At 28.7% G+C, this 136434-nt stretch overlaps 4 protein-coding genes across 6 annotated transcripts; all 4 read left to right on the top strand.

Annotated features, from left to right (window-relative positions):
- Positions 1-30115: 30115 nt before the first annotated feature.
- Positions 30116-61315, top strand: LOC111632752 (E3 ubiquitin-protein ligase RNF19A-like). Of its 2 annotated transcripts, none has more exons than XM_023377373.1 (4): positions 30116-30507; positions 57185-57744; positions 59758-59859; positions 61229-61315. In XM_023377373.1, the coding sequence occupies exons 2-4, from the start codon at positions 57199-57201 to the stop codon at positions 61298-61300; spliced, it is 720 nt and encodes a 239-aa protein (XP_023233141.1). In that variant the 5' UTR covers positions 30116-30507; positions 57185-57198; the 3' UTR covers positions 61301-61315. The 2 variants fall into 2 exon arrangements, with proteins under 2 accessions (XP_023233141.1, XP_023233077.1); XM_023377309.1 differs by lacking the exon at positions 30116-30507 and adding an exon at positions 47677-47932.
- Positions 61316-66802: 5487 nt separating this feature from the next.
- On the top strand, positions 66803-74653 carry LOC111630989 (E3 ubiquitin-protein ligase RNF19A-like). The gene is made up of 5 exons (XM_023375209.1): positions 66803-67361; positions 69375-69476; positions 70846-70906; positions 72538-72641; positions 74522-74653. Exons 1-5 carry the CDS (start codon positions 66816-66818, stop codon positions 74600-74602), a joined length of 894 nt encoding a protein of 297 aa, XP_023230977.1. The 5' UTR covers positions 66803-66815; the 3' UTR covers positions 74603-74653.
- Positions 74654-76731: 2078 nt separating this feature from the next.
- LOC111632675 (probable E3 ubiquitin-protein ligase RNF144A) lies at positions 76732-91540 on the top strand. The gene is made up of 8 exons (XM_023377206.1): positions 76732-76909; positions 78279-78339; positions 79971-80074; positions 81955-82031; positions 86774-86933; positions 88777-88866; positions 91325-91409; positions 91528-91540. Coding segments are annotated over exons 1-8 (678 nt in total). The 5' UTR covers positions 76732-76810; the 3' UTR covers positions 91530-91540.
- A 7104-nt stretch (positions 91541-98644) lies between these two features.
- LOC111632541 (THO complex subunit 1-like) lies at positions 98645-134098 on the top strand. 2 transcript variants are annotated; one of them, XM_023377035.1, is made up of 21 exons: positions 98645-98776; positions 100115-100194; positions 102710-102770; positions 105271-105337; positions 105406-105524; positions 107102-107150; positions 110824-110919; positions 113064-113196; positions 113280-113388; positions 115241-115378; positions 118947-119047; positions 121515-121613; positions 123805-123871; positions 126212-126262; positions 127324-127424; positions 128820-128885; positions 128958-129023; positions 130706-130789; positions 130869-131022; positions 131089-131212; positions 133781-134098. In XM_023377035.1, exons 1-21 carry the CDS (start codon positions 98729-98731, stop codon positions 134089-134091), a joined length of 2124 nt encoding a protein of 707 aa, XP_023232803.1. In that variant the 5' UTR covers positions 98645-98728; the 3' UTR covers positions 134092-134098. The 2 variants fall into 2 exon arrangements, with proteins under 2 accessions (XP_023232803.1, XP_023232868.1); XM_023377100.1 differs by lacking the exon at positions 121515-121613.
- The last annotated feature ends 2336 nt before the right edge of the window (positions 134099-136434 follow it).

Here is a 136434-nt window from a genome sequence, read left to right as displayed (position 1 = left end):
TGGAAGAACCCCTTCGACCACAAATAAACCAAAAATAGATATAAACACACAAACGATGCACCGGACTGTGCCCCAGTCCGACGGTCAATTTTTTTTTTTTTCACACATACACACGCTTCTCGCACTTGTCAACCAATTTTTTTGGTCGACAACGACGTAACCCCTTTCCAACCCCCTAAAATCCCCATTTTTATTGTAAAAATCGTCATTTAACCTTCAACAATGCAAACGACAATGTATATCGTAACAATGATAACAATTGCTTAACGACAATAAAAAGACTAAATTGATTCTCCTATTCCACTCAAATATATTTATTTATTTTTTCATTTTCGTGGCCAAATTATGCAAATATTATTACCGTGGACTTCCTTCTTTCACCATTTCTATGAAACCTTACTCTACTCGTTACATCTAAGTACTAAAATCTTATATAAAGTTTTTTATATAGCAGCGTTGACTGAAAATTGTATATACATTTTTCGCATAACACACACGGCATTTATAATTTAGGTAGCCCGAAATATTACAGGACATTTTTCATTAACATGCTACTATTAAACAAAATGGAAACTCTATAAAGTTATTGAAAAAACTTGAAAAGCGAAATGCGTGGTTCGTCAGGAACTGCTTCGCTTCTCAAACGGTTTTTGGATATTTTAAACTTTCCTATAGTTTATAAAAGCTTTCGTTACGTTAATATAACTTATATATTGATTGTGGTGATTACTCTTCTATCGCCTACTTTTTTTAGATTGTGTTTCGGCAATTGCGACTCTACTAAGCCCGCATTTTACTTGTATTCCGAATAAGCAATATTTCTCTCTCCGATGTTAGCTATGTATGGATTATAATATAGTGCGATGGAAAAGTGTCTTTGCAGCAGCTAAGACGTCATAATTTACATTGTGTCTTTGGACTCGCCACGTCGTTATTTCGTTGGTGGAAGCGCCTTTCGTTTCCCGGACGAACTTTAAATCGCACAATGTCTATTAAATCTTATAACCATAAGATTTACGTTGATTTTTGTTTATTTCTTTATATGTAAGTAATGGTTTTGAGTAAAGGCTGTTTTTCACTTATGGAAAAATCCGTAACCTTCTAACTTTTCATTTACAGAATACTGAAAAGGACTTTCTCGCTCCTATAGCAATCAGGTAGAGATTTAAGTGGTCACTATGCGTGGTCTCGCATGCGTAATAAAGAGTTTCGAAAGAATATAGAATTTGAAGCAGAAGGGCAATCGGAGTTTTGTGCAATCATCTATAGAAGANCTAGTTTAACCTAGGACAATCTAGTTTGGCCTAAATCAGTGTTTCTCAACAGGGCGATATCGCCCCCATATGGGCATTTTTCCATGTTGAGGGGGTGAAAAACAATTTTCTGGGTGATATAGTAAAATATTATATTAAGAATAATTAGATACTTTATTCGTTATATCATACAATAATTAAACAAATAACATTAGTCACTACAGTAGTCTATTCAATGCAGTACAAATTTGGTGTTAGCCTTGGCCCTCGACATCGGAATTTTGAAGTGAAGGGGGCGATACGTAACAGTTTTATTGAAGGGGGTGACGATTCGTTAGAGGTTGAGAAACACTGGCCTAAATACTTTAGGCTTAACTAGTTTGTCGTAGACTGAACTGATTTAGAATTATTATTTAAGTCAGGCCTGGCCAACCCAAATTGTTTCGCAGGCCACTTTTATCACGTGTAACATTACAATGGGCCACAATTTAGGCAAACATGCTTTTAAAAAAGTAAAACAAACACAAAATGAATAAGATTTCATTGTTATACCAAGAGTTCGTACTCGCACTTGTGCATTATAACAGTGACACATGCAAATTGTCATTTATTTAATTGTTTTGGTATACACAAAACAAAAAACAAAAGTTCTAATAGATATATAATATCGCTTAGCGGGCCACACAATTTAATGTGATTGGCCAGGCCTGATTTAAGTATATTAATGGTTAAAATAAAATTAAAAGACAATCAATTAGATTAACAATATTTATTCAAACATAATCTACTTAATTATAAAAAACAGTATTGATTAGAAGTGACACAACACTTGTACAAAACTATAAAATAAAAATAAGATAATCAGTACTTATCAGTTTGTATTTTTTTTTTTTTAATAAGCCATGCACTTTTAAAGGTAATTAACTTTCAAAAATATTTTCAAAAATTCAAACGAAATAATAAAAATAACTTTTAAAGTCAAACTAAAATTAAAAATTTACTTGTCTGTGTTTCTTAGTGTAACATATAAAATATTTAATCTTTTATTTATTTTTACAGTGTGGGTTAAAGTGTACCTAGGTAACTCCAATGGCCGCACTTCGGACTGTTCGTGCTCCTGGCAGACTCCTCCCAGAGTGGAGCCGCCGGCAGGCTGCCCATTGTTTAACATCACTAGTTATTGATTCACGGTAGTTCTTGAACAAAAGAAAAAAAGGAAATGTCTACTAAAAATGTAGTTAACCTAATCAAACCAACCTAACCGAAGCCCCGCCATTGAGGTTACCTAGGTACACTTTAACCACTGGGTGTACTGTGGTGACATTTCGAATTACACAAAATCATTTTTTTTTTTTTACACTGGCACCTATTTGTAGTACATAAATCAGTTCGGCCTAGGTCAAACTAGTTAAGCCTAAAGTATTTAGGCCAAACTAGATTATCCTAGGCTAAACTGGTATATCCTGACATGCATAGGATAAACTAGTTTGGCCAGTAACATATATATATTGATTTCTATATTTATATATTTTGAAAGAATTTTTTAAAATAAGCAAAATCTATTTGGTGTATATTCCAGTATTGTATATATGTGTTTAATTACAAGGTTAATTGAAGTAAAGGAAGACAAAGTAGTGTTTATACATCTCGATAAACAAAGCATACTGGAAGAAAGTAGATTGTTTGTTTATTATTATCTCATTTCTTTCAAATGACTGTATATTAAAATGTTTTTTGTCTTAATTATGCTTTAAGATAATAAAATAATGATTTTATTTAGTAGGAAACGTGAATGGATAGTGATTTAATAAGGACTTTGAAATATTTAAATGCCAATAATTTAACACAATTATCACAAACACCTTTAACAAATAACACCTCTTACGGCTATTTTAATTATTGTGAGATATAATAAGTTCAAAACTTTGTTAATACCCAAAAACGTCTCTTTATACACGCGATACAAATAGTGAAGTGTAATTATCTTCTCGAACCATTAGATGGCAGGCAGAAGCTTGTCGCCAGTTTTCAGTACTACAATACAAATAACCATTTTATTTTCTTAAAATTATTAATAATAAAGTAAAATAATCTTCTGTATTTGTAGTCTTATATAGTTATACTGTTTACAATAGACAAAAAGATTTTTGTGCCACGCTATAATCCATAATGATTGTTTGTTTAGTTATTGCAACGCAACACTTGGGCGACGTGCCTAGGGGAGATGCCTTCCGGGAGGTCTTTTTAAGAAAAACTGGCCACGATTTAGGCGTTACATACATGGAGAGAACCCAGAAAGCGCCACGTGGCCAGCCCGTCCGAGCGAGGCGCGAACCCACGACCGAGCTCCCGGTGTTAATGGAACGAAGATCGCTTGGCCACTGGTGGGCCCATAATGATACATTATGATCCTTTGATGAATTTATTTCATTTTAAAACTACAGCAACATCGTACATACTGAATATAATCAGACATTACAGAAATGTAAGAATACAGTAGAGCGTCGATTATCCGAATCAATTGGGAATGGGGTTGTTCGGAAGATCGATGTTTCGGATAACCGATTATTACGAAAAAATATATTAATTTATCCCATCTTGACATTTTCCCCCGTTGTGTGTCGCTTCGCGTTGAATTTTAGTCGATGTTAAGCCTAACGAAGATTATTGTATCGTTAAAAAATTTTTTTTTTTTTNTAGTCTTTTACATTTAAAGTTTTCAGCCGTTTACTAGGAAAAACCTTACAATTTATTTATTATGTATATTTAATTAACATTTTAATTTTGCTATGGTTTACCATGCAATATTAAATTCTGTATGATAAATATATATCAGCAACGAAATGTTGGCAAGGATGGTTCTAGGCAATAGAGTATGCATTGCATTAGGACACCTCATTCACCATTTTCACAATAAAAAATGTAAAGAAGTTAATTGTAGAAAATTTGCACTAGGATATCATTGTTAATAGTGCTAACAATGCTTAGAGATTGGATAGTAGTACAGGTAATCCCTTATAACACGGCACTTCTATAGTATGGATTCACTCTAACACAGTTTGAGAATTGGTATCATCCCCATTAAGAAATATATATATTTTTTCTTACTAGAGGGCGCATGTGTGAAATGTTTGTAAGATTGGAAGGGTGATGTACCGTATTGATTTAACGGGAATAATTATTTATTTTTGTTAATAATTTGCTGTTTAAAGTTACGTGAATTAATGAATGAACTGTCTGGCATTTGGACTGACGTTAACTTTAGGCAGATCTTTGCAAGCGATGGGTAAAGTCTGTAAGGGATTTTATGCAGTGAAAAACGGACGTCGTCCCGGGATATATTCAACGTGGTTTGTATAGTTCAATATTGGTGTTAATGACGAGCATTACATTAAAGTTTCGTAAAATTCTTCGAATTGGGACGTGGCTCTTAGTGTGTGTCATTAATTGGACAAGGTTTGATGTCTTCCATGTGTTTGCATTCTGCTAGGATTCTGGGCATTTCTATACCAGCAAAAATCCAACAGCAACTATGGATCTAGCATAGGATTGCTAAGCACTTGGGGATAAAATCCACGACAAAATGAGGACATAATTCAAGCTACGAATGATACGTTTGGGACCTTAACAGAGCTATAGATCATATTCATAGGATCAAAAAAGTCAAAGGAACTGTACCTCTATGAGTGACCCTTTGTGATATATGGCCTCCCGAAATCAGGTTGTGTGGGATTGCGAGTTGTTGCATTTAAGTATTTAACCCATGTGGCTTCGATTAATCCACCTGACTTGAGTACTTATAGTTTTAGGGCATGTGGAGGCTTGCCACACTTGGGTGCTGAGGTTCGAGCGATAGCGAGCACCGAAGTGCACAACTACATGTAAAACGTCAGTTGAGGTGTGCAATAGCGAGCCTTTGTGATGCGGAGCATGGAGAATAGACACTACATATACTGATGCGTGTTAAAAACTAACCTTTGGAGGCGAATATCATGTAAAGGGTCGTGTGTGTGGGTATGGTTTCTTTGACTTTTTTGCTTCTATAGGGAGTCTACAATTCTGGGGATGCAAAACCTCTCATTTGGAGATTGTCCCAGTTTTTTCGATAAGATTCAATTTTGGAACATACAATGTTCCATAATACTTAGATATGTACAGTAGTTTTACTCAGCTAGTGATAGAAATATATTTAAAATGAGTATAAAAAATACTTTATTTTAAAAACTATTCCTGCAATGACAGATGAAAAATCCTTAGGATTGATACCCTGATTGAGTTCTTTTAAGTGTCTTTTGTAAGTAAAGTAGCATGCAAATACTGAATATTATGTATTCGCAACCTTACAATAATACGGGATGGGGCATAACACATTTATGAGGATCACATTTATGAGTCCCACATTTATGAGGTGAATTTTAAAAAAAAATGGTACAAGAATATTGGAAAAACTTTTTTATTTATTTAAAGAACATGTAATAAGGTCTTTTTGGTTAGGTTTTAAAAATGTGTCCAAATTTTGGCCTTCACAAAGCACATTTTCATCTGTCTGGAACAGTGAACAAGTAGAATTTTCATTATTGGGATGCTGGAAATCCCCGAGAACACCAGAACAACCTCTTCACAGCCCAAAAGTCACCATTTGGTATGCTTTGTCCCCTGTAGGCAACATGAGTATTTTTTTGAAGAGGATGGTGTCACTGCTAATGTGACTTCCAACTGATACTGTGACATGCTGGATTTTGCATTCCAAAATGAAAGAATACAATACAAGTGGCATTTGGTTTCAACAGGATGGAGCCACAGTTCATACGAACTATAATTTTCATGCCATTTTGACAGAAATGTTCCTGGTCGACTAATCTCTTTATGAGAAGCTGTTGAATGGCCCCCTCACTCCCCTGATTTCAGCCCCTGTGACTTTTTCTTATGGGGGTATCTCAAGGCAGAGGTTTTTAAACATCACCCTCGAACCCTACAAGAACTCGAGGTCATTCAAGAGGAAATCTCCAAAATTCCTCTGGATATGCTGGTGAGAGTTGAAGAAAACTTCAAGGAATGGCTCCAAATGTGCATCATCCATAAAGGCCAACATTTGGATGACATCATTTAATTAAAACCTAACCAAAAAAACCTTATTACATGTATTTTAAATAAATAAAAAGTTTCTCCAGTATTCTTGTACCGTTTTTTTAAAATTTAGCTCGTAAATGTGGGACTCCATTATGCCCCACCCTGTACTTTATTTATGCCAATTCATTTTTTCTTTATTGCAATGCCAACATTTTTTTCTGCAATTTCTACCAGAAAATTTTATTAAAGATTATCAATGAAAACAAAAGTGAAAGTACAATTTACATAACGATACATGACAAAGGATTAAAATAAAAATATAAAGAAAAAGAAAAAAACGAAAAAGTTGTATTCCTATTTCTAGATGATAGCAAGTATTTCAATAAAAGTTTTTGGGAGATGAAAAAAATGCTGAAAACCAGAATGTTTGGCAACTCTAATCTAGCAGTGACTTTTAATGAGATACCTTGCTTAAAAGTTTACTATGCTGCTGTTCTGGCCGTGTGTCCAAAAGTTAGTCTTTTACATTTAAAGTTTTCAGCCGTTTACTAGGAAAAACCTTACAATTTATTTATTATGTATATTTAATTAACATTTTAATTTTGCTATGGTTTACCATGCAATATTAAATTCTGTATGATAAATATATATCAGCAACGAAATGTTGGCAAGGATGGTTCTAGGCAATAGAGTATGCATTGCATTAGGACACCTCATTCACCATTTTCACAATAAAAAATGTAAAGAAGTTAATTGTAGAAAATTTGCACTAGGATATCATTGTTAATAGTGCTAACAATGCTTAGAGATTGGATAGTAGTACAGGTAATCCCTTATAACACGGCACTTCTATAGTATGGATTCACTCTAACACAGTTTGAGAATTGGTATCATCCCCATATAACATGGTACTGTTATAGCACAGATTCACTCTGACGTGGTTCAAGAATTGGGTAAAACCCTCGTACAACATGAACTGTAATAAATTTTTACATATTTAAGTACTAATAGTTCATGAAAATTATTATTTTCGTGAACTATTAGTACTTAAGTATGTATTGATAAATTTTCTTTTCTTGCCTTCTGTCCATACACATGGTCCTTCTCGAAACTTGTTTTAATGTTGCCAGATCTTGACGATTCTGCTTCTGATGTTGCCAGATGTTTTTCTCTTATTCCATTAGAGCTTAGCACCATATAAGGAAATTTATAAAGATCTTTTAACTAGAAGCAAACAGTCTAAAATTACATACTTTTTGCAAAAGTTAAAGCATGAATCTGAAGATAATGCAGAAAAATGCTCAGAGGATAAGGATAACTTGCCAAAAAGAAAACGCTCTCGGTTAATTAATAGTGTTTTTAGTGATGACGAAGAAAACATTGTTTAATTTATATTAATATGTATCACTTAAGAAAATTTTAATAAAGATATTTATCTTAATTATGAAAATATAATAGTATGTTTTTAATTTTTGGAACCTAACCCTTCTTTTCGTACTAGTTCTTTGTTCCGTATAACAGATTCACATAACATGGCAATTTTTTGGAACGTAACTACCATGTTATACGGGGGTTACCTGTACTAAAAATGTTACAAAATGAAAAAATAATGTGGACATGGAGGACAGGCACTATTAACAGTTGTTGCTTGTCTTGCATTATTTTCAAACGTCATAAGCACTTTTAGTTCTCTTTTATAAAGATGAGTTTAAAACTTTAAGTATATTGTTCAATATTTTAAATCTTTATTAGATTTTGCAAGGTATCACTACAGGAAGCAAATTTTGGAAGATGATATCTTTTAAAGAGTTGCTCAAAGATCTGTGGCTCCTTTTGAATTTTGCTTGTAAAGAAATAGTCTACCGTTTGACAGTGCCATCTTTTGTGTTCATCTTTTGATAATTCAGTTTGTTTCTACTAGTTAAATCATTTATTAAGTAATATTTAGCTTGTATCTTATGAAAGAAGTTTGCATTTCTAGTCTTGTAAGCTGAAATAGTCTTCTCTTTCTTTATGGACAAGAGAGAGAAGCCATTGGTATGTCCTCAAATGTTCACAGATTAAATCAAGTCTGCTATCATCATTCCTTAGATTATCCTATTTGTAAAATTCAATAAATCAAGTTTTTCAACTATGAAATAGGACTTCATAATAGACTAATTACTTTACCTTTACTCCTGGGATTTTAGAAGAATGCTGTCTGCTAGGATTCTGGGCATTTCTATACCAGCAAAAATCCAACAGCAACTATGGATCTAGCATAGGATTGCTAAGCACTTGGGGATAAAATCCACGACAAAATGAGGACATAATTCAAGCTACGAATGATACGTTTGGGACCTTAACAGAGCTATAGATCATATTCATAGGATCAAAAAAGTCAAAGGAACTGTACCTGTATGAGTGACCCTTTGTGATATATGGCCTCCCGAAATCAGGTTGTGTGGGATTGCGAGTTGTTGCATTTAAGTATTTAACCCATGTGGCTTCGATTAATCCACCTGACTTGAGTACTTATAGTTTTAGGGCATGTGGAGGCTTGCCACACTTGGGTGCTGAGGTTCGAGCGATAGCGAGCACCGAAGTGCACAACTACATGTAAAACGTCAGTTGAGGTGTGCAATAGCGAGCCTTTGTGATGCGGAGCATGGAGAATAGACACTACATATACTGATGCGTGTTAAAAACTAACCTTTGGAGGCGAATATCATGTAAAGGGTCGTGTGTGNATTCCAATAGTAAAATGTAATTATTACTATTACTATTAATAATAAATCTTTAAACCAATGAATTGATAACAGTTCTTCTAGCAGAAATATTTTATTTCATAAATAAAACATTTCTGCTGGAAGAAACTTGGAAATTAGGAAAAAAGGATTAATTTGATATGAATCTAACATTTTATCTTTCATTTTAAATTATAACCTTTTCCTTAAAATTTGTCTGTAATCAGCAATTTGTTCAATACAAATTAATAAATTTTAATCATATGGTTTTAAATGTTAAATTAAATATCTTTTCATGATATATTTCATTTAAAACATCATAAATTAATTTTTTATAATTTATAAACGTCTTAATTGATAGTACCAAAACTCATCATAATATTGTATGATAAAATTAACTGTTTTTAGATTATACTAGCAACTTGTGCCTAGCATTGCTAGGGTTTTTGCATGGGTATGGAATTGAGAGTGTGTAATAAAAACAATGGTGTTAGTAACTAAAACATTCATTTATTGACCTGGGTATTTATAATAATGAAACTAAAAAATAAAAAGTTGCTCGTTCTTGCAGAACAAAGATAATACATAACTTTGATCCAAATTTCACAAAACCATTATTGGTGCGCCAACCTACAGCTCTAGATTGAGGTTGTAGTCCAGCTGGTTCCAAGGAGTTTAAAAATTTTACAGGTACATTTGGATATACATTTATTTTTAGATGTCAATATTGCTCTTATATTCATTTCTGGTTTATGTAATGTGTTATCAAATTATATTCGAATCTTCAGTGAACAAGCTAACTAACTATTATCAACAATCTATTATCAATAAACAAACAAATAACAATTAACATTTATTTATTTATTTTTTCCAACAGATGGCACTGAGTGTAAAGGGTGAGGAATGTATATCCTACCCCAATATTTTAGGGTAATATAAAGCTTAGTGTTGATTCCAAGGTCTGAGTAATACTCATACGTATAGTCAGATTGGTTTAAGAATAAAGATTTGTATAAAGTACAAACCAACAAGAATTGATTTATATATATATATAGAATTAATGTTTCTCAAATTACTAAGGAATTTAAATCAGAAATGAAATGGAACTGAAAGGTTTATGTGAAAAGATAATTGAGCAAATAAAGAGATTATAAAAATGATAGTGCTAAATCAAAATTCAAATGTATTTCAGTTTAGTTAATTTTTATTCCCTAAATTAAAATGCATTTGTTCTCCTCTGAAATTCGTACCATCTCTGACAATAAGAATTATATATAATAATGGTGTACGCAAATTTGAGAGTTTCGTGCTAATAATGGGTGCATTCCAGTGTACATCAAACAGCACATTGGTGAACTACAATGTACTAAACTAAAATGTGTTCTGATACGAGTTTATTGAGTTGTGGATAAGGTGAGCTCTGATAAAGCAATATGGCTGCCTCCACAGATATATTATTAACACCATCTTTAATACTCATTTGTATTAAATCCAAAGTTTGACAAAATAAATTTGCAAATGTTAATATAGTACTTTTATTAGCTTGCCAGACATTCCAGCAAAAGCTTATTAAATCATTCACCATGCATTGGTTATGGCTGAGACTGGTGCATACTAGAATGTACAGTACCCATTGTCTTTTGCAATACAAAATCATCCATTTAGTAATTCAGATATTGAAGTGTTATCTATTTAGTATTTGTAAGAAACATCTGTTCATGAGTATTCATTAATGCTTTATGAAGATGATCATGTTTTGAAGGATACAATATTGAGATTTGATTGTAATGATTTATTTTTAAAAATTTAGAGGTTTAGAGGATGGATGACAAAGTATGAGTTATTTCTTTATATTATTGAATTGGATCATTGTAATCTTTTATTTAAAATATAGAATATTTTGAATTGACATTTCTGATCGTGCATTTTGAAATTAATATAATTTGGTTTAATTTATCTATTACAAATAGTCTTATCGATCATTAACTTTGCAATATGAAGAAGTATGTTTTGAAGAGTTCAAAATTACTATAATATAAAAGGAAGAATATTTCTGGTGGTTTTTCTTTATTTTTATTTTACTCTTTCTGCTTGTGCACATTAAGAGAACCTTTATTGAGGCCCTTCATGGGTTCAGCCAGGCCCACAATGGAGTGGCCAGATGAGGGATGCCTAACATATTTAGGATAAACCACCACCTGAAAAATTCTTGAGGTTATTTGGACTCATTATGATTTAATACTGAGTCCTTGAGAATGGAAGACTGATGTCTTAATCATCTCAGCCATCCAGTTGTTAATATTTGCTTTATTATTTATCGATTTTTGTTTTATGTCTACACTGTATATATATGCATATTATATAGGATTTAACAAAACTGCTTGCAAACATTTTAGAAATGGATTCCAGTGTTAAAAATAAGCTTTGAAATCTTCTATAAACATTTTTCAAATTTCTCTTCATTTTCAAGATCTAGCGTGTCAAAAAGTACTTTTCCCCATTGAAATAGTAACCAATTTCCATTGTTGTCTGTCCATCTATCTGTCATTCCTTAATCTTGAAAACAGTGTTAGATAAATGAAAGTTGAGACCATATATGGAAACCTTGGGGGCAGGAGGTCCCGATTAACTATACACAAACATCTGACACAAACCAGAAATCATGTTATTTCAATTCAAAAATTTCCCATGAAAGGAGTTAGATAGATGATCGGCATGATTCTATTCTAACAGGAAAAGTTTGATATATAGGGACAAGCCACTACTAATTTGAAGTGGAAAACATATATTTTAAATTAGATAAATTAAAAATATGATTGTCACAATGCAGGGCTTCAGTTTTTAATGTCACAATAAATAATTGTTTATTCTTTATAAAAACAACTGAAGCACAATATTTGTATTAAAACAACTTTATTCAAGCAGAATTTGAAAAATGTTTATAGAGGATTTTAAGCTTATTTTTTGGTTTTAAAATATATTAAAATATTGGCATAAAGTTTTGTTAACTCTGTATAATTCAAACCAAATAGTTAAACAAAAAATTAATTAGTTTTGAAAACAGAATACATATATTAAAACACAAATGAAATAAAGGGGCATTTATTTAAATAAATGAAGCATTTGAAAACAGCAAGTTTTAGGTGAAATAATTTGTTTCTAGATTTATAATTTTTTAATTTAAATATATTTGTAGATGGATATAAGTTTAATTTATGAAACCTGTTACTTACTTAGTACCAAAAACGAATATTATGAAATTTTAATAAATTTTATTGTGTTCTATCGAGTATAGACTGTTATTTTAATGCTTATTATTATTATTATTATTATTTTAGAAATGAAATGTCAGACAGCTAACACAAGTGAATCAAAGAAGAGAAAACTGGATGAATTTCTTACACCTGAAGAACAAGATGAAACCAAAAGTATTGGGTTTAAATTATATTTTTTTAAAATTTTATCTGTTGTAAAAAATTAATATAATTTAATTTTTATCATTTCTGTGGTATTAGATTTTGTAACCTGAATATTCATTAATTGATAGTTTAATTATAACATTTTTTTTCAATACTTTTTAAGTAGGAAAAAAATGTTATAATTAAATTGAATTTAAATTAATTTAAATTATCAGTTAATGAATTTAACTGAATTAATTAAATAATCTTGTTTAAACTTTGACAGTATATAACTACTAAGAATTGTCTGTAATAAATTTTATTTTATTTCGTTCATATACAGGAAATCCTTGTTAGTTCAAAATTTAGGGGACAAAATATTCATGACTTTGAATTATCTGAGATTTACATATTTCTGTACAATATGCCAAATGCCATGTAACTGATGTAATTTATTAAACAAATACGGCTACTTATACAGAATACTATTTTCATTAATTAATAATATAAATAAACTGTAGGTAAACAGCGTGTGTCCAGTGAGAACCTCACAGTAGGTTTTATAAAAAATAAAGCAGAATTCCTTAAAATGCAGCCAAAATTATTTGTAATGTGGCCCAAAAAGTAGTAGCCTAGAGCCCTACAAAGATCTCAATCCATTACTCATAGCCCAATCTTGCAATCCTAAAACCTAGCCATATTTTTATGAAATAAAAGAAAAAAAGAGTAGTCCATATGTAAGGTGACATCTGAAAATGCAGTGTTAACAGCATGGTAATTCAAGATGAACTAAACTGAAGTTGATGAGCTGCGGTTAGTTGTGGAATGTTTACAAATGTCACAAAGTAGTGCATATGTTCATTATTGCTAACTGTTTTATTTTAACAAAAGACAATGGCTATATACACAGTGTTTGGCTGACAGAAGAAGGGGAAGGGAAGAAAAAAAGTGATGAGATTTTCTATCTCATCACCCTTTCAAAAAGAAAGAAAAAGGATCCCTGTTAGTGGTATATGTAAGGTTATCACTATCTCTATGATTAATGTTGGATGCAGTTTTAAGGCTACAAAACTATGGGTCTAAAAGAAAATCTGAATTGTAGCATACATCAATAAGTAATGCAGCTACATAAAAGTTAGACAGAATAAAGTATAATGCATAAAGCTAATACTAAAATAATACAGAAACTAAGCTAGCAAGCCCTATAAGAAGCCATTGTATTTAATTAAATTTTTGCAATAATATTTGACTTTGTAGCAACTTAAGTACAACTTATAGACAACTTAAGTACAAGTTGTCTATAAGTTGGAAATTTGTAATACAGGGACTGCCTGTTTGCAAATTGTTAAAAAAAATTAATGTTGATCATGTTCTAATGATTGCAACGAACATAGAAGATTTCAAAGGGTTTTGTATGTTTTCATTTTTGCAATCACTTAAAATTGTTTTATGTTTCTATCATAACTAAAGCTAATAAATTAAAATATAAATACACTTTTACTTTTTAGGAGCTAAGAAAAAATCTGTTTGTATATATACTGATGGTGCATGTTGTTCAAATGGAAAGAATGGAGCAAGAGCAGGAATAGGTGTTTATTGGGGTCCTAATCATCCACTGTGAGTAAAAATTATAGAAATATTAATTAATTAATGCTGCATGGATATCATAATAATTCTGTGTTTTCAGCTGGATATTTATCTGTAATGTAATAATTACGCTTTTAATAAAATCAAATCAATACTTAAAAATTACAGAAAAGATTTTAAACAAATCAAAGATTAAAAGTGTTTGTAAATGGACATTCAAGAGATTTCAAAAATTTTGCTTTTGTATTTAGATTCCAATTGTATATTTTAAAAAATATATTTACTATATGAATTTTATTCTTTATTAAAACCCAGCTTTATTGTACAATGAAATCAAATTTATCAATAATATACATAAATATACTATAGATTTTTATCTGTAAGAAACTATTGTTGTGGGAATTCGAACAATTGATGATAGTATTTGTTGATCACTTGCCTATAGAAAATTTATAATGATCACAAAAAATTATAATATAAAGAAATACCTGATGAAATCATAAGAATATTTTTGATAATTTAGAAATTTTATTTCTGAAAAAATGGTTTTATTGTTAAGAAATCAGTTATTTGAATGACTCTTATTATGTGAATTATTTTTGTTTAATAAGGTTGCTTTTCTTTAAGGAATGTAAGTGAGAGACTTGAAGGAAGGCAGACAAATAATAGAGCTGAAATCCATGTAAGTATTTTTGCTCAAACTTCATAAATTAAAATTTTAATCAATTAAAAATAAAATTGTATTTTTATTCATGATTATTATTAATAGTAGTAAGCCATTTGTAAAGTGTAACAAGTGATTAAAGAAGAACAAATTAAAAACAAATATTTTATTATATGAACATAAATCACTTTTTACAAATATAGTAGGCACTGATTTTTTTGGATCTGAATACTCTGTTTTTAGATCCAAGTTTTTTTAATTATTACTTGAAGTCAATAGTTGATCTGAAACTTGATGAGTCTGGGTCCAAATTTTGTATATATTAACAACAACAAAGAAAATAATTAAATGATTAGTAAAAATCTATTGATTTTTACTAATCATTTAATTATTAAAAATCTATTGATTTTTACTAATCATTTAATTATTTTCTTAGTATTTCATTTAATTATTTTCTTATTAGTAAAAATCTATTGATTTTTACTAATCATTTAATTATTAACCAATTAACCAATTAAATCATTTAATTAAGGTAACCAAAGATGGGATTAGTAAAAATCTATTGATTTTTACTAATCCTATCTTTGGTTACCTTTACTAATGTAGTGTTTATTATTATATTACAGTTCTAATACTTCATGTAGTACTGAATTGGATTTAGTTATTATTTCATTGTTTTTTTTATCTTTTATATTTTTGAGAAATGAAACGCTATAAAAAACTGTAATATTTATTATAGTAAAATAATAATACAAATAATTAAAATTAATATATAAATTAAATTTATGATTAAATTATTTTATATAAAGAAAACATTTTTAGTTAATTAAATATAATAATTTTTGAGAATATTTTGGACTTCATCTTGGCTTATCAAATTCATTGAGTCTCAAGGCATAAAATCTTTGCAAACCCTATCATAATTAGCATGTCTCAAAAATTTAAGTTACTTACAATAACATAAAGATTTATTAATTATAATTAATATTAAATTTGTACATATTTAATTATTTCACTTAATAATGTCAGTATATGTGAGTCCCAAAATGATTAGAATAAGCAGATTCTACTGTATTTTTTAAAATTTTATTTAATTAAATAGCTAGGGAAAAGTGGAACACTTTAAACATCAAATTGCTTAATTGAAGAATAGAGAAAAAAAACAACTAAGTAATTTTTATGGCTCATCACCCACTATTAGGCATTTCCATTTTTTCCATGTGTTTTATTTGAACAATTTTGCTAATGTTTATATTACCATATTTACTTGCATATAAGATGAGGTTTTTATTCATTTTTCACTGCTTCAAAAATCTAGGTCTTCCTACACGTGCAAGCGAAAGGGTCTTTGCATTTTTTGCAATAATTTTTGTGAACTATGTATTTGTATTTTTTATCTGATGCACACCCTATGATGTTTAAAAACAAAAGTATTTTATCTGGGTCGTTTGAATCATTCTTGTGTATTGTCAGAAGTAAAGATGAATAGCAATAGGAAAAGCAAAGCTTTTGAATTGAATTCCAAATTGAAATTCCAAAATCTTACTAGAGCCTGATATAAGTTTTAATTTATTCCCATGTGAAAACAGATGATTATTTGGAAATCAGAATTTGGAGAAACTCATAAGTGTAATCAATGGAGAGCGGATTTGACTGTTAAGAATTCACAAAAAAGATTCCTGATTGTCCAGCTTTACATGAACAAATTATGTTGTCAATTTTACAAGATTTTTCCTTAAAGTTTAAAATGCCAGTAATTTTTGTGGGACAATGTGTGCCCACACATTCATTTGATATTTTATTTGTGATTAGACAAAATAAAATTAGAATTGTATTAATAAATCTAATTTTCTTTATTTTGATCTTTAAAATCACACCTGGTCCTATATACGAGATCATCTTATACATGAGTAAATACGGTGTTTTTAAAGCATTGGTTCTGCTATATATAATTACGATTTAGTTCTATAAAACATGTATTTCAAATGTATCACTTTTTATTAATATTTGACCTTGAATACAAGGTCTTTCAAAAAGAATTCTGCCATTTTAAATTATTGTAATTGTTAATTATTATCTGAGAATGTCATAATGTACATGAAAACATTGGAAACCATCTAAATTTCACATTTGCCCATTACAATCTCTTAATGTGTGCATATGATGCCACACGGTACACATTCAGTCAATATTGAAATTCTTTTACACTCACTACAACATATCTGTTGTAGTCTCACAGTAGTCACAATTCTTCTGCAGATTACGAGTGTTGCACAATAACAAATGATTTCAACTTTACAAATTGCAGAACACAAAATGCTTTTTCAGTTTTGGAATTGCCATTTTCATTTACAGCACTTCATAGAGGTAGTAAACAATAAGAACATTTGAATGCAGTTAAGAGATGAAATATAGATGGTTATTTTATTGATCGATGTATGTCACATGCTTCTCAGATAATAATTAACCTAATTACAGTAATTTGAAATGGTAGCATTCATTTTGTAAGATCCTGTGTTAATTTATACATATACATCCAATTCCATTTTTACATAGTAGATACATTCCTGAGACATTTGTGAAAAAGTATAGAAGATGATACCTATCTTAATACAAGTTCTAAGAATTTCTAACAGTTTTCTAGAAAGGGGAGTAAATATTTTTAAAATCAAATTGAGTTTTTTTTAAAAAAGACAAATTTATTAAAATGTGTTAAATGAAAACAAATTGTATAAGAAGAGTATTGGGTGTATATACAATATATATAGTATGTACTGTACACCCACTATAACTATTATCTACAATTATGCAATTTGACTAGTTTGACTAAAAAGAAATTAATAATAAATCAATATGTTACCCTATAAAATAAGCCAAAAATGTTTATCAGTTCATAAAGTTGTGCTGGATTTATGAAAATTAATTTTTTACGTTTGATATTTGTGATTTTGGCTTATATTTGTTACCATGTATAAAACTAACTATAAATTTAGTAAGACTTTAATAATAACTGACTGTATATTACTTTAAATAGGCAGCAGTACGTGCATTAAATCAAGCTAAAGAAAATGGATACGATGATGTAATTATATACACAGATAGCAACTTTCTTATAAAAGGTAAAAACTATACAAATCGGTTTTTGATTTAGACAATTTCTTTTATAATGACACCTTATGTAACACAGTGTGATACATTTCATAAGAAATATTACTTTTTGTAACCAAACATAACCAAATTGTAGTAAAAAAAATTTGGCAATATTTGGTTAAGCATTTGTTAAATAATTTTGAGCTTTGTATATTGTTTATGTATGAATGAGTGAGGTCATTAAACTGTGCATATTGACAGGACATCTGAGTCACTCTGAAGCATGAGTGGATGTTTTTGGCACAGACAAACTCCACAGTTTCAAACACTTTATCCGGTTTATTACATGGCATGTTTTTTAAGTAAGTATCATTTTAAAATAGAATTGCTGCAGTGCTACAGTTGGTATTTTGCAAATGAGCACTGAGTACCTACATCTGTTGGCTAGCCACAGACGCAATTAAGGGAGCATTCATTCATTTTATGTTTGTTTGTGCATGTTTAAGTGTCTTAGACAATTGAAAATCCTGCCGATTGTGAAGTACTTGCGGTGATTCATTAATACAAAAGACATGAAAGCATATTCATTTGTATTTGTATTTAATAAGGTACATAACAAATAATTTTCATCATCATTGCATTCAAAATGTAGACATTATAATGTTTTTTTTAATTCCTAGTTACTTGTCATCCACTCTGTAGTTCTATATATTTATTTACATTGTAGTACAATTGAGTAAAATACTGCAAAAATTTAAAATTAACTTAAATAAAACTTATAATTTACTATTTTAAAATACAACCACTCAAACATACAATGCATCATTTAAACACCGCCTCAAAGACTAACAGAATTCCATCCTGAAAGGATCAGCCAGAACTGTGCTAGCTAGCTTTGCCTCTGATCCCGATGTCAGTATTGATTTCAACTGTGCATGTCTCATGGGTAGTTCTTCATGGCGATTCTTTCTGAAACATCTAGAGCAGTGTTTCTCAACCTCTAATGAATCGTCACCTTCTTCAATGTAGTATCACTCTTTTCAATAAAACCGTTAGTATCACCCCTTCACTACAAAATTCCGATGCCGAGGGCCAAGGCTAATGCCAAATTTGTACCGCATTTAATAGACTAGTAACTAGTATAATGTTATTTGTTTAATTATTGTGTGATATAATGAATAAAATATCTAATTATTCTTAATATAATGTTTTACTATATCGCCCAGAAAATTGTTTTTCGCCCCCAAAATATAAATTGTTACTAATTGTTTCCTCAACATGGAAAAACGCCCACATGGGAGCGACATCACCCTTGTTGAGAAACACTGATTAGAGCAAATTGAAATTTATAAGGCTGTCTGCAAAACTACTGCCATTACCTTTTGTGTTAGACTCCTTCCCCATGGCATGGAAGAATTTCTTCAAACTGTAAATTCATTTCCCTCTTCTCCCTCTTGCTTTCTTATGTTGCTTTCCTTTTCCACACATGTACAGCAATCCCCCATTGTTTTGACAGCTGTGGAATTAGTTAGCCCTGTGGTTCTCACTCCGTGGTCTGTGGAACATGGGTGCTCCATGAAGCCATTTCAAGTGTTCCACAAAAAAATGAAATATACAATTTAAAATTGTTGCAAAAGAAAAATCGATACAATGTACAATAACTTTTGTATGGGAATGTAATCAGCAAACATTTGCCAATGATGTCATATACTAGACCGAGTGTGCTCTTGATTTCAAAAAGGTCACCTCTGCTTTAAAGCTGATGTATTGTAAGTGTTCTGTGGAAAAAATGTCAAAGTTTAGTGATTCCTGACTTCAAAAAGATTGAGAACCTTGGAGTTAGCGTAAAGATGTCCATTCAGCACAGGCAAAAATGTTAGCACTTCCCAAATTTTTGCTGATTATTTAGTTTTTGTAGCTTTGTATTTACTATTTTATATATGAAAAAGTATTATTTTGACAGGAGTAACTCAGTGGGTTAAAACATGGAAAAAGAACGGTTGGAAATTATCAACGGGTGAACCTGTAAAAAATAGAGAAGATTTTGAAGCATTAGAAATTGCAAGAAAGGACTTAAATGTTAATTGGGTAAGATGTATAAATTTTTTTTCTTATAATACAAAAATCAACTTGCCAAAAATGTCTAAATAGTATGAAGAATTAGAAATTTATAAGATATAATTTTTAATTTTATCATCTTTATTTGTAACAGTGATCTAAAGATGGAACTGATAACCAAAAATGTCTGCCTTATAACAAATTTTTAATATCTTCAAATTATTTAAGTGTTTTTGGAGGTTCGATTTTCATAATCCATAAGAAAATGAATGTGTGTTACCTCATTTTTGTAACTTGTTTTAATATACGATTGCATTGAAATCTAAACACTTGATATTTAGCATGAATCTTTTATATTATACTCAGATGTTAGATAGATAAATAATACAGTCATACCCTGTTTTCCAAAGCTAAAACATTGCTGAAAATTATTCAAATTATTGGAAAATACACTCCTATTATTTTTTATGAGAAAAGTTTTATTTCCAGTCCATCTAAGCAATCCAATAAATTCCCCAAAATGACTGAAAGACTCCAAAACACTTACTTAATTTATCAATTCATTTTAGCATATTAAATAGTACCATACAAACAAACGTTTGCTGAAGTTGTTAAAGGATATCTTTGTATCTTTGTAAACAATAATGAAATATAAATTTGTTTAGTACCCCTGTTAGGAATTGGATATGAACTGTATTTACTTTAATATACAGTAGAGAGCAATAAAAATGCTGTAATAATACAATGAAAATATTCTAATGAACTATAAGAATGTATTTGTTAGATTATTATTGATATTTTATGGTAAAAATCATAAATTCTACAATCATATTAGAACAAGCATAGATACAATGCCATTAAAAACAATGAAAAAACAGATGCTGGCCCTACTTCACACTTTTGTTAGAATGACTTTCAAGTTTTTCACAAATGTGCTTCAAATAAAGTTACATTATTAGGATGCTTTATGGTGAGTACTGAAGTATATCATTCATTGTACAGGAGTTCAGATACCAGTGTATGGCTACAGTTATTTACTTGTTAGTTTTAATTTTGTACAGGTAAGTACAGTTAAAAATGAGAGTTTTAGTAGAAGATAAAGATAAATGATTCCTATTTTTCCTAATAGCTAATGACATAAACTTCACAATCTTGAACTTAAATTTTAATTAACTTGCATTTCAAGTTTTTAAGAAAAGTTGAAATGCACATGTATAAAATGCAAATTAAAGTTTGAGTTCAAGGTTGTGCAGTTAGTGTATCTAGGAATCTGGAAAGGGAAATGTCAGGAAAATTGGTAAAAACTTTTGAATTTGCAGGAGGAGCTAAATTAGCTTTATTTAAAAATTTTCTATTACAGTTACTTTCTTAATAATTACTATTATTTATAAAATAGATGAAATAATTTTTGGTTTTAAAAAATTTTTTAAATTTATTTAAAAAATTAGCTAATAATAAGCTAATAACTGGAGGAAGTTGATGGCCCTCTGAAACTAGTAAAGATTAACCTAGGTGACAAAGTAGTTTGAGTTTCAGTAAATGTTGACATAGGATTTGCAGCCAAGTTGCCACTGAATAAACACAAGAACAGTATTTCCAGTTACTTGCATATCTTTCTACAAAAATTACAGTAAATTTTTGACTACAGAAATGACCTACAAAAATTTCGGAGAAGAGTCCTTTCTGGCACAAGTTAGTGAAAGTCATCAGCTGTCTGTCTCCAGCAACAATTGTGTGGTCTTATTTTGTCAGTCTGTCATGCCTAAACAATGCACTGGAAGCAGTTGTTAACAGCAATTAGATAGCAACAATCATGCCACATAAGGTAAAAGAGAGTCAACTTTGTCACTTTTTCTGAAACAATGAAAGCATTCAAGTCCAAAGACAGACTGTGTTATGTGATGCAAAAGGAGGGGTTACACAAGTTACGGTTCAAGTATCAGGCCTGGACTTTATGGGAACAAAAAAAAATAATAATAATAATCCAAAAACACACATACAGTATAAATATAAATTCACAATAAAATATTTATTCAATTGATCAATAGTGAAAGTAGTAACAAACAATGGTTAATTATAACAAAATGTTAGGATATATTTCAAATATTCAAAAATCCAACAATAAAATAAATAATTAAATAAATTCTACAATTAGATACAAATCAAATTAAATAAAGTTAAATCATTTCAATTCAATAAATCAATTCAAATCTCTACCCACAAAAAGAATACTCAAGGTAGACATTTCCTATGCTGATCACTGTCAGAAGCTACACAACATGGCTGAATAGACGTATCATCTTTTTATCTGGTTCTGCGTGTAGCTCTGCACTGCCCTATTTACATTTGTTTGAGTCACGGGATCAGTCGTCGATGCAAATAACTAAAAATAACGATCGGACATTGACTCCTTACAACTGGACAAAGTTTATTTCAATTTACTTCACAGATGAGAACAGTACTGCAATCTTTCTAAGTTTGTGTAGAAAATTTTGATACTCTTACATGGAAATGCTTTTGTGGAAGGTGGATTTAGCATAAACAAGGCTTTAATAGTTGAAAATCTTCATGAAAATGCTGTGGTTGTTTTGCACGCAATATAAAATGCCATTAGTAAAGCAGGTGGATTTCTGGAGGTTGATATAATGAATTTGATGATTCATTTCTTCTGAAATGCTCTTGTTTTTAGAAAGAAGAGTCAAAGTGCAAGCATTGAGAGCAAACTGAGAAAGATATGGAGTTAAATTCTAGTATTGAATACCAAGGATACCTGCTTATAATTGAAAGATAGCTTGCTCTTTAAATTAGTAAGCATTTTTATGATCTGGAAATTTATCAAAAATTACTTGAAAAATTGGGAAAATTCAGTCTAAAGTAATTCAACACACCCTGTCTAGCATTTGGAAACATAAAAATTATTTTATCTTTTTCTTCTACTATATTGGCTCTATCTGAATCTCTATAATCACATTAAAAAAAACTGATTTGTAATTGAGTGGTTATAAATAGGTTAAGCAGATATATAATAACTGAAGGAGAGTATTAGAAAATATCTTAAGGATGATATAAAAATATGCTAAATCAAATATAATAATCAGAAATCAAGAGACAAAGATGATGTTATATATATAACATCATATTTGTCTCTTGATTTCTTATAATAATTATATTTACAGCACATGTACAGTACATAATCCTTCATTGAAATTTCCCCATCTGAAAATAGCTTAATCTTGCAAGTTTGGCTTTTGCTTTGTAAAGCCAGGCAGCTCGATTGACTCGTACCAGGTGTTACCAAGGTTATCAAGTAGGTGAAATTCTCAGGAGAGCTGTATTACCAAAAATGACAGACTGGTTTTCATTCATGCTAAAAAAAGGTAAACATCTGAAAATTTGCACATGTGAAGACAGCATCTAACAACATAAGTGATTTCTATGTGTAATTACTATGAATGAAAGCATGGATTATAGCAATTATTTGACCATGAGATGTTGGAAAGTTGTAAAATATGATGGGCAATGCCAGCTGTCAGAATTGAGAGATGTGGTACATGGTAAATTAACAATGTTATACGATGGCGATGACTTCATTATGTCCTACTTTCCGAATTAGGGAAAGCCTGCATTATTGTATTTGCAGGAACAGGAATGTCACTGTGACAAAGTTGTGATTTAAGGACTTTTGAACAATGCTGGTGCAAATGTAATGGTAATGTGACAGACATGTTCAGAACATGCAAATAGAACATTGTATCCAGCAACTAGTTATGTGAGACAGAACTACAACAATCTGGCATATTTCAAATTTAAAATTCTGTCTTTCAGCACTATCTGAAGTCGGTTTGAATGCTTGCTACTACTTGACAGGTTACCATTGCATTACTGAAAATGTGTGCAGTGATGCAGAAATTCTCCTGGCAAGCAAAATGTCATTGCGTAATCTTCAGGGATGCATCACATTTCCATTTAGGTGTCAATGATGGATATGTTTGCATGTGGTAACAAGCTTGCAACAGATGCATTACATTATGTCTATTGTTTTTCAAATAGCTTTTCTAGGTGAGAGAATTAACCTCCATTTCAATGGAGGTTAATATATACAGTAAGACTCCGCTTAACGCTGATTCGATATAACGCAGTCTGCTCGAAGCCTTAAAAAAGCTCAAAATTTATGCTGATTTAAATTATTGTGGCATTTCATTGATTCATATATAATATGATTATTTGCAAACACAAACCAATCAGCAAAAGGTGGCAAAAAAGGTGTACTTTCTTTAAATCTATGTTTGTTTGGTGCAGTTTTGAAAAAAATATAACATCGTGGATGCCATAGGAAATATCGACTTGGCATGAATTAACTGAAAAATGCACGAAGTGTGAAAGAAGTTATGGCTGAAGGTATCCAAGAATTCTCAATGAGAAGAGCCTATCGCTGTATCGTTAGGTTGACCAAATTCAACTTAATCAATATAGTAAGACTAGGAAATATAGACAAGCAGGATATTGAGGAGTTACAGCAGGTTTCTGGTGAGAGCCTTACCAATGACAACCTTCAAGAACTGGCAGAACATGGAATTCGTGTGGAACTGGAAAATAGAGATTCTGAAAATGAAGAACCCAAAAAAATTTCTCTACAGATTTCCTTAGTAAAAGTTTGGTAAGATAACCAAAATCATTCATCAAATTGTAGTGAATGATCCAGATTTTGAAAGGAGTGCAAAAGCGAAACGAGGCATTTTGGATGCAATCTTCTGCTATTGACATTTGCTTAAGGAAAGAAAAAAGCAACAAATAAAACTTCATGACTTTATTGCAAAAGAACAAGAATTTCAGAAAAGTCAGGACCTTCGTTACAAAAAATAAACTTTATATTTCTGTTATTTAACATATATTATTATACAAATTAATATAAAAATAAGTTAAAATTAAAGTGAAATTTGTTTAATTTTGGTTGCATGTTCCCTTATCCCTATTTACTCTGTTAAAATGACCTTGTTTAACGCTGTTTCACTTAGCGCTCTGTTATCTAGGAACGCATCCCCCTTGTTAAGTTGGGTCTTACTGTATTATTGATTGGAAAAATCTTTTATAAAATAGAATTCTTACATAGTAGAGAAGGGAACACTTTCATTATTCATAATTATACAGGAAATTATATTTAAAATTTACAGATTTGTTTTTAAATTTTTTTAGATACACGTTCGAGGTCACCAAGGCATTCTTGGAAACGAAGAAGCCGACCGACTCGCTGTACAGGCTTTAGATAAATAAAATATATTTTATATAATATTTTATTTATTGCATATGTTTATGCAATAAATATTCTATGATATTCTAGAAGTTGAATGTCTTTGAAAAAGGAGATATCTAGGCCTTGCGTTTTTTCTTCATAAATTTGGTATACTTCAGTATTTAAATCATCAAATTGGTAATTATTGAAAATAATTAGTTTTACTCTCAGTTTCTATATTGAACATGTTTAGATTTATTTAGGCTCTCTTATCTTCATAGCTTGTTTAATGGGCCTCAGAAACAAATTTTGCCTAGGGCTTTACAAATACACCTTTGAATATAGAACAAAATATATATATGAAATTCAAAAAATTAAAATCAATAATGAATTTAAAATAATAAACAAATCATAAATATAGTTTTAAAATATTTTATTTAGATTAATTTAATTTTTAGATTTAATTTAAGTGTTGGAAAGAAGAGGAACACACTAAAAGCCTCCACCAGTGGCTGATTGGATAAAATTACTGAACACAGCTAACATACTAGCCATATGGAGTTTTCTTCACATTAGTAACACATAAATAAGGACCAATTTTCCATAAAAGACTTTGTGAGAGTCATTTTCCATTGGTAGATTGCCTGGATGTCACATTACCGTATATGAATACTTACCAACCAAATACACTAAAAACTTAATGCATCAAGTTTTTTGTGTTACTCTTCTTCCAAGATTTTTCATACATCACATAAAAAAAAATGTTCAGCAAGTGTTAAATATAATTTGGAACTTTTCAAATGCAACTTGTAAAACCTACTTTATTCTACAGAAGTCAATATCTCTAGCATCTTTACTATAATTCACTTTTGAGTTTAGGTAATCGCGTAAACAGAATTTAATAAACTCTCATGCAATTTTTCACATTTAAATTCATTTACAATGCCAATTTTTTAATTGATTTTTCTATTCACATTATATTTCTTAGGTTTGTCACTGCATACCTACTGTCTGTGTCTATTTATTGATTATAAAAACAAACAAACACATTATTAAAAGTGAAATAATAAAGCTGATTTCAAGCATAAATTAAAATATATTTTATATAACAATATTTTTGAAATGGTTATTAAAATTATAATAATGATAGAAAGTGTTATAAAAAGTTGTGCAAGCTAAATTTAAAATTGAAAGTGAAGATATAGGTAACTAGAACCCCAACTTAAGATACTGATTTTCTTTTCTCAGCCTCATTAATACACTGCACAATATTAGTTATTTTAAATATTAAAGCAATATAGTCCCTGCTGAACACATTTGTTCTTGCCCGATTGCTAATCTAAACAATATGAACCAGCTGGAAACTATGCAAGATAACAGATGACGTCATCAACTATGTTTAGAGCTTAAACTAAAGCTGCGGTTGGCCCTAAGTCCAGATAAAGAGGGAAGGTTAACAGTGAAATGGACACTAAGGGTGCGACTATGCAGACGCAAATTTAGAGCGAGCGAGAGGTTGCGCGCGATTTAGTTTTCGCAAAGGAAAACCATGCACAAGCGAGAAATAATGCTGGCTAGAGCAAATTCCTGGTTCTCGCACATATCTGACAGGTTTCGATATTTATCGCGTCTCGTCTCTTCTCGCCACATATTCTTGCTCACTAGCGTCTTCATAGTCGCATCCTAAGAGTCCATTTTTCATACTCAGCATGGATTAGCTAGGCACACAATGAGTGCAACCAAGTGGCAAGGAACAGAGTCCAATGTATCCAAGACAGACAATCTGCAAAAATTTCCGGGAGTTGCTCGCCATAATTTAATCCTGGGTCTTCCAGAGCATTCGTCACCTTAGATTCTTGGTCATCTGGTGGTTCTAGAAGGAGTCAGGAGAAAGTTATTGATCTCAAACTGTACAGAAGCATGAATTTAACATACAAATGGAAAAGTTCAATTTACTTTTTTGTGGAATAAAAGAATACAATACTGTGAAATTTGCCGTGAAAAATTTCCAGCATGCAATGATTGTTTTATGGTTGAAAAAGTGCGACATAATGCAAATAACTCTGAAACATGTACCGATGTTGCTAATGATGGTTGATTTGATTAATACAAGTACAGACTCTACATGGAAAACCATTTTTCAAGAAAGGTTACTTTAGACTAAAAGAAAATGATCAAAATAACGAATAAATTCATTTTTGTAAGTTCATAATTTTAATTTAATAATTTAAGAAAAATTTTATCTTTGGTACACAAGAGAAACTTCAGGATAATAGAGAATCAATTTACTCAACTATAAAGATGAGTTACCATTTAGTAAAGTTCTGCTTATTCTCAGAGAGCTCTCTCGTGCTCATATCCTCTCACTCTGTGAGAGAGGATGAGTGAGGATTAGCTTGACTTTACTAAATTCCTATTGTAGGTCAAATAAAGTTGAAAGATTCTTGCTCTGTCACACAACCCAAATTCATTTCTAGAAAAAATAAGGCTTTGTATTCTTAAAAATTGCTATAAAGGTTGTTATAAATACTTCATTTATACTTCCTTTAGGCTACTGTCTTCATGTTTGTCTCCACATATGACTTGTAATGAATCATAAAATTGATTTAAGAAGTTGACTTTTAGTTTTTGAATTTTAAACTATGTTAGTTTTATTCATTTAGACAAATGCAGTTTATCAGTTTACCATAAATTGATTTTTAAGAATTTATGTTGAAAATTTGCAGACAAACAGCTAGTTTTTTTTCTGATGTTTACATCGAAAGTTACACAAAACAAGAACAATTCATTGTGCAAATAAGTTGGCATAGTTTTAAATCTGTTACCGAGTAAATTAGTATGAGTCTATGAGGGCCTCTGTAAATAATAATTGAATGTACTTACTGCCAAAACCTATCATGTAAGGGTCATTAGGTCCCTACATGCTAAAACCAGGACTTCTCTCAACCTCATAGACTCTACCTGCTATTAGGCACTGTCAAAACTACCTGCCTACTAGGCAGGTAGTTTTGACGGACCTTCAAGATGGCCCATCTACCTAGTTGTAGGTAGGACTATCTGGAAGATACTAAACAAAGTACTGATAGTCAAGCTATCATGAAGCTGTGGAATCTGGGTTCGAGTCCAGATTGACTTCGATATTTTAGAGCAGTGATTCTCAACATTTTTTGTTGATGTACCCCATTAGCCCATTAGTTGTTTCTTAAGTACCCCTTATATTTTTGTATGTAAATTTTATAATTACTGCATTAAATGTATACAGACCTTATAACTGAGCGCCATAAGAAAACTCTAACTAACTAACTATAACTAAAAGTGAATTACTTATTTTACTTTAATAATAATAAATTTAATCAGGGACAAGTATTTTACATAAAGTCACGGAAGTCATTTTAATACACGCATAAATTATAATTCCTAAAAATAAATAATTATAATTAACGATAAAGAAAATTTAAATTATTCTACAATACCATAATTTATAACAAAATTTAATGGGATATTTGTCGCAATAAATCTTCAGCAATTTTTTCAAAATTTGGTTCCCACGTTGTTAAATAGAGATTATAATTGTGTACTGACCTTGAAAGTAATGGTTGCGAATTTATAACCTGCAGAACAATACACAAATCTTTCAATTTTTGTAACAAATGTAACGTCTAAATTTGCTAAATATCAAGTAATGCGCGCATGCAGTGACACGCATTGCATGGTTGGGGTACGATCCAAGCCTCATTATTTCTAATACCAGTAGTCCAGTAAAAACACGAAAAGCCCCAATCTTATCGAACAATAATTATAGAATAAAAAAAAATTTTTTCTATTCTAAAATTAATGCTCGGTTAAACCGTAATTTTACTAGAGTACAGGTTCACTCGGCACTAATGGCACAAATAGACAGGCAAATCAAGTGGATGAACAAGTTGTTTAGACTGTTAAAAGGGAAATGGTGTTCACACTGGGATATTTTAAAGCAAGTTTTTGTTGTTTCTTGTTTCTTGTGTTAATAATTTACAGCAAATTGATGAACATAAGCCATTTTATAATGAAAGTTAGATGTACCCCTTCGATTTACGCTCGTACCCGTAGGGGTACATGTACCCCCGGTTGAGAACCACTGTTTTAGAGGATGGATTGATCCTAATATGTTGGGTCCCATTCCTCACCAATATGTCACTTGACTGTGGGCCCACCAAACACACAATGGGCATAGAAGATGCCTTATTAGTTAGTACCTGTAGGGGAAATAATTAAAAGTAAATAATAATAATTATAATTATGTTTATTGGGATAATATTAGGAACATCAATTATTATAAATAAATGAAATTTTGAGGCCTTGGTCAACTTCAAAATTATTATAAAATATTTAATAAAACTGGATTTCTCGGAAAAGTAATATAAAACATTTAATGGCAAGATAAAGTAAAAAAATCAGGAAGTAATTTCTCAATAAAATCAGATAAAATTAAATTAATATTCTATGCATACAAATAGACATTTGGCTTTAGAATGTTGCCTATTGTATGTCTTGTCTATGAGAATTATTACAAAATAGAAATGAGGAAACAAGCTAAAGTCCCACACCTTTACATTTATTATTATTTAGCGGAGGAAGGCCTTATATGTTGTATCTTAGGGCCCTGTCTGTTAAATTGTTTTTGAATTTCTTATTGTTCAAAAACTGATCATGAAATTCCTATTAACCAACTCAAAACAATCCTACAATTTATTCTACATAATATAATTGAGCAAATAATATCCTAATTATTTATAAATTATTACATAAATTTGTATTTTATTATGGAGATGGAAATATGATGAAGAATAATAATTGCATAACAACATGATGGTGATATTTTTTTTATAGCAGTATCAGTAGCTCATTGATCATTCTATAGAAATAACAATTTCTTTATATACTTATAGTATATTGCATTATACTATAAACAATTCATTGCTCATTTTATTGCAGTAGCATCTTCAACAATCTTATGATGCTCAACTGTTACTACAAGAATTGAGGGCAGTCATCCATACTACAGCATGGGATAAGAATTTATTAACTCATTGTTTTCGTTATTTTGAATATTTATACTATAATGCAATATACAATAACCGTTCGTTAATACTTTAAAACATTTGTCCTTGATTAGTATTTTTTTTCTACTCCTTAACAAAGTTATTTCGAATCTACAATTGCGAAACGTGCATTTAAAGAAAACCAGTTTTGTAAGGTTGGAAAACAGGAAATATAAACTCACTTTAAACCTCGTGTTTTCTTATTTTCATCCTTTGTTTATCATTCAGGTCTTTAATTATCATTTTATTGTCACTCGTGTTATGATTTACGTAAGTTCTGTTATCGAAATCTCTATCAAAACATAACTCAAAGAACAGGAGATGATAAAGAAGATTTCTGTGATAAATTGGTAAATATTATTATTTTATCATCTTTGTGACGTATAATATTTAATAATAATAAAATATTTATTATTTTTCTTTATCTTTCGATACTTTTTAATGGTGTCTTCTTGTAAAAACTCGTGTTTTCAATATAAAAATCCATGATGATGATGATAACGTATGTAATAAATTGCAAATATTTCCGTTTTTTCGAGGTCAGGAGCAGGAAGTAGTTGGCATATTTAATTATAGAAGTGAAAAAATTAAGTGCAGTAATTAAATATGCTCATAATTTACCTATACAGCTTCAATCTGAGTTGATAATGAGGTAGTCTAGTGACTTCAAACTTCTCTTTGTCCATAGATTGTAAAAAAGGAATGTATTGTTACGGTATGTAATTTAGTAAATGATGTCACGCGAGATTTATTATCGTGTGAATCGAACTGTAAATAGAATGTTATAGTGAATTATGGATACGTTTGTTTGGGGGCAATTTATCTACACGTGGAAACCACTTCTGCCGATGTTGTTCACTCGAAAAGGAAGTCCTTGTACTATATTGATACCATCCGAATGGGATCACTTGTACCAATGCCACTGGTTTTGTACCACTCAAATGGATAACTGTTGCTGTAAAATAATATCAAACGGATAGATACCACTTATACTAGGACCTCCCAGAGGATAACGGGAGCCCGGGACAAAATACATATTGGGGAAATTAAATTATTAAAATGAAGGAAGTAAATGAAAAAAGAACACCTATCGATGGTCCCTATTTCCTCGTGGACTAGGGCAGTTTGCTTCTTTTTGCCTTCTCTGGATATCTCTGTTTGTACCGATGTTACTATAATCGGGACCTCAAAACAATGGCAAAAGGCCTCCTTGGCTCTTTCGTATTCGGATAAACATAAAGTACTTTGTACAAGTTTCTAGAATGTACTGATTTATGCAATAAATATTCTATGATATTCTAGAAGTTGAATGTCTTTGAAAAAGGAGATATCTAGGCCTTGCGTTTTTTCTTCATAAATTTGGTATACNTACTATAATCGGGACCTCAAAACAATGGCAAAAGGCCTCCTTGGCTCTTTCGTATTCGGATATACATAAAGTACTTTGTACAAGTTTCTAGAATGTACTGATTTCTTTCTCTTGTCTTGCTGGTTTATTGCCTAGAGGAGTAATAAACACGGGAGGTGGAGAATATATAGGTCTTAGATGTAATGAAAACGAAGAGGCTAGGAAGTGTGTGTGGGGAGTACGGTAACTAAAGGTGGCTTCAAAACCAGCCCGTAGAATTAAAAGCCCATAGAATGTTTTTGTAATTAACATTGAATCGGGAGCCAGGTATGAGACCAAACTTCGGCAGAGCTTCAGCCCGACACTTTTGTTTTTCAGCTTTATGCGAACAATGTCTCGATATAGCTCGAATCTAACTACGTCTTTTCTATTTGACTTTCCTCGTTCATTAAAGGATTACATCCCTAATTACCGGAATGGACCAAAGACATTAAATGAAGCCGTTGATATTTGAAAAAGTGAGATGCCGAAATTGATGAAAACAATGGGTTGTCCCGCTTAGAAACTACGGTGAATTCATTGTACGAATCAATCGTCAATTTAACTGAGAACATTCGAATGGCACTGGACTAGAACGGCCGAATAATAAGCTGTGTTTCGTTTGTAACGACTGGAGCCATCTTGCAAGATGCCCAAATTTGAAATCCTGATTTAAAGTGGTCGAGGAACAGAATGGAACCAGCATTTTGTTCCTTGTGTCTGACTGAAAATTGATACGTTTCTCTGTAAAGGGCGTTCCGGTAATAAAGGGCAAAATAATATGGTGTTATGATTCTAGTGCTGAAAGATTCATTCTTGATGTAGAACTTTATGAACTGATTAAATAAATTGAATTTTCGGTCCCGTGACCACCAACCTTAGTGAAGAAGGATTAGGATTCGGGAAATAAATGGTCATGTTTCACTCTTAAAAGGACAAGACCTAGAAAGCTTCCTAGGCGTTGTACAATAGGTACATTACGGAGTGAATTTACTCAGTAAATTAGAAATGATTGGATGGATGATTCCAATCGTGAAAGAATCACTAATAAAGAAAAATATTCAGAACTTGCATTGAGCGTTGAGGAGCTCACGGGCACTCCTAAGTTTTTACGTAGCCTAAGCCAATTGTCGATACTGATAGAATAGTAAACGTGAAACGGCATCGTATCCCGAATTATTTAAATAAATTGAGAAAATTAACAGAGGGCTTTCTTAAAAGCTGGCATTTATGAGGAGAGATCCTCAGAATGGAACACACTCATCCAAGTACCAAAAAATTCTGGCGAAATAAGGGTAACATTGGACCCTCAGACGGTCAATGAATTGACTAATACTCAAGAGACAGATAGATTTAGCCTACATTTTAGATAAATTTCAGGTGTAGCTGTATAGCCGTGGGTCGTAATTTAGAGAATAGACAATTGAACCAGACATACTTTAGAAGGTATACGTAATAAATACTACTGGTAAATTACTATTTTTAAATGTAATTTAAATCTTGAGACAAGAGCTTATAATACGTGTGATGTGTGAAACTCTGCAGCAATGGGGCCCGAGAGTCCCTTTTTAAAATTGAATTTCTTTGCTTTTTGCAAAGACTTTCGCTATGGGGTGTAGAGGAAATGTGGTTAGAGAGGATCCGTGCTGTGTCCACGGGCTGCCAGACTATATAAAAGTGAGGGCAACAAATCAAATAGAATTCATTTGGGCTCTAGGCAAATGTCTTTTATGCCTTATAGAATAGTGAAGTACTGTACGTAGTCTATTATAATATTAGCACGAAAGAATTATTACGGGTCTTTTAATTAAAATTGAAGCTTCTATTTTCCCTATTAAACAGGAAAAATCGTCGAGAGCTTATTTAATTAAATATAAAACATTTGTAATGGCATTGAAGCCTTCTAACAGACCCTGTAATGCAACCATAAGATGTAATCCTAACGTGAAACACTGTGTGCATGAAAGTATTAATTTTTAGAATTGCAATTAAGCTCAGTGTATACGTCTATAATTCAAAGCTGCTGTGCATAAAGTAGCTCTTGCAAGCGTTATCTAAGAGTACCTTTAAATATTATTAAAAATTTTTTTAAATAAATGAATTAAATCTTTAAGAAAAATTTCGAATGATAGAATTACAGGAAAATTCCATACACATTTACGGTATCTGAGCAACACTCGTGATCGTTAATGACCTTGTGAAAATAATAATATCTTGTGACCAAGTACTTTTTACTTCTACCTAAAATTAAATGTCGTTTAATCTCTATAAATAGGTAAGCTACTAGGCCTACTATCAATTGTTTAAAATACAGTGTGTGTATATATATATGAATGCAACAAACAAATAAAAATAATTGTATTGTTGAATTGTGTATCTGTAGTTAGCCTTAAATGCTTTTAAATAACATTTCCTCAAAGTTTAAATAATAATGACGATTTTAGGTCGCGCGATGAGGCCCTAGGGACTGGACTGAAGTGGACTAATGGAATATGGCAACACACGTACTGTACGATCTTCCAGAAAGGGGAACCTTACGGGATTCACACTTATTTTTTCACGTGTCTAAGACCTAAATAGGGATCAGTTTCTCCCATAGAAACGCCTCCCTATTTAGGTGTTAGACACGTGAAGAAATTCCGGAAAACTCCACGCGGTCAGGCGAGAACCTGCGACCAAATTACCAGTGTTTAGTTGTTTTATCCAAGTCCACGGAGGCCCTAGGGTCTCGCATAACAAAACTATGTACTGTAAGTACAGAGCGCGATATACACGCAAGCTGAACAAGTTACCACTTAGTTTCACACTACGAGGATACTGCTTAAGGCCCACTTTTTAAAAATAGTTACTATTTGTTGAGGGTAAAGGGCCTCTTATATGTTATGGTCAGTGTCTAAATCTGTCCATGGGCCTACGTACAGTACCTATTACCAGATAGGAATCTCAAACCTTGTGTATTATCGAGCACGTTAATAAGGCCTTTAAAGCACGTATCACACGAGACTTTATATTATAAAAAGATCGAGAATACTATCAAGATTGAGTAGCAATAATAATATATTTATATGCGGTTGAGGCTTTTTTAGTGAGCCTTAGACGAAAGCCTATGTTGCCTACGCTTAAAATTGTCGTTGAATAGGCTAATAATAATTGGCAACTGTAACTATAATTATTTTCTTTTATTCCTTGAGTTTTCTTTTGCACGGAAATGTTTGCTTTAAAAATAGGGAAAAAATTTCCTCTTTCTACTATTTTTAAGGATAAAAGGAAAGACAAATCTTCAAAAAATAAAGTAATAAATTGAAAACTATTATAAAAATAACTGACATATGACTCGTTTTTATTGTAATTTATAATATAATAAATATAAAATTACAAATTTCATGAATTTCAAGTCGCCTTAATTCTTAGCATATAAAATATTGTGTCACAGGAGAGTTGGTGAGGGTTTTGGCTCGGGCCTCACATTTACGAGGCCCCAAAAACTTTTATTACAAATTAATCAGCTAATAGAATTATTTTCACATTAAAAATTTCTTTAAATTTCGATAAATTAACTCCTAAATCTGGATCCATTCCTATAAGGACGAACATTTTTATTATTAAATCTTATAAGGATACTGAGGAAACACGTGCCATATGTTTGCCAACCACACCTTAGGGCCTCGTACTATGACGTCAAAACTTAAGGCATTATACTTTTAAACTTATTATTAATGGGGCGGAAAGAGTTTAATTAATTTAGTATATATGATACACCCAATAATTGTGTGTCTTGCCTGTCTTAAGTGCACACCAGATAATCATGGAATTCATTGAAGATACAACATAAAGGTCATAAATTAATTAAGTGTACCTTCACTAGCTTGCTTCTATGTACAGTATTTGATGAACTTTGTACTCAATAATTATTGAGTACAATCATAAAAATCCCTGCTTCAAAAATGTCGAAGCCCAGTAAATAATATTCGTATTGTCATTAACCTTGTCAGAATATAATCTATGCGTTGTTGACGTTTAAAATTACATTATGAAATTAAAATAATGTCAGTAATGGATTTATATTCTAAACACGCGAATTTCATTGCGACGTAAGAATTTATTATGCTAAAACTCAATTTATTTGGCAATGAAACTATAATTATATAAAGTTAAATGCTTATATTTGTATAATTAAATGTATTATTACTTTAATAATTTTTATACGGGTTAGCTGTTTAATAATATAACTATAAATATAAAATATACAGGTAAATTCTATACTTAACTAACGTGCATTGTTTTGAAATTTATGTAGAAACTACGAAGGAAATCTTTGGGTAAAATCATATTCTTAGTAGAAGAAATTAATATTTTTTTCTTTTCTGTAAGCTATTGTTAAAATCAATAGATAAATACCGGAAATATTCAATAAATTAATCTTAAATAATTCTAAGTTTGAAATAGAATGATATATTTCCATCCTTGGGCTTTTATAACAATAACCTTGCAATAGTTAATATAGGCTAAACATGTAATGTCTAAGTATTTTGGCTAATTTGTCAGTATTTGGGTGTCATTTTAATGATTTCCTTCTTGCTGTACGTAGATTTATACTCTGGAATTTACATTCTGAATAATTGTTTTTTCTTTCTGTACTGTACGTAGATTTATACTCTGGAATTTACATTCCGAAACCGGTTATTTATATATTTAAAAACTTTAAAATTTTTATAATCTCTCTCCATCGAATTCTTAATTCTTTTTATTCCTATATTTCCTGTGAAAGTGAACTTAAAACCTCATCCCTCTCAAATTAGAAATTTATCTAGTGAAAAACCAAGAAGTATACCTCCTCTGTAGTCCTAGATACATGAGAAACACATCTTGCTTATAGGAAAGATGAAGAGGAACCTCCTCTGTAGTCCTGGATAAATGGGAAACACATTATGCTTATAGAAATGGTGTAAGAGGCACCTTTATAGTCTTATTTATACATGAGAAACACATCTTGGTTACAGGAGAGGTGTGAGATACCTCCCAATTGCACAAATCTTTTCTCATACAAGAAAAGGAGATGTTCTCTCTCTCACTCGTCACGTCGACACAAAATCGAAAAATTACATTTTATTTATTTATACATGTAATAAGTAATGTTATATAGCACTAGATTAATGTCCCAACATAAAATGTGCCCCATAAAAAATCATTAAAATAACACTTAGACAACGAATAGCTACAATTGTAATATAGTAAAAATCCACATTAAAAATACTACATAGGCCTATATATATTTAAAAATTACAATAGAAAATTTATAAAATCAAAATAAATAAATAAAAAATCTCTATATCTAAAGATGCAGTGATAGCACTAACACTAGAGATAAAGAGAAAGTAAAATTAAGTAGGGACAAACGAGATAAATCCCGATTTGGTATAGGAGGAAGACGGAGAGAGTAACCCATTAAAGTATTTATAAAATAATAACTGATAGGGAAATCGATGCGTACAGGAAATTTAGGGAATGCAATTTTATTCGTGTCACCTCAGTATAAGGTAAGTGACCTAACTCGTTGAGTATAAGATAAACATTACAGCACTATAGAAATTTTTTTCAAGTGGTGCAGCTGCCGAGCACGCAATAATCGAACAGGATCGCAAATAACATATTGACGCCATCTTTCTTAAGTTAATTTCGAGATTAAAAGACTCGAGGGAGGCGATTAAATTATTAATTTTGAAAGAACTTAATGAAAACATCAAGCTGAAACAGCGGGGTGAACGTCAAAATGGTTACTTAGAAGGTAGGTATAACCGAATCAAACGCATGATGTACGCAATGTAAGTAGGATTTTTATTGCTAAAATCCTCAATTTAAGTGACGTAATCATAGATACCGAGTTCAGCATAGCTGCAGACAGATATATATAAGTCTATACGACGCACGTGCCAAGAGGTCCCGGGTATCGGGGACCCCGAAATTGGAAAACATAAAGCGATTTTACTGTTGCAATTATACATCATAATTTATAAACAATTATATAGCTACAATTAGACATTACGTAGAGGGGCCCAATCATCTGTTCTAGGGCCCCGAAGAACTTGTTTATTTGTATACGATAACGCGACACGTATGGGAAACCTACACTCTATGGGAAACTTATCCCCTATAATTTTATTTTTTAATATTGTTTATTATATCTACTACATTTCTGTTCTCCTTGGAGAATGACACAGATTTTATCAGTCATGCAAAACATGGCATTGATAAGATCTTGAAATTCCGCACGAAAGCTTTTTTTCAAGAATAATTTATATGAAAATTGCATTTTCTTTTTGCCAAAAGTTCGCTTTCTTTTATATTCGTATTATTTAATCATTCCAATATAAGAACATTCGTTTAAAACGCCTATTTTGCAATTCTTTGTATGGTTTAGTATTGATTTCCATGGTTTTCAATGGCGCAAATGCTATTCCTAATGCAAAAATGAGTTCTGTTGAACAAGTTTAACCAACCATCTCTGTCAATTGTCAAGAGACTATTGATGGAACCAGTCGTTGGCGCTGGTTGTCTTTGCTTTGGCCTTTTATTATTACCATTTTTTTTTTAATTTTTGACTCCCATCCTCTGGGAACTGGGAGGGCCTGTATCTATAATTGAGGTAATAGAATGGGGAGGAGCACCTCGTAAAAGCTCGGCCCTTATAAACCTGCCCTATAAATTGGATCCTGGATCTTCCAGTTACTCTTAGGCCATCCATCCGTGTAAATCGATCTTTACAGTAAAGTTTGCCATTCCATTGATCTAATTTTAAAAAAAATGGCTAATCTAGTTACATTTAAAACGATTTTTATCAGATTTATTTAGTAATTTCACTGAAATTTTTTAATATCAAATGGATATATAACCTGTTTGGTTTGCCTTCATATTATGTTAATCTACTTTATTTGGTTTAATAATTGCAAATATGTTCGCTTTCTCATTATTATATATCTAAATTATTCCATCATAAATATCCACTTTTTTTCCTATTTTTTTTGTAATAAAAAATTTCTCAAGGCTTGCAATTTTATAAATACCTTGANAGATCAACAAGCGCTTTCGACGATAATTATTTTCGTCTTCGTCAGGTTGATAAAAACTGTTAAAGTCCTTTTTTAAATATGAATATCAAATTATTCCAATGGTATTAATGTTTTGGAACGAAAGAAACATTAATACCGTTGGAATAACAGGACTTTAACAATTTTTATCAACCTGACGAAGACGAAAATAATTATTGTCGAAAGCGCTTGCTGATCTAGCGACATTTATTTGTAATTTAACGCCTATATGTTAAGAAGTTTCTTTAAAAACTGATTTTAATTTAATACTTAATTATAGAACCATTTCATAAACATCATTCTTGGATTGGATTGATGGAGTAAGGCAATACAATACGGGCGATACGATGAAGAGTACCTTCCGGGAGGTCTCTATAGGAAACTGACCCCTATTTAAGTGCTGGACACGAAGAAAACCCCAAAAATTTCGCATGCTAGCCCGTTAGTTATGGGAAACTGGCTCCTATTTAGGTGAAGAAACCCAAAAATCCAGATGGCCAAGCCCGTTGTTAAGGCTCGACTCACGAACATCAGTGGTTTTATCATTCGACCACTGGTGGGTTCAATATTATTCTTGACCATGTTCAGATTTACACATTAGCTGAAACTACAGCTCGTCCATCGTGCCTTTAAATTTATTCTTATTTGATAGATAGTAAGAACTTCTTATTAGCCAAAACAAGTCTAAATCCAACCTCCTCTTGGCTTATTTACTACATTCCTATAGAATTAACTATGAGGTGAACGATCTCGAATTTCATTAGCTTAATTAAGAAAATAAAATAATTTATTTTAGCAATTATTTTGAAAATTCGAAATCCTTTATAAACCTGTAATAAAATAAGTTTGGTTCCTGTTGAAAATCTTGATTTATAATCGATTAATTAAAGTATTTCAAGGCTTAAATTATGGAATTAGCATTTATAGACACGCAATTTCAAAGTACTTTAAAGGTTAAAATAATTTAGGATTGTTAAACGCTGCATCTTATAAACATATGTTTATATATAAAGTACTAAAGACACTATAGTATATATATTTACATGTTAAATGGTGTTTTACGTGATAATGGTTGCATAATGTTAAATGGTGTACGCATGTTGTAAGTACTTTAAATTATTTTCTAGGTGTTTATTCTCCAGTTCTTGTTTAAGGTTTTTAAAAATAAATTATATAAAAAAAGTCTGGAAGAAATGTTGAGTGACAAAAACTAGAAAAGCAACAATATTAAATGACGGGCGAGATTATCATGTCAACTTGCTGCCTTATGGATCAAATTCGAACCCGTATTGGATCCTGAAAAATTTAGATGATGGATCGATCAGAACAATCATCATTCACAGCCTTGCCGAATTGATTATGGTTTGAAAAAAGGCCCTCTTAGCGTCTTTAGTTTTTAAAACATTTTCCGCCCCGTGGCACTGAGAGGACCTCTTTTAGCAAGACCATTATTGTTTCGGCCGGGTCCACAGTGGTTCAACATATCCGGACGGACCATGTAAAAAATTTCTGGGGTTTTTTCGACCCGTCCAGAACTGATCCCGGTCCCAAGCGCGGTAGGCTGCCACCTTAATCTCTCGGCCATCCGGCTGTATGTAGTATGGATTTAGTCAAAAAATTTTAAAAAATAGATAAAAAATAATAATAATAAAAGAGGCCACTGCAAAATGGCGGTAAAATTAAATACAATCAACGCCAACGATTCGTTCTACCAATCGTCTCTTCAGACCTTGACAATCGGCAGAGATGAATGGTAAATTTTGTCACCGGCGCTCATTTTTTCATTAAGAACAATGTTTTCCCCATTGATATTAATATCAAACCACACAAACAATTGCAAAATTCCGCACGAAGGAAGTTTTCGTGCGAAATTTCAATATCATAATGCTGTTTCACATTTTAATAATACGTGTATCATTCTCCAAGGAAAAGGAAAATTTAATAGATATAATAAATAAAATTATGTTAATTAAAATGTCCACTTTATTGTGAAATTATTATATAAATTGATATAATCATTTTCTTATTTTTATTTTTTGAATACAAACAGCCTTGTGCTGTTTCTATGCCCAAATGAATAGCCGCTGTCTTATATAAATCGAGAAAAATGATTTGAATCTAGCTCAAAGTGTTAAGTAATGAACTTAAATCCAAACTACTTAAATATTTTTCAATTATTCTAAAATTTCTGAACGAAATTAACATTAAAACGCGAAGATCTCAACCGCTTTCAAATATGGCGGTCGTTCAACTTTTCTCTAATACCTGTTTCAGATGCAAAAAAAATTCAAGTAATTTGCGATAATCGTAAAATATTACCGATAAATTACTGTGCTTTTACTGTCTGAAACAGGTATTAAGCTGGAAAAAAACGCAAAAGGGTGAATGACTGCCATGTTTGAATCATTCGAAATATTAATAATGAATTTCCGGTAGGCCGAAACAAGCAGGCGTGGTTCCAACACGTCAACCATAAAATTAGGTCAGAAATTAACTATAATGCTATGTATTTTTTATTATTTTTTAAAATAATACACTTTTAATTCTAGAATCAAGCTTAAAATTATGTTATTAAAAAAATAATTTGCAAGTTTATTAAAATAAGTTCAAAATTATGGCAACACTTTTTCAATTTTTTAAAATCCTTATCGCTGATTTGTTAAAAATAATGCATTAACTCTGTTAAATAATTTGCATAATAATGATATTAATCTAATATAAAATTGTTCATTAATATATTTATTCTCTTAAATTTAAATAATAAATTTTATCGGGAGTTAATTATTTTTTTGGGGGGCGGCCATCTTTAAATAGACTTGGAGCATCTTAAATCTTCAAACACAATAAAAATGTCATTTTATGTAATTTAATTTTTAAAAAGTATTTCAAATTTAACGGTAGCAAAGTATACATCTACACCTAAATACATCACGTTAAAATTATTTTGTTTAGGAAATATTTGAATTGTTTCATCTACTGTGTTATGGATGGATGATTTACTCCATCTAATCGACTTATATTAATTCGATTTGATAATATAAAATTGATGCTCGGGCGGTTAAGGTGTCATCCTATTATTATGGAGACAAAATCTGTATAAATAAGACTGGACACGAACGTTACCTTACTTATGGAGCCGCCATTTTGGAGTTTTTTGAAAAGTGCGGTTTTTGAACGAACTTGTAGGAGCAACTAGTTTTATACGACATTAAATAAACAGTACATAAAACCAGCGAGATTCCAATATAATAATAATTTCGGATGAGTATGCAATCATAATTTTATATAAGTTGATCAAAATGGTTTAAAATAAAGAATATCCTTATCGTTTGCTGTCTTGATTGAAACTAATCAAATTAGTATAGTAGTTGCATTAGTGATAAAAGTAATTATTGCGCCTAGAGTGGTGCAATAATATCAAAGAAAAGTCAAAGGAACCAAACCTCTATATGTGACACTTCTCAAGCCCCCCGAAATCAGCTTGCAGTCTACTTCCAGGCGTTATAAGTCTATCGCATGTTTAACGGAAAACCCCACACTGTAATGAGACAAGCTAACGATATTTATCGGTTAAGTCCGACATGCGACACTTTTTTTTAACTTTTTCCTCCCTGTGGGCACTAAGAGGGCCTCTTTTTGCAAGCTTATTATGGGTTCGGCCAGACCCACAATGGGGCTGCCGGGTGGTGAGGGACGAAGCCCGACATATCCGAACGGACCACCCCCGAAAAATTCCTAGGGATTTTTCGACCCGTTCGGATTCGAACCCGGGTTCCCCAGAGCGGTAGGCTGCCGCCTTGACCGCTTGGCCATCCGGCCGCTACGTGCGACCCTATGCCAGATATTTTTTTTAACTGTTTCTGCTCTGTGAGCATTATGGGTTCAGCTAGGCCCGCAATGGGGCGGCAGGTGGTGCGGAATGGGGCCCGACATGTCCGGACCGACCACTCCCCCGAGAAATTGCTGGGGATTTATCGATCCGTCCGGATTCGGTTTTGGGTCCCCTAGAGCGGTGGGCTGCCATCTGGTTCATCTTGCTTGTGGACATCAAGCTTGCAAGCAAGTTAAGTTATAGGCACGGCGATCAGTGCCCTTAACAAATAAATGCATTAACTTCTATTGACCAAAAACAGTATTTATCTTGAACCAGTACTTACGTCTATTCTACGTGCTCCGCGTCGGTCCAGACTCGCTATCGCTTGCCGTAACCAACGATTCGCGTGTAGTCGTTCGAGCCCTCACACCCCCTAAAATTATATTATCTAGTACTCCTCGAACAGTCAAGTGGGCTACTGAAAGTCGGCATAGTCGCCGACATATGATGGGCTAAATAGTTAAATGCGATAGTCTTAGCGGAGCGCGCGGTGCACGTTGCGGCTCCCAATCACGTGCGGCTGATTTCGAGGGGCTATATCTCGCGAAAAATCATATATAGAGGTATGGTTTCTTTGACTTTTTTGCTCCTGTGGACATGCTTTACGGCTCTGTCAACAGTCAATTCACATCTGCAATTGTACCCGGTTTAAAAGGCCCAAAATGGCCACTGCCGCTAGGATCATGGAATCCGTTCAGACCTATTTATAGACCTTGTATGGAGATAAAGACTTTGAACGACACAAAAATCGGTAATGTTCACAGATTAGATAGGTATATAATGGAATTCCAACATTCACTAGAGATAGTTAATTTACTTTTCTTCGCAAATGCATCCTCTCGTATCTTGAGACGTACTAGTTTGAAATATTGTTCATATCCAGTGTTTAAAATAGTTTTTTGTTCGTTTATATACGGAAACGCGACACGTGGGCGATCTAAATCTATGATGATCATGATTTAAAAAGGCCTTATTAGTGCCCACAGGGTGGAAAGAGTATAAATAAATAAATAAAATCTCCTCCAGATATTACTCAACTTTACGTACAATATTTTTAATTGTGATCGTTAGTTAATTATTGAATGCTTTAATAAACATATTTCTCTTACTAACGAAAAAGAATATTATACTTCTGGAACGTAACCCTTATCTTTTGCATTAGTCCTTTGTTCGTACAGCACGAATTCGCATAACATGGCACTTTTTCGGAACGTAACTACCGTGTTATACTAGGGATATCTGTATTCAGTTTGGAGTGAAGCCAGCAAATATATCCTCAGACAAACAATTAGAAATGGCCGTGGCATTTCTAATAGTTTGTCTAGATAAATATGCAATTTGTAATATTAAACAAATAAGAAGACAAACTCAAAATGATCGTGATAATAGCCACACATTAGTAATTGTATTGTTATAATTCACATCTTATTTTTTATACTATATACGTATGTTAATTGTAATCTTTCTCAATTGTTTTATTGTACATTGTATGTAGTTATTGTTAGAGGGTGAAATCAACAGTCATGATACTTTCCAACTTACTGTAATATAAAAATAAATATATCGCTTTGCATTTTCGATTCTTTAAAAAAATCATATGCAATAATATGTTTCTTCAAAGCTTGTAGTCCCGTTTTAATTTTTTCGAATTGATTATTCTATGTACAATATAGAAATGAAAAAATAAATAAATACGTTCATAAAACCAGTAATAAAGTGTATTTAAAAAAGAAATTTAATTATATAAACGTTTTATGTAGATTTTTATGTATTATACTATGTATATTCTGCTTATTCGTGTGCTTTCTGAATAGAGAGGTAAATGTTCGTTTAACTCATTTGACTCTGCGAAAACATTCTTAGCTTTCAGAATCCTGTTCAAGGTTAAGTTGCAAATTACACTTACAATCTATATTTATATCAAATTACGTAATGGTCAGCAAACTTACAAAAGTATTATATATGTGTAAGTAGTATGTACTAAGTTTATAAAAAGAAATTGCGTAAGTATACAGGAGCTTCAGTAAGAGCCAAATACTGTGATTTATATATTAATTTTTAATTTTACATATAATTAGAAATGTATTACAACAACGGATTTCCACTTCGAACAACGATTAATCCGCATTGTACAAAAATATAACAGATCTAAATCAAAATTAACACATACATGTATACATACAGTACTGTACTTGTAGTATTACATGTTTTCCTATTGGATGTTCTTATTTTAAACCAGTAAATTTATTTTAACCTTTAAATCTCGAAGTATTGTTACAATGAAATATAACGAATGAGAACGGAATACGAATTGAAATATATTTAACAGCTACAACTGATCAAATTCATGCAATAAGTGAAGTACAGTATACTGTATATTATTTACGAATATCATAACACGTTTCGATCGGTAGACCTTTCCAATATTCATGTGGCAGAGACGAGAGTTCACGAGCTTCGTGAAAAAAAAAAATGGCTGCCACCGCGAATAGATCTGTCTGCGTTGACTGTATTATAATATCCAAAGTAGTTAGTCAGAAAATAGCCGAGAAAATAAGTAATAGTATGTATAAACTATAAGTCAATAATAACCGCCGCCATGACAGTTCACGGAAACGTTTCTTTATTCTCTTCTCTCGCAAAGTAACGTTAAATAACACGAGCCGGAACGAGAGTGACGGTCGCGAAATAAAGATACGCACTGTTAATTCATCGTTCAGCAGATTCATTGCCATTACGTTAGTTACTTCTATCAAAGCTCTGCTCAATTAGAACTGTTAACAGAATTAATTTGTATTCATACAAAACTGATAACTAAGGTTATTTTTTAAATTTATATATATATTTTTTTTAATTTCGTAACTCTGTTAGAAATTCTCACACAAAGCCATGGTTCAGCGCTACAGCTCTGCAACTGTCTATATAAATTACATTTATTACAGTCGACCCTTCCTATAACACTGTTGATTATTCCGTTTTATATGAATTCCATGTTGTACGAGTCACTTAGACTTAACAAATATGTGAGCCGTTCACAGCCCGGCACACGTATTTGTAAAATCTAAGTGACTCGTACAACATGGAATTCATATAAAACAGAATAATCAACAGTGTTATAGGGGGGTCGACTGTATATAATTCTTAATTAAAAATAGTGTTTTTTTAGTTTACAGGCCCTATTGTGGCTTCGGCCAGACCCACAATAAGCTGGTCGGGAGGTGAGGGACCGGGCCAGACCTTGGGTATTTCGGCCCTACCTAATTCGATCCCGGATCCCCCAGAGCGGTGGGTTACCACCTTAACTCACTCGGCCATATTTTAAAACAGTCCATATTTTAAAATTTCCAGTTTGTATGAGCTACTTTACACGTAATACTTGATTTCACGCCATATACATATACGTATGTATCGTATTTTAAATTAAGAAATAAACGTGAATTTCGGCTCTAATTCTTTCAATTTACATGATTATACCCAGCGGCGCCCGCAGGCTATAAAAACGGGCATTGTACATTATGCAATAAGCGTCAGAGCTCTCACAAGGGTGGAATTGGTTGCGCTCGGAGGCTAAGTTGGCCTTCAAAAGCAAGGGATGTGGTTTCGGTCAACATACGACGAATAAATAACTGTATAAAAATAGTTGCATGGGACAATGAACAAATATCATTCATTAGACTTTTTTTAAAATATTTGCTAGAAGTCGTGAATTTCCGTTGTTTGTTCATCATCAAATTTGGGTGTCCCTTGGGGGTTTAGGAAAAGGGCAATCCAGACGAAAAGGGGGGAACATGCCCCAATGTAGGCTATTGTACGGGGGAGACTAATTATATACCTTTCAGTATCTGCGAGTGTTTCGTTTCCGTGTTGGAATTTTAAATGCGCATACATTCTTTTGTTTATTTTTAAATTCGAATGTTTCGTGTTTCATCGTATTACTTTCAAAAATAAAAATTACTCGTTTGAAGTAATTCAAGAGTAAAAATATTTTTCCTCATTCTCATTGAATATATTTCAACGAGTTTCTTAAATTTCACATAAAAAATATCTTTCAATGAAGTAAATTATTTATTTTTGAATGAGTAAAACCCCATTTTTTTACTTGTTTAATGCTTAATGAAATTTCTAACGTTACGTAGAAAACACTACATTGGTTGCAATAGCTTCCGTATGAAACAAAGTATATCATTGGCTTAGCTTGTCACTTAGAAGCACCCTACACTTCGTTTCAAATAAAACGGGTTTGTCAATTGGGTGGTTTATTGTATTTATATCTTATAAGCTTATTATTCGCCACTTGTATTTGATTAATTTGTTTTCTTTTATTTAAAAACAACAAAAACAAATTAATATAAGTAATGAAAAGTATAAAATACCTTCTTGTTTTTGCAATTAATGATAAATGTTTATTATAATAATTATATTTATACAATATTAAAGAACTAAGAGAAAATAAAATCATAATTTAGTAACAGGAAAGTGAATCGAAGGTCTAATTATATATAGGTATATATATACAGAAATTGAGAAAATTTGTCACGTGGTAAACTTTTATAACTATTATAAGCACGTGTTAGGTAATAAAACAAAAATAACACCGTAGAAATATAATCGACAAAACATCCTTGAAAAATATAATCATTAAACATTTATTAATTAAATTCATGTAAAATAACTGGCAGTAGCGGATTATGTTTCTTTCAGGCCCTAGGCGCAATTTTGTTATAAGGCCCTTTATGTAAAAGTGTTTTTTTTTTTTAAATATTAAAAAGACAATAAAATCGTCAGTACACGAATTATGTCACTGTTCGCGGGTGAAAAACGTTCACTAAATTTTTCACTATATTTTTGTAATTTTTGAGGCCCCTCGAGACGACGAGGCCTAGTGCCTGTATTGGGTAATAACTCGATACAGATTTCTACAGTTGGCCTTTTTTTACTCTGATCGTATCAAATTTAATAATTAAAAACCTCACAGTGTAGTAGAAACTATATTGTATTTGAACACAGGAGAAACAATACGCATCTGTTCTAATTTTGAAAGCAGGCTGAGTTATATATTCCGATTACGAATGATTTATTTAATAAAGGAGGTTATATAAAATAAAATATATATATCAATATATTCTGCCCTAATTTTGACCGTAATTCAATTATTTGTTTCAAAGTATTGTAGAAAGTACTTGCGTAAGCTATTGGTAGTGTGTTATTTGTGTGTTCTGTTGAGGCGCATGCGTGCTGGATAGATCCCGTGTTCTGTCCAGATGAAAGATAATTGTTTATATTTGATATTATATCAGATTGTGTTTGTACGATGCACTTGAAACGTTTAGTGTTTTATTGAACGCGGTATAACGTTTTTCTTTTGTATATAATTTTGCTGCACTGTGGATAAACAATGAGTTACTCACTTTTATCTGTACAACCTTCAGGTAAATCTCATCTGCAATTATTAATTGTTGTCTTGTATCTAAAATATACTCATTCTTTGTGTTTATTTTGTTATAATTGAATTTCTCTCTTATCCAGTTTTATTGTGTAACCTGCTACAGTTTTGTGTATCTAAATTTTAATTCTGTTTACATTGTTTACTGTGCTTTATGTAACTAAATGCTTCTTTATGTAAGCATATTTTCTTGAGTAATTCAAAATTGATAATATGTATCCTTCATTCTAAAATAAGAAATTTGAAGTTAAATAATTAATGAAAGGTTTAGCTTTATTGATGCTTTAATATAATTAAAATTTCTCTATTGTAATAACAACTTGCAAGAGATTATTATAAATCCTTTTTTACAAGATGCATTAACCGGTGTATTCATCAATATAATTATATTTGGAAAAACTTTGAATGATAAAAAATAAGTGAATTAATTCATTGTTACTGGGTTCCAAAAATACTGGTTACATCTTTAAAGAACAATACTTATTGTTCAGCATTTTATATTACAACAGTGTGTTAAAAACAAATTGTGTGGTGATGTCTGTAAATCCTGGGCTGGGTAATTTTACCCTGTCATCCCTACTTTCTCATCACTCTTGGTTGTTACTCTTGCAGCTATACAGAAGTTTTTCCTCTTAAATGCTGAAATTTTACTTATATGTCTTTTGTATAAAACCTAATGATGAGTAAATTCTTTCTGAAAAAAAAAATTAGCTGTGCTAAATAAAGGAGCATACAAAGGAAGATAACATCAAACTAAATAATTATCTGCTCTTTGAATACTCCTTATTTATGCTATTATGCCAATTATAGTAGTAATGAATTATTACTGTAGTGTTTACATCCTTCTTTATAGCAGTTATATGCTGCAAATTAAACATTTGTTGATTGTATACATGAGAATTTTTCATTTCCTCTTTATCTAAGGTCACACAGGTGAAACAGTAACATTAAAAAAGGTTTCGTTGTTGTTAATTGGTCAATTTAATGAACTGGTAAATGCTATGTGAGATAGAAATTATTTAGAACGGTTGAAACTTGCCAGTGAAATTATTTGTAAACTTTGATATCAACGGTTACATTGCAATCAAAAATTGAGATGTGATGTAATAGGAAAATTATAATAAATAAAATGATAATTTGGTAGGAAATTTACATTTAATAATAATTTTATATGTTAACTAAATTTTCTATATTCTTATACATCTTTGAAATATCTGATTCTTTTTCAAGCAAAATGTGATTCTTATACCAGATATATTTTATTAGGAATTTACTAATCTCTAAATACTTTATTATTTATCAGAAAGGGTTTTATGTAGGTAAATTATTCTGTTTTAATTTTCTGGAATTAAATGAATTATTTGTGCATCAAAGATCAAATTTTGAACTGTAATATATGAACTATGTTGTAAAAATTTTTCAAGTGACTAATAAAGTAGAAGTAGCAGCTGCTTTCAGATTATAAAATGAAAATTATAACTAAATATAAAGCAACTGTTATATTTAATGATTTTACTTTATTTATTCATTATCTTGATTAATATAATAAATTAATAAAAATTATATTAAAAAGTTAAAAATTAGTATTTAATCTTCAAAAGGTAATTAATCTTTATCATGTTAAGATAAGATCAACAATTAATCTGTTGAGTACAATCATTATTATTTTATTTATTTTAATTCTTTGTACTTGTCTTCCAAAAGGTAGAAGAACGTAGTTAACTTTTTAGCTGCTTTAATATGTAGCATGAGTTGCCAAAGCTCATTACAGTTGTAGCCACATATTGTCTATCATAAACATAAATGAGAGCTGTAACCTCTATTGGAATGGTATTTTATATTATATATAGTTAAAATAATATAGTTATTACTGTTCTGTGGTAAATGTTGCTGTTACTTCACTTAATTTATACTTTCTGACTAGTTAGGTAAATGTTTCTTTAATTCCTTTGAATTTATGAACATGCTCTTAGCTTTCAGTTGTCTATTCAAAGTTAAGTTGCAAGTTAAATATATAATCTGTGTTTACATCAAATTACATAATAGTCTGCAAACTTACAGAAATATTACATATGTATAAATAGTATGTATCAAGTTTATAAAAAGAAATTATTTAATTATACAGGCGGATGCCATAAGGGTCTAGAGTAGCTTCTAGCAAACAAATGAAAATATAAGTTTACAGTTATGTTCTATAAGACCATATATACTCTTCTGGCTGAAGTCCATACCATAAATCTATGGTTCTCAAATGTTGCCTTGAAAGAGATGGCTAAATATGCCATGAATATGAAATTATATTTATAAACTGAGAATAAACAGATTTGAACCAAGATTTATTAATATTTATTATCCATGATAAACTAATAGTTATGTTGGGCCTATAGGGTAGCAGTTATAGTACATAGCTGTTTATAATTTAAAATATATCAGTGTATATTTAATTTTTTTATTTGAAGTGCACCAGAAAAATTTTACAATATGCCATGAACAAAAAAAGTTGGAGAATCACTGCCGTAAATAGTAATCTCTTTTACAGTATTATCTTTTTTTATATTTGAATTATTATAATGCATCGTCTGCTTCTATACATGAATTATGTTGAAATTATTGCCAGTTAGTTATATTTAATTCAATTTTACTTAAATCTGTAATTAATAGAAAAGGAAATGATCAAAATAAATTCAAATTTAAATGTTTATTCATTCATTCACTTTAATAATAATTATTTTATCCACTTTATATTTTATTATATTTTTTAATTTACTTATTATACCGCTACAAAAAGTAATAGTCTAAAATTTCAAACATCATTATTTATAAAATACAGCTACCAAACCTGTTAAATGTATTTTTTTTTTCTAGAAGAAAGTTACATACAATTGTGACATTTTTCAATAGAATTCATTCATCATTTTTCCTTATGTATAAAATGCTTTACTGATTTTGAATGAAAAGCAGTGACAGTTGTATCATTTATGTCACTTCTACTTGTGCTTGTATAAATAATTATAAATTATACATACTTTTATAATTATAAAATAATTCTGACAGCCAGATGGCTGAAGCTATTTAGGTACTGGCTTATCATTCTGGGGGACTTGGGATTGAATCTGAACAGCTGAAAAAATCTTAAAAATTTTTCAGGTGGTGGTGTGTTGGGCCCAACCCTCACCACCTGTCTATTCCATTGTGAGCCTGGTCAAACCCACAATAAGTATGATTAAATGGCCCTCTTAGTTCCTAGAGGGTGGATAGAGAAAAAAAATATACACACACACACACACACACACACACACACACACTTTTCAATTCCTTTTATTGATTCAGTTTTACAATTTAAAGTCAAAATAAAAATGTGAAAAATTTATTTGATAAATTATATATACTGTATAAACTTTAGTTAAATTATTATAGGATTCTTATTCCATAGTAAACAGTCCAATCTTTTAATTTTCTAGCAAAATTTGGTAGATAATACCATTATTATAATAATGAATTAATTGTAACAATAATAATAACAAATTTTAAGCTTAGTTTTATTATTATTATTATTATTGTTTATCAGATGATAAATAAAAGAACTTTAGAAGTTAGATAATGAACTTGTGATAATTTCAGAAACAGGTCACTTATCATTACAATTCTAAAAGTACTCATCTAGGAAAACTACCCCTTTGCGTAGTTTTTGATTGTAACTTATTATCATAATATTCTGATTATTTCACTATCTTAGTAGAAGATACTGTATATATTTATCAAAGTGCATTTAATATTTTATCTGAGATGATGATACAAAATATCTATATTTATAAATTATATATTTATATATGTAGTAAGTAAAATGCAAATATCAAGATTGATATTTAAGTGCGTTATTAATACAGCATGTCCCAAAAGGGATACAGTCTTTTATAACAACTTCAGATGATTTTTTTATAAGTCATAGCAGATTTAATTATAATAGGTACTTAATAAATTTCAACAGAAGCATAAAACAAGTTTTGATCTAATTGTTATGCAAATGGAAATGCTTATAACTGGGAAAATAATGCAAACTTTAGAATCTATATTAGTGTTTCACAACAAAACACAAAATTACAAAGCAGATTTGAGTTTCTTTTATAAATTCTTTTCCCACTCAAATGTATAAAATTTTAGTAATTTTACATACTTAGGGAAGAGTCTACAAAAGAAGGTTAATGCTTGTGTAATTTTGTGTTTCTCTGGTATGAAAATGGCAAACCTGGATTTTGAAGTTTGTGATTTTCCAGTTATGAATATTATTTTACAAGTATAAAGCTTTATTATTATTATTATAAATAATAATAAATAATTAAATAAACATCCTAAATTAAAAATTTTTAGTCGTGTACTTTCTAATCCTATAATTCAACTGAAATGTTTTTCTTGGAGAAAAATAACAGGAAGTAATTTCTATTTATTCAAGTATTTTTGATTTAACATTAATTACTTTCAGAAGCAAGTCTAAATAAAAAACTAAAACTGAATTCAATTTATTTAATTTAGTTTTTACTTTTTATTCTGGAGAGATTATTTTAATCAAATTGTTACATTAAAATTTCGTATAAAATGATTTATAATAATTTTAAAAATTATTTGTTGATTATCTTATTTATCATTTGATTATATAATAATAATAATAAATGGTAAACTAATATTTTACAAAAAGTAACACTATGTGAAATTTAACATTTAAGTAAAACTTTAAACTCCAAAGTTGAAACAGTAGACAATAAAGCAAAAATAAACCATTCATAATTACTCTAGCACAAGATTTTAATAAAACCAGAAATGCTTTTGGACCCTATGAAAATGTTTGTGAGTTTATTAAAATCTTACGCTGGAGTAAGTATGAATGGTTTATTATTTTTGCTGTATAGTAAAATTTTTTTTTACAGGAAATCATCGTTAAGTTGAACTTGGATAATCCCATTGAATAATTTCAAAATCCCATTAGTTCATAATTGTACTTATGTCCCAGCTGGGGATATAGAGATTTACATGTTAAAGAATTTAATTAGTTTGAAATACAACTGCTTTGTAATTTGAAGTGAAAATTCTGTCCAAACTGTGATATGTGTATGTTAATTGGTTTGTTTAGATAAATGATTTTCAACCAGTATGCCGTGAGAGGATTGTAGGTGTGCCACAAAAATTTTTAAAGCTTATTAAATAAATTATTTTTGAGAGAAGCTCAAAGAGCAATAAGTATAAACGTCAAAATTTAAAAAATTAAAACCTCTTTTCACTTTTTAAAAATAAAAAATGTATCTATAATTGTCCATATTTAGTTGAAACTATTTTGATTTAGAAATAGACCTACCAGGATATTGGTCAGGTTTCTAAAAGCAATTATCATACCACTTTTAAATGCAAATTAAAACTTAATGTTAATTGTTTTTCTTATGTAAATGAAAATTATTAATTTAAATAACTATTGCTGTAATCTGCTGCTAGTTTAAAGAACCACCATACTGTTTTATTTAATTCATAAAAAATATAGATAAAAAGAATTTGGTTAAGTGACAAGTAATATGGCAATAGAATGTTTACAATAAAACACCAACAACTGCCTTATGACATTGGACTATATTACAGCTAAAATAATAAGTTAGTAATAAATTTGGCCTAAGAGAGAGGCATTAGGTGCCATCTCATATAAAATTTAATAATTATAATTTAATTAAATAATTTTAGATTAAACTAGAAGAAAAGAATCAGCTTGGAGCTGAATTCAAACCCACAACTGTATCAGGATGTTTATATTTGTATAGATGTTTACAAACACAACTTTAAATCACAATTTTTACTGAAGAAATTTAATTATAGATTCAAGTGTCTCATGAGATAAAAAAGGTTGAAAAACACTGATTTAGATTGAAGTGTTCCCATACTATAAGAGAACAATAGACCAAGAACAATTCTAATCTGGTTGATATGACTGCTTTTACAGTAACACATTTTTGGATGTCACTTTACCTATTACTATCCTTTTTTCTCTTATTACATAAAATACAGCTGGATTTCAGGATTGCAAGATTGGGCTATGAGTAGTGGATTGAGATATTTGTAGGGATCTAAGCTACTCGTTTTTGGGCCGCTTTAAAAATAATTTGGGTTACATTTCGCGAATCACAATAAAAGTCCAAAATTTTGGATTTTTATTGGAAGTTACATTTCAAAGAATTTTGATTTACTTTTTTAATTAACAAAAATAGCATTCTGTAAAAGTACATATTCCATTTGCTTAATAAATTACATCAGTTATGTGGCATTTGGTATATTATACAGAAATATGTAAATCTCAGATAATTTTAAATTCAATAATTTAAAGTTGTGAATATTTCGTCTCCTGAATTTTGAACTAACAACGATTTCCTGTAATATTTTTCCTTCTTTCACGCTCTCTCTCTCTCTTCTTTCCTTGTATGTTTACTAAAACTTTATATAATAGTTTTTCTTGGAAACTACATTCAACAATATGTATTTTTTCATATATGCATTTTGGACATTTTTTTGCCTATCTTCAGTCTGATCTTTTAAGTCTATTTAACATCACATTCAATATATGTAATATTTCATAAAATTCAAATTTTTTTGTACATTATTGTTATTTCTGTCTTTTCTTTGTTTTTTGTATTTCATATTTAATACATTTAAATAAGATAGCATTTCACAAAACTTAAAAATAAATCAAGTTATATGAATGTCTAGTTACAGTTTTTCTATCTTGTATACTAAATTGTATATAAAATGTGTATATCTAGTATACAGTTTTTCTAGTTACATATCTTGTATTTTATATCTAGTATACAGTTTTTCTAGTTAAATTTCTTGTATTTTATATCTAGTATACACTTTTTCTAGTTAAATTTCTTGTATTTTATATCTAGTATACAGTTTTTCTAGTTACATATCTTGTATTGATGTAAGGTTTCCTGCATACTTCTTAAAAAAACCATAACTAAATATTATAACAGTGATATATTTTTAAGTTTTGTGGAATATCTTGTTAAATGTTAAAAAACATTTACCAGTTATCTAGAAGAAGGTAATTTTGTTCAATAGTAGTTTATATACAAAAAGAGAAGTATATTTGAATGTTATTGAGCAATACTTGTATGACTAGATATTTTAATAGAAAATATTATAGAAGATTCTATAAACATTTTCTCTTTTCTTTTGTCTGAGATCTAAAGGTATGTTTTGTCTAGATTATTATAGTATTTAAACATGTCTTTTATTACTTCTCTCTTTCTTATTTGAATTGATTGTTTAAAATAATGTAGTAGGATAAATCATTAAATATAATTTTTTAAACATTTTAATAAAAAAAAATAAAAATTTAAAATAATTTATAACTTATGAATCTATAAATAATTTAATTTAGATCCAATTATCTAAATTAAATAAATCTAAATATTACATTTATTTTTAAATTGGTTTATCTATCACTTCATATTTAAACTCTTTGGATAATTAATTTTTACTGAAAAAAAATGTCAGTTTGCTTCTTGTAATTGCTTTAGCCAAGATATCAATTAATGATATCAATCAATTAATTCTTGTAATACATAGCCAAGATATCAATTATAAATCATGTTTATTATGAAGATTTGGATTTTTATTATGTGGATTTTTGTAAATTTATCGAATTAATTGCTTTTTTTAAAATGATTTAAATCAACGGTCCCAACCTTTTTATTGCTGCGGACCGGTCAACGTTTGATAACTTTACTGCGGCCCACTGAGGTGGGACGTTGATTGTTCATATTTTAGATTGATTTAATTTAATAATTTTAATTTAACTGTATTTAAACATGCCTTCAAAATAAAATACAATTACACCAAAAAATGAATATAACGTGATTTAACATTTTAACTCACTAGAATGCTAAATCAATGAGAACCCTGAGCTTGTTTCTTTGCAACGAGACGGTTCTATCTAGGGGTAATAGAAGACAATGACACTCAAAGTGTTTCTTATGTCCAGTTTATTCCTTTGTTCTTTCGTCTATTAAAAGTCGCACAAACCCGAGACAAATACACCATAGTAAATAAAATGGAAATAATTTAATGTTCCTTGGGTGGCCCGGTATCATTTGATCCATGGACCGGTACCGGTCCATGGATCGTGTGTACACTGGTGTACAAAACTTATGGCAAAGTAAAATTTGTTGCTTAACTCCACAAAAAAAAAATTACCTGGGAAACATAAAATTCAGAATACAGAGACAGTATTTTGTACTTAATTAAAGGATGAAAAGTATACTAGTGCAAAAATGAATAGAATGCCTACAGTATGGAATCAAAGCCTTCTTATTGTAGTCTTGCACTGTGACTATGCATGCTGACTGCATGCATTTTGTGTGCATACACGTTACCTATGATGTCTTCTTCCTGCATACAAATCACCTTTCTACTGAATTCAGTGTTCATTGTACTGATTGCAACAAGCCCTTTTCTACAATTTCATGGCTTTCTACTTAAAAATTACATTGTTGCTTAAGTTTTGCACGCCAGTGTAGAATGGTGGAGGTTCTACAAATTTACAAGCAAGCCATTACAGTTAGATGTATTAATAAGAAGGGGACTGATATGCTCTACCCAGCTTTGAAGTTTTTCCTTAAGGAATATTTCAAATACGTATAGTCTTCAACCTATAATATCGAATATTTTTAAATAAGCTTATTTAAAAATATTCGATTTAAGAATCCAGTACATTAAATTTGGCCTGAAGAAGAGCCCAGGAGGGGCATTGAAAGCGTTTGCCAATATTAGTTTGGAATTTTCACACTGGATATAGGTTGAAGACTATACGTATTTGTTGTATATGACCCGGTGTGGGAGAAATCCTTGAAAGAATATTTCATATTAACTTAATTTTTTTTACCTATATATTTCATTAACATTGGTTGTTGTTTTTTTAAATAATGAATATTTTATTTTGTAATATTTTCTTATTATTATATTATGTTATTTTGTTTATACATTTTATAAATGCAGTGCACGTGTTCTAAAATTTGTATTTTATATCAATTCAATTTGTGGAATCTGAAAATGGCCATTTACATGGCTGAAACTATTTGTTTGATTTATAGAAATTTTAACTTAAATGCTGTCTTTTGGTGATTGTTATAATGACTTTACATAATAATAAATTCATTGTTATAAAATTATGTTTGAGATGATTTATAAAATTTTTTTCTTTCAGATAATCCTAACATCATGATCAATGAGAATTCTAACAAGACAAGTAAGACTTTAGAAAAAAATAAAAAGCCATCGTTATTTACACGATTGCTGAGAAGAAATAAAAGTAAGATAGAAAATTATTCAAATGCAAATTTAGAATTAGAAATTCAGAAAATTTTACTTCATTATTCACCTAAAAAGGAGTCTTCCAATAGAGAATTCACTCAACATTATTCTACTCACCCCAATCAGAATTTAAATGAAAACTTGTATAAGTATTTATCTAAACATAAACAACATATGAGCAGTGGAGATTTGAGCAAAAGTAACTGGTATTCTACAGTAGTTGCTGCAAGTAGATCACTGAATAGTGGATTAAACAAAGAAATAAGTGTAGAATTAGCAAATAAAATAAAAGATGATATCAAATATTTTAGTTCAGAGAATAATTCGGTCCCGTCAAATATATCCAGATTATCCCAGAATGAAGACGATAATTTTTGCCGCATGTGTTTGAGCATTTTGCCATTAGAAGAGATGTATCGATTGTCCAATTGCGAATGTAAATTTTGTATAATGGTAAGAATATTTGTGTTTTAAATTGTTTATTTCACTTAGAAATATTTAACAGTTCAAAATAAATTATATTTGTTGACTTCTGTATACCTATTTCTAATCTGTTGAATCATCAGTTTGACGGAAATTAGATCTTCAACTAATACAGATAATCTAAATGACATCTTTAGTTAAGTCAATAATTTTAAGATTAAATATTAGATTTTTTTAAGACTGTTTTATAATTATTTAAATTACTTATTATTCTGAATAATTATTTTTAATTAAGACTATATAATTTAGCTTTGATTTTCAGTAATATTAATTATTAGATCTCAAAGCATTGGAAATTCATTTCATTTTGTTCATCTTTGAAAATAAAGTTTATATTTTTCCATTTCCATTATTTTTTTTTGTTTTATAAAGGTTTTTAATGTAAAGTAAAAATGAATGGTTCCTGTAATATAGTTAATTTCTTAGGAAAGTAAAAAAATTGTCTACTAAAAAGTAATTTTATTCACCCAAACTAAATATAAAAAGACACATAATTTTAAAATTTATTTTAAATAAAGATATTCATTAAACAAATTATTTCAAATAAAGATATATGTTGTTAGCTTTTCCATTTTTCATTCTCTGTTAAATCATTTTGAACAAATGAAATTAATACAAATCTATGAGCACTAAGTTTTAGCTCTATGGAAGGCTTATCACACACATTGATGTTGTCAAAGTAATTGCACACAAGTGAGTAGACATGGGTTTATTATGATGATGGTATGCATTTCAGACAGGTTGTCTGGTCCTCTTCATATGTATTCGTTATAATTTGGTGCATTTACAGGTGTCTGTGCCTGTAAATACCTGTACGCAGACACCTGTAAACCCATTAAATTGTAACAAATATGGCTGAAGAGGGATAGACATACTGTCTGAAATGCATACTGTTGTCACAATAAACCCATATCTATCCACTTCTGTGTGATTTACTCCGACAACATCAACAGTGTGTGATAAGTCCTCCGTAGTGCCAAAACTTAGTACTCGTAGATTTATATTGTAACATAAGGACAAATCACTAATCTAAATGAAAATAAATTATGAAAAGAAATTGATTTGGTTCAATGAAATAAAGCAATGCAAGAAAAGAGAGGAATGCCTCTTTGGTGGACTTTCTATGGAAACTCTGTAACCAGCTTGTTAGTTGGATGCAAACCGGAACCAGCTACCATTGTTCTTTTATACATTTGGCCACTAGTGGCCAAAAAGAAATTAAAGAAATAAAACTAAAAATTTTATAACACTAATATCTTAGTATTTAGAATGCTTTATATTCATGAATAACTGTATCAAGATATTACATCATCTCTTTTCTTTATTTTTTTTAATCAAAAGTGCTTATTCATGGAAAGTATATGTTTGTATTGTGTGTGTATATATATATACATACACACACACACAATACAAACATTCCATCATAAATTTCTTTTGATATTTTCATAATATATATTATTATAATTTTAATGTAGCAATAGTAGTAATGTCTGCTAAAAAACATATTAGTTTAATAATTAAATAGCAAATATGCAATAATATAATAATCAGTTGGTCAGCATTTTCTTATTTTAAAATTTATTTTATCCTATAAGAAATAAAATTAAACTTCTTAACATCTTTAAAGTATTTAATATTCAGCAATTGATCTTTTGTTATCATCAAACAAATGATAATAATTACAGTAGTTTGATTTTTATTTTTATATTATAATTACTTAAGCTAATTTTCATTAGTAAGTTTATCTTTAACATTTCTAAACTATCTTTGAATAATAGAAATTATTATTATTATAGCAAAATCCATCGGTTCCAATATTATACCTTCAATGAAGTAATTTTGTAATCAGTGTTAAGTTAATAATTTAATAATTAAAACTACTAAACAGTTAATTACTGTTTAGTAGTTTTTAATCTGTAAACTATGCAGTAGTTATAATGATTATTTTATAAAGATCATAACAAAGGTATTTTTAACATTTAGTGTATGCAACAGTACCTGACAATAAACATTCTAGAAGGCAATATTAAATTTTCTTGTCCCGATCCATTTTGTAATAATACTGGAAGTATTAATGACCAAGAGGTAAGTTTTAAAATATCGTCATTATTTTAGTTTAATATTGCGACATTCAATCGGATAGGGTTTTCTGTTGTTATTTATTCTAATTTCAGAGAACTATTTCATAAATTTATTTTTTCTTTCATTAAATTAATGCCATAAATTTCTTCAAAGATTGAGATTAATTTCTTCATGAAATTACATATTATATTCCTATATCAATTGTTTTAACAATAATAACAAATAAACAAAATAAATTGATTTACTGAAATCAGAAATTTTAATGTGAATTTAAAAAAAATTAATTTTTTGATTGTAGTTTTAATGTTTTGTATAAACTGAAGATTATTTGTGTCAAAAATAATCTTATTATTCTCTTAAAAAAATGGGTACAGATAGTTCAAATAAAAATATTATTTTTATTATATTATAATTCATTTATACCATGAAATTTATCAATTTAACTTACAAATCAGTGCTGCAGACTGATTGTTGCATAGATTTCCATAAAGTTAAACTGTAATTTCAGTTACGGTTGTCAAATACATCTCTAATAAAAACAGATAGTGACAAGCTGTTTGAAAAACAATGTTTTAGCATCACTTTATATCATTACTTTTTTACTTTACATCTTATACTAACAGCAATTTTGGTATAAGGCAATGAAAGTTCAATGATAAAAAGTATAGTAAATGAAAGCTGGAAATGGTTAGCAGGAAAGTTTTAAAGAATAGCAGGTTAGGTTAGGTTAGGAGTAAAAAGATGGAAGTAATGAAAATAAAACAAATTAGTTTTGTTTTTGGAGAATAATGTGATATAGCAAACTTAAGAATGTATGAGGAATGAATGTGTAGTACAAACTGGCAGCAAGTTGCTTAACTTCTCCAGCAAAAAAATACTATGACACTAGCTCAAAGTTAAAAAAATGGTGCAATTCCATCTATTATGAAATGTTATTAAAAAATAACTTTTATATTATTAATTATTATAAAAGGCCAAATTTTGAGGGTAGAGATGAGTTTTAAAGGTACTGTAATTGCCGATAGCGAGTAAAATTTTGAGATTTGCAAAAACATATTAATTTCAATATTCTTTGAAACGAGCCTTTTTTGACTAAACTAATTTAAATTCATTAATGATTTATGTAGCTAATGAAAAGCCATCTTACAGATTTTCATAGATTTAAGTAATATTGATATATAATATAAAATATAATAAAAAATAAATGTTTTATTATGGCATAAAATTTGTTAATTAATGATAAAAAGTAATATAATTGTTATGACTTGTTTAAAGATATAAAGACATTGGATTAGTTAATTACTTATCCTTATAAAGTAATAATTAACATAATCTATTGAACTAATATTTTATTATTTATCTTAAATTTTAGATTGAAAAATTAATTGGAAGTGAAATCTTTCAAAAGTACAAACAGTTTAAATTGAATGCAGGTAAAGTATAAATATAAGTATAGCATAATTTGTTCATTTTTAAAATAAATTAAATATTAATAAAATTATATTTGTGGTTTGTATAAACATTAAAATGAAAGTTTATTTAATTAATTAATACTCCAGTTTTAATTCTTATGAGAATATAATCAGTGTGGTGGAGTTGCTAAACAATATGTTCAACTCCGACCTTACCCTTTTTTAAATGTCACACTATGATTCTTTTTATAAGAAATATAACACTGAGTATCTGAATATTTTTAATGTAAAATTTCTATAAAATGTTGTACTAAAATTAATGAAAATAAAAAAAAATGGATATAACAAATTTACCTTGAAAAAACTTTTGAATACATAAAGAAACACACTACATCTTAATAGCTAAAAGAATTCCACTTTTATTAGTTAAATAATTAATTGATTTAAATTTAATTATTTTTAAGAAAAAGAAATTAATACAATAAAACACAAAAAATAAAGATTTGATGGATGACATAATAAATTGGTTTGTAAAATAGTTTCTCCCACTCCGGCTACAATGGGAATAGTTAATTTCCTACCAAAAGTCGACTAAACAAAAGTATACGGTAGAATTTTAAAATATGAAATTTAAAAAAAATCAGTTATCTTGAAACAAGTGTGATCGTGCCCTAAGAACTTAAACCAGTGAATAATAAGCTGAAACCACCCTATTTATTACATTTTGTAGTTTTCTCTTTCTCTTTTAGTTTGTTACAGTTAGATTCTGATCTTGGTTTTACTTTGTTAATTGTATTTTATTGACTGTTTTAAGACTAAATTATGTTATCGAAGCTCTATAATAGTCATAAATAACTCGAAACCAATGGAAGGCAGTGAAAAAATTAATTAGTGAAATTAGTCAAAAAAACAATTGATATCTAAAGTAATACATCCGAGATGTAAAAAAATATTGTGGCAAGTAAAAATTATAGCACCAGAAGTGAAATTCAGATTTTTTTCTTGGGAGCTTCTCTTGGGTAAAGATAAGCTTAGTGCTTTGAAGCGATACCATGAATGTTTATTTTTTAGATGTGATTCCACAACTAACTACCAGCGTTCAGTTGTTTTACCTATTTTGACCACTGGTGGGCCTTAAATTAATAAAAGCTATTTCCTAAAAGTATAGAACATGTTGCATTAGATATGCATAACATTTTGCATAGCCAGACCTCTGTTTGATTTTTGTTCCCAGAACTATTACATTAGATATAACCAGTATGGTTATACATTAATTAATAGTCTTATTAAATTTGGCTTTAATCATTATCCGCATTCATTTTGCTTTAATAATTATCGGGCTTAGAGATGTTTATATTTGTTTAAGCACTTCTTAGAAAGACATTAAATAATAGAAAATATGCAACATTACAAATACAAGAAAAGAGAACTTTTTGTAATTAATTTAATTTCTTAATTCAAAAAGAAAGAAAAAAATTATTTATTTACATCTTTTATAAATATTTTACACATAAACAAGAAATTAAATTTTGAATACCATGAAATTTATCAATTTAACTTACAAATCAGTGCTGCAGACTGATTGTTGCATAGATTTCCATAAAGTTAAACTGTAATTTCAGTTACGGTTGTCAAATACATCTCTAATAAAAACAGATAGTGACAAGCTGTTTGAAAAACAATGTTTTAGCATCACTTTATATCATTACTTTTTTACTTTACATCTTATACTAACAGCAATTTTGGTATAAGGCAATGAAAGTTCAATGATAAAAAGTATAGTAAATGAAAGCTGGAAATGGTTAGCAGNGTTTTTATTATACTGAACTTTATAAAATGCATTTTTAATAAATATTTATTAATTTTCATATATATTTTATTATAATTAATAATGTTAATTGTAATAAGATATATATAATTAATGATTGATTAGATTTATCTGAAATATCATTAAGCAAAAATACAAATATTAAGTGTAAAATATAATGATTTTTTTTATGTAGGAAAAAAAAAGCAAAAGAAATTCAGAATTCTATATTATTACAAATAATAATAAATAATGCAATAAATTCTAGCTTTATATTTTGACTATTTAAATTTAACTTATAAATTATGTAAAGAGATTAATAATATTTTATTTACCTGTTTTCATTAATTTATCATTTTATATGTCAACTTTAAACATTTTTATGTTCACTTTAAAGGATTCAGAAGCTCTTATGTTCAGAATTTAAATTATTTCTCTTCAAAGAAAATATCTTGACACATTAGCTGCAACTGTAGAGGGAAAAAAGCAGGAAATGTTATGCTGGACAGTTTTTTTTTTATATAATAAATTAAATGCGTTTAATATTAAATGTGATATTTAAATTCCATTTATTTTCACAAAAGATATTTTAAAAGTGCTTGATCAATAATTTTAGGTTGCTCACCATCATTACATATCTGTAATAGCTAAACAAAGAAAAAAGTATAAAAGTACTTACCATTCAAAATTCTTCATTTTGGTTAACTTCTTCTTCTATCATTTTGCTCATTATTGATGGGAAAGAGATCAATTTGCATAAAAGTTTGAAGTAATGTCACGTGGTATTCATTAACCTAATTGCTAGTAATTTTGAGACTCTGAAGCAGCAGAAAAAATTATGTAAAATGCATAAACTCTAAAAGGAATGTTAAAAATTCTAAATTGTGAAAAAATTGGAATTGAATTTTAGTATTGTGTAGTTTAGCTTGAGAGTAGATGGGATAATGAAACAAACTTCTAAATGTCTGTTTTATTATTTGTTTTTGTACATTTTTTTTTATTTGATATTTAGTTTCATTCTTCTTTTTTTCAAAGTATATCTTTCCCCAAAACCACCATGCTTCTTTTCTTATTTATTATAACCAAAATTATAACCTTTTCCTAAGAGTCCATACTGGAGCAAGTATTGCTTTCATAAGCACTGAAAAGGGCATTTAGTATGCAACGATAGAGTCATGCCAGTCATCTATCTAACACCTTTTGGGGGAAAATTTTTGAATTGAAATAATGTGACTTCCATTTTGCATAGGAAGTTCATATATAGTTAATCAGGGATTCTTGCCTCTAATATTTTTATATCTGGTCTCGTCTTTCATCTATCTAACTCCATTATTGAGATTATGGGGAATTTATTGATCTACAATTTTTTCAAATTACAGCCCAACCAGAGTTAGACTAAGAAAGTGAAAACAAAATGCATTTCTTGGACTGTTAAGAAAGGCAAATTTATAATCAACGTTTCTATTATAATATTATATATTGTTACATGGAGTAATTTTGAAATTTTGTCTGTTTTAAATAAATTTAGAATGTTTTCTACTCATTATTAAATTATGATGTAAATTTTTTTTTGTGTCATCAAAAATCTTAAATTATTCTTTTAAAAATCAACAAACATTTTAATTTAAGTTCAATAAATTTAAATTTTAATACATTTCTCTCAGTCTGATAAATTCTGTTAGATATCAGTTTTATTTAAAATCAAATCGTCAGGTTTTTAAAATTAACTTCAGTGCATAGATTTTACTCAACTAATTTTTGGGTTATGTTAAAATTCTACATCATAAATTAATCAAATACATGAAAATTGAATTGTTATATATGATATTTATCTACTTTTTAAAACTATTTTATTTAATGTGTTTGTTTTATTCTTTAGTGTAACACCATGTTTTGTTCATCGTGTAAAGAATTATGGCATTCCACTCAATTGTGCAAGGAGAAAAAATGCTTTAAGTAAATATATATTTTATGTTAAATCTTTCATTGAACTATATTATTAAAAACTTTGTTTGAGTGAAGACAGTAATTATCTTAAATTATTTAAAAATTTAATTAATCATTAATCATTAACTGTATTGTTGTCTGAATTAACTCAAAAACATTCAACAAGCTATTGTAAAATTTTCTTTTGAATACATCGTTAAACTATTATATTTTATCAATACTTTAGCTAGTGTTGCAAATATTAATGGATTAAATCAACAACTTTACATTATTTACAATATCTGAATTATCAAGTAATAAAAATCAATATTTCATCAATTATATAAACATAAACTGATTCAGAATTCATTAAATTTTTATAAACATTAGAATTAAATTATAATTAAAAATATAAGATAGTGATATCATTTATTTCNAAAATGAATATAACGTGATTTAACATTTTAACTCACTAGAATGCTAAATCAATGAGAACCCTGAGCTTGTTTCTTTGCAACGAGACGGTTCTATCTAGGGGTAATAGAAGACAATGACACTCAAAGTGTTTCTTATGTCCAGTTTATTCCTTTGTTCTTTCGTCTATTAAAAGTCGCACAAACCCGAGACAAATACACCATAGTAAATAAAATGGAAATAATTTAATGTTCCTTGGGTGGCCCGGTATCATTTGATCCATGGACCGGTACCGGTCCATGGATCGTGTGTACACTGGTGTACAAAACTTATGGCAAAGTAAAATTTGTTGCTTAACTCCACAAAAAAAAAATTACCTGGGAAACATAAAATTCAGAATACAGAGACAGTATTTTGTACTTAATTAAAGGATGAAAAGTATACTAGTGCAAAAATGAATAGAATGCCTACAGTATGGAATCAAAGCCTTCTTATTGTAGTCTTGCACTGTGACTATGCATGCTGACTGCATGCATTTTGTGTGCATACACGTTACCTATGATGTCTTCTTCCTGCATACAAATCACCTTTCTACTGAATTCAGTGTTCATTGTACTGATTGCAACAAGCCCTTTTCTACAATTTCATGGCTTTCTGCTTAAAAATTACATTGTTGCTTAAGTTTTGCACGCCAGTGTAGAATGGTGGAGGTTCTACAAATTTACAAGCAAGCCATTACAGTTAGATGTATTAATAAGAAGGGGACTGATATGCTCTACCCAGCTTTGAAGTTTTTCCTTAAGGAATATTTCAAATACGTATAGTCTTCAACCTATAATATCGAATATTTTTAAATAAGCTTATTTAAAAATATTCGATTTAAGAATCCAGTACATTAAATTTGGCCTGAAGAAGAGCCCAGGAGGGGCATTGAAAGCGTTTGCCAATATTAGTTTGGAATTTTCACACTGGATATAGGTTGAAGACTATACGTATTTGTTGTATATGACCCGGTGTGGGAGAAATCCTTGAAAGAATATTTCATATTAACTTAATTTTTTTTACCTATATATTTCATTAACATTGGTTGTTGTTTTTTTAAATAATGAATATTTTATTTTGTAATATTTTCTTATTATTATATTATGTTATTTTGTTTATACATTTTATAAATGCAGTGCACGTGTTCTAAAATTTGTATTTTATATCAATTCAATTTGTGGAATCTGAAAATGGCCATTTACATGGCTGAAACTATTTGTTTGATTTATAGAAATTTTAACTTAAATGCTGTCTTTTGGTGATTGTTATAATGACTTTACATAATAATAAATTCATTGTTATAAAATTATGTTTGAGATGATTTATAAAATTTTTTTCTTTCAGATAATCCTAACATCATGATCAATGAGAATTCTAACAAGACAAGTAAGACTTTAGAAAAAAATAAAAAGCCATCGTTATTTACACGATTGCTGAGAAGAAATAAAAGTAAGATAGAAAATTATTCAAATGCAAATTTAGAATTAGAAATTCAGAAAATTTTACTTCATTATTCACCTAAAAAGGAGTCTTCCAATAGAGAATTCACTCAACATTATTCTACTCACCCCAATCAGAATTTAAATGAAAACTTGTATAAGTATTTATCTAAACATAAACAACATATGAGCAGTGGAGATTTGAGCAAAAGTAACTGGTATTCTACAGTAGTTGCTGCAAGTAGATCACTGAATAGTGGATTAAACAAAGAAATAAGTGTAGAATTAGCAAATAAAATAAAAGATGATATCAAATATTTTAGTTCAGAGAATAATTCGGTCCCGTCAAATATATCCAGATTATCCCAGAATGAAGACGATAATTTTTGCCGCATGTGTTTGAGCATTTTGCCATTAGAAGAGATGTATCGATTGTCCAATTGCGAATGTAAATTTTGTATAATGGTAAGAATATTTGTGTTTTAAATTGTTTATTTCACTTAGAAATATTTAACAGTTCAAAATAAATTATATTTGTTGACTTCTGTATACCTATTTCTAATCTGTTGAATCATCAGTTTGACGGAAATTAGATCTTCAACTAATACAGATAATCTAAATGACATCTTTAGTTAAGTCAATAATTTTAAGATTAAATATTAGATTTTTTTAAGACTGTTTTATAATTATTTAAATTACTTATTATTCTGAATAATTATTTTTAATTAAGACTATATAATTTAGCTTTGATTTTCAGTAATATTAATTATTAGATCTCAAAGCATTGGAAATTCATTTCATTTTGTTCATCTTTGAAAATAAAGTTTATATTTTTCCATTTCCATTATTTTTTTTTGTTTTATAAAGGTTTTTAATGTAAAGTAAAAATGAATGGTTCCTGTAATATAGTTAATTTCTTAGGAAAGTAAAAAAATTGTCTACTAAAAAGTAATTTTATTCACCCAAACTAAATATAAAAAGACACATAATTTTAAAATTTATTTTAAATAAAGATATTCATTAAACAAATTATTTCAAATAAAGATATATGTTGTTAGCTTTTCCATTTTTCATTCTCTGTTAAATCATTTTGAACAAATGAAATTAATACAAATCTATGAGCACTAAGTTTTAGCTCTATGGAAGGCTTATCACACACATTGATGTTGTCAAAGTAATTGCACACAAGTGAGTAGACATGGGTTTATTATGATGATGGTATGCATTTCAGACAGGTTGTCTGGTCCTCTTCATATGTATTCGTTATAATTTGGTGCATTTACAGGTGTCTGTGCCTGTAAATACCTGTACGCAGACACCTGTAAACCCATTAAATTGTAACAAATATGGCTGAAGAGGGATAGACATACTGTCTGAAATGCATACTGTTGTCACAATAAACCCATATCTATCCACTTCTGTGTGATTTACTCCGACAACATCAACAGTGTGTGATAAGTCCTCCGTAGTGCCAAAACTTAGTACTCGTAGATTTATATTGTAACATAAGGACAAATCACTAATCTAAATGAAAATAAATTATGAAAAGAAATTGATTTGGTTCAATGAAATAAAGCAATGCAAGAAAAGAGAGGAATGCCTCTTTGGTGGACTTTCTATGGAAACTCTGTAACCAGCTTGTTAGTTGGATGCAAACCGGAACCAGCTACCATTGTTCTTTTATACATTTGGCCACTAGTGGCCAAAAAGAAATTAAAGAAATAAAACTAAAAATTTTATAACACTAATATCTTAGTATTTAGAATGCTTTATATTCATGAATAACTGTATCAAGATATTACATCATCTCTTTTCTTTATTTTTTTTAATCAAAAGTGCTTATTCATGGAAAGTATATGTTTGTATTGTGTGTGTATATATATATACATACACACACACACAATACAAACATTCCATCATAAATTTCTTTTGATATTTTCATAATATATATTATTATAATTTTAATGTAGCAATAGTAGTAATGTCTGCTAAAAAACATATTAGTTTAATAATTAAATAGCAAATATGCAATAATATAATAATCAGTTGGTCAGCATTTTCTTATTTTAAAATTTATTTTATCCTATAAGAAATAAAATTAAACTTCTTAACATCTTTAAAGTATTTAATATTCAGCAATTGATCTTTTGTTATCATCAAACAAATGATAATAATTACAGTAGTTTGATTTTTATTTTTATATTATAATTACTTAAGCTAATTTTCATTAGTAAGTTTATCTTTAACATTTCTAAACTATCTTTGAATAATAGAAATTATTATTATTATAGCAAAATCCATCGGTTCCAATATTATACCTTCAATGAAGTAATTTTGTAATCAGTGTTAAGTTAATAATTTAATAATTAAAACTACTAAACAGTTAATTACTGTTTAGTAGTTTTTAATCTGTAAACTATGCAGTAGTTATAATGATTATTTTATAAAGATCATAACAAAGGTATTTTTAACATTTAGTGTATGCAACAGTACCTGACAATAAACATTCTAGAAGGCAATATTAAATTTTCTTGTCCCGATCCATTTTGTAATAATACTGGAAGTATTAATGACCAAGAGGTAAGTTTTAAAATATCGTCATTATTTTAGTTTAATATTGCGACATTCAATCGGATAGGGTTTTCTGTTGTTATTTATTCTAATTTCAGAGAACTATTTCATAAATTTATTTTTTCTTTCATTAAATTAATGCCATAAATTTCTTCAAAGATTGAGATTAATTTCTTCATGAAATTACATATTATATTCCTATATCAATTGTTTTAACAATAATAACAAATAAACAAAATAAATTGATTTACTGAAATCAGAAATTTTAATGTGAATTTAAAAAAAATTAATTTTTTGATTGTAGTTTTAATGTTTTGTATAAACTGAAGATTATTTGTGTCAAAAATAATCTTATTATTCTCTTAAAAAAATGGGTACAGATAGTTCAAATAAAAATATTATTTTTATTATATTATAATTCATTTATACCATGAAATTTATCAATTTAACTTACAAATCAGTGCTGCAGACTGATTGTTGCATAGATTTCCATAAAGTTAAACTGTAATTTCAGTTACGGTTGTCAAATACATCTCTAATAAAAACAGATAGTGACAAGCTGTTTGAAAAACAATGTTTTAGCATCACTTTATATCATTACTTTTTTACTTTACATCTTATACTAACAGCAATTTTGGTATAAGGCAATGAAAGTTCAATGATAAAAAGTATAGTAAATGAAAGCTGGAAATGGTTAGCAGGAAAGTTTTAAAGAATAGCAGGTTAGGTTAGGTTAGGAGTAAAAAGATGGAAGTAATGAAAATAAAACAAATTAGTTTTGTTTTTGGAGAATAATGTGATATAGCAAACTTAAGAATGTATGAGGAATGAATGTGTAGTACAAACTGGCAGCAAGTTGCTTAACTTCTCCAGCAAAAAAATACTATGACACTAGCTCAAAGTTAAAAAAATGGTGCAATTCCATCTATTATGAAATGTTATTAAAAAATAACTTTTATATTATTAATTATTATAAAAGGCCAAATTTTGAGGGTAGAGATGAGTTTTAAAGGTACTGTAATTGCCGATAGCGAGTAAAATTTTGAGATTTGCAAAAACATATTAATTTCAATGTTCTTTGAAACGAGCCTTTTTTGACTAAACTAATTTAAATTCATTAATGATTTATGTAGCTAATGAAAAGCCATCTTACAGATTTTCATAGATTTAAGTAATATTGATATATAATATAAAATATAATAAAAAATAAATGTTTTATTATGGCATAAAATTTGTTAATTAATGATAAAAAGTAATATAATTGTTATGACTTGTTTAAAGATATAAAGACATTGGATTAGTTAATTACTTATCCTTATAAAGTAATAATTAACATAATCTATTGAACTAATATTTTATTATTTATCTTAAATTTTAGATTGAAAAATTAATTGGAAGTGAAATCTTTCAAAAGTACAAACAGTTTAAATTGAATGCAGGTAAAGTATAAATATAAGTATAGCATAATTTGTTCATTTTTAAAATAAATTAAATATTAATAAAATTATATTTGTGGTTTGTATAAACATTAAAATGAAAGTTTATTTAATTAATTAATACTCCAGTTTTAATTCTTATGAGAATATAATCAATGTGGTGAAGTTGCTAAACAATATGTTCAACTCCGACCTTACCCTTTTTTAAATGTCACACTATGATTCTTTTTATAAGAAATATAACACTGAGTATCTGAATATTTTTAATGTAAAATTTCTATAAAATGTTGTACTAAAATTAATGAAAATAAAAAAAAATGGATATAACAAATTTACCTTGAAAAAACTTTTGAATACATAAAGAAACACACTACATCTTAATAGCTAAAAGAATTCCACTTTTATTAGTTAAATAATTAATTGATTTAAATTTAATTATTTTTAAGAAAAAGAAATTAATACAATAAAACACAAAAAATAAAGATTTGATGGATGACATAATAAATTGGTTTGTAAAATAGTTTCTCCCACTCCGGCTACAATGGGAATAGTTAATTTCCTACCAAAAGTCGACTAAACAAAAGTATACGGTAGAATTTTAAAATATGAAATTAAAAAAAAATCAGTTATCTTGAAACAAGTGTGATCGTGCCCTAAGAACTTAAACCAGTGAATAATAAGCTGAAACCACCCTATTTATTACATTTTGTAGTTTTCTCTTTCTCTTTTAGTTTGTTACAGTTAGATTCTGATCTTGGTTTTACTTTGTTAATTGTATTTTATTGACTGTTTTAAGACTAAATTATGTTATCGAAGCTCTATAATAGTCATAAATAACTCGAAACCAATGGAAGGCAGTGAAAAAATTAATTAGTGAAATTAGTCAAAAAAACAATTGATATCTAAAGTAATACATCCGAGATGTAAAAAAATATTGTGGCAAGTAAAAATTATAGCACCAGAAGTGAAATTCAGATTTTTTTCTTGGGAGCTTCTCTTGGGTAAAGATAAGCTTAGTGCTTTGAAGCGATACCATGAATGTTTATTTTTTAGATGTGATTCCACAACTAACTACCAGCGTTCAGTTGTTTTACCTATTTTGACCACTGGTGGGCCTTAAATTAATAAAAGCTATTTCCTAAAAGTATAGAACATGTTGCATTAGATATGCATAACATTTTGCATAGCCAGACCTCTGTTTGATTTTTGTTCCCAGAACTATTACATTAGATATAACCAGTATGGTTATACATTAATTAATAGTCTTATTAAATTTGGCTTTAATCATTATCCGCATTCATTTTGCTTTAATAATTATCGGGCTTAGAGATGTTTATATTTGTTTAAGCACTTCTTAGAAAGACATTAAATAATAGAAAATATGCAACATTACAAATACAAGAAAAGAGAACTTTTTGTAATTAATTTAATTTCTTAATTCAAAAAGAAAGAAAAAAATTATTTATTTACATCTTTTATAAATATTTTACACATAAACAAGAAATTAAATTTTGATTAATGTATGCTTCTTGTTTCATTTCATTGTTCCACATATTTTAATGTTAAAAAATATATATAAAAATCATAAATTATAATAAAATTAATGTATTTATAAATGTTAATTTACTATTTAGAAATAGATGAAGACCCTTCTCGTTGTTGGTGCCCAAAACCAGAATGTAATAACATTTGTCAAGTTGAATTGTCTGATGTACCTGTACCAATTGTTTGCTCAAATGTAAGTTTTTATTATATTGAACTTTATAAAATGCATTTTTAATAAATATTTATTAATTTTCATATATATTTTATTATAATTAATAATGTTAATTGTAATAAGATATATATAATTAATGATTGATTAGATTTATCTGAAATATCATTAAGCAAAAATACAAATATTAAGTGTAAAATATAATGATTTTTTTTATGTAGGAAAAAAAAAGCAAAAGAAATTCAGAATTCTATATTATTACAAATAATAATAAATAATGCAATAAATTCTAGCTTTATATTTTGACTATTTAAATTTAACTTATAAATTATGTAAAGAGATTAATAATATTTTATTTACCTGTTTTCATTAATTTATCATTTTATATGTCAACTTTAAACATTTTTATGTTCACTTTAAAGGATTCAGAAGCTCTTATGTTCAGAATTTAAATTATTTCTCTTCAAAGAAAATATCTTGACACATTAGCTGCAACTGTAGAGGGAAAAAAGCAGGAAATGTTATGCTGGACAGTTTTTTTTTTATATAATAAATTAAATGCGTTTAATATTAAATGTGATATTTAAATTCCATTTATTTTCACAAAAGATATTTTAAAAGTGCTTGATCAATAATTTTAGGTTGCTCACCATCATTACATATCTGTAATAGCTAAACAAAGAAAAAAGTATAAAAGTACTTACCATTCAAAATTCTTCATTTTGGTTAACTTCTTCTTCTATCATTTTGCTCATTATTGATGGGAAAGAGATCAATTTGCATAAAAGTTTGAAGTAATGTCACGTGGTATTCATTAACCTAATTGCTAGTAATTTTGAGACTCTGAAGCAGCAGAAAAAATTATGTAAAATGCATAAACTCTAAAAGGAATGTTAAAAATTCTAAATTGTGAAAAAATTGGAATTGAATTTTAGTATTGTGTAGTTTAGCTTGAGAGTAGATGGGATAATGAAACAAACTTCTAAATGTCTGTTTTATTATTTGTTTTTGTACATTTTTTTTTATTTGATATTTAGTTTCATTCTTCTTTTTTTCAAAGTATATCTTTCCCCAAAACCACCATGCTTCTTTTCTTATTTATTATAACCAAAATTATAACCTTTTCCTAAGAGTCCATACTGGAGCAAGTATTGCTTTCATAAGCACTGAAAAGGGCATTTAGTATGCAACGATAGAGTCATGCCAGTCATCTATCTAACACCTTTTGGGGGAAAATTTTTGAATTGAAATAATGTGACTTCCATTTTGCATAGGAAGTTCATATATAGTTAATCAGGGATTCTTGCCTCTAATATTTTTATATCTGGTCTCGTCTTTCATCTATCTAACTCCATTATTGAGATTATGGGGAATTTATTGATCTACAATTTTTTCAAATTACAGCCCAACCAGAGTTAGACTAAGAAAGTGAAAACAAAATGCATTTCTTGGACTGTTAAGAAAGGCAAATTTATAATCAACGTTTCTATTATAATATTATATATTGTTACATGGAGTAATTTTGAAATTTTGTCTGTTTTAAATAAATTTAGAATGTTTTCTACTCATTATTAAATTATGATGTAAATTTTTTTTTGTGTCATCAAAAATCTTAAATTATTCTTTTAAAAATCAACAAACATTTTAATTTAAGTTCAATAAATTTAAATTTTAATACATTTCTCTCAGTCTGATAAATTCTGTTAGATATCAGTTTTATTTAAAATCAAATCGTCAGGTTTTTAAAATTAACTTCAGTGCATAGATTTTACTCAACTAATTTTTGGGTTATGTTAAAATTCTACATCATAAATTAATCAAATACATGAAAATTGAATTGTTATATATGATATTTATCTACTTTTTAAAACTATTTTATTTAATGTGTTTGTTTTATTCTTTAGTGTAACACCATGTTTTGTTCATCGTGTAAAGAATTATGGCATTCCACTCAATTGTGCAAGGAGAAAAAATGCTTTAAGTAAATATATATTTTATGTTAAATCTTTCATTGAACTATATTATTAAAAACTTTGTTTGTGTGAAGACAGTAATTATCTTAAATTATTTAAAAATTTAATTAATCATTAATCATTAACTGTATTGTTGTCTGAATTAACTCAAAAACATTCAACAAGCTATTGTAAAATTTTCTTTTGAATACATCGTTAAACTATTATATTTTATCAATACTTTAGCTAGTGTTGCAAATATTAATGGATTAAATCAACAACTTTACATTATTTACAATATCTGAATTATCAAGTAATAAAAATCAATATTTCATCAATTATATAAACATAAACTGATTCAGAATTCATTAAATTTTTATAAACATTAGAATTAAATTATAATTAAAAATATAAGATAGTGATATCATTTATTTCTTGATTAAAATTTTATGATAAATTATATACTTTATAATTTTAAAATTTACTGATATTTGGTCATATGTTTTTAAGTTGGGAATTCAAACTAAATTTGTTTGTATATTCAAATTTTTATCGCAGAGCATTTCAAAATCATAAATTTTATCAGGATAATCGGAATATACTGTAATTATTTTAAATAAATAACCTGAACTAAAGTGCCTAACTGTTTGGCTTATTTATTCAGCTTAAAGTGCCTGAAATGTTTAAATATTCAGTTTTTTTTAAACTATTTTTAGAAATTAAAAAATGTAAATATTATTATTTATATTTTAAAATTACTATACTTATTAATTCACTTCCATCTTTATTTTTCTAATGTAAATAATATATTAAAAATTATATTAAGTAAAGTTTAACTGGCTTTATGTATAGGAATATGAATTGCCTTCTATACATATCACAAAGAATCTGCTTTGTGATACTGAAATGTTTATTGAAGTAAAGATTTTGATTTTATTTTTTAGCAGAAAAATTTATTTGAATGTTAAATAAAAATTTGTAATAGATATATATAGAATAAGTAGCTGGATGTGTATGCAAATATGAAAATAATCCAGCAAAAAACAATAAATTTAATGAAAGTTAATGTGTTTCACTACTTTGAACAGTCATTTTCAGATGAACATACATTCTAAAATTGAACAACATATTATCATTATTCCTTTAAATATTTTGCTTGAATTACTGTTTGGTTTTAGAACATGTTAATCTGAAGATGACTGCTCAAAGTAGTCAAAAATGTTAGTTTTTATTAAATTATTTATTAATTTTTTTGTGTTTGAGTGTCTTATTCTTGTAATAGATATCATATCATCAATATGGTTAATATGTACCAGTATTTACTTTTTTTAATATCAATACTCTGCACTCTGAGTAATCTGACCGTGTACTAATTCTAACTTCATGTGATCTGAACCAATTTTGTTTGAATTTTTTATTATTATTATTATTATTATTATTATTATTATTATTTGCTCAAAATAAGTTTTATATAATTTTTATTACAACAAGTCACAACTTACAGTATAATATGAAGTATAAGATATTAAAATAGTGGAAATATCATAATTAAATCATATTAAATTAAGAAAATCATATTAAATTTATTTATTTTTTTTTGTAAAATTTTTAAGTTTTTAATAAAAAATAGATAAAAACAAAGAAAACTATTCATTGGATAAAGAGAAAAGATGAGAAGAATTCAAACTTTTCACTTGTTTGAAAATTATTCAGAATACCATTTCATAACTGGATGATGTTGATGAAGATAAAGACCAAGAAAGAACTCTTCCAAGAAACCTAAATAAACATTTGAAATACATTAGCCATTCAATACAATATCTACTTGCCAAGATCTTCTTGNCTATAAGAAATAAAATTAAACTTCTTAACATCTTTAAAGTATTTAATATTCAGCAATTGATCTTTTGTTATCATCAAACAAATGATAATAATTACAGTAGTTTGATTTTTATTTTTATATTATAATTACTTAAGCTAATTTTCATTAGTAAGTTTATCTTTAACATTTCTAAACTATCTTTGAATAATAGAAATTATTATTATTATAGCAAAATCCATCGGTTCCAATATTATACCTTCAATGAAGTAATTTTGTAATCAGTGTTAAGTTAATAATTTAATAATTAAAACTACTAAACAGTTAATTACTGTTTAGTAGTTTTTAATCTGTAAACTATGCAGTAGTTATAATGATTATTTTATAAAGATCATAACAAAGGTATTTTTAACATTTAGTGTATGCAACAGTACCTGACAATAAACATTCTAGAAGGCAATATTAAATTTTCTTGTCCCGATCCATTTTGTAATAATACTGGAAGTATTAATGACCAAGAGGTAAGTTTTAAAATATCGTCATTATTTTAGTTTAATATTGCGACATTCAATCGGATAGGGTTTTCTGTTGTTATTTATTCTAATTTCAGAGAACTATTTCATAAATTTATTTTTTCTTTCATTAAATTAATGCCATAAATTTCTTCAAAGATTGAGATTAATTTCTTCATGAAATTACATATTATATTCCTATATCAATTGTTTTAACAATAATAACAAATAAACAAAATAAATTGATTTACTGAAATCAGAAATTTTAATGTGAATTTAAAAAAAATTAATTTTTTGATTGTAGTTTTAATGTTTTGTATAAACTGAAGATTATTTGTGTCAAAAATAATCTTATTATTCTCTTAAAAAAATGGGTACAGATAGTTCAAATAAAAATATTATTTTTATTATATTATAATTCATTTATACCATGAAATTTATCAATTTAACTTACAAATCAGTGCTGCAGACTGATTGTTGCATAGATTTCCATAAAGTTAAACTGTAATTTCAGTTACGGTTGTCAAATACATCTCTAATAAAAACAGATAGTGACAAGCTGTTTGAAAAACAATGTTTTAGCATCACTTTATATCATTACTTTTTTACTTTACATCTTATACTAACAGCAATTTTGGTATAAGGCAATGAAAGTTCAATGATAAAAAGTATAGTAAATGAAAGCTGGAAATGGTTAGCAGGAAAGTTTTAAAGAATAGCAGGTTAGGTTAGGTTAGGAGTAAAAAGATGGAAGTAATGAAAATAAAACAAATTAGTTTTGTTTTTGGAGAATAATGTGATATAGCAAACTTAAGAATGTATGAGGAATGAATGTGTAGTACAAACTGGCAGCAAGTTGCTTAACTTCTCCAGCAAAAAAATACTATGACACTAGCTCAAAGTTAAAAAAATGGTGCAATTCCATCTATTATGAAATGTTATTAAAAAATAACTTTTATATTATTAATTATTATAAAAGGCCAAATTTTGAGGGTAGAGATGAGTTTTAAAGGTACTGTAATTGCCGATAGCGAGTAAAATTTTGAGATTTGCAAAAACATATTAATTTCAATGTTCTTTGAAACGAGCCTTTTTTGACTAAACTAATTTAAATTCATTAATGATTTATGTAGCTAATGAAAAGCCATCTTACAGATTTTCATAGATTTAAGTAATATTGATATATAATATAAAATATAATAAAAAATAAATGTTTTATTATGGCATAAAATTTGTTAATTAATGATAAAAAGTAATATAATTGTTATGACTTGTTTAAAGATATAAAGACATTGGATTAGTTAATTACTTATCCTTATAAAGTAATAATTAACATAATCTATTGAACTAATATTTTATTATTTATCTTAAATTTTAGATTGAAAAATTAATTGGAAGTGAAATCTTTCAAAAGTACAAACAGTTTAAATTGAATGCAGGTAAAGTATAAATATAAGTATAGCATAATTTGTTCATTTTTAAAATAAATTAAATATTAATAAAATTATATTTGTGGTTTGTATAAACATTAAAATGAAAGTTTATTTAATTAATTAATACTCCAGTTTTAATTCTTATGAGAATATAATCAATGTGGTGAAGTTGCTAAACAATATGTTCAACTCCGACCTTACCCTTTTTTAAATGTCACACTATGATTCTTTTTATAAGAAATATAACACTGAGTATCTGAATATTTTTAATGTAAAATTTCTATAAAATGTTGTACTAAAATTAATGAAAATAAAAAAAAATGGATATAACAAATTTACCTTGAAAAAACTTTTGAATACATAAAGAAACACACTACATCTTAATAGCTAAAAGAATTCCACTTTTATTAGTTAAATAATTAATTGATTTAAATTTAATTATTTTTAAGAAAAAGAAATTAATACAATAAAACACAAAAAATAAAGATTTGATGGATGACATAATAAATTGGTTTGTAAAATAGTTTCTCCCACTCCGGCTACAATGGGAATAGTTAATTTCCTACCAAAAGTCGACTAAACAAAAGTATACGGTAGAATTTTAAAATATGAAATTAAAAAAAAATCAGTTATCTTGAAACAAGTGTGATCGTGCCCTAAGAACTTAAACCAGTGAATAATAAGCTGAAACCACCCTATTTATTACATTTTGTAGTTTTCTCTTTCTCTTTTAGTTTGTTACAGTTAGATTCTGATCTTGGTTTTACTTTGTTAATTGTATTTTATTGACTGTTTTAAGACTAAATTATGTTATCGAAGCTCTATAATAGTCATAAATAACTCGAAACCAATGGAAGGCAGTGAAAAAATTAATTAGTGAAATTAGTCAAAAAAACAATTGATATCTAAAGTAATACATCCGAGATGTAAAAAAATATTGTGGCAAGTAAAAATTATAGCACCAGAAGTGAAATTCAGATTTTTTTCTTGGGAGCTTCTCTTGGGTAAAGATAAGCTTAGTGCTTTGAAGCGATACCATGAATGTTTATTTTTTAGATGTGATTCCACAACTAACTACCAGCGTTCAGTTGTTTTACCTATTTTGACCACTGGTGGGCCTTAAATTAATAAAAGCTATTTCCTAAAAGTATAGAACATGTTGCATTAGATATGCATAACATTTTGCATAGCCAGACCTCTGTTTGATTTTTGTTCCCAGAACTATTACATTAGATATAACCAGTATGGTTATACATTAATTAATAGTCTTATTAAATTTGGCTTTAATCATTATCCGCATTCATTTTGCTTTAATAATTATCGGGCTTAGAGATGTTTATATTTGTTTAAGCACTTCTTAGAAAGACATTAAATAATAGAAAATATGCAACATTACAAATACAAGAAAAGAGAACTTTTTGTAATTAATTTAATTTCTTAATTCAAAAAGAAAGAAAAAAATTATTTATTTACATCTTTTATAAATATTTTACACATAAACAAGAAATTAAATTTTGATTAATGTATGCTTCTTGTTTCATTTCATTGTTCCACATATTTTAATGTTAAAAAATATATATAAAAATCATAAATTATAATAAAATTAATGTATTTATAAATGTTAATTTACTATTTAGAAATAGATGAAGACCCTTCTCGTTGTTGGTGCCCAAAACCAGAATGTAATAACATTTGTCAAGTTGAATTGTCTGATGTACCTGTACCAATTGTTTGCTCAAATGTAAGTTTTTATTATATTGAACTTTATAAAATGCATTTTTAATAAATATTTATTAATTTTCATATATATTTTATTATAATTAATAATGTTAATTGTAATAAGATATATATAATTAATGATTGATTAGATTTATCTGAAATATCATTAAGCAAAAATACAAATATTAAGTGTAAAATATAATGATTTTTTTTATGTAGGAAAAAAAAAGCAAAAGAAATTCAGAATTCTATATTATTACAAATAATAATAAATAATGCAATAAATTCTAGCTTTATATTTTGACTATTTAAATTTAACTTATAAATTATGTAAAGAGATTAATAATATTTTATTTACCTGTTTTCATTAATTTATCATTTTATATGTCAACTTTAAACATTTTTATGTTCACTTTAAAGGATTCAGAAGCTCTTATGTTCAGAATTTAAATTATTTCTCTTCAAAGAAAATATCTTGACACATTAGCTGCAACTGTAGAGGGAAAAAAGCAGGAAATGTTATGCTGGACAGTTTTTTTTTTATATAATAAATTAAATGCGTTTAATATTAAATGTGATATTTAAATTCCATTTATTTTCACAAAAGATATTTTAAAAGTGCTTGATCAATAATTTTAGGTTGCTCACCATCATTACATATCTGTAATAGCTAAACAAAGAAAAAAGTATAAAAGTACTTACCATTCAAAATTCTTCATTTTGGTTAACTTCTTCTTCTATCATTTTGCTCATTATTGATGGGAAAGAGATCAATTTGCATAAAAGTTTGAAGTAATGTCACGTGGTATTCATTAACCTAATTGCTAGTAATTTTGAGACTCTGAAGCAGCAGAAAAAATTATGTAAAATGCATAAACTCTAAAAGGAATGTTAAAAATTCTAAATTGTGAAAAAATTGGAATTGAATTTTAGTATTGTGTAGTTTAGCTTGAGAGTAGATGGGATAATGAAACAAACTTCTAAATGTCTGTTTTATTATTTGTTTTTGTACATTTTTTTTTATTTGATATTTAGTTTCATTCTTCTTTTTTTCAAAGTATATCTTTCCCCAAAACCACCATGCTTCTTTTCTTATTTATTATAACCAAAATTATAACCTTTTCCTAAGAGTCCATACTGGAGCAAGTATTGCTTTCATAAGCACTGAAAAGGGCATTTAGTATGCAACGATAGAGTCATGCCAGTCATCTATCTAACACCTTTTGGGGGAAAATTTTTGAATTGAAATAATGTGACTTCCATTTTGCATAGGAAGTTCATATATAGTTAATCAGGGATTCTTGCCTCTAATATTTTTATATCTGGTCTCGTCTTTCATCTATCTAACTCCATTATTGAGATTATGGGGAATTTATTGATCTACAATTTTTTCAAATTACAGCCCAACCAGAGTTAGACTAAGAAAGTGAAAACAAAATGCATTTCTTGGACTGTTAAGAAAGGCAAATTTATAATCAACGTTTCTATTATAATATTATATATTGTTACATGGAGTAATTTTGAAATTTTGTCTGTTTTAAATAAATTTAGAATGTTTTCTACTCATTATTAAATTATGATGTAAATTTTTTTTTGTGTCATCAAAAATCTTAAATTATTCTTTTAAAAATCAACAAACATTTTAATTTAAGTTCAATAAATTTAAATTTTAATACATTTCTCTCAGTCTGATAAATTCTGTTAGATATCAGTTTTATTTAAAATCAAATCGTCAGGTTTTTAAAATTAACTTCAGTGCATAGATTTTACTCAACTAATTTTTGGGTTATGTTAAAATTCTACATCATAAATTAATCAAATACATGAAAATTGAATTGTTATATATGATATTTATCTACTTTTTAAAACTATTTTATTTAATGTGTTTGTTTTATTCTTTAGTGTAACACCATGTTTTGTTCATCGTGTAAAGAATTATGGCATTCCACTCAATTGTGCAAGGAGAAAAAATGCTTTAAGTAAATATATATTTTATGTTAAATCTTTCATTGAACTATATTATTAAAAACTTTGTTTGTGTGAAGACAGTAATTATCTTAAATTATTTAAAAATTTAATTAATCATTAATCATTAACTGTATTGTTGTCTGAATTAACTCAAAAACATTCAACAAGCTATTGTAAAATTTTCTTTTGAATACATCGTTAAACTATTATATTTTATCAATACTTTAGCTAGTGTTGCAAATATTAATGGATTAAATCAACAACTTTACATTATTTACAATATCTGAATTATCAAGTAATAAAAATCAATATTTCATCAATTATATAAACATAAACTGATTCAGAATTCATTAAATTTTTATAAACATTAGAATTAAATTATAATTAAAAATATAAGATAGTGATATCATTTATTTCTTGATTAAAATTTTATGATAAATTATATACTTTATAATTTTAAAATTTACTGATATTTGGTCATATGTTTTTAAGTTGGGAATTCAAACTAAATTTGTTTGTATATTCAAATTTTTATCGCAGAGCATTTCAAAATCATAAATTTTATCAGGATAATCGGAATATACTGTAATTATTTTAAATAAATAAGCTGAACTAAAGTGCCTAACTGTTTGGCTTATTTATTCAGCTTAAAGTGCCTGAAATGTTTAAATATTCAGTTTTTTTTAAACTATTTTTAGAAATTAAAAAATGTAAATATTATTATTTATATTTTAAAATTACTATACTTATTAATTCACTTCCATCTTTATTTTTCTAATGTAAATAATATATTAAAAATTATATTAAGTAAAGTTTAACTGGCTTTATGTATAGGAATATGAATTGCCTTCTATACATATCACAAAGAATCTGCTTTGTGATACTGAAATGTTTATTGAAGTAAAGATTTTGATTTTATTTTTTAGCAGAAAAATTTATTTGAATGTTAAATAAAAATTTGTAATAGATATATATAGAATAAGTAGCTGGATGTGTATGCAAATATGAAAATAATCCAGCAAAAAACAATAAATTTAATGAAAGTTAATGTGTTTCACTACTTTGAACAGTCATTTTCAGATGAACATACATTCTAAAATTGAACAACATATTATCGTTATTCCTTTAAATATTTTGCTTGAATTACTGTTTGGTTTTAGAACATGTTAATCTGAAGATGACTGCTCAAAGTAGTCAAAAATGTTAGTTTTTATTAAATTATTTATTAATTTTTTTGTGTTTGAGTGTCTTATTCTTGTAATAGATATCATATCATCAATATGGTTAATATGTACCAGTATTTACTTTTTTTAATATCAATACTCTGCACTCAGTAATCTGACCGTGTACTAATTCTAACTTCATGTGATCTGAACCAATTTTGTTTGAATTTTTTATTATTATTATTATTATTATTATTATTTGCTCAAAATAAGTTTTATATAATTTTTATTACAACAAGTCACAACTTACAGTATAATATGAAGTATAAGATATTAAAATAGTGGAAATATCATAATTAAATCATATTAAATTTATTTATTTTTTTTTGTAAAATTTTTAAGTTTTTAATAAAAAATAGATAAAAACAAAGAAAACTATTCATTGGATAAAGAGAAAAGATGAGAAGAATTCAAACTTTTCACTTGTTTGAAAATTATTCAGAATACCATTTCATAACTGGATGATGTTGATGAAGATAAAGACCAAGAAAGAACTCTTCCAAGAAACCTAAATAAACATTTGAAATACATTAGCCATTCAATACAATATCTACTTGCCAAGATCTTCTTGTTACAATATCTTCATAGAAAAATGACAAATTGTAAAATTAATGTGTACTACACATTTTAACATACATTTAATATATATATATTTTAATTCATAAATATATATGTATTTGTCATTATTTTAAACTTATTTTTCTTTATATACAAGGGTTGTTCAAAAAGTTCCCGAACTTTATTTATTACAAAACAAAAATACATCACTTACAATTTATTTGTCAGGGTCCCCTTCAAAGTAGTCTCCTCTCCAATGTATACACTTATCCCAATGATGTTTCCACTTTTTGAAACATTCCTGGAATGCTTTTTTCAAAATGCTCATCTATAAGCTCCTCCATTGTTTTTTTTCTATCTCTGGAATAGTGGCAAATCTTTTTCCTTTGAACATGTTTTTTAGTTTGGGGAACAGGAAAAAGCCACATGGGGCCAGGTTGGGTGAGTAGGGTGGGTGGGGAAGCACAGCAGTCTTGTTTTTGACCAAAAATGCACGAGTTCTGAGGGACAAACGAGCCGATGCGTTGTCACCGTGAAAAAACTACTCGCCACTCCTCCAAAATTCGAGCCATTTTCGCTTGATTCTGTTTCTTTGGTGTTTCACAACCCCCAATTAGTACTCCATGTTGACTGTCTGGCCTGTAGGTAGGTATTCATTATGCACAACCCCCTTTGTATCGAAAAAAGGAGTCAAAATCACCTTAACATTTGAGCAAACTTGTCAAAAATTTTTTGGGTAGGGGATGTTTCACCAACCCATTGTGAAGATTGCACTTTTGTTTCGATGTTATATCCATAAACCCATGATTCATCACCTGTTATGATCATGGACAAGGTTTCATCCTCTTCAGCTCAATCAAACAGTTCCTGACAGACTTGAATCTGATGTTGTTNCCCCTCCCGGCTCTTTCAATTAATAAATCTTGTTACTATTTATTAAATTTCATACGGACACTGCAGCTGCTTTATAAAAAATAAAAGCAAAATTATTTAACAATATTTCACAGGATTTAAGAATACATATAGTTAATATTATTCTTATCGCTATAAAAAATATTCGAAATTATTGGGAGTTTTGCTTTTTATTGAAAGTTTTACTTTCAATAAAAAGAAACATAAGAATACAAGGGTTGTTCAAAAAGTTCCCGAACTTTATTTATTACAAAACAAAAATACATCACTTACAATTTATTTGTCAGGGTCCCCTTCAAAGTAGTCTCCTCTCCAATGTATACACTTATCCCAATGATGTTTCCACTTTTTGAAACATTCCTGGAATGCTTTTTTCAAAATGCTCATCTATAAGCTCCTCCATTGTTTTTTTTCTATCTCTGGAATAGTGGCAAATCTTTTTCCTTTGAACATGTTTTTTAGTTTGGGGAACAGGAAAAAGCCACATGGGGCCAGGTTGGGTGAGTAGGGTGGGTGGGGAAGCACAGCAGTCTTGTTTTTGACCAAAAATGCACGAGTTCTGAGGGACAAACGAGCCGATGCGTTGTCACCGTGAAAAAACTACTCTCCACTCCTCCAAAATTCGAGCCATTTTCGCTTGATTCTGTTTCTTTGGTGTTTCACAACCCCCAATTAGTACTCCATGTTGACTGTCTGGCCTGTAGGTAGGTATTCATTATGCACAACCCCCTTTGTATCGAAAAAAGGAGTCAAAATCACCTTAACATTTGAGCAAACTTGTCAAAAATTTTTTGGGTAGGGGATGTTTCACCAACCCATTGTGAAGATTGCACTTTTGTTTCGATGTTATATCCATAAACCCATGATTCATCACCTGTTATGATCATGGACAAGGTTTCATCCTCTTCAGCTCAATCAAACAGTTCCTGACAGACTTGAATCTGATGTTGTTTCTAGTCTGCTGTCATCATGCGAGGCACGAATTTGGCGGCAACTTGCTGCATCTTCAATTTTTCATGCAGGATTTCATAGCATGAACCAATTGAGATGCCACACTCTTCTGCAAATTCCCTGACAGTCAAATGTTGATTTGCATGAATGAGATTGTTCACTTTTTTGATGTGGGGTCATCAGTTGACATTGATGGTCGTCTAGAATGCTCATCATCTTCTACTGACTGCTATCCCTTTTTGAACCAGGTAAACCATTCATAACATACAGTACATTTTATAGCATCCTCACCATAAGCCTTGGTAATCAACTCAAAAGTTTCCATGAAGGATTTCCCAAGTTTCACACAGAATTTCACAGAACAATGCTGTTCTTTCAAAGAGCTTATTTCAGCGGATCTGATTTCTTGCCGAACCCTATGAACACTACTTCACATAAACAGCCGTAACTAATCACCAAAACAAGATATCAACAAATGGGTTGAAACATGTTACTTGGAAGGTTTCCGTAGACACAATGCCTCTAAGCGGATTAAAAAATAACCAACTGGAGGTGCGCTATTCAAAAAGTTTGGGAACTTTTTGAACAACCCACATATAATATCCCTCAGTAATCTAAATGACCTCATACAAGAGTTAGTTCAGATTAACAAAATTGTACTGTAATCTGTTTCAGTTTTTGAAATTATTTTTGAAATGTTACAAATCACTGTATACAGTAAAACCTCTGTAAACTGGACTCACACAGTATTGAATATTATTTTTTCTGGTTTGGCAGGTTTCTGTTTCAAACAGGGTTTTTTTAATGCTGAAAATTGTAGTATTTCCAAGAATTCTTCCCATTTACGCAGGTTGCAGTTATATTAAGGTTCTGTTTCTAACAGGTTTTACTGTAAATATATTTTGTTATTTTATAAGTTACATACAGAATTTTATAATATATTAACTTGAAAGAACGTTTGAATATATAATTCAAGGTTATTATTTTTTGTAATTTATCACATTTTAACATTAAGTATTTTGATCAATTAAAAATATTGTCAGTTTACCTAATTGAAAATTTTGAGTTTTTAATTACATATAATGTGTAAAAAATCTTTTATATTTTAGTTACAATAAAAAAGCATCTTCATTTGTAATTAAAAATGAAATCAATATAAAACATTGTCCCGGCTGCAACATTCCAATTGAAAGAAATGAAGGCTGTGCTCAGATGAAATGCAGATATTGCAAGCACATATTCTGTTGGCATTGTCTCTCTTTGCTTGATGTAAGTTTTTATATTTGTCTATTAATAACTTTATAATAAAGTGTAACTTTTAATATAATTTTAAATCATCTGTCTGTCTTATTCTGAAAGAGAATCAAAATATTTTGTTAGTGGTCACTGCAATATCATATGTTTTGCTGCTCATATTCAATACACTTGAGCATATGTAAACAAATTTTATATACAGTAGAGTGTCGTTTATCCGAATCAATTGGGGACTGGGGTTGTTCGGATAGCTTATTTTTCGGATAACTGATTATGTATGAAAAATATATTAACCTATCCCATGTTGAAATTTTTCTCTGTTGCATGTCACTTTGTGTTGAATTTTCGTCAATATTAAACCTAACGAAAACTTTTTAAAATAATAATCGTGGCTATTGTATCGTTAAAAATTATTTTTTATTTTGTACAAACAAAATAAATACATTGAAAAATATAAAAACCAAAAAAATATACTTTAGAAGTTGATCTAGTATCAAAAACGTTCGATTCAGCACGACGCAGTTCTCAGAAAAACATCACACAAAAGTGCCAGTGCTGCCAGCTAAAACACATACACCAACAAAAAAAAAATATTGGAGTAGCCCAAGATATAGCCAAAGATTGCTGTGCCATAGCACTAGCAAAAATTTAAATTTGCCGACTGGAATGCTTTTGGATAACCGACTTTCAGATAAACGACACTCTACTGTATACATATTTTGCTAACAGTGATGTAACTATTTTTTTTTTCTTTAACTCTTTTTGCCCTGTGGGCACTGAGAGAGCCTCTTTTTAGCAAGCCCATTATGGGTTAGGCCAGGCCCACAATGGGGTGGCTGAGTGATGAGGGGCGGGGCCCATCACCCAGGTTCAAATCCAGATGAATCATCCCCAGGAATTTTTTGGGGATTTATCGATTCATCCGGATTCGAACCTGGGTCCCCATAGTGTGGGCTACCACCTTGACCACTTGGCCATCTGACCATTGATGTAGCTATATTATAATTGCTTTTAAAGTAGTTAAAACTTCATAAATTCTGTGATAGAAATGCTATGGAAGTATTATATAAATACATAAAAACAAAAAAAAATCTTAAAGCTGCCAAAAATTCTATGTTAATGTTAGTTATTTCTTTATGTAAAAATTAATGTATGAATTTATTTTCAAATTAATGTTTTAATTATATAACATTTTTTTCTTTCTTAATTTCATATAAATTGTGTATTACTTCTATTTAAAATTTAACATTTAAAATATCTCTGGAAATTTATTCTGTTTATTATTTTTGTGAGTTTTAATAATGTAACATATATAAATTAAAAATTTATTGGTAAATTTATTAGTAATATTCATCTACAGTTATTTACATGGATATAGAGCTGTAGGTATAGAATTTACTTGGAATTTTATTCTACAGTTGCATTATTTAGTTGCTTAGAATATTAATATAAAAAAAAAAATATTTTTTTATATAAAGAGATTGTCATGCTTTTAAAAAAATTATCTAAATTTAAATAGTATTTATATATAACTAACTACGAAATATTTTTATAAATATGAATAAATTTTATATTACTTACAGGAGAACAGATTTTGTGTAAATTTGCTCTCCCTTAAGTAATATAGCTTTTGGGGATATTTACATAATTATATTATTCAAATATCCTCAAAAGTTTGCTAAATTTGCTGAAATAACTATTTTAACAGCCCCTTGCAAACAGTCCTAAAAATTTACCAGCCTGTATGATGCTATGAAAGTTTTATTATTATTGTTAATTTCTCTTTTAGTTTTTAAAAATTCAATTCTGGATTTTAAACTTAATATAAATATGATTCCTCTTATTAAATTTTTTGCAGGATGATGTATTGTTGAGACACTTTGATAAAGGTCCATGCAAGAATAAACTTGGTCATACTAGAGCATCATTAATTTGGCACAGAATTCGGGTAAGATATATTTCATAATGTTTTAAATTAATTTAAGTCTATATTTATAACATGTAAAACTAATACAATATAATGGTTACTTATTGCCATGACATCTTAGAAATTTATAAAGAAATATAATACAAGAAAAAATGATTTAGAATATATTTTTGTACAATATGCATAATTAATTTACATTAAAAAATATAGTATGTGATTTCTTCATTCTATCTGTTTAAGTTGTTCTTTATTAGATTTATAATTGTTCTTTATTAGATTTATTATACCAACTGAATAAATAGTCAATAAGTTGCCAAGTGTTGATATATGTCACCTTAGTGTGTCTGCAAAGAATCAGCTTAATAACAACAACACGGTTTCATCAGAATCAAAAGATTTATAATTTTTAAAGAATGAAATTGAATTTTAAGAATTCTACAGTCTTTATGAAAGTGTTTTTTTATAATTGTGCCAAACAATATGCCTTATTATTGGTCTATAATAAGACTAATATAATAATTATATACATTACAGTAGAGCATCGATTATCTGAATACCTATCAACCGAAACATCCATTAACTGAAAGCATTCCAGTCGGCAAATTCAAATTTCCACTAGTGCTATGGCACTGCAATATTTGGCTTTTCTTGGGCTACTCCAATATTATTTTTGTTGGTGGGCATGTTTTACTGGCAGCACTGGCACAACCATATTGTATTGTTAAAAATTATTTCTTTATTCTGCACAAACAAAATAAACATATTGAAAAATATAAAAACAAAAACAATTATATTTCTGAAGTTAATCTAGTATCAAAATCGTTCCAATTTATACACATCGAGAGGGTACTTAAGGATGCACCAGTACTTGAATGAGGCTTTTTCTCCCCCATCGTGAGCTATATTCTATGACTTTGCATCGTGAGTGGTGTGTTTTGTTTCAGCTTGTCGGAGAATATAGCCCAAGCAACTGACATCTCCAGATAAACCCAAGAAAAAGAAAGAGTTTTGCTTGTTTTGTGTGGTGTTTTTCTGAGGACTGTATGTCGGGATGTGTTTCGTGCTGAATTGGAACGTTTTTGATACTAGATTAACTTCCAAAATATAATTTTTTTTTGTTTTTATATTTTTCAATATATTTATTTTGTTTGTGCAAAATAAAGAAATAATTTTTAATGATACAATAGCCACAATTATTATTTTAAAAAATTTTTGTTAGGCTTAACATTGACGAAAATCCAACGCAAAGCGACACGCAACAGAGAAAAATTTCAACAGGGGATAGATTAATATATTTTTTCATACATAATCAGTTATCTGAACAACCCCAATCCTGAATTGCTTTGGATAATCGATGCTCTACTGTAGTTATATATTTATTATATTAGTCTTATTATAGCCTAATAATTTGGGCTATAATAAAACTGTGTGATATTAATTCAAAATTGATTTAGTAGATTTATTGTTAATATAATCAATTATGTAGATCATTCATTATACAGTATTCATTAAATAACATATAAGTTAATGATAAAAAAATTATTTTAATATTAATAGACTGTATTAGGATTGAATAATACAAGGTGGATAGAAAGTAGCTAGACATTGAGAAATTGCTATTATTTCTATATTTATAATGCAAAGATGATGAAAATTATTTGACTTGTACCTTACTAAATGGAAATATGGATGTGTACTTTAAAATTTAATGTACGCAACTTCCTCAAACAACCAGGGATTCAATGTGAGTGAATGGCCACTTCTCTGTGCTTCTGCAACCAGACCTTTGGTCCTTAGCTTCAATTGACAATTCTTGATTGTTTTTGGACAGACTGTGGCATGACATTTCTTCTTTCCACCATCTCTGCACAGCAATCACTGATTTCTACACCTCATAGCATATAGGTACAAGTATGGATTGATACTTGTTCCTGAACAGACAAGAGGATGGTCATTTCTTTTGCTACTACACATGCACCCTTTCTTGGTCGCTGTCTACACCACTGATGTGGGAATTATAAAATTCCATTGATTGATGTACATTCACACACAGATTTTATTATAATTGCATTTTTATCACAAAAAATTAAAATTTCTCAAAGTTTAATTACTTTCCACTCACCCTGTACATCAAAACAGACTCCACTAAATAATTATTACATATTGAAAATGGCTCTAAAAGTCATTAAATCATTAACTTACTACAGTATTCACATAATAATAATATATTACCACAATACACATAAAATTTTATTTATGGCACAAAATATAATATCTTTAAGATATGATTATAATCAAGTGTACAACAAATTCAGAAGTTTGAAATTCTGAAGGAAATTGAATTAACATGGTTCCGTTCTAATGCTCTGTTAAAATTATTTGGATTATTTTCAGTATGCTTAGTCTCGTATCATAAAAAATATTTACTGTATGCTTTAATTAATTTTTAAAAATTAAATGTTTATTATTATTGTTTTAGGTTGTGATTACAATAATAGGGCTGAGTGCTTTGTTAGCAACATTATCTCCATTGTTGCTGGTTTCACTTCCATTCCTTTTATGTTGTAAGTGTAATTTATATAGAAGTTTGATGAGATGAATATCTGTAACTATATTAAATATTTGTCAATAAAAATGTAATTTACCGCTTTGTGATAATATTAATTATATTCATTAACATAGGAACGAATTACTCGAAAAAGTAGATAGTTCAAGACCAAACCGACCCTTACGTTTAAGAATATATGCAATAATGCCAACATTTGCCAAATAGGAATCGGCAACTTCATTTAACGATGTCTCGATACGGACATAATAGTACTAGTATTTATTAAAAATAATAATCTCTGTTTATATTTGTAGAGATTAATTTTTATTTTTTATGTAAGGTGTGATCTCTATTGATAATCAGGTAATTTTATAATCATTTTAATTTATATGTTGAAAGCTATCAAATATAAAGCATGAAAATTTATTAACTTTTGTATTACGATATTAAATATGAATAAATAATTTATTACTAGAAAAATTTTTTTTGTTACAAACTATTTTATTTCCTTGTTAAATATCTTTTAACATTACAATAAAATTCAAAATGTTTTTAAGTGAAATGAAAAATAAAATCAGTTTTTGTTAGGATGTAATCCTTATTATTTTACAAATAAAAGTATACTTATGTTAATACAGGTTGAGTATCCCTGATCTAAATGCTTGGGGGTGAGAATGCTTTGTATTTTCGAATATATAATATGATAGTGATAATTCTTCTCAATTCTATCAGATCTTTTTGACATTTTTTAATGATACGTAAGTAACTAAACAGAAAATTAGTCACAGACACATTGTGTTTACAATGTTTGATGGTTTACTGAATCATGACAATATGTTATAGTTGTGTGCACACTTGCATTATCTTTCACAGCATAAACTGAGTCGTAACCTTATCCCAAAGGGTTCCTTGCTGTGAAAACAAAGTTACCAATTTTAGAATATTTTGGATTGGGGATAGTCAACCTGTATTTAAAAAAATAAGTTTAAATAATTTTGTTATATATTTTAAATTACAATTTAGAAAATATAAATTAAAATTGTTTATAACATGATTTTGTTTTTAATGTGAAATCTAATTTAACAGAATTCAATATTGTTTATTAAAAAGTGCTTATAAAACAGTACTCGATTCATAAGAATTCTACATTCCATTTCTTAATTTAACACATTGTCTGTCAGACTGAAAGAGGAAAAATAACTTCTGATCTGTTTTTTCATTATATTAGGAAATTCTTATGTATATTTAACTGAAATATATATTCATATTTTAAATTATTGTCTTTTGAAAGAACTTGACACTAAACTTCGATCTTAAATATTTGTTTGATGAAGTCTCATCTACTCTGAGTGAAACAGATCAACACCAATTAAAATTGTCCTTTCTTGAAAATGGAACTTTGCCAGTCCATCTTTGAGCTAGAAAAATTATACAGGATTCTTTAAAACTTTGTAAAATTATTTAATTTATAATTGTAAACTTACATATTTAACAGCTTGACAAAAAAATACTTTCAATAACATAAATTCCTTTAACTTCATCCAAAGCATTCAATTTCACGCATCGTTTTCAATAAAAGGCAATGTTATTCAGTCTTGGTTTCACTTTCACTTGAAGTAGATGCAACCTCATCACACATTGATATTTAAGATCCAAGTTTGGTCTTAATTGTTTCAAAAGAAAATAATTTAAAATAAATACTATATCCGAGTCATAAAAAAACCTAAAGGTTATTGGATTATATATGCATATTTGTATCAAAGACACAAAAAGATTTAGTTTGTGACTCATTAGTAACTGATTTTACAATCAATAATAATTATAATACCTTGTGTTTTCATGGTGTACTTTTTAAAATAATCAGTAATATTAATAATCAGTAATAATTAAGTAATTTAATTATTACATTTAATATTTTTTATAAGTAGAGATTAAAACATTATATTTCAATATATAATAAATACATCAAATTATTGTTTTTTATGAGATTATTTTTATAACATTCCAAGAGACTTTCAACATATTTCATGTACCTTTTTAACTACTAATGACATTTTTTACTTTGAAATTTATATAAATGAATAATAAATATTAAATGGAATTTATATTATTACAAAGATGTAATGAATTTGATATATTATGTGCATTTTTATTTAACTGTTGTAATTTAAATATCAAAATGTAAGACCGAGAATACAAGTTATTTATTTCAAAAGTTTATTTTTGTCATTCAAAAATTCTCTTTAAAATTTATTATATTAAAAATATTAATCTTAATAATTAAAGAAAACTATTTTAATATATAACATATAACACTTGGCTGTATTAATAATTTATAGTAATTTCAAGTATGATAATTTTTATTGAGTTTAAATTATGTTTAATTTGTATACGTTATTAAATTTAATGTATATATTTTTGTAATGATTTAATTTTTTGTCTTTATTTTATTTATAAAAAAATTTTTTTAAGTTGAATGAACTGTGTATGTGTTTGAAAATATTTTACAATAAAGGCATTTTTCTTTTATATTAATCTTATTATTTTGATAATAAAATATTTATTTATTTTTCTTTTTATTTGGAATTTCTTGCATATTTTTATTTTAGAAGATTTTGCGAGAGAATGGGAAAAATTGAAGCTATTCAATATATGTTAAAATAAAATCAACATTCTAACTCTTTTGCAGAAATAAATCATTCATAAGTTGATTTATTGTAATCTAAGTAAAGGCAGATTTTAATAATTTTTCAATAAAACTACTCATTCTCGGACGTTTTCTTAATATTGGATTGTGATAATATAAAAAGTCTCTCGAGAATGAGTCTACTTCTTGCAATAACACTTTGTTTGATCAAATGAAGAGTTTTATTGCGAGAAGTAAACTCGTCAAAGCTGTAAGTCAGTCATGTTTGTTACTGTTATATATATCACAAGAAACATGTAAATCTTGAGCATTTATTTACTGCAGACTGAAGAGATAAGTTTTGAACTCTCATTGCCATCACCAGGGATGCCCATATGTTCGACATGTCTCCTTTTTGTCACTGTTTCCCTTTTTTCTAATCCCCAAGAAGGCCCCAAACAACAGAAAATTTGTGATTTTTAGCCTATTCTGCAAATATAAAAGAAACTAATGAATGATATTGTTCATTGACCCATGCAACTTCGTCATATGTTGACCAAAATCCCATTCCTTGTTTTCGAGGCCAAGTTAGCCCCAAGTGCAACCAGCGCCAACTTGTGGGAGCACTGATCCAACATTGAATCATAAAGTTTGAAGCTCCTTGTGTAATGTATGATGCTCTTTTTCATATTCTGCAGGCACCGTTGGCCATCACTAAGTCTGCTACTCACAAGTAGAGTTTTCATTTGATTACACTGTACTAATAGGCTGATATTAAATGTAATTTGTACTCCAAAATTCAAAATTACATACATATAAAACAAAATTATTTTAATTTTTCTTCAATTTTAATTATTTTAGCTTTTGTAATGTAATGTACTTAATTTTAATTATTAAACAAAATAATTTTGTTAATATGTTTCTAAACTGTATTATGAATGCTTGAAAGAGTTAACTAATACTTTTACTGTAACATGACAATGTACAGTTAGAGTTTCTGTTAATATTTTACTATTAAGACAGTTCCCAAAATGAAGCAAAATATCTGAACTAAAGTAAATTATAGCATCTTTGGTAATTGGCAAATTGATGGAGGGACAAATCTCAACTCCATAAATAAATTATTACACTCCAATTTGATAACTGAATCCATCATACTTTATTCCTCATTCTGATTATTTTATGATGGATGAAGTTCAGTATTCATTCTATTGGAATTATCCTTAACATGTACCCTCTTATAATAATGNTTGGCATTTGGTATTTGTTTTGTGACACTTCTATTATACTTAACACCAGATATATACACAGACTTAAAATACAGTAGTAAAAATAAATTTATATATAGAAAATGATTAAGGTAAGTCAGACTTCATTTCAGTATCATAAATTTAAAAAAGTTAAAATAAAGTTTAGTTACTTCAAAATAGTTTTCATTTATAAATAAACTCTTGTGTTTAAGTCTCGTTACACGTGAGAAAGTTCAATTTTTATTTTTGATAGTTAAATGGTGCCAAGAGAGATGAATTGGAAAAAATGCTGATGTTTGCTATTGAAGCTACCGAAAGAGGTAATTTTCTTACTTTTTAAATTTATTCATAGCTTTATTCATATCCAATTTATTATTTTCAATTTTAGATATATGCTCCGGTAGTCTTCCTGTTTTATTATTAAGTGATATGTTTGATTGCTTCACTTTGGATCAGTGTGAAGAATTATTTACTTTTGTAGAAAATAGAGTCAATATATGGAAAAAGGTGAGTTAAGTACAATATATAATTTCATTGTTCAGCATAAAAACATCATATACAATATTTTTTCAATTCTAAGATGCACTATGAATTTGGAATTTAATTTTAAGATTCTTTTATGGAGAAAAAAATTTTGAACTAATTAGTTTCGAATCTATGAAAGTCGATTGATAAGTTAGAAAAACAATACAAATACCATGAAGCAAGTAATCTTTAGCAGCTCTTTTCAATCTATTTTGCATTGTTTTGAAGGCATTTTAAATGTTGAAAAAGGAGTTTAAGTGGAACTCTTGATGAAATGCATTTTGTTAAATGTACTTAAAAAATTATAAAAGAAGAGTGTTAAATATAAATATACCAAAGTCATTGTGATAGATGACATTTCAAGCTTTCTTTTTTCACTCTTATTATGACTACGCAGATGAGAGTGAGAAATGTCATCACCTCTTTTCACCACATATTCTTACTTGCTTGCATCTGCATAGTTGCACCGTACAGTTTGCTGAAATAATACTTTAATACACAATTTATCAAATTAGAAGCTAAATGAAGTGTATATATATATACAGTATATGTACAGTATACGTATACAATATTTAGGTTACATATATACCATTCCAATACAGGAACAGCTCTCTCATATTTCTGATACACAGTACTGTATATGCTCCTATTGTAACAAGATTTGGCCATCCCTGTTGTATACAGTGTGTTTTAAATAATTTATTACTTCATGTTATTACTTCATATATTAAAAATGAAATTAAGATAAACAGACAGAATTATCGAATGAATTAATTCATAAATCATGCTAATATTGAAGATCATTGTCATGTCGTGTCTTACCATGACTTGTAAAAGGCGCATCAAGCGCAGCACCCAAAGGCAAGGCTGCCCGATATATAAGATGTGAAACCGAGGGCACCTGTCTCTTTTTTGCCCTGTTTTGTACTTGCAAAGATATATGTTAAATAAATGTGTAATGTGTTAAGCCTTATATCCCTTTACTTCCTCAGACACTATTATTGGGTCAAACTATTTAGTAAGATTACGGGAATTTTATAATCATGATCATTCAATTCAAAGAAGAAAGTTAAGATATTAATAAATATACAAGATGATTCGGGGACCTGACACACATTGTTCGATACTTCGTAATTGCACAATGTAAACTATGTCTTGCTGACTGCTCTGTTGTGAAATAAAGAATAATTCCATTTGTTTTTATTTTATACAGATGTATTCCTCATATCTGTCATAAAAATTAGGAAATTACCTATAAATGCTGCAGAAATTAAATTAGTAACAAAGATTAATCATAAGCACTATTAATTAATTAATGATTTTCATAAAATGTGTGATCTAAATAAAATATTCAAATGGTATATGTTATATATATAAATATATAAAATTCAGCAACGAGTTGCTTAACTTTTCCGGCAACATTTAGTGGCGCCATCTGTTATGGTATTTTATTACAAAGAACTTTTGTTATTTTATAGAGTTATTAAGCACCAAAGAGGATGAACAAAATCGTGCTTTTCGCATATCCATACATATGGGGGGAAAAGCACGAAATTTTTTACATTTCTCATTGTTTCGAGGTCCAGAGTCCAAAAATGTCAACATCTTGGGGTCATTTTTTGTATGTTATATGTATATCCTTCGACCAGAGTTTGGCTAGATTGCTTGTAATCTGGCAGCCGCCAGTTGTGTTAGAATTAATAAAATGTCTATTAAGATGGCGTCTTAACTGTTGAGTCTACGTAAAAGTCGAAGGCCAAAACAGTCTAAAACATTGGATTTTAGTGGAGGAGCTTGCCGTGAAGGTCTTGCATGCAGGCCACCAGCATGTAGCCAATTTCGAATAGTTGCGGCGATAATCCTATCAATTGTCTATGTAAAGTCATTTCTCAACATATATCCAACTTCTGGCCTTTAGAAAGTGTTATTGCAGTTGGACAGCCGGTCAGTAGGCCTATCAGACAAAATGAGTCTCTTGATAATGGATCCATGTCTTGAAAACTGCTGAAAATGTCACTTTAATATATTCAACAACCTGATGAAACGACAGACCATGTAATGATGGACTAATGCCACAATTCGAGCTCTGTCAAACATCGAAATTCTTCTTGTAATGACTGTTTCTTTTTGAAACACAACTTGTGTTTATAAAACGAAATACAGCTTATTACAAGAAAAGCAGAAAACAATACAGAAATTTTACTATTAAAATATATATCTTCAAGTTAATTCAATTAGCATAGATATTTCCGAAGGCCAAGTGATCAAGGCAATCAACCTGCCACCAAATATCCAAGGTTCGAGTTCAAATAAAAAATACCAGGGCTTTTTACGAGTGGTCTATCCTCGTACTTCGACCGGCCGGGTAATATATTCATACTCCGACCTGTGGGCACAAAAAGATTTTTTTTATCAAATCCATCGTGGGTTTGGCCAGGCCCACGATGGGGTGGTCGGGTAGTAGTGACGAGAACCGACATATTCGGGACCGGTCAGGTCCCGAAAAATTCCTAGGGTTTTACGATCCGCGACCCTCGTCACATAAAATACGAACAAATATATTAATTTTCCAGCTTTAAATATATTAAAAATTTCCGGCCCGGATTCGAGTTCCAGTTTGCCGCTTGAAACTCGAATCCTGTCCCTACCGACCAAACTCAAGAATCCCAACCGCCACGCAAAATATCCTTAAACTACTCTCACGTATGTTAAAAATATTTCAATAATAATTAAATAAACTTTATAACAATTCAATATATAAATAAAATTAAAATTATTAAAGAACGATTTGTTAAATTTACTTAATTTCATAAAAAAAATTACGTAAACCGCACCCTGGTGTCAATTTCGTAAATTAGATAGTCGCCTGGATTTTTGTGTTCGGTTTGGTTTAGTCTTGTTTATCAACGAATTATTTTCTTAATAATTAACGAAATGAATCGTATTAAGTTCAAATTCGAGTCTTACCGATCGGAATTTATTGTAAGAAAACTCAAATTTATTGATTTATAGTTTTAAATAAATGTTAAGAGTAATAATTTGCTATTTTGAGTGGATTAAGCAAGAAATCAGTTAATTTGATGTGAAATTTTGGTTAGATTTACCTTAGGTAGCCAAAATTTCACTAATTTAGTGCCAAAATCTAGTGAGGCCATGAAGTCTTTTTTTCAATTTGTGAAGACATTCCTGATGAATTTAAGCATAAACAAACAGGCTGTATTATGTGTGACATTTCTAATATCAAGTGGTTGCTGTATTCAATAGGCAGAAAAGTGACATGAAAACAAACCGCAATGGATGAGATTTTTAAATCGAAGTCGAGTGAAGTGCTAATGAACATACGTAATTTGTCTCTTTTCGGACTTACAATATATACAGTTTCTGAGTTTTGTCGTACGCACGTACGACACAATATAAGATCGTGTAACTTACATGTTTCTATAGAATAGAAATGTAGAGAGACTGAACAATTTAAAGTGTAGATATTTCTTTTATTTCGGGGGTTAAATAACGGATTTTTCCTTGGTGGGCGGAAAATCTGACGTTTGCAATATAACAGATTCTCTGAACAAAGGATGATTTTTGATGGCCTGGACAATCTGTTAAAATGAGATTTTACTCTGTACTATAAAACGATGATGATGTTTTTTGCCACTTTATTTTGTTGGGAGTGATAGAAGCATCACCATGTGGCAAAATTTACGTTATTTGGCAGAAACCTAGCTTGAGCCAAAATCTATATTTTTGAGATTCTTTTGACTTTTATTTGTTTGTGTGATGCAGGATTTACAAATCCCAAATGTATTGCTGTGTAAATGCTACTGTTTGGAAAGATTTCATCTATGTGGTAAATAAATACTTCTTCACTCATACTGGGTGTGTTGTAGGATAAAGATTAAGGCCAGACACTTGAGATGGAATTTTCAATGTTAGTTTTTTGACTGAGATCTTTAGTTAGGTTAAGATTTAATCTCTAAGCTTTGTTTTTTTGCATGACAGAAGAAATTATAAGGTTTTTCTTGAGGTCTCTGTTTCAAAAGGATGAGGCTAGGACTGTCTTCATACATTGCTTACTAGTGGCTTCTTTTTAGAACCATGTTAAATTGTTTGTAATTATTAATAAACCATATTAAAATGAAAACATATTAGAATAGAACAGAGATCTATATTTTATAATTATAGAATAATATATTTGTTTTCCTTTTTATTTTATAATCAGCTTTCTTTGAGTCGGTTGTGATTTTGTGCAATGATTAATCTGTTGAAATAATTTTGGATGATAAGTTATTGTTTATTATTAAAGTTAATTTTCTTTTCTAGGAGCTGGTTAAAAATTGCATTGCTACTGTGAACATCAATCTTCTCGAAGAAAAAGCTCAACAGAAATATATAATTGGATGGTAATATCAATTATTTTAAAATAGTCTAAGTTAAATTTTTAGAAGAATTTAGTCATATTGATAACTTTTTCTGTACATTAAACAAAGAGAAAGAAAATTAGATAATTAATAACGTAGATAAATTTATATTTAATGCACTTAGAAGTAAAAATGAAGTCGGCCAGATGTGATAAGGTATTGTCCTACAATTATGAGATGACCAAGTTCAAATTCCATCCAAATCCTCATAATTTATGATAGACACATTCAGTTTAGAATGTTATTTATTAATATTGTGTGTCAATGTTCCATGTTCACAGCCTAGTTGATACACACAACACACAACTGCTGTAGATTGTATAATGATGTAGGGTTAGTATAAATGATGATTTTAGTTTGAAACATTGTAACTTATATCTAATGAAACTCTGATATATAAAATTGGTACCAGTGGAAGGAAAAACTCAAAAAGTTTTGTTTTCAGTATATCACAGGTATTCAGTGTAAACTTCCTTGGTCACTTGGCACACATCAATCCTGTAGTCAAGTTTTCTGGTGAATTGAACTCTGTGGTGGTTTCTGTGATAGGCATTTGCAGATCATACAAATCTGTGGTAAGGATGACATGTAGACTGAATATTTGATGAACCTCCAGAAGCAAAAATCACAGGGCATCAGGACCATGGAACAATTGACTTTCTCCTACGGATGCATTCCCTTTCCTTTAATTTGGAATACCACTTGTAAATTTGCTGGGTGGATCTGCCCAGTTTGAAAATACCATTGTACAGTAATAACAAGAAAAATGACACAAAATGATCTCCTGTCTTTTATTGTAGCCATTTCCTGATTTTCCTCCACTATATCATAATTCTTGTATTTATTTGCTGTAATCTTTTAAAACAGCCACACAACTTACATGCTGGTAATGACTAAGCAATGTATATAAACTAAATTAAGAGAATATACATATATATATTTCATATACATCGACATAAATACTCCCAATCAAAAATATTTTTGAAATGAAAACATAATATTCAGCTCATTTATTTAAAGAAATAAAAATAATGAATATAAATTGTCTTTTAAGTTTTGCCTGTGATGATTTCATTAACTTCATTTAATGAATTTATTTAGTGAAATCCATTAGTGAAATGAAGAGTGATAAAATTAATATTGATCTTATTACAGGGGAAGTAGAAATTAAATGCAAGAATGCACTAAAGATTATAATTCTTTGTTTATATACTAGAGTTTGTTCTGACAAATTCTATTTTTAAGAGCTTTAGCTAATAAAATATTTCATTTTACCATTTTTTAAGTGTAATAAATGCCAATAAAAAGGTTAACATAGCACAAATATTTAAAACACTTTCACTAAAGCTAACTATGCTTCTGAATTTCTTGTTGCTTTATGCAAAGAGATTTATTATATCAGAAAATTTGTGTAACATGGAATATAGTTAGCATGTTGGATTTAAACTGTGTTCTATTCAAACTCATTTATGTGTTTAGGATTTTTAACTAAAGAAATGTGTCTTAAATAAAATTGCTTTTCATTACATAATCTTTAGCAAAGTTCAGGTAAATTATGTTTTTTTCACTTTTTAATCTTTTCACTTTAATTTTGTAATTGTATGCAGATTCCTGAATATTCCTTTATTAGTAGAAATGTGAAACTACAGCCAGACATACATAGGTAAGAACACTATGTTTCTACATAATCACCAAATTTGTGTAAGCATTTGTTCTACTGGTTAATCAATGTATCCATTCCATCAGAAAAGAATTGTGTCAAGACTCTCTGGCCAGGCAATAATGGCCTGTTGCATGCCCTCCACAGTTGGAAATTGTCGTCCATGGAGATTTTTCTCGTGGGTGCAAAGAGATAGAAGTCACTGAGTGCAAGGTCTGGGTTTAGGGAAGGTGTTCCAAAATCTTCAGTGCATATTGTCAATGTGTGAATGGGCATTGTGCAATCTTGCATTGTCATGTGAAAGAATAACATTCTCTCACAGATTCAGGGTATAGGCAGTTATCTTCCTCTCTATTGTAGAGGCCTTGTTACCTTATTTATTGATATTCCCTTGTAAATATAGAGTATAATTGATAACAGCAAACATAAAATTAAATCTAGAATTAACCAATTTACAGTTTAATATGGCTCTAAAAAATTCTAGTCATTGTTGTTTACAAGTAGTTTGTGTTAAAAATAAAAATTAGAAACTGTTTCCAAAGGAAAAAGTGTAATATGTTTTATGTTTAAAATCGTTTTTAATTTTGAACAAAAGCAATGCTGCAACTATTGCGACTACAAAGCATTCTATAAACAACAGTCTTCGTTAAAAATTTGACTAATTCAAACATCTGTGCCCAAAGAAAATTTGAAACCATGATATGCCGAAGTATGAACAATGCCTTATCATATTGTTATCAAATTAGCAATAAATTTAGATTTAATTTTTTGATATAGGTTACATTTAAAAGAGATACCCTGTTAATTTTAACCAGATTATTTTCTTTAATTTATCAGCGAGAGTGATTTCAAGACGACTATTGATCAAGCTTTTAGAGATGTTCTCAGTGAAGCAATTGTAAGTAGTTTTACTAATTTTGTTGTTATTTTTGGTAAAAAATTTTTAAAATTTATTTATATTGTTCAGTTTATTCTTTGTTATTTATATTTTTTATACATTGACCAATTTTTTTCTATTGCTTTGCTTATGGATAGCTTTAATTGTAGTTTATAAATTTTAATCCAGAAATTAATAAGTAAAAACTTTTATTTTGTTTTTCACTTTCAATTTAATGATTCTTCTAAAAAGTCATTTCCAGAAATTTGGAAAATTTTTTCCTAAACAAATTCATGTTCAATTTTACATGATCTTGAATTGGATTATGGTTTAAATTAAAAAAAAACATATTTAATTAATTTTATGACATTATAAATTAAAGAGAAATTATGACTTTCTGCTAGTGTATTTTTGAGGAGACAAACTGCTTGCAATCATAACATATCAAATTTGTATAAGCACTGAAAGAAGAAAACCAGGAAACAATATTAAACCTTCAGATTAATTGTTTTAATCAATGTTCAAATTTTGAATTTGTTTGAATAAATCAAACTCTCTCATGCAAATTTAAAAATTGTTTCCTAGCATATATATATATAAACAAACTTCATCAACTAACCCATTATACATTAAAGCAATACAACAATCAAAGCCGAATTATCAGGCTAGAACCTCAAATCCTGCACGATGAGCAGGAGTTACGGGTTCTGCTCCAGGCCAGTTCTTTTTTTCCAGCTAATTCTAAATTATTTAATTAAAATTATAACTATTAAATTTAGCACGAGATGGCACCTAACGTCTAACTCTAGTACCAAATTATCTTATAAATTATTATTAGTTTAGCTGGTTCTAGCCCAATAATTTGGCTTTGGTTGGTGTATTGTTTTCTAGCAAATTTACCTGTTTAATTCACATGAAAAAGTTTTACTGGGCTGAAATTTTCAAATTGTCAGTCTATAGATTTCCACTGTTGGCTGTCTATCCATCCATCCTTCTGTCCATCCTTCTGTCTATCCATCCATCTGTCCTTCCTTAATCTTGTGAACGGAGTTAGTTAGATGAAAATTGAGACCATCTTGGAAAGCTTAGAGGCTGGAGGCCCCAATTAACTATATGCAAACTTCTGGATGTAGTCTGTATCAAATCATGTACATGTGACTTCTGGTCTGGACCAGAAGTCACATGATTATTTTAATTAAAATAATAAAAATTGCAGCCTGGCATTGTGATGATGTCACAATGAGTAATTGCTTATTCCTCAAATGGATCTAAAGTTCAAATACCGAATAAAAAGTTTAATGGTAACTCATAAAATAAATGTTAAAAAAATAAGTTATGTACAATTAATTTGCAAATTTAATGTTGCTGTTACTTTTTTATTAATTCTAAGTTATCATTGTTGCTTTATTTATTCATATGTTTCATTGTGAAAATGTAGGGAATTCTGATGATACCTGATGATGACATGTTCCTTTAATATACTAAGTAGACAAAATATTGAGACTTCTAGACAAATGTCATGCATTATTTTTAATTTCAGAATATTAAGATTTATGAAGAACAGTTAAATAAGTTTTGATGTTTAAATTTGCTGTTTATTTTTGTTTACTCAAACAAAATTGTATGAATATAAAAAGTATTATGTGGATTGTTCATTTATCTTTTGACTGTATTAGAATAATCAAAGTAAATTAAATTTGATATGAAGGTGGATAGGATTTAATAATCTTGCTCAGCTCTATCATTAGATAGATATCTGTAATTGTAGAATAAATTATACTTATATCAATTAGTACCTTACATATTTCTAAAATGGCATTATGGTCATATTAAATTATTATAATAGTATACAGTATAGTTCAAATAATTATTTTATTATTTAATAAATACAACTAACCCAATAGTTATTTCAAATGCAAAGTAGAGAGCCAGACTATAAGGATAAATAATTACTAAGCAATTTGGCAGGAGTCAGGCTGTTTAGGCCACCATTTCTTGTTAAATATAATATAGTTGTACCTAAATAAGTGTGGAACAAAGATTAGATGGAAGTCTGGGTAGTGTAACTGGCAAAGTGTCTGTATGACAAGCAGGAGTTGCAAGTTTGAGTTCCACTGTGGGTGATCTTTTCTTCTAGAATATTTTAAAATTAAATTTAATTAATCAGTTTATTTATAGTTGTTATATTTAACTAGAGATGATGGCCTGGCAGCCTGCTTCCTGCCAATTTTCTTATTAATTATTTGGCCTTAAAGCCAGATAAAGAATTTGGCATTTGGTATTTGTTTTGTGACACTTCTATTATACTTAACACCAGATATATACACAGACTTAAAATACAGTAGTAAAAATAAATTTATATATAGAAAATGATTAAGGTAAGTCAGACTTCATTTCAGTATCATAAATTTAAAAAAGTTAAAATAAAGTTTAGTTACTTCAAAATAGTTTTCATTTATAAATAAACTCTTGTGTTTAAGTCTCGTTACACGTGAGAAAGTTCAATTTTTATTTTTGATAGTTAAATGGTGCCAAGAGAGATGAATTGGAAAAAATGCTGATGTTTGCTATTGAAGCTACCGAAAGAGGTAATTTTCTTACTTTTTAAATTTATTCATAGCTTTATTCATATCCAATTTATTATTTTCAATTTTAGATATATGCTCCGGTAGTCTTCCTGTTTTATTATTAAGTGATATGTTTGATTGCTTCACTTTGGATCAGTGTGAAGAATTATTTACTTTTGTAGAAAATAGAGTCAATATATGGAAAAAGGTGAGTTAAGTACAATATATAATTTCATTGTTCAGCATAAAAACATCATATACAATATTTTTTCAATTCTAAGATGCACTATGAATTTGGAATTTAATTTTAAGATTCTTTTATGGAGAAAAAAATTTTGAACTAATTAGTTTCGAATCTATGAAAGTCGATTGATAAGTTAGAAAAACAATACAAATACCATGAAGCAAGTAATCTTTAGCAGCTCTTTTCAATCTATTTTGCATTGTTTTGAAGGCATTTTAAATGTTGAAAAAGGAGTTTAAGTGGAACTCTTGTTACTGGCAAAGCTTATTTGAACAGATATGACTGTGCGTAGTATAGCTGAAAACTTCAGTCATTTGTGAATAATTATGCATTAGTGCAAATGTGGCATGTATATTATGAGTGAATGTTAATTACAATGAATACTGATTGTTGTTTTGGCTAGCAAATGTAATATATCATTGATTTTAAGACACCTCAATTTTGGACAAGTAAGTGGTTAAAAAAAGTTCATTGAGGATTAGAATTGAGGAAGTTGGTACTAAAATTTTTTTCAAACTTGATAAGTCTATTTCTAAGATGTAAATCAATTGACTGTTTTAATTATTGATAAATGATTTAATAATGAATTAATAATTTAATTTAATATAATAATAGTAAGTGATGTTTCAATTAAAATATGGTGTAAAACTATCATGAACAGCATTTTTGGTATGTACTGTTTTTTGAGGTTTTATTAATTATACAATAAGTTATGTCAGATTCAACCTAAGTAAACCTCAACCTAAAAATGAACTTACACACTTTGGTGGACAATAAGTGTCATGCAGGTAAGTGATGGAGAGTGACAACACTTGCTTACAAATAAAAGATAATTTATTAAATTCATTTTTTCCAAAGTTTACGAAGGTTATGACAGAGATAGAACTGCACTCTGATCTCACCTGAAGTTCAGAGTACAGCATTTACCTTGACTTTGTACTCTGAATAATGACTTGACTATGGTTTGTTGAAAAGGAGTTGAAAGGTTCTGGAAGTTTTGCTGAAGGTGGTTCAACATCTTCATTGTTGAATTGTCTCTTTCTTTTTTTTGAGTAGAAAACTTCTGTATGTTACTTTGTGTGACAATACTTGACTTTATCTTACATCTTTTTCTTTCTCTTCAACATCGTGATACTTGTTTAGGGCTAACCAGTTGAGATTGAGGTTGTTGTTCTAGATCAATGAAATCATTTTGTTGTTTTTCCATCTTTGAATGAAAAAAAAAAAAAGACAAAACAGCCAGCTGTCATCAAGGACTATTATTAAAGCTTCTCCACATAGGAATATATGTCTTAATTTGGTGTGACTTTTCATCAAAACCAAGTCAAATTTTGTTAAATTAGATTCATATTCTTTTTAATAAATTTGAATCTTCATAGTTTGTAACTTCTTTCAGTAATCTTTACAGTTAAGAAAAAAAGAAAGTAGTTTGTAAAACTTTATCTTCTTTTTTTTAAAATTAATCTTAAATATATAGATCTTACATATTATACTTTGTTATTTTCCTTTAAATTATTTGAATTAATATTTTTATTTTACAGGATATATTTTTTAAAAATTGTAAAAATCAACTTCTTCGTTCATGTAATGGTAAGCAAAAAGTCATTCTAACATGTTACTTTATAAATTTAATTGTGTTTTGTGTAAGATTTTGCAAGTTAATTTATTATTAATTTTATTACAAATGAATATTAAAAGATAAAGTAATTTAAATATTATGTACAAATTTAAAAATTTTAAGACTAATTTTCCAAATTACAATTTCAAGTTTTACATTTCAAAAATTTTGTCACTGTTTATTAAGACTGTTTGTTGTTTGTTATTTAGCTCTGTGAAATATTACATTCTTCTTAATGAATGTAATATTTCACAGAGAAATGTTGCAAAATATAAATATTTTCTGATCACTCTATCCAGGTAGTTCCAGATAACATATTCTTTTATATATAATACTTTGGTATTCCTAAATTAGTTTTATTATGTCAAATTTAGAACTTAGTTTCTTGGTCATTTTATATCCAATACTCTCTTGTTCTTTTATATATATATACAGTACATCAATATTAAGTATGAAATGGAATTGGTAATACAGAATTGTTATTTAATAACCATTTATTAACTCACAATCATGTGCCATTTTTTAGCACATAAAGGAGATTTTATGCTGTTTTTTCATGTGTAATTGCACTGCACTGCACGTAATTGCTGTTCCTCAAATTAGATAATTCTGCAAAAGCCTGTAATGCATCTTCTCTGCCAAATTTGAATATCATACATTGTTTTGTTTACAGAACAATGTCCTTGACTGAGCTGAAGCATAGGCTAATGTGAAACGAGTTCAACTAGAAATGAATGATGGGAGGAGGGTTGAAGTGTTTCTCAGAAGGACCAGAAAATGATTTTTCTGTATTTTTTGGGCACAAAATAAAGTTGTAAAAACATTTAAATTGTTGAAGGTCATAGTATCCCAGGCTATTTTAGGGAGACAAACATTCAAGGTTGTAACAAGTTGCAGATCACCATGTCATTACATTATCCCTTTATTTCTGCCATCTTGTTTACGTTTGTCTTGCATTCCCTCCTAAGGCAATATAGGTCAGTCAGGCGATAATACTTTAAAAATTCACCAAAAATCAAATTATCATTATATTCATATGAAAAAATTACCAGCATTTATTAATATCTTTTGTTTTAAATACGATATTTTTCAATACATTTTTATTAGAAACATTTATAAAAAAAATTCGCTGATAAAAAAAAAATAAAATGTCAGAACTGAATGACATAACTTGAGTATTTATAACACATTGACTTATTATAGCATAAATGAACTTAATATAGTGATATTATTTCATGAATGTGCTATAAATGAAATAAAAAATTATCAGAAAATAAATAAATCAAGAAAAAAAAGCATTAATTAGAGTTTTTTAAGTCAACAAAACACCATCTGGTGAAAAATATGTAGAACAGACGAACGACAAGACGGTGCCGTCAAGTGCTGACATCTGTTGTCGATAAATTTAATAAAAATAGATTTTTACTTGGGTAACGGTGAATTGTTACTCTCATAGGTTTGCTTAACGATGGGGGTAATGATCGATCGGTATTTTCGGAAGCAAAGGGTTATGCATAGCTGACAAACATTCACAACATCATGACTATCTCTTGTAGCAATCATGTAAGTCCTTCATAACATTGTTTTTAATGACATGAGATCATCAAAAATGATGTCAGAATGGAAAATTGCCTCCTTATACATGTGATGTGTGTGATAATAAACAAAAAATTATACATGATTGCATGTATAAGACAGCAATTTTCTGCAGTGTTTTTTTTTTTTTTTTTTGAGGACACTTGTGATAATTGAAAAAACTTTTTCAATTGAATTTTTTTACACAAATGGTTAGCATGTAGCATAAGGATATCATGGAAGCACAGTTAAGTAAGTCAATTTGGTAAAAAAAAAAAAAATACCCACAAAAACTAGTAGTTGTGAAAAATTGTTGCTACTGCATGTGATCACAGGTTAATAAAAATAGTTAGTTCAGTGACAGCAAAATCTGCCAACAGAATCAAATTGTTGGTAAAAATAAAACTGAAGAGAATAAAAATTAATTTATGGTTTAAATTAACTTTGCATATTCATTGTAAAAATTAAAATTTTTGTGGTTATTAAAAATTTTATAATTCTTTTTAGCTCTTTGAGAATGAAACTTCTTTTATAACACACCTTTGTTCCAGTTTTGTATACAAATTTAGAAATGAATTATGTCTGAAAGTTAAGGATTATCTGTCAATAAAATGAATCTAATTGAGTACATTTAATTTAAACTGCCTATAAAGTTTATACATTTGCATCATATCAAGAACAGCAACAGTCAACTAAAAGTATTAATTATTTTACTAACAAGAAAAGGTTGGGAATTACCAATGCCACTTTTTAATAGAATAGTATATCATTTTATAGAGAGTGCATCTATGATAAACTTACTGAAAGTCTTTTTTCTGCAAAATTCTTTGATTTCATAAAAAAAAAGGCCAAAAAAATATTTTGCTTTATTTAAACATTATAATTAATGTAAATGCTAATAAGAAGTGATGATGGCTGAGTTGTCTAGTTTGTTGGTTCTGCTTTTCAATGTGTGGAAGATTACAGTTCAAGAATAGTTGAGAATTTGTTTTTTCTTTCTTTATTATGTATATGTTTGCATTTCTCTGTTTAAATATCTTTATAGATAATGTATATGATTATTATTAACACACCTAGCAAGTTTTAAACTACATGAAATGGCTGTTTTTTATTTGATTTTATACCAAAGGGATTAATTGACTAAGTTAATCTTACATGAGAAATAACACATAAGATATGGTTCTTATTAGACTGATTTTAATACAAAACTGATTACTGAGAAGAGAATTCTTAAAAACTAAGTAATCAATCCTGTGTTAAATCAGTCTGACGTGAACCATACCCTTGTGTGTCATTTCTCATATAAGATTAATTTAATCATTACAATGAAATACTTAATACCAATTCAATCAATATAATACACGAACAGGTTATTTGGGTTTATGTAATAAATATTAAGACAATTATTGTTCTGTTGATCTTAAACTGTGTACTTTTTGAAACTAAAGGGGTTACTTTTGCCAGTTAAATTTTTTAGTATTACATGCAGATATGTAAGAATTAATTAATAAAAATGATGGAAAATGGCCATTATATGCAATTTAAAAGTTCCTAGTTGAGTTAATAATAATCATTTACACAATCTAAAAAGTTGCTAAAGTGGAGAAATATGAGAATATAAATGGGAAAATGAATATTATTCTCAACAAGCTTCGAAACTGATTTTCTGCACATCAAAAAGTAGAATCAATAAACTATGAAATTGAGTCATAGCTTCTTATCAGGTTAAATAAGGTTAAATCTTTTTTGGCTTTTTTATGGAAACAAAGAATTTCTCTGAAAAAAAAATTTTAGTATGTTAATTGGGAAGACAATCTCCATAAAATGATGTACATTCCATTAAAAAGTGGCATTGGTCATTTCCTTGTAATCTCTTGTAAGATATTTTTACAAGTATGAGAACTGTTAAATACTTTATTCTGCTACAATATAAAAAGAAGTATTTTTCAGTGTTGCAGATAAAAATGTTATTTTGAAAAACTGATATGTTAAAATAAATAATTGTGTTATAATAAATATAAAATTTAAACATATAAACTATTTGTTTAAGATATTTATTAAACTTTTTAGATTTATTAAGAAGACTTTCAAGATCTCAAAATACAGTATTTTGTGGAAGAATTCTTGTATTCCTTGCTAGATTATTTCCACTTTCTGAAAGATCAGGTATTATTTATTTAATTTTAAGATTTGATTATTATTAACTTTTTTTATTTTAATACGAAAAAAAAAAGATAAATATTTATAAAAAATGGAATATTTAATCTAAGGACTTGTATTTAAATATATAATTTATTTGATATATACATGTTTACATATTTTAAATTTTAAAAGTTTGTATATATTTAAGTATTCAATAATATTAAAATATACATCATCAAACCTTTAACTCAAATAACAAATGAATGATCAAACATTAACTGAAGATTGATTATATATTTGATTAAATTAATGATAAATTGAAATGTATATATGAATAGTTATAATATAATAAATGTAATAACTATTTATATATTCATTTCAATTCATGATTAATGATGATGATATTTATTTTTGCTACATTTTTAAATGTCATTAATTTAAAAGTGATCATTAGGAAAACTTTCCAAATAAAATCTATATTATTAATAAGTATACTACTATGAGAATTCTTTTTATTGTTTACTGTAATAATGTTTTACAGCATTATGATTTTGTAATCAAATAAGAGAGATTATTGTTACTGGAGATATTACATTACAGTGGTACTTCAGGATATGAAATTAATCCATTCCGAAACTGAGATCGTATCATTAAAATATCATGAGGTGAATCATTTTTCCCATATGATTACATGTAAAACCAAATAATTCGTTTCAACACGAAAAACACACTCAAATTAAAGCTAAGTTGTACATTAAAAAAAAAAATAACTATAGTAAGGAAAACACTGAAAAATGCATTTTGTAGTTGTAAATGTATAAATAACCATAATAGAATAATAATTGATTAAAAAAAAATGTAGTTTTATTTGCACTTTACCTTTGAGGATAGACAACGGTGGAGGTGTAAACTGGTGACGGAAGAGAGGGAGAAAGGAAATGATACTAAAACTTAACTTACATAACATAATGTAACAATAACTTAAAAATAACTTAACACTAATTTTTTAATCTTTTCTGTTTTATATATATTTTTTAAATTTTTTATTCACTGCTTTTTGCTTTCTTTCCTTCACTTCCACCAGCACTTTCACTGGATAGAGGTCGCTTGGTAAAATATCTATCCAAAGAGGTTTGGCTTTGCCTACTTTTTAAAATGTTTCTAAAATGACTTAGGCAAATGTCATTACTCCGAGCAGCAATACGGCCAGTGTGAACCTTTTCGGGATGTTTCTTTTCAATAAAATCAGTCACTTTCTGATAATACCTCAAGATTTCCTTTATCGAGCGAGATCCTTCCACGACGAAGCAAACACGCGGACTGAGACCAATGAACAGAAGTGAATAAAAAATGGCGCTGCGAACTAATGTAACGTCGTATGGTGAGTTTTTGTTCGTATCGTGGAGCAAAAATATGTTCAAATTTCATGTCGTATCCTGAAAATTTCGTATGCTGGGGCATTCATATCCTGAGGTACCACTGTATAATTATGGAATGAACAGTGACAAGATTGCTCAGAATAACAATTTATTAAGTTAATTAAAATAACTTCAAAAATAAATATAAGACAAAAACAAAAGCAACTTTCACATTCTTAGAATGAATAACAATTAATATTTTAATATTTAAAATAATTATTATTATTACTATTTTAACAATACAATATTTAAATTAAACCTAGTCTAATATCAATGATAAAGTACAGTGCTGTACAAAAATAATGGATTATTATAAATATTAACTCTCTACAGTTTTCTTGTAATTAACTGTTTAATTACGCTTATTAATAATTAACTCAGTAATTGCTCTTTAATTAATATTAATGTAGAGAATAGAGTCTTAATTATATTGATTTGGATATAATTATGACATGAATCTTCCAATAGATTTGTTAAGGTGTACATTTTATTTCCCTGGGAATATACCTGTAATAGAAAGTTAGTCAATCTAAAATTATGAATTGTACCAAAAAAACAAAATGCTTAAGTTATTTGAAAACTATTAATTATTAAATGAATTTTAAAAGATCCATTTGTAGTAACTTATGCTGCTGGAATAAATTTAAAGAAATTTTTAATAATTTTAACAATTGCTATTTTCTATTTTTTTTTTTTTTTTAAATTATCATCATTTGATTCATTTGTACAAAATTAAAATTCATTTATTAGGTTTAAATATTATCAGTGAATTCAACTTGGACAATATAACATCATTTAGTAGAAAGGAAGATAACAGTATTGATGAAATTTCTGGAGATAAAGATGAAAATATGGAAGAGGGAGAAATGGACGATAGTGGGTGGTATGTCAAGAAATTTTATAATAATGCACAGTTGCTTAGATTATTTATTTTTGCCAAAGTATTATTGATAAATTTCCTTACAGTCCAATAAATGTAGATTATAATCTATATCGAAAATTTTGGTCTCTACAAGAATACTTTCGTCAACCAAATCTTTGTTACAACAAAATTTATTGGAGACAGTTTGCTTCTGTAAGTATTAATTTTAAATTGTTATTTTTGTAATGGAAAGTACAAAAATTTTTAAAATTTTATTGATATTTCTTCTATTTGTATTTCATTATTGAACGGGAATGACTTCAGAAATGTTATATCGTTTAATTTTGAAATATCTTTAGATTGTCTAAAACATTCATTTCTTAACAGAGTTATCTTATCAGCATATTGATCATATTCATGTGAGATTTGGATCTTTGGATTTGGCTGCGATATTTTTATATTGATTTAAATCTCCTCTCCTCAATTGCACTCATAGGAGAGAAAGTTTTATCTTTGAATGTATTTAACGGGGCTAATTATGTCAACCAATGTTTTGTTCTTTCCTTGAAGTCACAAATATTACTCGTTTAGTTTTCCTGTAATGTCAGAAAGTAAAGCAAGATCAAGAACCCACTTATCATCTTCCAATTGAGGAAATGATTTGTTAGCTGTTGCGATAAACTTATTTATTTCAGATAAAAGATCCAAGAATCTTTTTAAAACTTAGCACTGCTCAGCCATCTTACACCAGTGTGAAATAGTAATTTCCCAAGATCAGATTCACATTTTTCTATTAATGCTCGAAATTTTCAATCTTTGCGAACTGCTTCCACGACTATAATTAACTATTTTGAATGTTACATTCATCACATCGTCTGAATTTGATTTCTTTGGACACAAATACTGCTGGTGGATAATACAATGGTAGTTAATAAAACTTTGAATATCATCACTATTTTTACAAAGAGTTATAAGCCTATTATGCTTCCCAATTATAGCAGGCTCTCTATCAGTCGTTATAGACACCAGTTTCTGTATTGAAAATTCTGTTATATTTATAAAACATTTGAATAAATNTAGAAAGAAAAAGTATTTATATGTTTATAAATAATTTATATACCATATAAAAATTATATAATTAATTGTGAACTAAAATTAAAGTTCACAAAGTGAAGAAAAAGTTTTTTAAATGACAAAGTAACTCTTATTCCAACAGAGCTTTCTTTGGAAGCTGCTGTCAGAATCCAGATTTTCTATCCTCTTTTCAACTCAACCAGAATTGCCACTGTATGAACAAATCATATTTACATTATAATAAACAATTGTATAAAAAGTTCTATTAAAACAACATACTTCAGTTATAATGATGATATGATTGGGTAAAAATCTTGAAATAATGAAATAATTCAAAAATTTTTATATTTTGGATGAAAGGCATAATTTTATATATTTTTGAAGAAGTAGTGTGCTTTGTCTTATAAAATGGATTATAATCATTATTTTATAAAGTACGTTTAAAATTAGATTCATACTGGCATAAGAATAGCTATGTAGTAGATATGAACTGTAAGTTTGTCCCCTTTTGGCTAATGTTCGACAATTTGTTAGGAGTTTAGAATATCTCTTAACTTTTGCTTAACTTAAGTTCATTTGACCAATTGATTTTTCACAACTAGTGTTTGAACATTGTTTAACCAATTACATTCTAATTACATTCTATTGTCACATGCTATGATGTGGACAATGTTTTGTTTTGTTTTCTTCATTCTTGGTGGTTTGTATGATAGTATAAACCAAGTTTTAGAATTTAATTTTGAGTTTAAAAATTTGATGATAATTTGTCAGAATTCTCAGAAACAGTAATTAAAGCTGTTTTTGATTAGAAGTAATGTCAAATAATGTCAAGGAACACTTATTTTTCACGTTTAAGAAGAAATACGTATACGCAGTTGTTTAGTTTTTGAAATTTTTAGTTTTTTATTTTATAGAATTGATAAAATAGTTTTATCATACTTTTAATGTTTCTTGTTATGCATCTAAAGTAAGAATTGTTTTAATTTAATAGTATTCAGCTGACGTGCTTTCAGCATTTGGAAGTTTTAAACTCGACGACATCAAATCGACTAAATGGAAGCTTTCTGAAGCAACGGCTTCTAGTACAGGGAAACCTGTTTATTTTGCAAAATATCTAACAAGTCAAAAGGTGAGATATGGTATTTGATTATGGTACTTTTTGTATGTTTTTAAATTATATATAGTTATTGTTGTATGCACAAAAGGAATATAGATTAACTGAATTAAAAGTATAAAATATATGTGAAATAATTACATTAATTAGTTCATTTAAGTTTTGAATTATGAACAAAACTGAATAAAATATTACAAAAACATTGGATACAACTTATTTATAAGAGTGTAAAAGCAATGATTTTATATATAGATTGCTCAAAAATATATAAACGACTGTATTTACTTGAATGTAAGACATGCTTTTACATGTTTAACATAGTATCTCTGAAAATAGGACGTGTCTTAGATTTATAACTAGCTTCTCTAGTGTCATGTATTTTATTCCTCTGTCAGTAATTTCATTGCATCATTTTAATAATTTTGTTAGACCTATATTCATAATAATAAATATATAAGAGGACAAATTAGCTCAGTCTTGTTAGTCTATTACAGTAACATAGTATGCACTTGGATGAAAATTCCAGAGAAAGTTGTGTAGCACTCATTGTAGCTTTAAACGACATTGAATATGATTGTGTGGAAACATGCAAACATTGAATCCAGTATCAATTAATTAATTAATTTAAACTACTTCTAATTTACTTAAATTAAAACTCAGAAATGTGACTAAAATATTAATATTGATTTGGAAGAGAGTAACATGGCAAGTGAAGACGTTTCTGACTTCCTTACTTCAGAATGTAGTAATAAATAACTTACTTTTCTTGTAATAAATACTGAACATTTATTTAGTATCTGTTGTCTCAAGTTGTCTGTTTTTTCAAAAACCAAAAAAATTGTGANGTAACATCAAATGCTATCCAAGCATTTTTGGCTCGAAAACAAGAAGAAGAAAGACAAAAATGTATGTATAAAGAAATTAAATATAAATTCATTGTCACTTTGTTTTATATAGAAAAAAGAATAATTATTGAAACTGTCAGGAATTTTTCATAATGAATTGCTTTTGATCTATGAAATTACTAACAGCTAATTAACAAAAAAATAGAATTAATATATTTAATTTTAACATAAAAAAAAGTATTTGAGAACACAGAAATTTCAAAAATGACGATTAAGATTAACAGATTTAAGAACTGTAATAATAATCATTTTGACAGATTTGAAAATGTTAAGTTATTGAATAAGTGCATAATAAGAAGAATAATCAATTTTAAAGCTAACAAAAATACAAAGTATTCTGAAGATATATTGGAATGCAAAATGATTATATAATGAAACATACAGATGGTTACAATTAAACTGACCCTATTCAGATCCCATTCTGCTTATCAGATTTTGATGAAACTTGGTATATATGTTACAGTGGCGTACCATGACAGTTGATGATAGGGAAGCTGTGTTTCTGTAATAAGCCAACTTCCAGGGGCAATCAGTTAATTGCACATCAGTGATGGTCTAGATTTGTATTTGTTTGTTAGATAAGCCAGTAAAACCATAGACTTCTCTAAATGTATTTTTAATATCACAATTACATTCTGAATTACTAGCCATGATATAAGGGTTAAAATTAAAAATAAAATTATAAAAACTTACTTGGTGAAATAAAATGTGTGGTGGATGTACAGTACTGTACATATCTGGTACAAAATGTTCTTTAATTGTATGAATATACTTTTAAAAAAAATTATAATTAAATATAGCTTTGTAAAGAAACGTACATAAAAATATCATAAAATATTCTTTACTTTTTAAATCTTAAAACAATCCACTTAGTCAAATAGCTCCCTACCAGTGGCTAATGGATGGAATCAGAGTAGGTTGCAATGCATGCATACACACTGACTGCCAAATCCCTAGGGTGCTGATACTGGTCAATGTCAAATGCCTCTTTTGTCGCATCACTAGTATACCTCAAAGGATGTGACAGGGTTGTTGAAACTTAAACATTTTTCTGTAAAATATAAATATGTTAAACTTAATAGATTTGTGGTGGTGTGGAGGACAAATAAAAGGATGACAAAAAAGTAACTATAAATTAAACAGGATTTTATTTAACTACGGTTATGTGGTCCTTCTTACACCTGGTTTGTTTACACTAAACACACTTGATCCCAAACTATAGTATGCACATAAGTTCGACACCGTCCGACATATTCTTTATGCTTTCACAGGCAAGAGACACGTGTTCGCAACAATGAAAATTTATGGTTTGAGAGATATTACAACTAACTTAAATTACCTTAATCTAACTTATATACTAAGGAAGAAGGGTGAAGAAATTAAGAGATATGAAGAGAAGAGACAAGTATAAAGGACAGATTTGTGGGGGTACCCGGTAAATTTGGCAGTCTCTGGTCTTCTCTATATTGGAACTTGAGTCAATTTCCTTCCTCTCGTTTCCATTCCTTGAGAATTCAAAGCGTTCTTGAAGCCTTAATCTGGGTGTTCTTCTATTTCGTCCTCTCACAGACAACTTCCAAGCCTTCTCCTTTTGTCCCACTAGGCAACAAACTTTGGCTGGTTCTTTCCTACAGTTGTTCATCTTGGAAGCTGACCCAAAAGTATCTTGTTCGTTTTTACTGATGGCCTCAGGGCTTCTTAGTATCCCCTTTGTCTTCTCCCTTTGTCCTTAGACAAAGGTTGTCCCCCACCCATAGAAAAAGAATAGGTTAGAAAGTTCTAGAAACAGACATTAAAGACAAAGGAATTTAAGAAGAATAAAACTTATATCTAACCCTATGTACAAAGACATGGCGTACTGCCACAGATTGTCCGTTGTTTGTTTAATTTGTTTTATGACCAAGTGTCCACAGAAATTTCCAAAATTTACTTTTCAATCACTCTCATTGAACTGGAAAAATTTCTGTCTTTATTACATCTAATATTATGAAGAAATCAGTCCCCACTGTACTCAGCTAGAGATTGGTTCGGTTAAGCTTTAGTTCTTTAGTTTAGAACTTACAACCTCTTGCATCTTTGCACTTTTGCTTGTTTTTTATTTTGATGATAAAATATTCAAAGTATTTTTAAGAATGATTTATTAGAAAAATTGCCTGAGATCTACAGCTTCTTTGAACCACCATTCAGCCCTATATATATCAACTACACTACAGTACATAATATACAGCAAGTTGACATTTAATGTCATTTCATTTAACATCAATTATTTAAGGGAAATCTGTAAAATTTTTTCTTGCATAAACTTTCCAATCATACAATTCAGTCAAAATATTTTGTCAAAGCAAAATTAAAATAACATCATTTTATGATGATACTCATCCTCAAGATTTTAATTTGTGAAAATGGATGATGATGATTTTTAGTACAAACAAATTTATTATCAGATAATAGTTTTTTCCCTTGCATTCAGCTATATAAAATAGATCGTTTATGATATGTTTAAATGTGAACACTTCAATGATTCAAAGAATATTTCTATTGTTCAATGAAAAGCATTGAACCCATTTTTATTTTTCTAAGAATGAATCAGCTTTTTGCTGGTTGGTTTTGATTATATTATTGCCATATCTAAATATTATTACTTATTGGAATTATATTTATTTAAAATTTAATTTCAGCTGTTGGAATTGGAATTGAGTGACAGTAATTTTCGTCGTTATGCTCTTGTGCAGTTTTTGATTCTTTTCCAATATCTTCAGTCGGCAGTAAAATTTAAACAGTAAGTAAATTTAGATATTAATATGAATACAAATTTTCTAAATATCAGGTTGATTTAAAAGTTCCCAGACACAGACACGAGATAAAAACTTTATTGACACTAAAGCACAAAGACATGGTGATTCCTCAAAATAAAGACCATTGTTAGCTATGGTTTTGACTTATTTTTCTGCTAGTTGATGAATTCCTTAGAAATACCACTTGGCTGTTTTCGATGCCAAAAACTCATGAACCCCATTCTCAACATGCACTATATTGAAGGAACATCCTTGCAGTAAATGTGCCAATGATCAGAAGAGGTGAAAATGTGATGGAGCAAGGTCAGGGATGTATGCTGGATGGAGCAAAACTTTGATCCCCTCTAGCTCCTTTAACTTTTCTTGGACCACTCTAGAACAGTGTGTTGGAACATTATCGTGATGCAGCAGTGTATGCTTTCAATTAAGTAATGTGTGCACAGGACTTCAAACACAGTTCCAGTTGCTTGGCATATAGATGACTGTCCATGGCCTAGCCATTAGGAACCAGCTTCCAAAGCACTGAAGCATCCAGATTCCACCAAATGCATAACATGACTTTTTGTTTGAACTGTCCTTGTTGAACCACTTGTGCTGGCACTTCACCTGGTCAAAGTCGCTAGTTTCCTCTGTTAGGGTTTTTGAAAAGATCATTTTTTATCTCCCGTTATGATCCTGCTTCAAAACCTGTTGTCTTTTGGATTTTGTAACATATGATTGCAAACTTGTGTCCTCTTTTGTATATGCTGTGCTGTCAGTTTATGGCATACTTGTCGAGGTCTTCTGCTATGAAGGCCAAGGTGTTTCAAATGCTAAACAATGGTTGATTGGGAAGCCCAGAATTTGGCAGACAGTCTGCAAGTGCTGCTGCCTGACTCCTGTTGAACAGCTTGGAGCAGTGCTTCTTTGTTGATGGTTGTCCAGACTGAGGTTTATCTAAAAGGCTGCTGTTCCCCGAGTTGAAGTGGCAGAACCATTCAACTGCAGTTGTCGTCAGGCCTGGATCTTCAATTTTGCAAATTTTCTCTGCTGCCACCTTTGCACTTAACTCTTGTTTCCAGTAATGATGCAAGATGCCTTGAATGATGAGTTTTTTGTCATTTGTTCTTTTATGTGGTAAACAATATTCTCCAAAGGAATGAACTCAACATCTGTATAAAATGATGGTACGTGTGTTGATGATGATGCATAAGCAACTCATTTACATTCATAGCAGTGTTGTCAGTGCTAGAAATCTTTTTCACAAAAGTGATGCCAGTGTTTGGGAATGTTTGAATCACCTTGATACATCACAAATAGCTAAGAAATTATCACTTTTTAGTGTAATATTTTGATACAATATATCAGCAGTGGCCAAACTTATGACAATAGAAGTCGCATACTGCCTATCAGAAATACAATAGAGAATATGACTCTTGTGTAACAGTGCTTTATATTATATATAGTTATCACTGTTCTAAAGTAAATGTTGTTACCTTATGTATGATCCTGGTTTTCCTTTGTTTTTTTTGTCTATGCCCAAGTGGTTCACTGGGTGACAAGTCCCACCAGAAGTGGAGACGTGCCTTGGTGAAAGGTTTAGTGTCATGTAAGTGTAGACAGAGAGTGACTCATTAAAAAACTAGTTCTAAAGAAAGTAATAAAAAAGTTCATTGGTGATCTCAGGGATACTATGATACTATGCATTCTACTTTTATGTGCAATTACTACATGACATGGAGAGAGAGAAAGTTACAATTGAATATTACTGGAAATAGTAATTCCTTTTGGTATGTTGGTTTCTTGGGACTTTAGTTTTCCTTGCGTAATTTCTGCTTGAATAGCTCAGTTCTACTGGGATAAGTTAATTGGTCTGCACATCATACACATTCTTGTTAGCAATGACATGGATAGATCCTTTTGGATGTTCTATTCAGTGTGATTCACTGATGATTTGATGATGACAACAATGACAACCTCTCTTTCAGGTTGTGGTTTCCTTTTGTACACTTATTCTTTGTCAATCTTAGTCACTCTTTGATTACCATGATCAGTCTGGCAATTTACTTTCCCACAGGAAGGTGTTCAATGTTTATTCACTGTGAGGATGTCAATACTTTTTGTGGTGTCCTGTCTTGGAGAGGTTATAATTAACTTTACCAAAAGATATTTATAACCTCAGTAAGGTAAATATGAGGTCCAAATTTTTCTCGATAGAGTTGAAAATTGGGACCTCACATTTACTTCACTGGTATTTTATAATTAGCTAGATAAACGTTTAATTTGTTTGACTTTACAAACACATTCTTAGCTTTCAGTTGCCTGTTCAAGATTAAGTTGTGATTTATACTTTCAATCCATGTGTAAATTACAACTACAGGAGGCATTATATGTCTGTTGTGGATGTTGGCATGAATTTTTTGCTCTCTGTTGTGATCTGACTGATTTTGTTCTCTTCTTGGAAAATGACAGAGTTCCCGTCTCAGAAAAGGAAAATGTTTTCGCCACTATCTCAAGACGTATGAACACAAAATATAAGGAAATGAATCAGAAGCAAGGAGAATGTCTCAGGTGAGTCAACGGAACATTTGATCTTGTCTTATAAGTGTCAAAGAGGAGATTAATGTTCAAGAAGAAATTAGACTTTTGTTGAAATTGCAAGCCTCTTCAAGTAGTAAATTACAAGTATTTTTCGGAGCATTTAGATAGAATGCAAGCATGGATTGTGAATATAAATACTGCTTTGGTTGATCTTGAATCTAGTCTCATTGTCTTTGAAATTGACAGAGAAAATTGTTATGTTAAAAATGACAAAGCAAATATGGAAATAAATGTAATATGTAATAATTTGTATGAAAAATTAATGAGATTAGAAGATAAAGAAAGAAGGAATAATCTAATCTCAGGCTTTGAGGATAATGATAAAATGGACGATTGTTTATATAAGGTTAAAAAACTATTTAACAATAATTTATAGGTTACAGATGCCAATATTAAGCATGCTGTTAGAATTGGAACATTAAACCAAATTCAAAAAGATTGGTTATTCGTGAGTTGTTTAATTTTGAAGATAAATTAAAAGTATATAAAAATATTAGTAATTTAAAAAGTTTAAATATATTCATTAATGATGATTATTTGACAAATACTAGAGATATCAGAAACAAATTAAGTCCCTACTGTAAAAAGGTGTGTTTAAAAGGAGCTAAGAGTGTTAAATTGCAGTACAATAGATTAATTGTGGATAATAAGATATTTGCCTGTAATTGCAAAAGTGAAATTTTCCAGACAGATAAAGAAGAATCTTTTTAGGAGCATAGTTGATAATGATAAAGGACATGGTGGATGATCAATATAAAGCCCTGTACTTGGATAATATGAAACTTCATTTATACAATACAGCAGGTTTAAATAATAAATATTGTTTCTCTAATTTCTGCAATTTGATATATAATATGGATATATTCTCTCTAGTGGAAACTTGGTGCACAGAGATTCTGAGAGAATTTGTAGTAATTTAGTATGCAATGCAGTATATGAAACTTGGGAACATGTATTCTTCCATTGTGTGAAATTTGATGCAAGTAGGAAAAGGTATTTGATGAGATTTAAGTTCTGGAAAGATATAATTTATTGTGTTTTTCAAAAATCGATTTTTATTTTGTATTATGTTATACTAAGCTATTAAATTAACTTGTTAAATAGTATTAACCTTAGTTTTAAGTCACAGTTTAATATCCCTTATGTTGAACTAAGGTTCATTGAATAAAGAATTGAATTGTATATCACACTACATAATACTTGGCAACCTTATAAATATATTACTTATTTGTTCTAATTGTATAAGTATATAGAAACTGCAGTAAGGGTGTAGTAGATCTTAATAAAAAAGAACATTGATAATAAACTATATGGCAGGAAAATTAAAACTCATAATCAACAGATTTCAATGTTAGCCAGTGTATGACCATAATTAACTGGTTAACATTAATATCAATTAGTGTTATTGATTCTTGTCTGTATGGCAGTGTTGTTAAAATATGATTTACACGTGCATGTATGTGTGTATATGTATCATGACTATAGCAAAATTGACTTGTAGTAATGTCATAGTTAAAATAATAAGGAAGAATCAAGATTGATCCAATAGGATTTTATTTAAAAGGTATGAATATTCTTCTTTGCTTGATGGTTGTATGTTAAATTTTTGTTAGTTTGTTTGACTGTATATCCAGAAATTAATTAGATACTGATTTCATCAAAAATTTTGAAATGCTTAGCTAGATGAGGTCAAATAGATGATGATTTTAAATATTTCTAAGCAAATATTTGGTTTAAAAGCATGAAAAACTGACAATAAAATGACAAAGTATTTTTTCTTCCTTTAGAATTAAAATATTTTTTATACTGTAATTTTGATACGTGTTAATTATTTTTATTGTTTAATTGTTGTTATAATTTTAATTAAAGCTGCAATAAAATTCAATTAAATTTTTAGTTTTATTTGTTGCTTAATACTTTTGTTAAATTTCCATTAAAATTTTATAAAATTATTAAGCAGTTAATAGTTTTAGTATTAATAGTTTTCTTTATTATTGAGAGATTTTGTATAAATTAATACTTTATCAGATTTTATTTTCAAAAGTAAAATCCTACAGTAGTATTAAAACAACATTAGTCTTGAATATATAAATTTCATACATTTTTAGTTTTGAGAAGCTATTACTTAAACTTTATATCATAAATTAATATGATTTTTTAGGGATTCGTACGTGCTGACAGAAGAACAACTTGCGTGGATTAAAGATACCACAGAAAGGATATACAAGGTAAAAATGTGTAATTATGCATGTAGTACATTATAAAATTTAAAGCTTATAATTTCAGTACAGTAGATCCCCCTATAAGACGGTAGATACGTTCCGTTCTTTATGAATCAATTTTGTAGGAATCATAGTTTACGGACTACGGCTGTTTGAAAGGTTTTCTTTCATAAAATTAATCGATTCTAGACTAATTCGACTCAACATTTCCAAAATACGTATATTTTTTTAAAAATAATCCGTATAAACTACGTTATAAACAAAAAATTGTAGGATTGCTTACCGAGTGTGTACCGTTCGACTACGCCCGTTGCTAAAGCTTGGTTTCGTCGCGGAACAGCGCATCAAACCGCGGCCGCGATTTCTGATATTATTTTTCTGCGAAAACTTCGTTGACCTTTGGAGACATCCTTAATATAAATAATTTTTATGGCCGTTAAATAAGAAATGTTTCTTTCACAAGAAATGTATAAAATTACAGTACTAAACAGACGATAGGTCGCCTAACTCGCCGTAGCGTGACGCTAGACGGCGAAAAATATATATTTAATTATAATAAAGTTACAATAAATTAAGTTAATATATAATTATATATACAGTACCTAATTTATATATAATTAATATATAATTATATGTACAGTACCTAATTTATATATAATTTATATAATACTGTCCAGACGATAGAAATCTCTCCGTAGCGTGGCGCTACGGACGGCAGGTAAGTAGTTCGGCTGCCCGATGACATTTTACGTATTATAGGAGTTATTTTTACTGTTGTTTACGGATAATGCCACAATTTTTATAGGAATCATAACTATAGGAAACGGTTTTATAGGGGGATCTACTGTAATTTAGTTTATCATTTACTAATTTTCATTGATTCTTATATTAAAATAAAAAATTAAACTAATGTATAACCAGAGTAGAAAGTGCAATTAATCCACACAGGACATAACTATCAAACAAAATACAAATATAACGACAAAGATACAATGTCTTATATTTAATAAAATAAAACATAAATACAATTTTTGATATCTTTAATTTGTTAAATTTTCTATAAAAGAAATTGATCTGGATGGAATTATATTAGAATAGAAAATAAACGATAATAATAATGCATTGAATTTAAAAATTCAATCTTTGAGATTTTACTTATGAAAATTGTTATTAAAGTGTAATTAATACTGATTGAAATTATTTTTGAGGTGGAGTGATAGTGAAGCCTCGTCTAAGTGACTTACAGAATCATGTTCATTCTCAAAATCTGTTTGATCAATTTTGATTAAACTTTGCCATTTTCCGTTAATTATGACAAGGAATCCAAAAATGTAATGAGGGTACATTTAAATGTAAAAAATAGGAGTCCATTTTTGACCTATACAGAAATATTAAAGTGACAATGTTTGTGCTTTCTGATGTGAATGAGCATGCCTAATGGAATTTAGGCTTAGGGGTCAAAAATAAAAACAACATTGTGTGTGCCTGACAGAAAATAGGCACAAAAAAATGAACAAAACACAAGAGACAATCCAAGAACAAAGCAATCGATGGTGATTGCTTTGTTTTTGGATTCTCTCTTCATATTCATCCAGTGCAAGGATCATCTCTCTCATGGCCAACTGGTAGAAGGATAGACTCTTTTGTGGCAGCAAGTGCAAAGTTCACCTGTCTGTGTCTGTTAGGTAAAAGGATTGCCTCTTCTGTGCTAACAAGTACAGGGATCACTTTTTTCTTTCCATCTCTGCCTCAATTATATTGTGATATAACAAAGTTGCGTGATGTCCTAGTTTAATTAGCTAAAATTAAGAATAAGTAAATTAGTAATAATATATTTATTGTCAATTATACTTGATAATTTTTTTAATGATTTAATTCTAATTTGTAGAATAATGACAGTCTCACTCTCTCTTAAAGACTTTATACAACTGTGAATATTTTTTTAGAATTTTTACCATAATTTATTTCTTTTCTTTAGAAATAATAATAATAATTTTATATAATTAGCATGATTTTGTATATAAATAAAATAAATCACTGGTAATTTCAGAAATCCAACTTATAAAAGTTGGGTTTCTGAAAAAGTTCTTTTAATTAAAAGAAACATTTTCAAAACATTGGCCAAGAAAATAGCCAAATCTTGATTGATAATATTTTTTTCAATTAATAAAATGTACAGAAATTGAACATTATGAATAATTTTATCCCAATAAATTCTGAAAAATTATGTATTATTTATCAGTAATGTATTTTATATCAAATTTTTCTTTCTCATAATAATTTAAACTTACATAGTTAAATTATTTAACACATATGATAAAAATTAATCTTAATTTACTGTGTTAGTTGTTAGAGGAAACACCTCCCGATGGTGCATCTTTCGCCAAGCATGTGTCTGTAAGTAAAAACTTTAATTTATAAAGGTATAATTTCTTCATTTTTATTTTTTTACTACAAATATTTCATAGATTTCTATTTAAAAAAACACACATTTAAAGTAGTTATGTTATATAATATTATATATAGCAAATTTACTTTGAAACATCTAATAAACACATTCAGATTAATGTAGATTACATGCTCATCTATATATAATTTCATACTGATATACATTGTGTAACTGACAAAATTATGCCCATATTATGCAATAAATACAAATTTATTGGAATAGATGGTGTTTTATTGGTTAAAATGATTTATAACTTAGCTCCTTCATTTTTTTTTCAAGATATATATTTAAAATGTCAGACTTTAATACTTACAATACTTATTATAAACTTGACAAGAGGTTTATTAACCTGTCCCGTGTTATTCCTGATCTCGGATTGCAACCTTCTGATTTTGACCGGTAGACCCGAGATATCTCGTTTCAGCATCAGAACATTTTTGAAACTAGATGTCGCTAGTCTTTATAACTTTTATATTAAAACTAACTTCCGAAATATATTTTTTGTTTTGTTTTTACATTTATTAATATATCTATTTTGTTTGTGCAAAATAAATAAATAATTTCAGACGATACAACAACCATGATTAGTTTTCAAAAATGTGTAATTTCTGTTAGCATTGACAAAAATTCAACATGGTGTGACATGCAACGGAGAAAAATTTCAACATGGGATAGGTTAAATGATAAGAAAGTATATCTTGATAACTGAGATGGTTAGAACAATCAATATGATGTCTTTGTGAGGATAGAAAGCATTACTACAAAGGAAACAATTCATTGCAAATAAAAATTTTCAGTTCCATAGTTTTTATTTATTTATAGAATACATATATATAACTTACATATTTAAACTAGATATATTTAATTCTTGATTACAAAATTAGAGAGATTAAAGTTAGGAAAATAAAGTAAATATGTATTTTTCAGCTGAATTATATGTAATTATATTTGATTCAATTGTTGAAACACACAAAAATATTTATAATATATTTATATTTTTAAAATTTAGCATATCTTGAAACGTGAAGAATATTGGAATAATTGGAAAAATGAAGGTTGTCCTAATTTTAAAGAAGTAAAACAAGATACAGAAATGAGACCATTTTTAAGGTAAACTTTTTTGAAAGTTACGTAAGACATCATATTAATCTTCTGTGCATAAACTGCAGATATACTTTTCTATGTATATTCAATCTTGTAATCTTTATTCATTGTTACATTAACCTTAGCTCTGTTTAGTTTTGAATGGTGTTTTTTCTGTTAGTATTCATGTAATGTTTTTATAAAAACCATTGTTCATTAGTTGGAAATAATTTTTTTCTTATACAGTGACTTATTAATTTATGCATGTTTAATTTATAAAAATTTAAAATAACACGCAGCAACCATATTTACGGAAATTGTCCTGACAGGCAGCATAACAGCTTGCTATTTTCTCATTTTGTTTTGAAGATTGTCAATTGGTCCTCTTCTGGAAGTGCATAACTTTTTTTTACTAATTTTATAATGATTTGTTTTGTTAGAGGACACTTCTGCAGGTCTGTTAAGGATATTATAGTGCTAATTTACATTAAGTATGGATTTAAATTGCATAAGATCAAATCTTATGTTTAAATATATTCTTAATATAGTTGATAATTGCACACACTGGAATCTGATTATAATGAAGCACATGGTAAACTTTCTAGAATAATGAACATTTACATTTTTCCTAATTCAACCTATGTAGGAATCCATGACAAAATTTTACAGTTTAATATTACTTTTCTGTAGTTCCAAAGTCATAGAATTTCTTCAATTTTAACATCACTGTAACAATTTTGTTATAACTTCTTTCCCTCTTTTTCACTATTGCCTTTCAACTGGTAAACAATTATATCCAAGGGGAGGGATGAGCTCAGAAGTAACCGACCGATGTTCTGGAATACAAATCAGATTAACATATCAGTTTTAGAACTTTTTCATAAATTGTTCACAGTCAAATTTTAAAATAAAATTCAATTTATATGTTATATTTTCTTTAAAAAATGCATGATAAAATGAATAGGAATTATAATCAAAAGAAAAGAAATAATGTTTTTCATGAAATAATTAATTGTGCAGCAGAGAAACATTGACAAAATTAGCAGATTAATATTATAGAAAATTAATAGTAAGTCTGATTTAAGGATGCTTTTACTTATACTAAATAGGTATTTGAAAAATTATATGCAGGCTGCAATACATTTTAAATCTTTGCTATATTACTAATATATAAGATGTTAAATAAGCTAAGTTTGTGTTGTTTCCAAATGCTGAACATTTTGCTTTTCTTTTACATGAATGAATCAACAGTTTNGGCAGCCTGAATTTCATTTCCTAATTTACGTTTTTGTCTAAAGAAAACATAGTTTAATAAAAATAAAATTCAATTATAACTTACAAAAGGTTATATATATACATATATATATAACCTTTTGTAAGTTATAATTGAATTTTATTTTTATTAAACTATGTTTTCTTTAGACAAAAACGTAAATTAGGAAATGAAATTCAGGCTGCCATAGCTAAGAAAGAAGTATTAGTTGGGAGGTAAGCTATAAATTCTTCAAATAGTTTCTATTTATTTATAAACGTTATTTCATAAAGTGAAATTTTTGTTAGCTCTGAAATGAATCGACTGTGGAACCTGTGCCCCGACAATTGGGAAGCTTGTCGATCTCAAGCTAGGTATAAATTTTGATTTTTGAATACCAGTTTTATTAACTAATAAAAAATGTATATATTTTGGGAGCTTTGTTAACAATTCAAGAAGTCTTGAAAGATGTTATATATTTACAATATTTAATAATGTTATTTTTGGCATTGTATATTTTGATAAATTTAGTGAAAACGATTTTAATTACAGTTAATATGGATATAAACTTATAATTTTGGGAGGTAAAACATATGAAGCCAGAGATTTCTTAAAACAGATTAAAGTTTTGTAAGAACTTTTGTTATATAATTATTCAAAAGGAAGGGAAAAAATACTTTGAATTTGAATTTGGAGAAGAGAAGAATTGAAGAAAGTGTGATAAATAGTTGAGGAGAAAACAAATAAAATCAAAATGAATTTTTTAATTTTGTTTCCAGTTTAATTCAGCTTACAGACTTCTTAATATTTCACTAAATCAGATTATTTTAACAAATATTGTTGTCAATCTTTGTAACTGTAAACTCTCCCCAAATTATAATTCAAATTTTAAAACTAAAAAAAAAAAAAATATGAATATTCAACTCTACAGTTTGATGATAAGGAAAATGTCTTTACAATCTCTGTTGTCAAATTGTAGAGCTTATAAAGATACCCACTGTTCCGTACCAGTTAATATATATTATCTGACTATCAAGTTATTGGTGGAGATATACATCTCGAAAATTTCTTCAGCATCCAACTCAATCAAATCTGGATCCAGAACTCAACTTCCATTTAAATTGGATAATTCTGGAGGAGAAGGCATTAGGAGTATTGTTCTTGGTATATTAATTCTTTTTCTGGGATGGTGACTATGAATCATTTAGGACCTGCATTTGTTGCTTAGAGCAGTGGTTTTCATTCTGAAGATCACTTGAACTGGGTTGTAGACATAGTAAACTACTTGTGTCCTCTGCTAATTAGCCTGTAAAAATCATCAGTTATAAGCCAAAAAATTTTGTTTATATAGTAACCTAATGTAAAAGTTAAATGGTGGATAAAAATATTCCTTTCTCTGGCTAAACAGCATAGAATTGTATTTTAGAAAAAATGACATTAGGTGAGTTTGTGGCATGTGCTTGCGTACTGCTAGTGGCTTGTGTATCATACTTTGAGAAAAACTATTTAGACGTATTTTGCTTTGAGATTGATGAGAAAGTGAAATATTTTTGGTTTTTCATAATTATTGTATTCTTCATTAATATAAGAATTAAGAAAACACTGAAAGTTATAGAATTTAATTAATTAAACTTTATTATTTCTCCAAAAAATTTTCCTAAAATGGAATTTGAATCTGCAGTTCTTACCTAATGTGCAAAGGCAAACCAATTTCATTATCATGAATTTTTTTAAATTAATTATTAAATTTATAAAGTGGCATTTACACCTACAAGTAATGCATATAAAGAACTCTCTATTCATATGAGAAATCTTCTGTAAGTGATGTCTATACACATGATTTCTCATAGAAATAGAGCATACTTATACGAGTTGGTTGTAAGTGCAAATGCTGCATAACAGATAATGTCTTGTATATATAATTTAGATTTTCTTATTGTTAAAATCCAATCATAATATGGTAAATTTTAAATAGTTTTTGGTAATTAATACTAAATTATATTTATTATTAAAATTAATTTTGTAGAAATAAGTGCTTTAATATTTTCCTACTTAGGTCTTTTGTGCCATCATTAGATACATTTTTTGAATCTGCAATTGAACAAGCAGATCCATCTAGCCAAATAGAAAATTCATTTAAGTAAGTATTAATGCTAAGATAAGATAAATCATTTTTACATTAAGAAAATTGAATTAAAAATTAATACCAAATTTTTTAGATATGTCCACAATAGTAATTACGGGTGGAGGGCTCTCAGATTGTTATCGCAGAAGAGTCCACACTTTTTTACTCACAGTAATCAGCCCATTAAGAGCTTACCTTTATATTTAGAAAGTATGATTATGAAGTTGGCTAAAGAACTTCCGTTAAATGTGAGTATGTCAAATAAGTAATTTTATGTAGTTTCTTATACAAATATTAAAAAGGTTATGTTATAGCAACATCATCAGCAGTCACAAGAAGAAAAGCAGGATGTCGCTTCTGTCGCAGGGGATAGCGGAGAAGATAGTGAAGATGAATTATTAAAGAATTCAGACGAAGGAGGCAACAAAGAAGACAAAGGTGCAAATTTAAAAATTATTTATGTACTAATAAATTATTTAATTTTTGAGTTTTATATAATATGTTTTGTATAAATACATATATGATTGCAAATTCTTTTCCTTGAAAAATGAAGATTCTTGATTACATATTTTTCATTACATAATGCATATAAAGGTGATTGCTGTATCAAAGTAATGCAATGTAAAGGCTCAGAAGACCAATTCAGTTTTGTAAAAATGCTTCTTTCTTTGGTTTAATCCGAGGACTACCAGCCCTTGTATTAATCTGTACTTGTGAGATTCTTCCGTGGCTATCACTAGCTACACTCATAATGTATACAAAATTAGTAGTATAAACGCCTAAGATTCAAGAAAAAATTCTAAATTTGAAATTGGTTTTCTTAACAAGCAAGTTCTGGCGTACTGATAATTATGATACCAAGTTTTGTGAAATGTTGCAATGTTATATTTTGATGTAGAATAAAATATTCTAATCTAACCATTTTAAAACCATAGAAATGAAATAATAGATTTTATTTTATGAATTACTAAAGTTATTCTCAATAAGAATCAGTTTTCCTGCAGAAAAGTACTTAATTTCAAAGAATCGAATACTTATGATTAAACACAGTGAATGGACCAGATAACTGAGCAGTTAACGTGGCAGCCTGCTGCTCCAGGGGATTCTGGATTGAAACTGGATGAGTAAAAAAAAATATCTATCATCACCGGCTGCTCCATGTAGACCCTGGTTGAACTTAACTGCCCGTTACAACAGACCCCTTTAAAAACAGATAAATAATAATTACACTTAAAAAGTATAAAATGTTTTTACAAAAAATTTCATATTTTTTAATGATGTGTAATTCTTGGCACAAATGATATCAGATTAATACATTTATTTATTTANTTTATTTATTTATTTAAATTAATACAAAAGGCAATTACCAAATTGTATTGGGTTATACTACTCCTACTATAATTAATTAAATGCTAAGTAATTTGGCACCAGAAGTAGGAATTTGATGCCATCTCATGCTAAATTTTTTAATAATTATAATTAAATTAATATTTTAATAATTAATTTAGAAGGTCTGGAAGAAAAGAATCGGCCCAAAGTGGGAATTGAACCCACAAGTTGGCAACATGAGCATGTAATGAGCAGGATTGCAGATTTGAGTCCCGCTTCAGGCCGATTCTTTTCTTCCACAACCTTCTAAATTAATTATTAAAATATTAATTTAATTATAATTATTAAAAAATTTAGCATGAGATGGCATCAAATTCCTACTTCTGGTGCCAAATTACTTAGCATTTAATTAATTATAGTAGGAGTAGTATAACCCAATACAATTTGGTAATTGCCTTTTGTATTAATTTAAATAAATAAATAAAATCAAACAATGTCAAGAGGGTAGTATTAGCCTCCTCCAATACAACAAGTGTACATAATAAAATCCATTAAAAGTAATTTAAAACAATAACAAGTAACAAATAACATGTAAAAAGCATATAGAAAAACATTAAAGACAATATAATTTAATGTTAACAAGTATAGAGGTCATTATGGAATTCATGGCAACAGGTTTTTTTCTATGATACATGCAGCAACACTGTAATTCTAGAATATACATTTGAAAGCCCCTTTGAATGTTCTCCCAAATGTCACCACTATATTGGTCCGGGTCAGCAGGAACTGGAAAATGCATATGTGGAAATTATCATTTAATAAGGAAATACAGTGTATGCAATGAACAAAAATGAATGCAATAATGCACAATACAAACTACTTATACTTTTCAAATTAGTCTCCAAGATTGTTCATAGTGTGTTGCCAGTGATGGATAAGGAAACAAATGCCATTGGTTGTATGTGTCACTTGTGTGTCATTGTTGCTATATTGATGATGTTTCAGTAAGAGACATCCCACTAAAATGTCATCAATGCATTTTCTTCGTTTAGAAAGTGTTTTCCATGTAACGACTCTTTTCTTTGGGAATCAAATCAAAGTCACACAGACTATGGTCTGGTGAATACAGAGCCTGTTCTAAGACTCTTCACTCCCAAAGTAACAAATCCTTTACAGGATCTGCTGTATGAGGTTTTGCATTATCATGAAGGATTATAGTGTTGGCCAGCAATTCTTCAAGTTTCTTCACAAATGGCATGGCTCAACTATAACTTCAGAAATGATTTGCAATATTCAGTATTCACAGTATGGCCATAATTAACTGGGTGACACACAAGAATACCTTGACAGTCATAAGCCAGAGTTACATATATGATTACATCTATACGTGAAATCTTGATATCATAACTGATAATAAATCTGTCAGGAATTGAGGTTTTATCTCAATTTGCCCCTATACATTTCCATGTTAGTTCATTTTTTAATTATCAATATTTTGTATGGAATTATGACATTTTCCTCCTCTAGATAAACTTGCATGATTAATTTAATCAAAAATAGTGTACAGTGAAAGATCCATTAGAAATATGGTTTAAGGCATAAATTCTGTTCAGACTTGTTTATTTTATGGTATTTATGACAATAATAACTATTGTTTTTTAATTTGAACATTTTCAGATAGGAGCAAACACGTCAATCCATTGACGTTAGAGAACGTTCTTCAGATGCTGTCCGTAAAACTACAGAGGGACTGGAAAACCGTGGCTCCCAAATTGGGTTTCCAGCCTGATGAAATTTTATATTTCGAGAACGAACTGCAGAGTCCGACACAACAGGCCAAACACATGCTGACGGTTTGGGTGGAGCAGGAACCGGAGACCGCCACAGTTTCAAATTTACAAAAGATTTTAAACGATGTTGCTCTGGAAGATATCGCCAAAGAATTAAATAATGTGGATTCGCTCAATAAAGTACAAATAAAAACTTAATGTTCCAATACAATAATTTATTAGTTATATAAATGTCTGTACTTAATTCATTAATTATTAGATAAATAAATTTTATAGTAAGAAAACTTATAATATACTCTAGAAAAGAAATTTTTATAGCATTGGCTATAATGCAAATTTCTCAAATTGCATTTTACACGATCATGTGAATTCATTATGTTTGTTTATTATTATAACAATATGAAGTACTGGTATAACATGCTACATTGTTTGGAGAGAGGCTTCCAAAGATGCCATTTTCTATATACCAAGCACTCTGAATATAGGAAATTATATATTTTGAAAGAGCTATCCGAATAAGACAGCATGTGGCACCATGACTATTGGAGAATTGGAGTGCAGAAGTAGTTAATATGAAATAACGTGATACAATGGGGCTTTATCCTATGGGCAAAAAGTGCAATTGCCTGGGAGGGTGTCCCTAACCAATCTCAGTGAAATTCTAGGGAAAATATTTCTATAAGAAAAATGGCTGAAGTCAACACTATATGGGGTTACCTAATTCAAATTTGCCTGGGTTTGCAGCCGTGCACGAAGATATAACGCGCCACCGACGTGGTAGGCGTGAATTTCGCAGCGTATAACTGTTTAGGCTGTAAAAGTTAAATTCCACGGACCTTAAAATATCGGTAAGTATTGATAAGATTTATATTCGGACGATTTATTTAATTATTTTTTAAGATTTATGAGAAGTTTTCCTGTACAAATTGCAGAGCTGTGACAAGTTCACAAAGATAGGCAAATGTAGGAAACGAATTTGCGTTCGGTCCAGGACTGTGTTTTCCCGATGATGTTCGGCTCAAGAAGTAAAACAAGGGATTCGTTTGGGTTCGTTGGTTTAATTTAATTCAATTTTACACGCAAATCGTAATTGAAAAGCGCCCACATACAGCAGCGCATTGGAAAGAAATGGTCCATCCGGATAAGTCGGGCCCGTCCCTTACCACCCGGCCGCCCCAATTGTGGGCCTGTCCGAACCCATAAGGGACTTGCTAATAGAGACTTAGTGCCCACAGGGTGGAAAGAGTTTATAAAAAAGGTACAATATTCAATATGAGCAATAAATAACGCTTATAATAATTAAGGATAAATAATAATAAATGAGAGAATTATTTTTTTTTAATTTTATAAAATAATTAAAGAATAATTAAATTATATTATGTCGATGATAAATTATTTTCAAAGTGCCACGACCGACATTTTTAATTACTCGCTCACCATTTATTTCACAATAGGAGTTATTAAATATTTCTCATAATAAAACGTTAAATGTGTTTAATTTTGACAAAGTTTCTTTCATAAATTTAGTTAAATAAGATTTTAGAAATCCAATAATAAGTCTGTATGATAAAATTATAATTAATTATTTTTTTTAACTTATTTCTGTGTGAACGAATTTAATTTAATCTATTCTCCAGTCCAATTCATAAAGACTGGATAGGAGTAGAAAATAAACTAATTAATCTGAACTTATTTACTTAAATTCCTGAATTCAGATAAGATTTAGTAAGGAAATACGTTAATTAATTGGGAAATATTCAGATTAAGCATCTAAAACATTGGCGGAAAGTGTATTTTGCATGTATTTGTATGCAAAATACAATAAAATCCAAGATATTGTTATTGGTCGTCTAATATTAACAGAATAAGCACATCCAAAAACATATAAATTCAAATACACTCATAAAACTTCCCTTATTATAATTAGTTTGGATTATAGATTATCGTTTTCAGGTAAATAAGCGTTTTCAAGCTGTCTTTCGCTCTATCGCCACTTTAATATGTGAAGAGTAATCGTTATCGATGCTTTAAACGTTAGAATGGATGAGTGGAAGAAATAGAAGAGACAGAGTAAGGAATAAGCCAGGCCCTTGCGCAGAATTAAGGAAAGACAGGCGGACGGACGGACGGACGACAGTGGGAATTTATAGGTCTACAATTTGTTCAAATTGCAGCCCAACAATATGGGAGACTAACAAGGGGACCTTACGGTCTCGGAAATTCAGTTCGGGATGAGACTTTGCAGGTTAGTAGTATACCTCAAGGGTGTCCATCCAGAAGAATTGTAAAGCGCACTAGCAACAAGATTCCGAGAAAAAAGGCTCTAGAGTTTTAAGTGCAGCTCATATACCGATCGATTTTACACTATAGCAGCACTGCGAAATGGCTGAGCCTGTAGCGAACTCGTTTGCCACGCGGACGATCTATGTTCGATTCTACCTTCGGCTAACTTTTTTTTTTTTTTTAAATTGTTTTAAAAATTGTAACAACTTTTAAATAAAGTTAATGACCTAAAAATATTATCAATTAAATCATAAATAA

This window comes from Centruroides sculpturatus, unplaced genomic scaffold (genome assembly GCF_000671375.1).
Source record: "Centruroides sculpturatus isolate CEXI.00-Female unplaced genomic scaffold, Cexi_2.0 scaffold91, whole genome shotgun sequence".
Taxonomy (NCBI): domain Eukaryota; kingdom Metazoa; phylum Arthropoda; class Arachnida; order Scorpiones; family Buthidae; genus Centruroides; species Centruroides sculpturatus.
This window is presented reverse-complemented; position numbering and strand designations above follow the sequence as displayed.

Excerpts from the sequence above, each read along its gene's own strand:
- LOC111632752 (XM_023377309.1), top strand. The coding sequence starts at position 47,899 with ATGAGTTACTCACTTTTATCTGTACAACCTTCAG. Across the intron at positions 57,745-59,757 it reads AATGTAAATTTTGTATAATG|TGTATGCAACAGTACCTGAC; the intron begins GTAAGAATATTT and ends TTTAACATTTAG. Across the intron at positions 59,860-61,228 it reads GAAGTATTAATGACCAAGAG|ATTGAAAAATTAATTGGAAG; the intron begins GTAAGTTTTAAA and ends CTTAAATTTTAG.
- LOC111630989 (XM_023375209.1), top strand. The coding sequence starts at position 66,816 with ATGATCAATGAGAATTCTAACAAGACAAGTAAGACTTTAGAAAAAAAT. Across the intron at positions 67,362-69,374 it reads AATGTAAATTTTGTATAATG|TGTATGCAACAGTACCTGAC; the intron begins GTAAGAATATTT and ends TTTAACATTTAG. Across the intron at positions 72,642-74,521 it reads TACCAATTGTTTGCTCAAAT|TGTAACACCATGTTTTGTTC; the intron begins GTAAGTTTTTAT and ends TTTATTCTTTAG.
- LOC111632675 (XM_023377206.1), top strand. The coding sequence starts at position 76,811 with ATGCAACAGTACCTGACAATAAACATTCTAGAAGGCAATATTAAATTT. Across the intron at positions 76,910-78,278 it reads GAAGTATTAATGACCAAGAG|ATTGAAAAATTAATTGGAAG; the intron begins GTAAGTTTTAAA and ends CTTAAATTTTAG. Across the intron at positions 78,340-79,970 it reads ACAGTTTAAATTGAATGCAG|AAATAGATGAAGACCCTTCT; the intron begins GTAAAGTATAAA and ends TTTACTATTTAG.
- LOC111632541 (XM_023377035.1), top strand. The coding sequence starts at position 98,729 with ATGAATCGTATTAAGTTCAAATTCGAGTCTTACCGATCGGAATTTATT. Across the intron at positions 100,195-102,709 it reads CAGAAATATATAATTGGATG|CGAGAGTGATTTCAAGACGA; the intron begins GTAATATCAATT and ends TTAATTTATCAG. Across the intron at positions 131,213-133,780 it reads AGGCAACAAAGAAGACAAAG|ATAGGAGCAAACACGTCAAT; the intron begins GTGCAAATTTAA and ends GAACATTTTCAG.